General features: G+C 48.6%; 7 protein-coding genes across 12 annotated transcripts; 4 read left to right on the top strand and 3 right to left on the bottom strand.

Annotated features, from left to right (window-relative positions):
- The first annotated feature begins 32731 nt into the window (after positions 1–32731).
- On the top strand, positions 32732–42639 carry LOC143824823 (prostasin-like). The gene is made up of 5 exons (XM_077312556.1): positions 32732–32855; positions 35025–35217; positions 38099–38343; positions 41375–41481; positions 42466–42639. The coding sequence occupies exons 1-5, from the start codon at positions 32732–32734 to the stop codon at positions 42637–42639; spliced, it is 843 nt and encodes a 280-aa protein (XP_077168671.1).
- RHBDD2 (rhomboid domain containing 2) lies at positions 40573–48292 on the bottom strand. Its single transcript, XM_077311702.1, has 4 exons — positions 48057–48292; positions 47424–47825; positions 46348–46498; positions 40573–45196 (listed from the first exon to the last, which is right to left on the bottom strand). Exons 1-4 carry the CDS (start codon positions 48199–48201, stop codon positions 44845–44847), a joined length of 1050 nt encoding a protein of 349 aa, XP_077167817.1. The 5' UTR covers positions 48202–48292; the 3' UTR covers positions 40573–44844.
- A 2043-nt stretch (positions 48293–50335) lies between these two features.
- TAF15 (TATA-box binding protein associated factor 15) lies at positions 50336–69662 on the top strand. Of its 2 annotated transcripts, XM_077311066.1 has the most exons (16): positions 50336–50489; positions 53675–53714; positions 54325–54376; positions 54976–55066; positions 55153–55264; positions 57882–58246; positions 58831–58939; positions 62438–62472; positions 63116–63148; positions 64114–64223; positions 64724–64853; positions 65620–65718; positions 66654–66741; positions 68009–68097; positions 68187–68277; positions 69261–69662. In XM_077311066.1, exons 1-16 carry the CDS (start codon positions 50480–50482, stop codon positions 69298–69300), a joined length of 1494 nt encoding a protein of 497 aa, XP_077167181.1. In that variant the 5' UTR covers positions 50336–50479; the 3' UTR covers positions 69301–69662. The 2 variants fall into 2 exon arrangements, 1 of the variants encoding a protein (XP_077167181.1); XR_013226711.1 differs by lacking the exon at positions 69261–69662 and having other exon boundaries at positions 66654–66796.
- A 5922-nt stretch (positions 69663–75584) lies between these two features.
- MMP28 (matrix metallopeptidase 28) lies at positions 75585–93083 on the top strand. Of its 3 annotated transcripts, none has more exons than XM_077311814.1 (8): positions 75586–75755; positions 80305–80381; positions 81460–81647; positions 87133–87354; positions 88429–88674; positions 89811–89960; positions 90943–91110; positions 92004–93083. In XM_077311814.1, the coding sequence occupies exons 1-8, from the start codon at positions 75651–75653 to the stop codon at positions 92399–92401; spliced, it is 1554 nt and encodes a 517-aa protein (XP_077167929.1). In that variant the 5' UTR covers positions 75586–75650; the 3' UTR covers positions 92402–93083. The 3 variants fall into 3 exon arrangements, with proteins under 3 accessions (XP_077167931.1, XP_077167929.1, XP_077167930.1); XM_077311815.1 differs by having other exon boundaries at positions 75589–75755; positions 81493–81647; XM_077311816.1 differs by lacking the exon at positions 89811–89960 and having other exon boundaries at positions 75585–75755.
- A 3019-nt stretch (positions 93084–96102) lies between these two features.
- Positions 96103–100167, bottom strand: C15H17orf50 (chromosome 15 C17orf50 homolog). 2 transcript variants are annotated; one of them, XM_077312107.1, is made up of 4 exons: positions 99793–100109; positions 98503–98731; positions 97753–97949; positions 96103–96341 (listed from the first exon to the last, which is right to left on the bottom strand). In XM_077312107.1, the coding sequence occupies exons 1-4, from the start codon at positions 99842–99844 to the stop codon at positions 96283–96285; spliced, it is 537 nt and encodes a 178-aa protein (XP_077168222.1). In that variant the 5' UTR covers positions 99845–100109; the 3' UTR covers positions 96103–96282. The 2 variants fall into 2 exon arrangements, with proteins under 2 accessions (XP_077168222.1, XP_077168223.1); XM_077312108.1 differs by lacking the exon at positions 99793–100109 and adding an exon at positions 100117–100167 and having other exon boundaries at positions 96108–96341.
- Positions 100168–100305: 138 nt separating this feature from the next.
- GAS2L2 (growth arrest specific 2 like 2) lies at positions 100306–113662 on the top strand. Of its 2 annotated transcripts, none has more exons than XM_077312106.1 (6): positions 100306–102037; positions 102905–103140; positions 104267–104374; positions 105650–105746; positions 108181–108475; positions 109904–113662. In XM_077312106.1, exons 1-6 carry the CDS (start codon positions 101680–101682, stop codon positions 111720–111722), a joined length of 2913 nt encoding a protein of 970 aa, XP_077168221.1. In that variant the 5' UTR covers positions 100306–101679; the 3' UTR covers positions 111723–113662. The 2 variants fall into 2 exon arrangements, with proteins under 2 accessions (XP_077168221.1, XP_077168220.1); XM_077312105.1 differs by having other exon boundaries at positions 102902–103140.
- Positions 113663–117632: 3970 nt separating this feature from the next.
- Positions 117633–139140, bottom strand: RASL10B (RAS like family 10 member B). The gene is made up of 4 exons (XM_077312027.1): positions 139006–139140; positions 130858–131229; positions 122401–122525; positions 117633–120925 (listed from the first exon to the last, which is right to left on the bottom strand). The coding sequence occupies exons 2-4, from the start codon at positions 131071–131073 to the stop codon at positions 120655–120657; spliced, it is 612 nt and encodes a 203-aa protein (XP_077168142.1). The 5' UTR covers positions 131074–131229; positions 139006–139140; the 3' UTR covers positions 117633–120654.
- Between the last annotated feature and the right edge of the window lie 460 nt (positions 139141–139600).

Below are 139600 nucleotides of genomic sequence, written 5' to 3'. Positions count from 1 at the left end.
GGCAGCTTCGATCTGTTGAATCCTTGAATTGCTATATAAAAGGATGCTAAAATGTTATCCAGAGAAGCTTGACTTGGATTTTTATACTGCCCATTCTTTGCGGCTCTGGGTGGTTTAGTATATGGAACACTGCATACATTTACATGGAACATTATAACAATCTATAATCTATTATCGGACAATGGCTTAAGAATCTGATTTGTTGGAAGACGCTATTTACTTTGGGGTTCAGTTTTCAGTCTTACAGAATCAGAAACCTCAGATATAAGAAACTGGAAGCCAGTGCCGGCATCAAACTGGAGTGAGCAAATAGTGCTAATTGATCTCAGTAGAATTAAAGCAACAACAACAATCTCAGAAAACAACAGCAATTCATGTTTTTAACAACCCACGAGTGATAAATTGCTGTTGTTTCCTGAGTTCTGTCGAGATTTACTAAGGGGAAATGGGAGAGGAATCCTTGTATGCACTTCCTTGGGAGTGAACTCCTCTGAACTTTCTGAGATTTATCTCTGAGTAAACTTCCATAGAATTGAACTATAAGGCTATTATCCCAACTGTATCTGAGTTAAAAGGTCAGTCCAGAGGACAGTCAGTGCAAGCCTGCAGAAATCTGCTTCTGCCACATACGTGGCTCAGGTTTGGCTGGATGCTGGTTATTAGTAACTTGCTTACTTGCCAAGAGATCTTAAAAGTTGTTGATGGCATTCATGAGTCAGGCTTCGTGGCACATTAAGGAGAAGTAAATGCAAATGCTGGCAGGGGCTCATGGGAATTGTAGTCCATGGACATCTGGAGGGTCGCAGTTTGACTACCCCTGATCTATAGTTTGTATATAAAAATGGACACAGAGGAAGACAATACCAACATTAGGATCTAAAAGCTCTCCCAGAGGACCATGATATATCTCTGTAGATTTCCAGTACCTCCAAGTCCATTAAACACAAGAGACCATTCACAGAATCATAGAGTTGGGAGGGACTTCCGGGGTCATCTAGTCCAGCCCCCTGCGCAATGCAGGAACACACAACAGCAGTGATGAATGAAAACACCCTTTTGCTGGTTTTACTAAGCTAAGTATATGAGAAAAGCTTTGCCTCCATTAAGTCTCCATTAAGAACAAAAGCACTCAACCGGGTGATAACCATCTTCATTTGAATCCAGAAAGAAGAACATCAATCAATCAGGTTTCTTGGTCCCTTTCTGTAATAGATTAAATTTGCTTCCCTGCCCCCCCCCCCCCCCGGCCGCCTTTCTCCTCTGCCACCATGCTCCAAGAACGAAAGGTAAAATTGCAGGGTCAACAAAAGGCCTCGGCACTAACCTTGTGATACAACAAATTCCACAACTTGTAGAAAATTCTTGCACAACCCAGCTGATATCACTCAATTGCCCAAGGTTATAAAGTCCACAGCAGTAGAAAGAAAAAGGGGAAAAAAGGCAGGGGGGGCGGGAAGGACAACACAAGACCAATTTGGTTCTTAACTTCTTGATGTTGTTTCCCTCCCTGCACACACCAAGGTGTATATGAAATGTTCCTCCCAGCTGCTCTCAGGTTTCCTATTTATCCCTGGGACTAAACCGATGGGGTTCAACCTCTGGAAAGGGGTGGAGAGAAGAGAAAGGAAGGCTTGGCTGGACAAGCATCCTGGGCTTTTCCCCAAAGGAAGGCCCTCTGAAACCAGAAATGTGATCATGCTCCCTGATTTCTCATAAATCAGGGACAAGGTTTGCTCTGTTGTGTATGCTCCCGGGAGACTTTCGATTGACGTCCTGCCTTGAAGAGAAAAGTCTTGACTTTCCTCTAGTTAGGAAGAAAGGATCACACAGTTCCATTTAAAAGAATGCTTTGGCAGCATAACAGGCATGGTTTCAAAGGCCTGGGGACAAAAGACAGCCACTTTCATGGCACAATGATCTGAAAAGTATAATGCGGACTAACAGCTCTGTAGAAAGCATTAGGTCATTTTTTTTTTATAGAACTTTTGAGTGTTCAGGGTGCTTTGACATGTATTACTGGGTTATAGCTTTTGCAACAGTCCTGGCAATCGTAAGATTGCCAATCCCCAGGTACAGACTGGAGATCTCTTAGAATTATAACTGGTTTAGAAGGAAAAGAGTTGGTTCTTATATGCCGCTTTTCTCTACCTGAAGGAGTCTCAAAGTGGCCTCCAATCGCCTTCCCTTTCCTCTCCCCATAACAGACATCTTGTGAGGGAGGTGAGGCTGAGAGAGCCCTGAGATTACTGAAGAATAGTTGGTTCTTATATGCTGCTTTTCTCTACCCGAAGGACTCTCAAAGTGGCTTACAGTCGCCTTCCCTTTCCTCTCCCCACAACAGACACCCTGTGAGGTGGGTGAGGCTGAGAGAGCCCTGATATCACTGCTCAGTCAAAAAAGCTTTATCAGCACTGTGGTGAGCCCAAGGTCACCCAGCTGGTTGCATGTGGGGGAGCGGGGAATCCAACCCGGCTTGCCAGATTAGAAGTCCACGCTTCTAACCACTACACCAAGCTGGCTCTCTACACCAAGCAACAGAGATAATTTCCTCTGAGGAAAAGGGCTGTCCTGGAGGGTGGACTCAGTGGCATCTGACCTGGATGAGGTCCTTCCTCGTTCCAAACCGCCTACCTGCCAAATCTCCAGGAATTTTCCCCATCCCAGAATTCACCACCCTGCCTTTAAAGTGTACCAGTGTTGTTATTCCCATTCGGGAAGTCCATGTGGACTTCTGACAGACACTCTATGTTTAATAGGACGTTGAAATCGACTCTAGAATCAGGTCTTGGAACAGTGATTTGGACAAACAGAATTTAAATGATTACTTCTGGGCATCCGTAACTATCTGATAGAAACTGGATAGCTGTGAATTGCGTCAGTAAATTAGAAGAGATCTAAGGGATCTTGATGATGAAAGTCTGCTGATCAGAACTCACAGAGCATGCCCATCCTTTTCCGTTTGCTATTCCTGCCCAGTCATGTGCGGCCAGATGTCCACAGTGTACAATGGCAGCAGGCCGATTGGACATCTGGAGAGCCACGGTTTGGCCACCCCTGCGTTCCCCTGATAAAAACACCAGACTGCAAATGTGAATGATCTTCTCCAAAGTTTAGAAGGGCATATATACGTGTGTGTCTGAACGCATGGCCATTGGATTAGTAGTATTCCATGCTGTCATACACTACGTGGATGTGGCACTCACAGAATTATCTCTTTTGGGCTGCCCTGAATTTTCAAAATTGAAAGCTGAATTCATTTTTCCTTCACTTAAAAAGGACTCTCTCTCTCTCTCTCTCTCTCTCTCTCTCTCTCTCTCTCTCTCTCTCTCTCTCTCTCTCTCTCTCTCTCTCTCTCTCCCCCCCCCTCCCTCTCTCTAGATAAGATGACCAGATTTTAACATTGGTAAAGCGGGACACCATTGACCGGAGGGTTCCTGATTAAAAATTTGGTCTATATGGAGCAACAAAAAGTTTCACAGAACTCATAGACCGCAAAAATAGTATTGTAATATATATATTTTTAAATTTCAACATAAATACAATTTGCCAGGTACCCCCAGATGTCCCTCCAAAAGTGGGACAATCTGGTCACCTTATCTTAAGAGGCTAAAACTTCCAGGTTACTAAGAGATTAAGATAAACAAGTAACTTTGCCTTTGGCTAAATTTTGGAGGGTTGTAGCAAAATCCCATCATAACAAGTTCAAAGTTTTGTTTACGTTCTCTGTGAACTGCCCTGAGCATCAAGGGAGGGCAGTATACAAATATAATAATTGAATAAACAAACAAACAAATAAATAACTCGGATACCAGACCTTAGTATGTGATGGTTCACTGTTTATTACTTTTGCTATGAAAATAATAATTAAGAAGAAGGCAGATCTATTCCGGCTGTTTGCCCAGGCTCAATTCACACTGTGTTCTTTTCCGACCTGGACCAGCCCTAAGAGAAGATTATATTGCGTGGAGTAGTGGTTAAAAGCAGTGGCCTCTAATCTGGAGAATCATAAGTTTTCCTCCCCATGCAGCCACCTGGGTGACCTTAGGCCAACTTTCTCCCAGCCCCACCTACCTCACAGGAAGATAAATTCAGGTGTGTAGCCATGTTGGTCTGACGCAGCAGAACAAGAGTCCAGCAGCACCTTTAAGATTGACAAAGTTTTATTCAAGGGACCGGCAAAGTTTTATTCAAGCGTTCATGGGCATGCACGCTTCTACAGACACACAAAAGCTTATCCCTTGAATAAAACTTTGTCGGTCTTCAAGGTGCCCCTGGATTCGAACCTTGTTCTGTTGTGGGGAGAGGAAGGGATGGGTATTGTAAGCTTCTTGAAGGCTCAGGTAGTGAAAAGTGGGGTTTAAAAAACAGCTACTACATCTTTTTCCTCCTCCCCTCACTATTTGCCCAGTTGTTTACCTAGTTTACATGTACGGAGGACTACCTGTATGTTTCCCAAATGGGGTCCAACAGCTGGCCCCTGGTCTATTTCAGATCATGGAGAAAGTCCTGGCACAGAAGGCTGAACCCCCTTCTTCCAGCATACCATAGTGCTGGTCAGAATCCAGCCCACTCCTGCTTAAGCGCTTCCTGGTGAACTCCTGGAAATAGTTGGTTGAAAGTCAGGATGGATTCGCGCCCTGAGAGGTTCTAAGGAGGTTGAGTCCTCAAAAGTCTCAAAAGTCTTTCCTGTGCATCTTTGCTCAGAAGGAAGCCCCAGGGCGTTCAGTGGGTCCGAGTCTCAAGTATATACAGGATTGTAGCCTTAGCTACTACTCTGTATCTAAGGCACAGTGAGTCTGTAATTTAGGCATCAGCTGGTGGGCCAGGGGTGGAATCTGAGCTTAAGGAGAGCAATGTGAGTCAGTTAAAGGGTTGCCAAATCTAGGCTGGGAAATTTCTGGATAATTTGGGGAGAGGGGCGCAGTTTGGGGAAGAGGGTTAGGTTTTAATGTCATAGAGTCTACCCTTCAAAGTGGCTATTTTCTCCAGGGGAACTGACCTCCGTAGTCTGATCAGTTGTAATTCTAAGTGATCTTCAGCCCCAGATGGAAGTTGGCAACCTTAGTCATAGAATCATAGAATCATAGAGTTGGAAGGAGCCATACAGGCCATCTAGTCCAACCCCCTGCCCAACGCAGGCTCAGCCCAAAGCATCCTAAAGCATCCAAGAAAAGTGTGTATCCAACCTTTGCTTGAAGACTGCCAGTGAGGGGGAGCTCACCACCTCCTTAGGCAGCCTATTCCACTGCTGAACTAAAAATTTTTCCCTTATATCTAGCCTATATCGTTGTACTTGTAGTTTAAACCCATTACTGCGTGTCCTTTCCTCTGCAGCCAATGGGAACAGCCTCCTGCCCTCCTCCAAATGACAGCCTTTCAAATACTTAATTTGAATACTTAATTCAAATACTTAAAGAGATTAGTCAGATTAATAACTAGGCTATAACTTAATGGGTTATAGGCAGAGCTTAGGCGGGATAGGGAAAGGGACTAACTACAGCAAATCTGCTGCTGAATGCCTTTGCCCTTCATATTATGTACTGGTTGGTCCTGCAGAATACTGGTTGCTTCGTTTCCCATGGGGCGGGATTAAATATTGCCCTGAGAGTCTTTAATGCACATACCACCATTCTATGCTCTCTCTTTTTGGGCAGACATTTTCCAACTGTGCCAGTGGAGTGGGTCAAAATCCCTGTTCAGCCACAAATCCCCTTCCCTCAATAACCTTAGCTCAGCCATGCTCTCTTTCCCACCAGCCTACCTCGCAGGGGTGTGGTGAAGAGAAAACTGAGGAAGGAAGAAGTGTGCATGCAGGAACAGCCGGATAAAAATACTGTAGAAAATTATGGTGGGTAGTGGAGGGCAATACATTGGGGGGGGGGGGGGTGCCTAGCAACTATGGGACAAGCATAGTAGTTCAGAGTGCAGCCTCTAATCAGGAGAACTGGGTTTGATTCCCCACTCTTCCACATGCAGACCTTGAGCCAGTCCCAGTTCTCTAAGAGCATTCTCAGCCTTACCTACCTCACAGGGTATCTGTTGTAAAGAGAAGAAGGGAAGGTGAATGTAAGCTGAGACTCATTTGCATAGTAAATCTGGGTTCTAATTGGGTTTAATTCCCCACTCCTCTACATGCAGACCTTGGGCCAGTTCCAGCTCTTTCAGAGCTCTCTCAGCCCTACCTACCTCACAGGGTGCCTGTTGTGGGGAGATGAAGGGGAAGCGATTGTAAGCCGCATTGAGACTCCTTTGGGTAGTGAAAAGTGGGGTACAAAAAAAAACAGCTCTTCTTCAGCTGTTTATTGATTTTGTCGGCACAGCACAGGGGATACTGTACAGTTGGTCCACAGCCTGTAAGAGGTCTGCACTCTGCAGCTGGCAAAGAATCCCTTCTGTCCTCCAGCTGAAGCCTTGTTTGAACATCAGAACATTCTGTATTTACAAGATAAACTTGAATGATCTTTTTGGGGACACAGATCCTTTGACATTGGGGAAAACAGGCAGCGAATAAACCAGGATGGCCCTGTGATGAGATAGGACAGAACAAAGGTCAAGTGACAGTTTTATAAGGTGACCAGATTTTAACATTGGTAAAGTGGGACACCATTGACCCGGGGGGTTCTTGATTAAACATTTGGTCTATATGGAGCAACAAAAATTTTCATAGAATGCAAAAATAGTATTGTAATATATATATATATATATATATATATATATATATATATATATATATATATATATATATATATATATATATATATATATATATATATATATATTACTTGCAACATAAGTACAATTTGCCAGGTGCCCCCAGATGTCCCTCCAAAAGTGGGACAATCTGGTCACCTTAGTTTAGGAGGCAAACCGTGTGACATCAGGCAGCTATATCTACACATTTCCCTTGAATGATTGCTCCTGGGTGGGGCTGGATTGGGCAAAACGGCACCACCCGCTCAGGCTGCCCCATGCATGTAATTATCAGATTCTCCTACCAGCCCCAAATGAGTTCAAGAGAGTGCATATTGTGACCTCCCCCCTTGCCCTCATTTTTTGTTGACACTTCTTCATCGGAGCAATCTAGAAATCTTTGGAGATGCCTAGGATTTTAGGATGCTCCTTCTCTTCTCTTGTGACAGCCTAAAGAAGAGAGTTGCTTTAAGCTGCTCAATCCATCTCGATGGGGAGATAGAAGGTGGCAGAGACCCACCCTTACAGCACCCCAGAATGCCACGCCATTACTTCTTTATTATTTATTAAATTAATTCGTTGTGTCCTGCCTTTCTCCCCAATGAGGACCCAAAGTAGCTTACATCCTTCTCCTCACAACAACCCTGTGAGGTAGGTTGGTCAGAGATAGTGTGCTGGGCCCAAGGTCACCTGGTGAGCTTTCATGGCCAAAAGTGACACCACCACACCACAGGATGCTCTAGGACTCACTCAAAGCTATTGTGTTTACCATAGAGTTCTGAGCAAATCCTAGAGCAACCTGCAAGTTGGTGACCTTGCTTCCAGTCACATGATTCGAAAGGATGTCATGCTTCTTCCAAGAATGCTGATATTTGGGCTGTGACAGCCCTTTCAACCATTTCTCCCAGGAACGCTAAATGCCAAACGGGTCGGTAGTTGTCGGGCTCTCAAAAAATCCCGAAATTTTCTTCAGCAGTGGACAAACCACTGCCTCTTATAGCCCTTCTGGGAATTCTCTGATTTCTAGGAAGAGAGCAAACCTAAAGGGCAGTAATACACTAAAGATTAAGAACCCTTGCTTTAATTACTATTCCACGTATGAGGAGTAGTCCAAACTGCTGCCTATTAATACATATCAGGGTCGTATCTTTGTATCCAGGTGTGTCACTGCCTGACCTATTTGGCAGGTAATGATAATAAAAGATAATCAAAGAAGTAATTTAGAGGGAGAAGCTTGTGTTCTTTCACGTGAGACTAGCGTTCTGGGTGACCCTGCATCCTCACAAAACGTTTTTTTGTAATCTGTGTTTCCCAATTTTACCATTCACCCTCTCAATGTAGATTTTTTTCAAGTAGGTGATGATGATGTCATCTGTTCAGTCGTGTCTGACCCTTGGCGATTCAATAGGAAAGTCTTCGCCACACGTCCCTGTCAATGACCGCCTCTTTCGGTTGGTCTATGGTCATCCCTGTGTCGGCTTTGATCGTGTCGAGCCAGCAGATCCTTTGGCGACCACGTTTCCTTTTGCCGTTGACCATGCCGAGCATTAATGATTTTTCTGATGAGACTGATCACATGATGTGTCCAAAGTAAGTGAGCTTCAGCCGTAATATCTTGCCTTCTAGTGACATAGTTGCTTTGCTCCTCTCTAAAACTATCTGGTTGGTAACTTTGGCTGTCCATGGTATTCGCAGCATTTGTCTCCAACACCCTAATTCGAAAGCATCTCTTCTCCTCCTGTCTTCCTTCTTCAGGGTCCAACTTTCGCATCCATAGCTTGTTATGGGGAAGACAATGGCGTTGACTAGCCGGTGCTTTGAATTAAGGCTGATATCTGCTTTTCCATATTCGGTTCATGCTTAACATTGCGTTCCGGCCCAGTGTTATTCGCCGTTTGATTTCACGGCTGCATCCACCACTTTGAGTGATCATAGAGCCAAGTAGAACACTAGGGTATAAACCTTCTGAAAAAAATAAAACATTTCTCTCTGTGGCAAGTTAGTTACCCATCACCAGCTGTCAGAGATCAAATGCTGTCGAATCCCAAGTAATGAAAGAATCTCTGATGTGTCAAATAAAGTCGTTGAAATCTATTTCCATTCTTCCTTAATTCCAGTTTATCTAGGAACATTTCTAAAATTAACTTTGGGCTTAGATGATGAATAATTGCCCGTATTTGTGTGTGTGTGCCTCACCTCCCCCCAATTCCACATAACACATTGCTCAAATGGACGGGTGGACAGATGGATGGATGGATGGATGGATGGATGGATGGATGGATAGATGGATAGATGGATAGATGGATAGATGGATAGATGGATGGATAGATGGATGGATGGATGGATGGATGGATGGATGGAAGGAAGGAAAGAAGGAAAGAAGGAAGGAAGGAAGGAAGGAAGGAAGGAAGGAAGGAAGGAAGGAAGGAAGGAAGGAAGGAAGGAAGGAAGGAAGGAAGGAAGGAAGGAAGGAAGGAAAATTGTTAGCTAGCTTTTACATTATTGGCCAAAGGACTTTGCAATGGGATAATAAAAATATAAATAAGACAGAACAGGTAACAACAGGTAAAATTCCATAAACAATTTAAGATACGATAACCAGAATTAAAATGTGTAGGGGCAGCATTTTTACATAACCATTTTATCTGTGATCTTCCATAATGGAAATGCATAAAGAGACATATGGATCAGAATCAGACAATGCTCCAACTGGCATGCTCTGACATTACACGATCATGCTCTGACATTACAGGTACATCTGGTATTAATCTTAAAGAAAATATATTCCTCGGTTCATCGTAGAGTGGACATGTTAGAACATTATGAGTCAGGCCCTCAACTTCCAGGTTCCCATAGATACAGAGATGTTGGGACCTTGGAATACACGAGAATGGACCCAAATTCAGAGTGGTAGGCACAGCTTATATGCATGTGTGCATTGGTAAAACACTGCAGCACACACACAAAAGATCTTGATGTGATTGTAGCAATGCTGACATCACACATGCCCACATATTGACAAAATACCAACCAACCTGGCAAAACCACATCCAGATGGCTCTTTTGTGGTGTACTATCAATGGTAATAGAAGAGGAAGATGCAAAAACAAATGAACTGGAAGGTGTGGTACACCATACAGGTGCAGAAATCTGTACAAAACTCAGAGATGAAAGCCAAAGCAATGGAGGATTCCTGATATATCGGGTCCGCTCGGATATTGGTTGCTATGGAGAGTGCCATGACGTCACAGCTGACTCATGGTGACCCTGGTTGTCAAGGCAAGAGACAAAGGTGATTCAGCATTCATTGCCTGCCTCTGCAACCCTGGACTTCCTTGATGGTCACCCAGCCAACCCTGGTTGAATTCCAAGACCGGACAAGATTAACCTAGCTCGGCCCATCCTGGTGAAGGTTGGCTAATGGCACAGATCCGTATTTACATTTTTGTTGTTGTGGAATGTCTGCAGTGCTCAACAGAAGGGAAAATTCCTCTGTTGGAAACATGAACAGGTCATTTGGAACTCCAAAAGACTGAAAGGAATTTGGAGGATGAACCTTTCAGGAGTATCCTTAAGAAAAATGAGCAGAAACACAGTATTTAATTACAATTATACATTGGATTTTGTTGTTATTATATTGGATGGATAGCAGGAAACAAAATATTTTCTGCAAGCAGGCAGGCAGGCGAGTGAGCAGGGGGGTGGGCATTCATGGGGTGGAGCCGAGATGAGCAGAGATGAGACAACAGCAGCCTCTCAGAGAATGAGGCAAATCTCTGCTGCAAGAAGTGTGGATTCTGGAGCACAGTCACCTTAAACCTTTAAAAAAATTAATCTTGCAACCAGGAACTAGGAATTCTTTGAACGGGCACCCAGCCAATCAGGGACAGACTGCCTTGTTACAGCATTGGAACCACAAGGCAGCAACAAATTATTTTGGGGAAAGCTGCACACTTACTCATGACGGTTTTTCAAGCATTGAGGGTTATGTCCACTTCAGGATATCGCGGGGGGAAAGTAGGGTCACTCCAGATCAATCATGCTTGTTGCAGATGAGAAATTTAAATCGCCCAAAATCAAAATGGAAATAGCATTCAGTGTAGACGCCAGGGATTGAATCAACCTGGGACTGGAATCAAAGCTCCTTGCAGATTCAGCCCAGGTTCCAGTTTGCATAACCAGAAGATGTTCCAGACAACAAAATGCCAAATCAGCCCTTCGGTTTGTACATCTGGCAAATGTCGCCATTAGGGGTGTGCATTCGGCAACCCCAAAACCTTTCCGATCTTTTTTGGCTAATATTTAAGCCGATTACAGATTCTCTAATCTGATTGGCTATTGGTATATAGTTGAGCCTGAATGAAGGGCAATTTTTTTTCCATTCAGGGAAAAAAATTTTCCATTCCATTCCTCCCACCCCAAAAAACTAGGTTTTTGTCTTTCGAAAGAGCCTGACCTCCCCTTGTTTCAGCTTTTGTTTTCTTTCTTTCTTTCTTTCTTTCTTTCTTTCTTTCTTTCTTTCTTTCTTTCTTTCTTTCTTTCTTTCTTTCTTTCTTTCTTTCTTTCTCTCTCTCTGGGTTTTTTTTTTTATTGAGCTATATATGACTTCCTTTCCTGAAACCTGACTATGGTTCAATAAACTATCCTTGTGATGGAACAGCAATCATTTTTTAAAAAAAAGTTTAAGTGTCTTTATTAAACTTCTCCTGCCTAGAGTCTATGGGACCAAGGCTGATTTCCTTTATAGAAATGCAGGGGCTCCCTCCTGGGAACTGAAAAACTACAGGACAACCTCAAGGGAAATTGATCCTAAAGTGCCTGCCTTCACTGAAGCTCAGCATAGTGCAAGATGCTTTTTTAAAAGTTAAATTCTAGGTTTTTATACCACCCTGCCTCTTTTACTATCCCTCTAGCACTGGCCAAGTTAGGGAGGAACTAAAGCCCTATGCCGAAATGTAATTTAAACTTTTTAAAAGTTAAACAATTCCTTTAAAAGACCCTTCTTACTAAAAGTCTATTTAGCAGCACCGAAGTATTGTCCTCAATAGCCCTTCAAACCCAAAGCACACACTGCAAACACAAAACAGTGAACCTCAACACTGCCCTCCCCCCTAAACCTAACCTTCTCAAAATTAAGGGGAAGAAATGCAAAGGAAGACAACTAGGGTGAAAGGCTGGAAGTCCATCTTCCAAAGTGGCCATCTTCTCCAGATGATGCTTGGAGATCTGTTATCATCCAAGAAGATCACCTGCCACCACCTAGAGGTTGGCAACCTTTGGTGTTAGTGACATTACAGGCACTGGGCAATAGGTCCTCTTCAAAGTTACTTTCTTCATGTTGTGAAATGGCACTGGAGTTTATCCCAGGTGAGAAAAGGGTGTGTTTGTGTTGAACATTGCATAACCCCATCATTTCAGATTTTCCCCAGCACCTATTGCACATCGGCTCTTCTGTCAAGGAGTCTGTAGGTGATCACCCAGAAACTCTTGCGTGTTATAGAAGGTTCTGGAGCGTGTTCTAGGCTGGTAATTCACAAGACAGCTGTAATGGCAGCCTCAAGGAAAGACGGATTAAAGGTTTATGTGACCTTCCCCCAACTACCCACTCACCAAGGGAGTTGGCAACCATCTTTTTGCTGATAGGAGTTTGTTTACCATCGCTTCACTTTCTGAGCGATTCAGGCTGTCCTAGAACTCATTTTGCAGGTCACCCGTTGCACCCATCTCTCATGTTTCAGCATTTGCATCTCATGAGAAAACAAAAGCAGTGTTGACATCATCAAAAGCATGGAAAATGAAAGCTTGCAGCTCCTCAGGAGAAAGCTTCAGCCAAGTGGGGCAAACAGGAAACTGTCTCAGGGCCCAAGCTCAAATCCCTTGGCAAGCCATAAATAAAACAGCCCCACTGGGCCAGAGAAGACCTAGGGGTGGCATGTAGAGAGCCAGCTTGGTGTAGTGGTTAGGACGGAGTGCAGACTTCTAAACTGGTTTGATTTCCTACTCCTCCTCCACATGCAGCCAGCTGGGTGACTTTGGGCTCGCCACAGCACTGATAAAGCTGTTCTGACCAAGCGGTGATATCAGGGCTCTCTCAGCCTCACCCACCTCACAGGGTGTCTGTTGTGGGGAGAGGAAAGGAAAGGTAACTGTAAGCCGCTTTGAGCCTCCTTCGGGTAGAGAAAAGCGGAATATAAGAACCAAATCTTCTTCTTCTAGTTAATGACCACCTCCACCCCGATAATAGCTTGGGCAACCAGTGCAGGTTATTTCATGCCTATGTAATGCACTTCTCCAGAAGGTTAATTAAGCCTTGTCGGAGAAGATCAATCCAAGGTAGGAATATCCCTTGGGAGGAATGGAAAGGGGGTTACATCCATCTCTTGGTCCTGTCAACTGAGCCAGAAACCACCCACTGCTTTAGCACATGGGATAAACAACTGGTCACTCTGAGGTAGGGTTGCCAACCTCCGGGTGGTAAACAAACCTATGACCGCTGTAGGGTTAGACTGGAAGTCACTTTATCGACAATGTTCTACTAGTAGACCAGGGCTGATTCTGCACTTACGGTATATACTCGCATATAAGCCAACCCGCATATAAGCCGAGGCTCCTAATTTTACCACAAAATCTGGGCAACCTTATTGACTAGCATATAAGTCGAGGGTGGGAAATGCTCCATCAGGCTCTCCCATCCAGCCATTGAAGGCAAAGGGAAAAAAAGATCCGAGTCCCTCAGTCAAACCGTTGATGTCCTACAAGCTGCCAGAGCAAGCTCAGCTTGTAGTACACATTTGCAAAAGGCAATGCAACGATTGGCCGGCTGGAGCAGGCTTTTATTTCAATTACCGTATAAGCTGAGGAGGGCTTTTTCAGTGTGAAAAAAGGTGCTCAAAAACTAGGCTTATACGCGTGAATATAGGGCACTTTGTTTTTTCTGTTGTGAATCCTACTGAATTCATATCGATTTGAACTCGGGTCTTCCTCTACTCCAACTGGCCTCCACTCCAATTGTGTCTCTAAGTCCACTTTCTTGACCACTTTCCCCTACAAATAACTGGCTGCCATTTGGTCCCAAACAGGAAAGTTACTGCTGCTCTTGTGGATTCCCCGTGGCAGGGGATTCCCTGTTTTGTTTTCTGTAACTGTTGTGCCCTGGAATTTCTCTCTCATTCCATATCTCCTTCATTCTGTCTTGAAATGAAAGAATATCTCAAATGAATTGTAGCATTGGCATGTGTGTTGCTTATTGCAGCCTTCAGGGTCATCCCCCCACCCCATCCCCTGAGTGTCTTTGTTTCCTTGACCCCCTCTGTGTTATCAGTGTACGGTCATATCAAGAAAACACTGCTTGAAAAAAAAGGAAGCAAGAAAATCTTCACGTGATTGCTTCTGTGTGGTGTTTTACTGCATTATTGTTTCTGTGTGGTATTTTACGGTAGCGATCCCCAACCTGTGGGCTGCGGACCACATGTGGTCCTTCGACTAATTGGAGGTGGGCCCTGAAGGAAGCCTTCTCCCCCCCGGCCCTTTACAACACACTTTGGGTGTCATTGTCTCCCATCAGTCCCAGATGGGACTATCTCATTGCAGAGAAACAAGCTCAGGGTTCCCATTGATTTGTCATTGTCATGAGTTAAAATTTCCATGAAAATAAAATATGCCTTATGTTCATTGTTGTGGCGTGTCTGTATCTTATTTTGAAGGGATGTTTAAACATGACTATAGTGATCAGAGAGCGTTAGGGTAGTGGTTGAGAGTAGAGGAGTAAACTACCCCCCCCACCGGGCCTCAGTAAAATTGTCAAGCGTTGAGTGGTCCCCGGTGAGTGGTCCCTGGCGTTAAGTGGTCCCCGGTGATAAAAAGGTTGGGGACCACTGTTTTACGGCACCTTTGGTTTTGTGAAACGTTGTGCAAAGCTAAACTGAATTACCCTGTCTGCACAATCCCATGGAGATTTTTTCTCATGGTTTTAGTAACGTGCACTGGCACATACCCAAGACTCTGTACAAAAGCCCATTGATGAATTAACAATTTGCTTTCTATACCACCCCTCCACACGAGCAGGCTCAGGGCAGTTTACAACGTGGCATATAAAATCACAATTAAAACGCCATTAAAACAATTCAACGCCCCATCGTATTGGTGGATGATTCTGTTGGTTCGCTTTTTGGACCAGGACCAATGAGATGAGATTAATTCAAAAGAAATTCCGCCTAAATCTCCGGAAGAAGTTCCTGACAGTCAGGGCTGTTCCTCAGTGGAACAGGCTTCCTCGGGAGGTGGAACACCGCTGACGAAAACGGAGGAAACAAAAAGTCTGATGACAAAAGCAGATGAGAATGAAAAGACACAAAAAAGGACCTATTGGTACATCCCTGGATCAGAGTCTGTTTGGGTGCCTTGCTCATACACACAATGGAGTCTTATTGACCCAGGCTGCACCTGCTCCCGGTCCAGCTTGCTCACCAAGCCACTCACTCCGGTGACATTACCTGCTGGGGTTTGCGAAAAGAACCTTTTTGGACAATGGGATGCAGCTGATGGGCAGGGCCGCCTCCAAGGCAACCAACTTACAGCCATTGTTCAGCACGGTTTATCCTGCCAGGGGAATGTCCTTACCAGCCACCTGTATAAAGCCGGAAAGGTTCTGGCTTAGGAGCTCCTCTCTACCCCAACCCCCTTTGAGGACTGCTTTTGGTGACTGCAGTGCTGCGTTCTAAGGTAAGGGAGCAGAAAATGTTGGTTTTTTTCTGTCACTGTTCACCAATGCTGCAGAAGGTCCAGGAAGATGTAGTAGGATACAAACGTGCCATCCTAAATTAGATTTCTGCTGCTGCTGCTGCTGCTGCTGTGTGTGTGTGTGGATCTTCTGCGATCTGAAGAAAAAACAGAGTATGGGAAAGGATCTTAGAATCAATGTGTTCGTTTCCCAAAGTGCATTTTTCTCTCATCTTTCCTCCAAGGGGCTTAAGGTGGCTGACATTGTTCTTGCCTCTTCCATTTTGGTGGTGGGATGTGCCGTCAAGTCCCAGCCTGCTTAAAGGTGAATCTGGGAGGTGTTCAAGGCAAGGGACAATCAGAGGGAGTTTGCCATGGCCTGCCTCTGGTAGCCGCCCTGGACTTCTTGGCTAGTCTCCCATCTAGGTAATAACCAGGGGTCACCCTGCTTAGCTTCCAAGTTTCAATCAGTTTGGACAAGTCTGGGCCATCCAGAGCATTCTTGTCGTGTAGATTAAAGTGATAATCTTAAAAAGTGTGACAGGTCCAAGGTCACCCACTGAACTTCAAGGTCAGGGGGGAATTAGAATCAAAGAATCATAGAATCACAGAATCATAGAATCATAGAGGTGTAAGGGGACATACAGGCCATCTGGTCCAACCCCCTGCTCAATGCAGAATCAGCCTAAAGCCGGGGTAGTCAAACTGGGGCCCTCCAGATGTCCATGGAATACAATTCCCATGAGCCCCTGCCAGAGTTCGCTGGCAGGGGCTCCTGGGAATTGTAGTCCATGGACATCTGGAGGGCCGCAGTTTGACTACCCCTGGCCTAAAGCATCCAGGGATAAGTATCTGTCCAGCTGCTGCTTAAAGTCTGCCACTATTCAGAATCAAAGAGGGAAAAGGAGAAGGGACGTGGCCGGTTTATCCATGCAACCCATGCTACAGGCCCAACACTTCCAAGGGCTCAGCGCACTGCCTTCCCCCCCTGGATCAGGTCCAGAATCTGTCTCTCCCACCCCTTCTGCTCTTTGAAGAAACTCAGATTGACACTCCTTTCCACTGTGGGGGGGCCTCTCTGCTCCAGCCACAATTGTTCTCTGATAGGGCCATTTTGTGGCAGCCACGTGGCTTCTCTGATGTTCTCACATCTGGGACAGCAATGCTCTGTCCTTGGTGCTGGGTCCTGATGGCACAGAGTAATGGACTGGATGTCCCACTGGCCTGACCCAGCACGGCTTTTCTTATGTTCTCCTCTAGTTCACTGTTCTGTTTCCCACAGTGGCCTGCCAGCTGGTCTCCTAGTCAGTCTGACAAGCAGATCATGAAGATCCTGTCTCCCCCTGTTGTACCCCACAGCAACTGGTGATCAGGGGGTATACTGCCTCTGGAAGTGGAGGTTTCATTTAGCTGCGGCAGATCATGGCCATCAAGGGACCCGTTCGTCATGAGAACTGCTTCACAAGGGCCTGTCTAATAAAGCAAATTGCAACCAGGTGTCGCAAGTCATGTGGGCCCATGGGGAAGGGCAGCATAAAAAATTCATAAATAAATCCATTGAATAAGTAGAGGAAGTGCACAAGCCAGGTATGAAGGTGAGGGCCCTTTGTTCTTGCTTATCTCCTGCAGCTGATATTTAGAGGCAAGCTGCCCGGGCTGGGTGGGTCAATCCATTTCTCACGTTTGCATGTGATAACTTTAAGAAAACGCTGGCAGGGGCTCATGGGAATTGTAGTCCATGGACATCTGGAGGACCACAGATTGACTACCCCTGGTCTAAGCCAGCGGACATCACAACTTCCTATGAATTTTGACTAGCAAACAAACAAACAAACAATAAAACCCTCCTGCCTGTTTACTTTGCTGGGTGATCCTGTTACTGCTCTGTGAGAACAGCTCTCCCAGGACTGCGACTAGCCCAAGGTCACTCCGATGGCTGCACATGGAGGAGTGGGGAATCCAATCTGGCTTGCCACACTGGAAGCCGCTGCTCTTAACCACGACACCACGTAGGGAGGGGATTGGAGAAACACGTGGAGCAGAAGTCCATTGGTGGCTTTTAGCCTCAAGGTATAGCTGGGACACTCTGTCTGGGGAAGTGGCAATGAATTCTTGGTGTCTTTGGAGGGGGAAGGGAATCAGTGAGGCTTGAAAAGATCAGCCCCCTCAGTGCCAGAGGATATCCTTGGAAACTGGGCCTCTCTAGTGATGCCGTTCCCCAGGCAGAACCGGAGGATCCCCTGGAATCGTAACGCAACTCCAGACTAAAGAATTCAGTTCCCCTGGAGAAAATGGTTGCATTAGAGGGTGGAATCCATAGCATTCTACTCCACTGAGTGCCTCCCCGCCCCAAATCTCACCCACTTCTAGCTCTACATCCCCCCTCCAAATCTCCAGACATTCCCCAACCCAGATCTGGCAACCCTAGATACATTCCCCAACCCAGATCTGGCAACCCTAGATAGTAAGCATTACCGTACTGCAATTTGTTCGGTCAAGAGAACCCTGACCTGGAGACTTAGGCCTGCATTGTAATACAATTAGGGCTGATCTGGTTTAATATCTTATTATTTGTGTCATCGGCAGTTTCATAACATGCGCAGGGGGTAATTACAGACCAGTGCTGTATAATTAGCTCATAAAATGTCAGCTGCTTGTTTGGCCGTGTTGCTTTGTCATTTCCTGCTTTTAAGATCCTGGCTCCTGAGGACGTCTAGTTGGTGATCCAGCCGCAACATTCTTTCGACGTGTCTGGCTCCCTACTTGGTGTCGTGGTTAAGAGCAGTGGCTTCCAGTGTGGTGAGCCGGGTTGGATTCCCCGCTCCTCCACGTACAGCCATCGGGGTGACCTTGGGCTAGTCGCAGTCCTGAGGGAGCTGTTCTCACAGAGTAGTAATATCAGGGCTCTGTCAGCCCCCCTTACCTTACAGGGTGCCTGTTGTGGGGAGAGAAATCCCAGAAGTGGCACAATGGTGCCTGCTTCATTGCCTGCTCCGGTCCTGCTTTGGACCTCAAGCTCAGTCCTCGGCAGATGTGAAATGAATGAGATGTTTGTTTTTCTCTTTCCCCCCATGCCTTCCTCAGGCTTCGCCCTCAAATGTCCAGGGCTGTACCCACCAGGAGCTGGCAGCCCTCGACGGGAGCCAACAGCCACGCTGAAATATATAGAACGCATCTCCTCTGAAATAATTGATTGCTTGTCGAGTTCCTTCCCTGAAGACTAAAGTTATTTTATCAGCACCTTCTCCGTTTCTGTCCATCACTTGACTTTTCGACTGGAGGCCCCGACAATGCATAAGGTATCAGATTCAAGCTTTATTTCAGTCGTTCAGGCCAAGTTATATGAAGTTAGTACATAAAAGACCAAAAGAAGACGGTCATTTAATGTAACACAATTTAAAACAGAGCATAAAATAGAACTTGAAACCGTGCTACTTTAGAGCATCGGATTTTTATGGCGGCAGCACAAAACTTGGCCAACTGAATTGTCACCTGGGGGGAATCATCACTTAGCAGCCTCTTTGCATAAGGTATCACCATTGTGAACCGAAAGAATCCCAGTTTGTAAAATCCTCCGCTCTCCATTTTTGTAGCCTGTGCTTCTGCCAGAGAGGAGCCTCTTGTTTTGCTCTATTAATCGTTTCTGTTCCTGTGGCCGCTCAAGGAGAGCCACTCGCTGTATGCCCTGTGGCAAAGGATGCTGAAGGGCGATCTTTGCAAATGGATCATTACTTCTGCTATTATTATTGTTGTTAGGATCATTTATGTAATGTCTATACCGCCCTTCCAGCGAGCTGGCTCCAAGAAGTCAAACATACAGCATTCTGGGAGGTGTACAGCATTCATTTAAAACATACAGCATTCTGGAAGGTGGACACCATGTAAAACATGCAGCGTCCCCATCAGGTGCATGGCATTGTATTTCTTTCATTCATTCATTCATTCATTCATTCATTCATTCATTCATTCATTCATTCATTCATTCATTCATCCATCCCTTTGCCCTCTTTGCACTGGAGGCTTTTCCTTTGCATCCATCCATCCATCCATCCATCCATCCATCCATCCATCCATCCATCCATCCATTCATTCATTCATTCATTCATTCATTCATTCATTCATTCATTTGGATTTCTCAAAGCGGAACTCTCTGGGTTCCTCATGGCCTGCAAAATGCAGCTCTTCCACCAAGTGTTTGGTTGAGGCTGGGCTGGGAATCCCGGGATTTGACATCCGGTCCCCCCCCCCCGCCCCCCGCTTGGGCTTCCAAGCCCAGTATTAGACTGGACCTGGGATGCTGGTAATGTACCCCCGTTATACCATACCTAATCTTTTCGGGAACCAGTACTGGATGAAGGACTGGAAATGTTGAGGAATAAGTTATTGTTGTTACTGCCATGGAGTTTGTGGTTTTTGAGGATGGGAGGGTTTTTTTGCATTTTATGATGTTTTATGATTATATTGCTGGGAGCAACAGTATATAAATTTAATTATAAATAAATACATAAATTTTAAAATGTCAACAATCGAGCATTATGTTGTTTCATCTTTCCCAGAACTAGACTGCAGTCTTGGGGCGGCTTTGAAAGGGGAGAGCCAGAAGAGGGCCAGCTGGGTGACCTTGAGCCAGTCATAGTCCTTTTTCACCAGTAGGAAAGCTGGTTGGATCCTGTTGGAATATGCCAGCTCTGTAACGTGCATGATTGTACAGCACATGAAGAATATCCTGCAGGGGGCATCAGAGGACAAGTATATTTAGCATAGTTAGACTAGGAACTCCCTGACATTTTAAAAATAATCTCCAGCGTCCTGAATGGCTCATTTGGTGACTGCCTGCTCCTTTGACCACACTCCCTCCCTGCTTGCCTCCAGAACGGGCTGAATGAATGCAGAACAGAACTGTCAGATAGGACTCTCTTTCTCCTCTCTTCCCATACAAAGCATTTTTTCTCTTTTCATTGGAACTATTTTATCCTTTTAAGGAGCCCTCTTTGCACCTTTAAACTCTGCCTACGGATCCAAGCCCCGGGAGGCAAGCCATAACCATCTGACACTGCATGCGAGATTTTTAGAGCCCTCTGGCTGACCATTGTTGGAAACGGCAAGCTGGTTTCAATGCCCTGAGCCAGCAGTGCAGGACGTGCTAAGCCAGCACCCTATTCTTCTTACTGGCGGCTTTTCCTACAGGCCAAGAAGCGGTCCCTGAGCTGCTGCTACTGCTGCATCGAGGCTCTCAGCGGATTCCTTCTCTTGATGCTAGTGGCAAGTACCATCACCCTCCTGCGGTATTTTCTAGGTAGGAGCTATTCCATCATGGGTGCCTGCCCTGGGTGAAAGGGATGCCAGAGCCCACCAATCCTGCATCAGGAGTCTGTTGGCCAACCTAGGGTACCACTAGCTGCATCTTGGCATCCCAGCCTCACAGCAGAGGGTGCAGCTTGTGGCTGCATCCCCATCAGGCGCATGGCATTGTATCTCTCCAAGCGGTTTTAAATCTGGCTCATTAACAGTGCAGTCCGAAGGAGGCTTATGCCCTTAGAGAGGCAGCTTGGTGTAGTGGTTAAGAGCGGCGGCCTCGAATCTAGAGAGCCTGGTTTGAGTCCCCATTCCTCCTGCACATGCAGCTAGCTGGTTGACCTTGGGCTAGTTGCAGTCCTAATAGAGCTGTTCTTACGGATCAGATCTCTTAGAGCTCTCTCAGCCCCACCTACCCCACAGGGTGGTCTGTTGCGGGGAGAAGACAGGAAAGGTGTTTGCAAGTTGGGACCCCATCCATTTCTCCCCATCACCAAGTTTGGCATGAGTCAAGGCCGTAGGGAAGTATTCTGACCTTGGAGCAGCTCCCAGCGTCCACCTCTGCTGAGCCCAGAGTGGCTCCCAGAATAGACCACCAGCATCCCCAGTGTGACTCCCAGGGTGACTCCCAGGGCTCACCTGCTGCACCTGGGACAGAGCACCTCTGTAGCACCTTTGAATGGCTGTCGCCATGTTCAGGCCCAGAGTCGATCCCAATGGCCACTGTTTCACGATAAGCACATTTATTGTGCTTTAACTCCCTCCCAATATATTTTGTAAAGATCATATTTTTTTCTGAAAACCTGGGAAGGGGAGTTCCCCCAAGTTTTCAGGAAAATTTGGTTACTATTTCTGTGGCCCCAATCTGCGGATTTAGATATCTGCAGATGGAGCCCAACCATTACTATTAGACATAGAGCTATAAAAAGAAGTAAAAATGTTTGTTTCCCTCCCCCGTTTCTTTCCCCCCTCAGAATTCTATGAGCCAATGCCGGCATATTCTGGGAATAAAACACATCTTTTGATCAATATGACCACAATCCCAAAGCCCGTCAGCCAGTCCTTTGCAGCTGCCGAGATGTTACCTCATTCCTCAGCCTCGGCCGTCAAAGTTTCCCAGCGCCTCGCAGCACCCTTAACCTCCTCGTCCCCTCCAAGTTTAATCTCTTCTGCAAACTCTACCCTTCTGCAACAGACGTCACCCACAAATCACCTCCAACAACAGACTTCAGATAGGAGGAAGATAGAGTCTCCTCAGGTGCCCACAGAGAAGACCATCTCATCAGCTTTCCCACCACCACTTATTTCAGCGACAGAACCCACCTTGCTACACAGGCTCACCTCATCCACAAAACAGAGGTCTCCTAAGCAGCTACTGACCCTTTCTGTGAAAAGGGAGTCCCCGCAGCAGATAAAGGTGGCCACAGGAATGACTTCTCCTCAGCAGCTGATGTCAACCGTGAGCCTGACATCATCCCAGAAGCTTACCTCAGCATGGGAGCCAACCTTGGTGCAACAGCAAACCATAGCTGTGGAACTGAGATCTTCTCGGGATGTCAAGACGGATTCTCCATGGCAAAGAACGTTGCCCCTGAACGTGACTCACGCTCAGAAGCCATTTTCTGATCAGACTGGAGAAAATGAAACTATTCAGTACTTCAAGGGCTCGTTCAGTCTGGTCAATGAGAGCTACCAGTCCACGTACAGTGACTCCACTTCAGAGGATTTTAGGAATGAGGCCCTGAAGTTGGAAAATATGGTAAGCATAATTCTTGATATTGCTGTGACACGGACTCTAAGGTCTGCCTTTCCATCGACACCTACAATGGGGTTGCCAACCTCTAGGCAGCACCCAGAGATCACCTGCTCATTGACACCCAGGTAAAACCTGGGAAATCTGGGGGTGCAGCCTGAAGAGGGTGGGATTTGAGGTGGAGACAGATCTCCGTGTAGTATAATCCTATGGAATCCACCCTCCAGATTAGCCATTTTCTCCAGGGGAACAGATTTCTTTAGTCTGAAGATGAGCTATAATGTCAGGGAATCCCCAAGTCCCACCTGAGGACTGGCATCCCTGCCTCCAGGTGACTAAGATCAGATCCCCTGGAGAAAATGGCTGTTTCGGAGGGTCAACTCTATGGCATTGTACTTTGCTGAGGTCCCTCCCCAAACCCTGTCTTCCCTGGCCCCATCCCCAAAATCCCAGAATTGGCAACCCAACTCTATGGAAGTGGAACCCTACTCTGTCTGTTGGCCTGCTTTATTTGTTTATGGTTGGATATGCTCTTGATTTTATTGCAAAGTCACCTCACATGTTTTTGTTAAATGAAATGATAGGGGGAGGAATCCTCCCAAAGAAATTAATCATTCAGTCAATTAATGAATTGCCCTGCCCTGCCTCATCTTGCTTCTTGGTTGTTGTGGTGGTGGCAGTTGTTTTTGCGGCTTCTTTGGTTGTTTTCATTGCTACTCCTCATTGTTTTGAAAGGTCTTTTTCATTGTTGCTGTTTTTAGTTTGATTGTAATGCTGATGGTCGGTTTCACTGTATTCCTTGCGGACTCAATGTATCTTACTCACAGGAAAGTGGCTCAAAAGCAGTGGAGAGAGAGATTTCGTACAAAAATCCATACTGCTGCACGTAAGCTATCAAAACCCGCAGACGATCAAACGCTGAAATATTTTCAACACTTTAAAATATTAGTTTTCAGTGTTTGAAGACTATTCAACAACTATCCAGAAATGAATATTTGACACCTGAATTTCCAGAAGAAAATTCTGAGGAGAAATTCGGAAGGAGCAAATTCATTCCCATTTCCATCCTTCCTCGGTGGTCAAAAAATACCCTAAATATGCCCTTTATATTTACTGTATTTTTGGCCACTCAGGAAGGACGGAGAGGCGGAAATATGTCTGGTTTCGTATAAAGCTATTTAGTGTGTTTTTGACCACGGATGAAAGCCAGAGAAGCCGAAATGCATCTGGTTTCATATTGGTCTCAGGGCTTACTCATCAACTGCATATAGAAAGGCTTATAATCTATGTAAATTATACAGTCTGATAGTCGGGCACCTCATGTTTTTTACATTTTTACATATTACACTCCCTAATAAATATTCAGTCTGTCATTTTATTTGCTATCACTTGACCCCCTTGATCAAATGTACTGAACTGGTGGTCACAACAAGTGCTGTGTTCCAGTTGAGTATAGAACCGTGGATTCCTCAGTGTAGACTCAGAAGAAAAAAAGGAAATCACGAGGCACAATGATCTAGTATTCTCTATATTTATAAGTGAAAAAGGTTATAACATCAAGTCTAGATAGTCAAACATAAAGAGTCAACCAAAACGGGATCCTAGGTTAAGTAACCTGCTTTCTGTTCTGTCTTCGTCAGTGGTTGCTCTGCAGAGTGAATAGACAAGTAGAAAATATATACATGTAAAATTTCCAAAAAACATAGTTCATAAATTTATAAAGCTGCAGCATAACATACCAGTTGAAGCAATCAAGGTGAGAGAGAAAAACTCTACCAACCAGTCCTGCAGCCAGGACCTGGCAGGATGTTCAGCTACCTACGCAGACAAAGGGTAGACTTTCAGTGTACAGAGAGGGAGATCTGTTACACTTCATTGCTTCACTGTCTATGAAAGAGCTCTCCTGGGAGCATGGACTCTATCTGTTCAACTGAGAAAACAAACAGGGTTATACATGGGGCCTGGTACTTCTGAGGTTGTCACCTGACTACCTGTGCTTTCAGCAAAAACTCCCAGCAAACATCGTTTTGGTTTGCGCAGGGATGTATGCCGTCTAAGATTTCACCCATGAAAACAAGGCCCACCCTGCTGACTCTGTGGCTTAGAAGGAACACCTCTGTTTTTGTCAGTGAAATGATGGAAGATGTGGCAAAGGCAGGTTGTTTTGAGATGTCTTGATTTCTCCTGCCTTTTTTTTTGCCTGGGATACTGAAAAGAGAGGCAGTTGCTAAAACTGTTGGGTCTTTTAGTGCCTTTTTCTCCATCTCAAGTAGATTTTTGAATTGACCCGGATCCGAAACTACCTGAAATGCTAATCTCCAGATTGCAGAGATTAGTTTCCGTGCAGAAAATGGCCACTTTGGAGGATGGAAGAAGAGAAGGAAGGCTGGTTTTTCATACTCTGCTTTTTTACTACCGGAAAGAGTCTCAAAGCGGCTTACGATCACCTGCCCTTCCTCTCTCCACAACAGACACCCATCCAGTTACTAGCCAGAGACAACCCTGTTTAGCTTTGAAGGTTAGATGAAATGGGGCTAACCCAGACCTGAAGAAAAATGGGTTTAAATTGCTGTACCTGTGCTCGTTGCCCACAAAAGGGGAGCTGAAGGTTTTCATGGCATGCAGGTAAAGAATATCACCTGGTCAACAACATGCCCCCAAGCTTCTGTTAAAGAGATGGGTTGTTGTTGTTTCTTTTCTCCAGGCAGTTGGCAGCCTGGAATAGACTGAGGGACTTGGCCTGGCAAGGCCATATTCAAATTCTCCCCGTTCAGCCCAACCCATTTCAGAGTTGCTGGGAGGAAACGAAAGGGGGGGGGGGGAAAGCTGGATTTTTATATCCTGCTTTGCACTACCCAAAGGAGACTCCAAGCGGCTCACCATCGCCTTCCCCTTCCTCTCCCCACAACAGACACCCTGCGAGGGAGGTAAGGCCGAGAGAGCTCTGAGAGAACTGTGACTCACCCAGCTGGCTGCATGCGGGGGAGTGGAGACTCAAACCCTAGTCTCCGGATTAGAGGCCTCCGCTCTAAACCACTACACCGAGCTGAACTCTGTAATATTGTACTTGTCGGAGGTCCCTTAACTCTCCCTAAGAAATCTCCAGAAATTTCCCAGCTTGGAATGGGCAACCTACAATTAGAGAATGTTTTTGGGTGGGTGCTCCAGAAAGGATTGCTGTGGTATGGAGTCTGGGGGCGAAGGGGGGGCAAAAGCCACCGTGTGAAATCAGCCAGATTCTCCAGCTTCTGTGTGAGCCTTCCCTTCTGAAGACAGACAGAAAAGCAGGAACGCCTGTGAGTGGAGGATTAACCTCTCCCCTCCAGTCCTCTCTGCTTTCCACAGCCGTCGGGAAAGGCATCCCCTCGATAAACGGCGACAGGGAGAGGTGAAGGGCATCGCTGCTGCGGGGGCTGATAAATCTGGCGCTGGGGGAGAACCTTGGCCAGCGGAGGCCTCCAAAGGCAGATACAGATCTTGCCGCGTGATCTGAAGGCACATCTTTTGACACATTCATCCCTAGACGCACAAGCCCCGGCCAGGGCTAAGAGTTGCTTCCCAAGGTCTTCGCAGCATGTGTCCTATTCTCGGCACTGTTTTCCTGAGGGCAGCCTCCAGAGCTTTTTCAGGGCTGACTTGGACATCACGTTGCATTTCTTTTCTCGGCTTTGCCCTTGGGCTTCCTCCTGCTCAGGGCGTGTGTGTGAAGGGGAGACTCCTTCCTCGTAGTCCATCTTGGCCCACTTCCCTCCCCACAACCATTCAGCAGGGTCATGGCTCATCTGCCAGTTACCCAATCTTCCCGTGAGTTGCTCAGGTGACTGGAGACTAGTGGAAATTTTGGGGGATCTTCAGGCCCTACCTGGAGGTACCCTAGAGATGCTTGACTGCCCTCCCCCCACCTCCTCAACTTTTACAAACCTAAGCAAGAAGGCCAGCCAGAACATATGTTGAGCCCCTGTTTATCCACTCTGTATAACTGGACAGCTAAGAGACTTCCAGGGAGATTTCCAGGCCACACCTGGAGGTTGGCAGCCATGCATTTGCCCCTTGCTGTCATGTTACTGCTGACTTATGGCTACCCTGTGTGGGGTTTTCAAGGCTGACCTCTGCTTTTACAGAACATGGACTTCATGAATGAATGGATTTTATTTACTGTCATCCTTGTTTTACTTGCAAAGCGCGCAAAAAAATTAAAATAAAATAACAACAAAGAGTCACGTTCATCGGAGACGGCTGGAAGAGCAGGCCAAGGTGTCCCTTTGACATGACTTCACCTGTAATGAAGCTTACCTCTCTTGTGACGGACGTTCATCACGCCTCTGGGGCAGACAGCCAAGTGGCAGATTAAAATCTCTCCCTCCGAGGAATGGGATTGCCAGCTGCAGTCGCCAAGGAACTTTATCATCTGTTACGATCTGCTTCTTACATCCCAGAAATTGAGGTTCAGGAAAGAGACGGACTTTTGAGGATGATCAGAACCAGAAATCTGAGAAACTTGGACAGAATGACAGCTCGAGAGACAAAGACCAGCTACTGTCGTGAGGTTCCTTTCGAAAGAACTCCTTGAATCAGAATAAGAATACCTTTATTGGCTTGCTTCTATCGAATATAGCCAAGATCCAGCTTGGCGTAGTGGTTAGACTAGGATCCTGGGTTCAAATTCGCACTCAATTTTGAAAGACTGCTGGGAGGCCTTGGCTCAACCTCGACTGCTTTGCTGTAAAAACCAAATGGGGGAGGAAGGGCACGATAAAAAGTATTATTATTATTAATAATAATGATAATTTTATTAATATTTATTCATTTATTAATATGTCATTAATTTTATTGTTAATATCAATGTAGTAGTAGTAGTAGTAGTAGTAGTAGTAGTAGTAGTAATAATAATAATAATAATAATAATAATAATAATAATAATAATAATAAGCATCCAGAACAGGTAACAGGAATACATGGACATCTGGAGGACCACAGGTTGAATACCCCTGTAATAAAGCACTCCGGAAATACCCAAGAAATTTCCAGAGTCATAAACCCTCTTCCACTGAATGACCTCCAGGATCTAGAATTAAGAGGTATCCTGCTTCTAGAAATGAAGGATCCACCTTGCCTTCGTGGCTCTTTTTTAGACTCCTCTTCCTGGAAATGGGTCTCTTTTTAGAGCCATTGACATTAGAAGCCATGGCCAGATCGCATGACAAGGAACCCCATAAATGAGGTGTTCTCATGGTTCTGTCACTCATCTCCCTGGGTGGCAAGATGAGAAGGAAATCCAACAGCTTATTAGGAATAAGTGGAGCTACATAGAGCTGATGCCCTAGAATTAATTATTAAATACGGAGGAGGAGGAGGAGGAAGAAAAAGAGTTGGTTCTTATATGCCACTTTTCTCTACCCAAAGGAGTCTCAAAGTGGCTGACATTCACCTTCCCTTTCCTCTCCCCACCACAGACACCCTGTGAGGGAGGTGAGGCGGAGAGAGCCCTGATATCACTGCTCGGTCAGAATAGCTTTCTCAGTGCTGTGGTGAGCCCAAGGTCATCCAGCTGGTTGCATGTGGGACAGCCGGGAATCAAACCTGGCTCACCAGATTGGAATTCCACACTCCTAACCACCACACCAAACTGGATGTTAAATACAGTGTTGTGCCAAGGATCACTGTTGATTTAATGGCTATTATTGTCTCAGATAATCCGATCTGGCATTTTTGGGTGCTAGAGCAGAGAGGAAACTCAGCGGGCAAACTTACAAAACAGCATCCAACCGCCCTGCTGTATAGATGTTTTGATCTACGCTCTGGAGCACCAGGCTCAGAAGAAGCTCTACACCAGGGGTAGTCAAACTGCGGCCCTCCAGATGTCCATGGACTACAATTCCCAGAAGCCCCTGCCAGCAAATGCTGGCAGGGACTTCTGGGAATTGTAGTCCATGGACATCTGGAGGGCCGCAGTTTGACTACCCCTGCTCTACACAGATAATGTGTAGAATTTTGTAGAATCATACCAAGATGTTATTTTTTTTTTTTAAGAAAGAGCTATCTTTTCTTTGGAAACTCTTAACAGTGGCTTGCCAGGCAGAAATCAAACCGATGAAGTTCTTGAAATTGCTTCTCCTCCCAAACTTCTGCCTGCATTATCCCTGCCTGTTAAAGGCATCAAGAGAAAGGCCAATTTTAAAAAAATGCACACCCTGTTAAAGGGAGGAGGGAACCATGGTTGCAAGGAAACCGGAATAAGATTTCTGGACTGAAGGCAAGGAAATGGATACCTTGAAAGTCAAGGATAAGACACATGACAACACGAAGAAAACAGAATTTGATATTTGACTCAAAAGACAGATTCAAGAGGAATTTTCCTCTCTCCTGCCTGGGTTTCTTAATCCTTTGCACCTGGAATTTAGTGCTCTGGGCATATGAGACGTCTATGATTAATTAGGATTATGCATTCTCTGGCTGTGAAATTCTATAAGCATATAATATGTTGCATTACGTAAAATCTTGGAGTTCCGATTCCACACTCCTGATTTTTTTAAAAGAACCACAAGTTGCCAGATCCTTGTTATTTTCCAGCACAAGCTGCAGTTATAACTGTTCCATTTGTCTATTTGTCTTTCTTTTCCTTCAAGATGCTACGAGTTTCACAGATGATTGAGACTCAGGTAAGGGCAGCAGCTTCTAATCTGGAGAACTGGTTTGATTCCCTGCTCCTCCACACGCAGCCAGCTGGGTGACCTTGGGACAGCCCCACTTCTCTCAGAGTTCTTTCAGCCTTGCTTACTTCATAAGGTGTCTGTTTTGGGGAAAGGAAGGGAAGGCGATTGGTCAGCCCCTTTCAGAGCCAGTTTGGTGTCGGGGTCAGGAGTGCGGACTTCTAATCTGGCATGCCAGGTTCGATTCTGCACTCCCCCACATGCAGCCAGCTGGGCGACCTTGGGCTCGCCACGGTGCTGATAAAGCTGCTCTGACCAAGCAGGAATAGCTTTATCAGTGCTGTGGCGAGCCCAGCTGGCTGCATGTAGAGGAGTGGGGAATCAGACTCAGCTCGCCAGATTAGAAGAAGAAGAAGAGTTGGTTCTTATATGCCCCTTTTCCCTACCCGAAGGAGGCTCAAAGCGGCTTATAGTCGCCTTCCCATTCCTCTACCCACAACAGACACCCTGTGGGGTGGGTGAGGCTGAGAGAGCCCTGATATCACTGCCCGGTCAGAACAGTTTTATCAGTGCCGTGGCGAGCCCAAGGTCACCCAGCTGGCTGCATGTGGGGGAGTGCAGAATCGAACCCGGCTTGCCAGCTTAGAAGTCCACACTCCTAACCACTACACCAAACTGGCTCTCCAGACTTTACTTCCTAGGCATGACTGTTACCCCTTTTCAACTTTCGTTGTCCCTGAAATGTTGGTGTTGTTATAAGTACCATCTGTTGGCTCATTCCTCCTGTTCCAAATGCCCCAATGTACTTTCCCCATTCCCCACTGGTTCCATGCACACCGCCCCGAGATGTCACAGTGAGGGGCAGTATATCAATGGCATGAATGAATGAATGAACGAACGAACGAACGAACGAACGAACGAACAATAATTTCAAAAAGGGAAAGAAGCCAACGATAACCAGAAGTCGAGGAGCACCAAACATGGAGATGCCACTTAGCCACCAGAGCCGTGGAGGGGCCCTTCTGTTACCAGACCGGTTCGTAACTCTCAGCCGCTCCCGGCATTTAAACCAGTGCCAAGAAAGCCGCTGCCAAATCTGTGAATGAGCCCAGAAGCCAAAGTCCAGCCTGTGAGCGAGATGCAGCAATGCGAACAGGGCCCTCGGGTAGTGATCCGTGGCATCAAAAACTAGGCCTCCTCTGAAACGCTGGAGAGTGTTGAGTCGCTGCCATGGAGACGGGGCTTCAGCTCGGCCCGTGCAGCTCCCGGTTTGTGTCCGGATGCCCTCTGGCACCGACGAAAGGGAACATTCGGGTGACACTCGTTGTTCTCTTCCCAACGCAGTCAGGCGGTGCTCCTAACTAAACCCCATGCAGCCTTGGAGGGAGGACAAAGTTCATAGGGATCGAGGCTTCCGTGACAGCTGACAGCTGGCAGCAGGGTATCGGAGTTTATGGCAATTAAAATGTCACGTCTCAGGAAATTTGCCCCGGGGGATATGGACAGACAAGCCTGACCCCTTGAGAAAAACGAGTAATAGAGCCTTGATGTAAAATGTAGTTATCCACCCCAGGATGTAAGTGAGGGGTGGGATATAAATCAATTAATACATTTTAAAAAATGTATAGGGCTGCTCTTGTCTCAGAAAGGCTGAAGAAGGAAGAAACGGCTCCTTGGTACGAGAACCTTGAGCACTTTCGGAGCTCAGAGCATTTTGTAGAATCATAGAATCATAGAGCTGGAAGGGAACTCCTGGGTCATCTAGTCCAACCCCCTGCACTATGCAGGACACTCACAACCCTATCACTCATCCACTGCAACCTGCCTCCCCCTTGAGCCTTTACAGAATCAACCTCTCCATCAGATGGCTATCCAGCCTCCGTTTAAAAATTTCCGAAGATGGAGAACTCCCCACCCCCCGAGGAAGCCTGTTCTACTGAAAAACCGCTCTGTCAGGAACTTCTTCTGGATGTTTAGACGGAATTTCTTTTGAATTAATTTCATCCCATTGGTCCTGGTCCGTTGCTCCAGGGCAAGAGAGAATAACACTACTCCATCTTCTATATGGCAGTATTCTGTGATCCTTACAATGCCCCTGCAAATTAGGCCAGTTTCATGATACACACATCCAGTGCAGCTAAAGGTACAGGAGCAGGCTTGGATAAGGGTTGTTTTTTTCCTGATCATGAACTCTACTGACACTTGACGTATCTTCATAATAAACAGTTTTAATGGGTTGGCCCTTCTCCCTTTTTTGCCTTGCAGATTAGTAATGCCTTTGCAAAGAGCAGCCTGAAGCAGCATTATCAAGACTCATCTATAATGGCACTGGAGTGGGTATATTTGTTTATTTACTTCCTTCATTTGTACCTTGCCTTTCTCCTCTGTGGGGACCTGAAACCTGAAGAGTCCTGCTGGGTCAGACCAGTGGCCCATCTAGTCCTGTATCTTGTCTCACACAGTGGCCAACCAGTTCCTCTTGAGGGTCAGCAACAGGCTACAGAGGTTAAGATCTTCCCTTGATAAGAACATCAGAAGAGCCCTGCTGGATCAGACCAGTAGTCCATCTTCTCCAGCCTCCTATTTCACACAGTGGCCAACCAGTTCCTCTGGAGGGTCAGCAACAGGCTACAGAGGTTAAGATCTTCCCTTGATAAGAACATCAGAAGAGCCCTGCTGGATCAGACCAGTGGTCCATCTTCTCCAGCCTCCTATTTCACACAGTGGCCAACCAGTTCCTCTGGAGGGTTAGCAACAGGCTACAGAGGTTAAGATCTTCCCTTGATAAGAACATCAGAAGAGCCCTGCTGGATCAGACCAGTGGTCCATCTTCTCCAGCCTCCTATTTCACACAGTGGCCAACCAGTTCCTCTGGAGGGTCAGCAGCAGGCTACAGAGGTTAAGATCTTCCCTTGATAAGAACATCAGAAGAGCCCTGCTGGATCAAACCAGTGGTCCATCTTCTCCAGCCTCCTATTTCACACAGTGGCCAACCAGTTTCTCTGGACAGCCCACAACAGGGCATAGATGCTGAGGCCTCCCTCTGATAAAAACATTAGAAGAGCCCTGCTGATCAGGCCAGTGGTCCATCCAATCCTGTATCCTGTTTCACACAGTGGCCAACCAGTTCCTCTGGAGGGCCAACAGCAGGATACAGAGGCTGAGATCTTCCCTTGATAAGAATATCAGACGAGCCCTGCTGGATCAGGCTGGTAGTCCCTCCAGTCCTGTATCCCGTCTCACACAGTGGCTAGCCATTTCCTCTAGAGGGCCCACAACAGGGCAAACAGACCAACAGGGCAAACAGGGCTTTCCCCTGGCATGAAAAGTGCCTCTTTTCTAGCTTTGGATCAGCTCACGTACAAATCAGGAACGCGGGGAGGGAAAACACAGGAACAGACCCAGAAGTTCCATCACATGGCTTCCGTACCACGCTCTGCACTGAACTTGGGAGTTAGAAACTGGAGGATTCCTAAGTCGTTGATTCTGGAAATGGGACCAGATGCCCAGGTGCTTCAAAATCTGGGCAGAAGTTCCGAATCAAAGAGTTCGGGAAGCCTCCCCTGTTTTGTCCTCTTGGTTTCTTTTCAGACCCAGCCCCTTCAGAGCCCATTTCATAGTGAGGATGAGCAATGGCGCCCAAGCTTCGCAGCTCAGTCCAGATACCATGGCCCAGGAAATGATTGAAGGGTACCAGAAATCCCCAGGCCATGAAGTTCTGCTGGATGAGGAGAGCTTGCAGGTGGAAGGTGAGTTAACAACAGAACCGTTGGCCATCTCCAGTCCCCTCCCCAAAAGGTGGATCATTTCATTTTCATGAAATGCTGCTCTGGAGGGGGAATTGGTGGAAATGGCCAGCTTTAACTTTAGGTAAAGGTATCCCCTGTGCAAGCACCGAGTCATGTCTGACCCTTGGGGTGACGCTCTCCAGCGTTTTCATGGCAGACTCAATACAGGGTGGTTTGCCAGTGCCTTCCCCAGTCATTACCGTTTTTAGCCCTCAGCAAGCTGGGCTTGCCTTTTAATGGGATTTTTCCCCACTGTTGATGTTTTTTTTCCCCTTAAAGATCCCAGTGCCTTTAAAGAGGTGCAAGACTAGTACAGTTTCAGCCAGTTAAGCTTTTTCTGGTGTGCAGGCCCAGCAATGGGAAAAGCTGAACCTGATATAGCCATGGGAGCCTGATCAGAAAGCAAAGTCAGCAACTCTGTGAGAGTGAGAGAGAGAGAGACTCCTGTTAATTCGTTCCATGTATCCCCCCATGATGTTGTATGTAAACCACCCTGAGCCATATGGAGGGGCGGTATAGAAATCAAATAAACAGATAAACAATATCATGGGACCATTTCAAAGCGATAGAATGCAATGTCATCCGTCCGAAAACACTCCTTTAACAATGCTAGATGAGTAAGTATAAAGCTTCAGATTCATATCCAGGAATGGCCTGGAAATCTATCCTCAATTTGCCACTCCAGTAGCCATCCTTGGAATAGCATACAGCGAAGACAACAGATGATCTAGATAAATATTCTCATGGTAAATCTACTTACATGAACAGAGATGCAGTCCTATAAAATCTCAAGGGCTTCTTCTGTCGTAATGCTCAAGCTAATTGATGCTTGGTGAAAATTAACCGCTTGTCTTTTCTGCCAATAAATGACTATTATTATTTATTACATTTCTATCCCACCCTCTCAAAACTGCCTCAGGGCAGTGTACAGCATATAATCAGCAATTAACAAGTGGCTAAAATAAAATAGCGTAATAAAACAGCACAACAGAACAGTTTAAAACATTAAACAAGAGTCTTAACCACAGAGTCACTGCTGATTCAGTTCCAAATTCATTCCATGTACGTCCACACACCCCTGTTGGGAAAACAAAAAGGTAGGCAATTTAGAAGCGTGGGTGAATGGAGGTCATGGTGATGTTAGCCATTCTGTGGAGTCTGACTCTTGGCAATCCTATGGCTCAACTGCCACCATGATTTCTGATCTTGCACCGCTTCTTTGAGTTGAGATGTTCTGGCCGGTGTCTGCTTCAATCGTGCCCAACCATTGCATTCTTTATCAGCCTGCTTTCCTTCACCCACTGACCAATCCCAGCATAATCTCTTTCTCCATTGAGCTGGATTGCATGATATGGCCAAGGCAAGTGAGCTGGAGAGTCACGATTTCACCTACCAGTGATATTTATTTTATTTATTTTTATTTATGATTTAATTTATATACTGCCATTCCCAGAATTCCTGGCTTATGGTGGTTCACAACATCTGTTCCACAAAATTTATTTCTGGTAAGAGCTTGGAGAAGGAGCATGTCTCATGGTTTAAATGCCATTCAGTGCTTAACACCCACTCAGGGTGGCTGTCCCACCCCTGAGTGCTTCCTCCTCCAACTGGCTTGCCTGTCTGTCCAGCGGCCAGCCAATCACCTTCCATCCCCTACCCCAGACCACCCCCTCCTCCTTCCACTTCCCTCCGAGGCTCAGAGGCTGCAGATCCCTGCTGCGTGAGAGCTGCCCCTGCCGGTGAGTTCCCTAACAGCTACCTGCAGCCTTTCCAGGTCCTGGCGGGAGGGGGAGGCCGTCTGCAGAGTCCTTCCACCCCAACCCCCAATCAGGCACCCTTGTATTCCTGAATGCAACAGGCTTGGCCCCTAGTCTACAATAAAACAATAAAACATCAGTCCATAAAACACAATAAAAATATACATCAGGCTTTTTGTGCTGCAGCGTTTCCTTGTTTGTGTCTTATGTGTCTCACCAACAATTTCAAATAAATATGCATTATCCGAAAAAGCCCGATTATGTATACATGCGCATGTTACCCATACACGTAGAATGTAAACAGCCCTGGTTATTGTGACAACCAAGAAACCGCGATGCTTTATTCAAGCTGGTTCCTTTGCCCCATCTTTAGTCTACAATGGACTTTGCCTTTTGAAGCCGTCGTCCCCGCAGCTTCCTAACTGGGCAAGCGACAGCAACAGGAAGGGTGACAAGAAGGGCTTCCCCTGGCACGTCACGGTGTTGAAGGATGGAGATCCCGCTTGCACAGGGAGTCTGGTCACCGAGAAGTGGGTGCTGAGCACCAGCAATTGTGTGGCATCCGGGTGAGTTTCTGCCATTCTCTCCAGGGGAGGCTTCCTGGCTGTACCGGGAAGTGGGGGAGACGGGGACCCTGTGCGGTGATGAACTGGAAAAAAATAAAACCACCCGCATCACCACCAATGCAATCATTCAAAGCACATCTGCAAGAGGATGGTGAGGAAACAGGCAGCTCTGCCCTCTCTTCCTGGCCGTCCTATTTGCCTGGGGAGGGAATAGGTTGTACAATAAAGTATTCTAAAGAATAATCTCAAAATGGATTGCAGTATATCTTCAAACGATCTTCTCATTCACTTCCAGTTTGCAAATGAACCATTTAATTTCTCGATGTACGCAGTGTACATATTGCCAAATATCTCAAGACGAGGTACTTGTTTCATTCCACTTCTTTGGATGCAAACATACATTCTCCTAGATAGGGCTTTCTCAACCTGGCTTTCATGAAACCCTGGAGTTTCTTCACAGCCCTAGAAGGGAGTTAATTTTCAATATATATTTTTAAAAATTGTTAAACATGTATTGGGTGATATGACCATATATGGTCATGTCGACCTGCCCCCCCCACTCTCCACCCAAACAGCCAATGATGGGCCTGAAGGGGGTGGGAAGGGGAGGGGCACCAGGTGGGCGTGTCCACAGCTCTGCTCTCCAACCATATTCTCCACCCTCGTGCCACTTTTGAAGTGTCTCGAAGTCTGAACGATGTTTCAGGGGTTTCACAGCAGTAAAAAGACATTGAGAAAGGCTGCTCTAGACCAAAGTCTTCGATAGCTTTAAATTTCAGTATTATCTAAGAGCCATCTAGGGGCCAGTGGCCACCCCCAGATCTTGAGATTTCTAGAATTTAAACCTGTATCAGCAACATTCATCAGAAGGACGCCTCTGCGGACACTTTGAGTAATTCGTGAACATTTGTTTTACGAGGGCCGAATGTGTTGCCTTAGCAAATTCAGCAGAGACAAGGAACTGGGTTGTAACCTCCCTGCAAGAGAGAGACACAGCATATCAGGGTGGATCCCAAAGTGGCCACATGTAACCATTGACCTTGAGAGGTGGAACAGTCCACCCACCACTTTCCTCCTGACAATGGGATCCATTACAGCCGAGAGCAGAGGCAGCGAGAAGGTTGCGATCCACCCTGTGTTTATCTGGTTCCACCGGTAAAGCTTTTTGAGTTTAGGTCACAAGTCCCTGGGTCGGAAAAGCCAATACTCCAGTTTCTACCAGGCTCTACCCATCATTCACCCAGCCCATGCTGCTGGTTCTCCAACCATCATAGAATCATAGAGTTGGAAGGGACCTCCTGGGTCATCTAGACACTCACAACCCTATCGCTCATCAACTCTAACCTGCCACCCCTTTGAACCTTCCCAGAATCAGCCTCTCCATCAGAAGGCTATCCAGCCTCTGTTTAAAAATTTCCAAAGATGGAGAACCCACCACCTCCCGAGGAAGCCTATTCCACTGAGAAACTGCCCTAAGTGTCAGGAACTTCTTCTGGATGTTGAGACGGAATTTCTTTTGAATTAATTTCATCCCATTGGTTCTGGTCCGTCCCTCTGGGGCAAGAGAGAACAACTCTATATGGCACTCTTTTAAATACTGGCCAGGTTCATTGCACCTCTCAACAACCGTGACTGGTAGATCAGTATTATCTCCTCTTTGGAGCTAGGTGCAGGGGCTGAGGCTGGAAAGAGAGGATGGTTTCCCTGTGGCTGCCCAGGGGGTGCATGGCGGAGTCAAGATTCAAATCAGGGTCTTCCTGACTCATATCTGAAGGACTCCAAGACACTCGCTCCTGAAGGTCTCCACTTGACTACACCCAGGGATTGAGATGGCTCTCAGAAGCTCTTCCAAAAGCTGCCCTTGGGTGCCTCCTGGAGAACACAGCCTTCTCTACGGTTGCATTGCCGTGAGAAATGTTCAGTTGGCAACCATCTTTGGCATTTGCTTAAACGCAGGGCAGGGCAGGTCAGGTCAGGTCAGTCCTGTTTGCTGAAATCATTGATGGTTGCGTTCCTGTTGCTTTTACAATGCAGGTTTTGTGGGTGGAGCCTGAGAAGGTGGGTTTTGGAGGAGGAGACAATGCTGTACAGTCCACCCTCCAAAGTGGCCATCTTCTCCAGGGACCTGATCTCTGTCAACTGGAGCTCAGTTGAAATCCCCAGAGATCTCCAGCTACCATCTGGGGGTTATGGAGAAAGTGACCTGTCAGGGATTGCACCTGGAAATGAGCGTTAAAAATGATAGGCTGGCTCCGAAGAAGTCTGAAGAAGAAAAGTATTTCATTCTGGCTGGTACCCAAACACGGACTGGTTAAAAGACACATTTCACAGCTTTCTCCAGTAGCTTTATTGAGTAATAATGGAATGCACATGCAACCTCAATGGCGGTTTGCCAAATATCTCAACACGAGGTACCTTTAACCATGAAATGTTATGGAGAAAATCACTTGCAAAGGATCAAATTTGCAGGGGAACCGAGTACTGGTGGCCAAATCTTGAAAGTGTATGGAGGGGTTTATTCAAAAACATCCCTACTACATTCTGGGCTTTTTCTTGGTCCCGTTCTGGGGATACTTTGATCCGCACTCTGGGTCCAAATTCAGAATTAGATCTAGGACCATGTCAGTTGAAATGGTGCTTTGGACAAGGTGGCTGAAAAATCTTAGGTACAAATTAAAAACCCACAAATGTTATGTTACCCTGTAATCCCTAATGCAACTTTTGGTTGGCTTTTCCTTTTGTTCATGCAAGGGACCGGTGGGGTGTCACTTGGTGGGTTGGCTGCTTGGGCAACAGATAACTGGTAAGGTCTCATTGCATGAAAATGTTGGATCAGCTGCTTCTTTCCTTCCTTCTCCCCATCCCGTCTTTTGGTTTGCAGCAACGACTCCTCGGTATATTCCGTTCAGTTGGGTGCCATGGACAAACACGCTGATGGGAGTGAACGGTATCCCATTGCAAAGATCATCCGTAGCTCCTCAACAGTGCAAGACAACCTTGTATTAATCCAGCTGGCAAGACCACCACCCATCACTCCTTTGGTCCATCCCATTTGCCTTCCTGACTGGACCCAAGTCGCACCTGTTGGGACCAAGTGCAATTCTCTGGGATCCAAGAAAAATGATAGTAAGCTAAAGATCTCTTTAGGGCTGAGGATTGGCCACAGTCCCAGGAAAGGTGTCAGTGGCCAGCCATACTCAATCCCCAACTGACCAAGAGCTGAAGATTTACTTAGGATCACTTACAAATTACTTTGGATTGCCAGCCTCCAGGGGATGGCTGAAGTTCTCCTGGGATTCCAAGTGATCACTAGTTGACAGAGATCAGTTCCCCTGGGGAAGCTCTTTCGGAAGGTAGATTATACAGCACAGTAGCCTGCTAAAGTCCCAAACTGATCCCTCCACCGCCAAAATCTCCAGGAATGTCCCAGCCCAGAGCTAGCAAACCTAAAGGTTCTGCTGGGATCATTGGATCCAGCCCACTGGCAGATCCTATTATATGAATAATGGGTACTGGGCCTGTGAATTACACCTGAATAGTTCCAGAGGGACCATTCTTCACAATCTGGTTAATGGCCTTTCAATGCACTTTAGATGTTCCTGGGTGTAGTCTACATGGGGCTTTTTACCCACTCCCAGATCGACTAAATCGCTGGAGTCTTCCCTGAATTCATTTCCATTTTGATTTTGGGTGCTTTTTCCCTCTGCAACATGCATGATTGATTCGTGGTGACCCTACTTCCCCACCCCCTGCAATATCCTGGAGTGGATATAAGTCTCAATATTTCAAAAACTGCCATGAGTAAAAGTGCAGTCTTCTCTGATTGGCCAGGGCGTCAGTTCAAAGACTTCCTGGTTCCTGGTTGCAAGGCTTCCCTTAAAGTGACTGTGCTCCAGAAGCCCTAATTTCTCTCAGCAGAGATTTGTCTCTTGTTAGTGCCCCCTCCTCTGCTGTCTCCAATCCTCTCCCCCCACTTTGTTCAAGAAAAGAGACTCCTGCTGCAAGTGCCACCCCTCCCCATTCTGAGCTTCCCCAATCAAGTGCAGAACAATTTCTGTTTCAGTTGGGGGATAGAGGAATGCCCGAGTTCAAATCTATCTGAATTCAGCAGGATAAGTGCAGAGTCAGCCCTGTTCTACACGGGAAAATCCAGCTGCAAAAGCACACTGAAGGTGCATTATCCTACAGGTGTGAAATTACATTTTAACAGACCTACAGACCTATTTCTAACTCCCTGGCTCCTGCTGCAGGATGATTTGGGTACTGCTCCCTTACCTTAGAAAATGACATGAGCCAAGGAAGCAAAACAAGGGGAAGATAAAGATATACTTCGCCCTGGTCATCGTAAGAACCGCTCCCCTCCATTTATACCAAAGAAAGGCTGTTTTGATCATTGTTTTAAAATAATATTAAGAAAACCATGTGCCTGTATTCACACCCACTGCTACTGGCTTAAGTGGGTTTTATGACTATTTCCTCATGTTCTCAAGGTACACCATTTCCAGGTTCCCCCCGACCACCGGTGGGGTGGGGGTAGAGTTGCTAGAGCCAGTTTGGTGTAGTGGCTGGGAGTGCGGACTTCTAACCTGGCATGCCAGGTTCGATTCTGCACTCCCCCACATGAAACCAGCTGGGTGACCTTGGGCTCACCAGGGCTCTGATAAAGCTGTTCTGACCGAGCAGCGATATCAGGGTTCTCTCAGCCTCACCCACCTCACAGGGTGTCTGTTGTGGGGAGAGGAAAGGGAAGGCAATTGTAAGCCGCTTTGAGCCTCCTTTGGGTAGGGAAAAGTGGCATATAAGAACCAACTCTTCTTCTTCTAGATCTGGGTTGGGAAATTCCTGAAGATTTGGGGGTGGAACCTGGGGATGACAGGGATTTATTATTATTATTACTATTATTTAATTGGTTACCCGCCACTCCCAAGCAGGCTCATGGCGGGTTACAGATGTCCAGTTAACACCCCACCCCAATTAAAATTCCATTAAAATGGACATAAAAATACCAATACAGTAGACCAGGGGTAGTCAAACTGTGGCCCTCCAGATGTCCATGGACTACAATTCCCATGAGCCCCTGCCAGCATTTGCTGGCAGGGGCTCATGGGAATTGTAGTCAATGGACATCTGGAGGTCCCCAATTTGACTACCCCTGCAGTAGACCGACAACCCAATGACATGGCAGAGAACCCTCCCCCCCCCCCGCAATCCCCAACCCCTACCTCTAAAGGGAGGAGATGAGGTAATCAAGGTTGCAGCTTGACACCGGGATTGGATCAATATCCTAGAGTCCACCCCTCCAAAGCACCAAATTTTCTCCTGGGGACCAGAACAAAGACACATTCGACACAATCACACTGTTCATCTTTAATCTGTTTTTTCATTTATATGCTGCCCTTCCACGAGGGCTCAGGGCGGCTCGTGCAAATTAAAAATGACACACATCATATAAACAGTTTAAAACTTTAAAAATCCATCCAATTTAAAATGCAACGGGTCGTGATTACTTAGAACAATTATACCCATCTGCTTGATCGACCTCCTATTGCAGAGTATGGGAAAAGGAGATCACATAGGCAGTTACCGGTGCAATTTCCTTGGGTGGATTTGGACAAGGAGGCCAGTGATATTTTGATGTTATCTTTAGGCCTCACCCAGGGAAAGCACTGCAGTTAGCTGGGGAGGGCAGAAACGTGACTGTGAACACCCACGGCTTGAAGGAAGAAGAGTTGGTTTTTGTACCCTGCTTTTCTTTACGCGGAGGAGTCTCAAAGTAGCTTCCAATCGCCTTCCCTTCCTCTCCCCACAACAGGCCCCTTGGGTAGGGAGGCTGAGAGCATTCTGAGAGAACTGTAACTGGCCCAAGGTCACCCAGCAGGTTTCACGTGGAGGAGGAGCAGGAAATCAAACCAGATTAGAGGCCACTGTGCTTTAACCACTAATTCACGCTGGCTAGAAGGAAACAGTAGCAATTTAGTACCATGTGAACATTGCAGGTAGGAAACTCTGGGCGTAAGGAGCAGTGAAACCAAAGGAGGTGAGAAGTTTGGAAGGCCAGTGGAGACTGGGAAGCGAAGGTCAGAGGAATGGATGTAAGGGAAAGCATGGGCAGAACAGCACCGGTCAGTACTAATTTTTGTGTGTTTTTCGCTGACAGAGCCAAATGTCATGGAGTGGACAGTTACTTCCTCGTTGGGCTGCAACCTGCCCTCTTCCCCCACATCCTTGTGTGCACAAACGGAGGACCTCAAAAAGGACACTCAGGTAACTAGCAGATGGCTATTAACCAGCACAGGACCCTACACTCCAGGAGTCTGTCAGGAAAAGTGTTTTAAAATCACACTTAAAAAAAAAAAATCTCAGCTCTTCTTCCGTTTCTGCCCCTCCCCGTTTTATCCTTCCGGTAGTCTTGTGAAATAGCAGAACAAAGTTTTAATCTAGTGGCGCCTTGAAGACCCCACGAAATTTTGGTCAAGGTGTTAATCTTTTGTGTGCATGCACACTTCCTCAGAAGAATCCGCATCAAGTATCTGAAGAAGTGCGCTTGTGCCTTGAATACAAACTTATTTGATCCTAAAGGTGCCCCTGGAGTCAAATTCTGATTTGCACAAATGAGGAAGGCAGCTGAAGCATCATCATCTGAAATGCAATACCTCTCACATTATTATATGAATTGCTGTAGTAATATACTGGCAGTTGGTATTCTGCAATTCAAGATCTAGCCAAGTTCTTGGGAATTGCAAATCTATCTTCATAAGGATCTTGTTGTTTCAAGGAAGGCTTTCCAGAGCTGAACTGGTATTTACTCAACGCCCAGGGGTTTCTTGAGGCTCCTAGAGCTCCAATAACTGGCACAATGGTCATCTTCTTCTCCCAGAGGCCCTTTAAAACTCTATTTGTAGGTCTTGGTATCTGGTGATCTTCTCCTGTTCTTTCTTTTCTGCTGTCTCCTGGGATTCCAGTGATCTCCTTTTTCTTCAGTTATGATATCCAGGGTGTTATGCTTCAGACGCTTATCTGTTTTTTTTAATTATTAGGGACTGTCTATACTACCTTTATATAGCATGTTGAGACTAAGAACCTAGTATGGAATTGATCATCATTCAATGTATCACAACACTTTTCAACGCTATGCTGCAACGGCTCTTGCCCAAAGGCCAAAAGCAGTGAAGCAATCAGGAAACTGAATGAAGAAATGATATGAATGATTCCTCCTCACAGCACAGCCTCCTCTTCCTCTTTTGCTAGATGACCGCTGGAGGGTCTTTTGTATGCCCCGGAGAGAACGAGCAGCTTTACCTGGAGGGGATCATTCCGTCCACCATAAAAAGTAAAGAAAAATCACAGCTGAAACAGCAACTGGTCGTCTTCACTCGAGTGGCCCCAAGGGTTCAGTGGATAGAATCTCAGGTTCGCCCCTGAGAGGGTGCTTGGGAGTTAAGAATGCAGGCAGAGTTCAGGGCCTGCTGGGAGGGGAAGCGTTAGGCTGTTTGACTGTCGGGAGATTAAGATTTTGACCAAGGCTGGGTACATTCCTGGCCTCTGCCAAACGCAAAATTAGCTCCAGGTGACTGGGCAGTGATTTTTAGGCCTTAGATTTGCCACAAATTCCTCTTTAAGTCCAATTCAGACAATCAGGTAGGTACATGTCTGTGTGACTGGGCCAATCCTTTGTAGCAGTCCTCCCCATGTCCCCAGCTGTACAGCAGCTTATCCATACATGGCACACATGCAGCTGATTCCTTAGACATGCCAAATTTCTTCCATTTTTACATGCCCTAGGTTGCCCAGGGGGAACCTGTGCGCATAGAAATGCATGCACCTAGGCGTCTCCCAGACAAACGCAGGATACGGCTGGGAGAGCATTTTGGGTTAGCATGCTTATATCTTTGGGAGGTACTAGCAAAAGTCTACCAGCTGGATTTCACATTTTTGTCTAAGTATCTTGAAATATTTTCTAGCAGCCCAAAGTAACTGAATTGGGGCAGGGTTGGGGGGGGGGGTGTGTGCATGTAATGTGTTTTTTGCATGTATCCCATTTCGTGCATCTTCTCTAAAGACTGGGGGGGGGGGAGAATAGGATTATTACAACTTTGAGACTTTCAGAAGGGTAGTTGTGTTAGTCCATTATAGCACAATAAAGCACCGTGTGTTAAGTGCCCTCAGTTTGTTTCTCACGCCGACACTATGACTCAATGAGAGGACATTTTGGGGTCATTCACAGCCTTGGATATCAAGGGCTGTGGCTTCTTTTGAGGAGGTTGATCCATCTGGCTTTGAGTTGTCTTCTTTTCCTGCTGCCTTCCACATTTCCTGGCCTTATTTTCTTTGCCAGAAACTCAACCTGTGACTTCTACTCTAGCACACACTTTAATGACTCAAAAGCTCAACTCTTTACAGGCTTCACAACTGCCCATTTGACTGGTGTTGTGTTCATCCCAATCGCTATTATTTGTATGTATTAACAGGAACTAACAGTAAAGTCAATTGTCCATGCCATAAAAACAAAAAGACCAGGCTGTAAACAGCTAAGGTGGTAGTAGTGAGTTCTGCATAGAAGGAGAGTTGGTCTTTATACCCCGTTTTTCACTACCAGAAGGAGTCTCAAAGCAGGTTCAATTGCTTTCTTTTCCTCTCCCCACAACAGACACCCTATGAGGGTGCTCTGTCAGAACTGCTATGTGAGAACAGCTCTAACAGGACTGAGACTAGCTCAAGTTCACCCAGCTGGCTGCATGTGAAGGAGCAGGGAATCAAACCCGGCTCTCCAGGTTAGAGGCCACCGCCCTTAACCACCGTACCAAATTGATTCACATACTAGGGGGGGGGTATTCAATATGCAGAAAAATATGACTTTGTAAGTTAATCAAAGCCCCCCCTCCCCGTGAAATTAACCTGATGTAGCTGCTGTATTAATAGTTTGATCAAGCTGAAGACAACACATAGTGGGCCAGCCCACCCTCGCTGGCAGACTACAGAAGGGTAAGAGGCTGATGGGCAGCTGTTAGAGACACTTTTTAGAAAACAGCATGGAAGTGAACAAAAGCAAATTAAAAAGGCCATCCTTCTTAAAGAGCCCATGGATGTGATGGCTGGAGTGGACTGCTGAGGTCTGGCTTCAAGTTCTTAAGCTCACGGGAGAGCCTTGGACCAGACCCTCTTCTTCAGCCCAACTTACTTTCACAGGGTTGTTGTGAGGATAACATGGGAGGGACACTTACACAACACTCCGTGTCATGACAATTACGTCTTTAACCCATCTCATTTCAAAGACTTAGGGCAGCTTCCAACAGAAGGGAAGATGCGGGGTAAAAAAATTAACACAATCCTACCCCATTCAGATCTTTTGAAAGATGGCCCTCTATAAGCCCTCAGCAATAGTCCAAAAGACACTCAAAGACCACCCCTTGTGGATCAGCTGCAGAGAACAGCATCTTGGCTCTCCATATAGGAAAACATCGAGGGAACATCTCCCTGTGAGGCAAGTTGGTATGTCGAACTCAATTCTTGATAGCCCTTCAAATCCGTTTGTTCCTCTGGAGGAGGCTCCAATCTCAGCAAGGCACCTAGTGCTGACAATCACGGGAAGCAGTAAAAAACCAGATATGCCTGATGCCTACTGCAGAGTCAGCCCACATGAACCTGAGATAGGTCTGCTGATCCCAGAGCAGCTCCTGTTGTGGGAGAGGCAGCCGCTTGGTGGATTCCGGCTACCGTATGATCTGTCCTCTTTGGCACTTCGGGGGCTCCCCTATGTTGAGAAAACGGGGAGGAGAAGGGAGCGTGGAAGTAGTTCTGGACGTACGATTCGCCAAAGGCACCGGCAGCCAGGTTTGGCACAGGAGCATGTGGGCGAATCAGTGGGCGCTGTGGCCAAGATCCTGAGGGGTGAGCACTGGGGTGCATCTGAACGACAGGCAAGGCTGAAGGAGAGCTGTGATATGTCTGGACAGGATAAGACCCTGGCACTGGATTTAGCCTGCGCAAAAGAAAACACACATGTTACTCCAAAAGCACAAAGGGCATTGGTGACGTTGCCACCCAGCTAGGTAAAACAAGAAATGGGACAGTCTTGAGGTGGGGTGGGGGTGGGAGGAACATAGATTTCCCCCCATTTACTCCCAATGTTTCATCGGGTGGAGGGGGATCTTCTCTTATAAAATATTTTCTTTCAGAATGAGTAAAATCTTTCTTAAAACAAGGTTTTGTCACATTCAAAAGGGAAAAGTCTGAGGGCTTTAAAAAAATTGTCCAATGGAAACATATATCGATTTGGGGGAGCACTGGGGAAGGGGAAGGGAGATACTCTGAAATATTTTCTCTGCTTGACTGAGAATGACCTTCTCTTCCAAAGCATTTCAGTCATTCCAATTGTGGACGTTCTCAATTTTCTCCTATAGAAAAATTAGGACATTTGGGGGAGCCCAAATGAAGAAACACTTGTGCTGCAGCCATATACAGTATTTCCTTCCCCCCCTTAAACATCAATAATAGGGCAGCAATTAATATGCTGCCATGAGTCTAATGATAACATGTTACAGAGGGCAATGTTTGCTATGTTAACAAAGTTTAGCTTAATATCCAAACATTCCGGCCTTCCTGTCTCCTGTGGCTATGAGAGTTGTTTCCCAAATAAGATAAGTTTCTTTTGTTTGCTAAAACAAACACCCTATGTTTCAATACCTCTCAGATGGCAAAAATTAAAGATACACAGGCTAGGAAGCATCGGATGCAGCGGTTTGCAATTCTTTTCAAGTGCTGGGCATCCTTGCAAATCTCTTATACAAAATTATTAATATTCTGACATTCCATAAACAGTACAATTTTGTACACTTAATTATGGGCTACATGTTGTTAAATCGGCAAAGTTTCCATTTGCTAGGCGGTATTGCACATTAAAACTAACTCATTTCAAAGCTGGTCTCCCATTTATCCTTAGTTCCAATGATGCCCGCCTATTTATTTCCTGGCAAATAGATGGGGAAGAAATGGAGATAGTGACAGATTTTATTTTCCTGGGCTCCAAGATCACTGCAGATGGGGACTGCAGCAAAGAAATTAAAAGACGCTTGCTCCTGGGGAGGAAAGCTATGGCAAATCTCTGTTAACCCCTGGAATGTGCACACTTACTTCCTAGTTTGAGCAGCTCTTCTTTCTGCCAGAGACCCTGGAACATACTTCAGTCCTTTTACTCTCTTCAGCAGTCGGAAAGGGAACTTCTGATCTAGCCGAGCAACTGCCCATTCAGGTATATCCAAGCCGAAACAGTATCCATAGCCGTCTAAACGTGACAGTGCATTAAGGAGAATTATGGAAAAAAGGCAGGCTAATCCCATAAGCATGTATTTCCCAAGAGACAGCCACAGTTGTCCTGTAAAAGGAAACTGGATGATACTGTCAGAGATTCAAGGCCTGACCGAGGGATCTGCCATCCTAAAGGGGCTACACTGCATGATTCCAGAGCCATACCCTGGGCACACTGCAAGGTCACAGAGAGTGGTGGGACTCAAATCGGGTCCCTTCAAGCAAGAGAGGTGCTCTGCAGGGATGAATTACAAATCCAGACTGTGCTTGTTATGGCTGTATGGCCAACACTTGCTGCTTCCAGCAACCTCCTAAGGCACTGATGACTTTTAAAATTCCATAAATATCTCGATTATTGCTAACATACCCTAAGCAAGTTATCAATGCATTTTATGTTGTCAATGCAGTAAGTTAGGTTTGATAGGACAGTAAGAATTGCATATATTCCCCCTTTCTGCAAATTCAACATCTTTTTTTGTGGGAGAAAGAAATCATAAGAAAATTTTCCCCAATCCAAATCTCCAATTCTGGGATCTTATGAGCAATTACCAGTTACAACAGTCCCATCCTCCCCTCTTTCTTTCCTGCTGTCTCTTCCCATCTTCTTGACTCCCACCTGCCCTTAGCATTCCATGCCCCCTAAAACATGCTCAGCCCCATCAATGTGCCAAGAGCACATCACTAAGTAATGTTTTCTAATACACCCAAAACAAGTAGAAACTTCAACCTTGCCAGTAGGTGGCCTCACTTTACTGCCCCATTGATTGGCATTCAGTTATTACGCTTTGTGTTAAGAGGAGTGATACTTCTCAACTTTATAGAGCTGTAGCAATGATTATTAAGGTACAGTCAGGATTCAGTTGATAGTAAGACTTGCTTTCAGCTTTCTACCCAAAGGATACACAATTCCCCAATTAGGAGGCCACAGATATTCCCCAAGACAGAAGAGTGTGGAATCAGGCATGCCACGCCAAGCAACAGCCACGGCACAAGCAACATAGGGAAGGAGACACCAAAGAACACCGTCCTTTTCATTTGGGAGCGGGTGATGGAGACGCCGAGCATAGCGAGAGCCACAGGCGTGAATCCTTTGGCATCCTCCATCTCCAACAGTCCAGACATGACGGCCCTAAGTGCAAGGTACAACAGGGCTGAGGACAAGGCGAAGGCCACGGTGTAGAAGCACTGCTTCACGGTGCCCGCGTTCTTCTCAAAGCTGCCGGCAAAGTACCAGGCGACGACAGCGCCGCACACGAAAGAGATCACATCCTCATACACGAAGATGTACATGACCAGCCTATGAACTGAACAGAAAAGGCTGTTTTAGAGAAGATGTCATGGGCTAGAATCAACCCACAAGACAAGATTATTTAGCTAGGGTGGTTTTGATGGGCTGGAGAAAAGAAAAAAAACAATGGCCCTTGGGTAGTGTTTGGAGGGGCGGCCTTGGGATGGGGGCACACTTCCAGGCAGCTGAGCTCTTTGCACATAAGCATTGCCATTCCAATGCTGCACTGCAAATGACCCGCGCTTACCTTGCCACTGCCGCACCGCCTCAGGCCGCAGGGAAAAGGCGGAGTCTTCGGGCACCATCCCCGCGCCCCACCGCAGCAGGCCCGGCCCGGAGACCAGCAAAGACAACAGGACGGTCAGGCAGGTGGCCACAGGGATCCGCTCCATTCTCCACCTGCCTCTGGATTTCACTTCCGGCTACGGACCAGTTCCGGCTCGGCTCAATTTTCCTTCCGGATTAGGCTACCGCCGTCGCCAAGGCAACGAGAAAGCGGGCGTCACATGCCCCTTCCCCATTGGAGGCCCGCGTTGCCCAAGAAACGCCGCCTGAGGAATCCGTGTGAGCCACGCCCACAGTCTGTCTCCGGGCGGGCGAGTTTCTTCTCTCAGCACGCGCGGGTTGATTGGTGGAAATGATAGCCCCGCCCACCTCAGCAGCCAGCTGCCTCCTTTTCTTCGCTGAAGTCTAGGATAAGGGGGCGGAGCCGAGGGGGAGCGTGGCTCAAAGGAAGGCGGGGCTAAGGGGAGATTCGTTCTGCGGGGCGATCCGGTAGCCCTCCCCTTTTCTTTACTTTATCTTCCTGCGCGGAAGATAAATTTAAACCCCGATTTAAAATGAATTTTAATCCCTAAGCGACTCCTCCACCGATTCAACTGCAAAAATCAACATTTTGCATAATTGCCCATGGAGGAACTGAACTCAGGATCCAGAGAGATTGCTCCGCTGGAACTGAACCGAGGACCCAGGGAAGGATGCCTGGCTGTTTCCTGCCCTTCTCACCATCTCCACCGTCCTCAGCTCCGTCATCCTTGCACACGAAATGGAGATTTTATTTCCTAGCCACCAGCCAAGCGACTGCCCTGCGGATTTGGGGAATCAGAGGGAAAGGGGTTTTAATTGGAATGTACTGTTTTTCTGATTCAAGTGGGTATCTGTCTTGGATTGGAGTAGCCTTGTCAGAGGAAGTGTGCACGCGCACAAAGGCTCACGCCTGGAATAAATCTTTGCTGGTTATTCATGTTGTGTTGTGAATTATTGCTTGACAGATTGTTGCGATATTCTATTGAAACTTGTATAATGTTATAGAATAGATTATTATAATGCTCTACGTAAAGTTATGCACTGTTCCATGTAAACCGTCCAGAGCTGTAAAGAATGGGTGGTATAAAACTCCAAATAAGTAAATAAAAAATAAATTAAAAGGCGCCACTAGACTCCAATTTTGTTGTGCAACTTCAGACCAAAACGGCGACCCACTTGAATCTATTGTATGGTCCTTGTCATATCCAGTGCTGAAAGCTAGAGTGGAGTAGCGGTCCAAGACAAGCTACAGCTTGGAGGCCCTGGGTTCAAATTCGTCCTCACCCAGGAATTCAATGACCAACGTTATTGAAGTTGTAACGATGCTTGGGTCCAGTGGCACCCTTGGACCAAGGAAAGTTTCATTCAAGATATAAGGTTCCGAAACGTGCTTACGCACAAAAGCTCACAGGTGGAACAAATGTTGTTGTTAGGTGCAAAGTCGTGCCCGACCCATCGCGACCCCATGGACAATGATCCTCCAGGCCTTCCTGTCCTCTACCATTCCCCGCCCAGCTTGCCTTGATTCATGGATCTGACGTTCGACGTTCCTATGGAATAAAAGTATTTACAGAATCGGACTGTCTTTTCGCCACCAGTTCCCTCCACAATTGAGCATCCTTTCGGCTTTGGCCCAGTTGCTTCATTCATTCTGGTGCTACCCGTACTAGCCGTCTGCTCATCCCCGGTAGCATATTGGACACCTTCCGACCTGAGGAGCTCATCTTTCGGCATCATATCGTTTTGCCTTTTGAACCTTTCCATAGAGTTTTCATGGCAAAGATACTGGAGTGGTTTGCCATTTCCTTCTCCAAGAAGAATAAACCTTGGTTGGTCTTAAATTTGCCACTAGACTTAAAACTTGGTTCTGCTGCATCAGACAACAGGGCTGTCCAGCCTGGCCTTCCTCACAAGGTTGTTGTGGGCAAACGAAGACAAGGAGGGAACAACCACCTTCACCACCTTAAGCGTTTCTCAGGGCAGGCGGCACACGAAAGCGCCAGACTTTCTTTCCTCGAATAATTAATAATATTTCACTCGTTTTGAGTAATATTCATCTCCTTCAGGCCCCAGTGGTACATTCCACTACCCCCCCCCCGTCCACAATCCTTTCGCGCGTGCTTCGCTTCTCTCCCTCCCTCCGCCGGCGAAGTGGTATATTCCACAGTCGTCCCACCTCCCCGCCCCCTCCGCGCGCTCTTCAGGTGGTAGGTGCCGCGCGCTCTGATTGGCCTCTCCGCTCCGCAGTCGACGCCGCTGCCGCCAGAGTCGGTCAGTCCGCGAAGGAAACGAGCGACGAGCTGGTCGCTCGGCGGCCGCTTTCTCCCGCCTTTGCCTTTTTGCCCACGGGCGCCTAGGCTGGGAATGGCCTCGGGTAGGTTTCGCGCCTTCCCCCTTCGTGGGGCCCGGGCGCCTGAGGGGAGGCGGAGGCCAAGAAAGGAGGGGGGCGTGGTGTGGCGCAGGCGGCGGAGTCGAGCGGGGCCTGGCTGCCGCCATCTTGGATGGGGCTACGCCTGCGCACTCGCGTCCCGCGCTTGGCCCCGCCCCTCAGCTCAGAGACCCTCTTAGTTCAGGAATGGGTTGGCCTTCAGTGTTGGCTGCGTTGCTTCCCCGCATGTGCGACCCACGCCAACGGTGGGTTATGTTTATGGATAAAAAACTGTGTGTGTATGTGTGGATATATCTATATATAAATCTTTGCAAAGCATTTTCTGTATTGTCCAGGTCTGTGTAAGCATTATATCTATATACCCACACACATATATAGTTATATATTTATATGTAAGCTCTATATACACACACATACAGTTATAGTTAATTATTATTTTTATTCATATTTATATACTGCCCTCCCCGAAGGTTCAGGGCGTTTACATATAATTGTAACTGAAACTATACATGGAACCATACATATAATAATTATATATCGCATATAACTATATGCAAACGCTCTCTATATACACACACACATATAGTTATGCGTATAACTATATGCTTGTTGCGTATAACTATATGCAAGCTCTATAGATACACATGTATATAGTTTGTAATATATTGCATATAGCTTTATGCAAGCTCTCTATACACATACACATATAATTATAGTTATATTGCATATAATTATATGCAAGCGCTCTCTCTATAAATATATATAGTGCTTGCATAAGTACATTGGAAGATACAGTCAATACTTTGCAAAGAAATAGTGCTATGAATAAGCAGTAGTATTTGTAGCAGATTTGGAGTCTTGTACTGCTGTGAATTATCTTGGACATACGGTAACAGCTCTGTGAGAGGGTGAATTTATTAGTAGTGGTGTAGTCCCTTTCCTCCCCCATCACAGAATTTTTGTGGACCTCTGCACTGTTTGTAGACAGCTAATGCCTTTGCATATTACTTTAAAGAAGAATAGATGTAGGGCTTTGTATGTTTTGTAGCAGTTATGACAGCCTGGAGGGTAGATTGGTACTATTGCTGCTACTGCCTGCTTTAAAGGGTTCCCATGAGGATATCACAGAGTTATTCGGAACTTTTTATGTGTGCTGTCTTGAAAGTATCCTTGCAGGCCTTTAAAGTAATCATTGGTTAACAATGTTTGTTTGCGCTTGCCTGTTTTGCAGGGATGTTGTAAGGGTTCTTGTGAAGAGTGTGTGAAAACTCTTTCGGACAATTTTAAAACACAACATGGATGCTCTGTGATAAGGATCTTATGTAAAATTCAAGATGGGGAAGGAGGTCGGGATAAACACAGATATCTAACTGTATTTATGGACAGTAGTAGGGGGGACAGGGTGATGAGGCTGAGAGAGAGAGTAGCTTTTCTGGGATGCTCAGAGATGAGGTGAGATTTCAAGTGGGAAATCTTAGGTCTTGTGAGATAGTGTAGTGGCTGTGACTAACCTCCACCGGAGGGGTTACCCACTTCAAACCTTGATTGTTTGCAATTTTGCACTTCATTCTTGGCAGTCCCTTTTGATCGGCTCAAAACCAGTTTCCTGATTGGGGAGGCTTACCTCTACTGTGAGCAGTTGTTATTTATTTATTTGTACCCTTCCTTTCTTGAGTCTTGTGGCGCAGAGTGGTAAGGCAGCGGACATGCAGTCTGAAAGCTCTGCCCATGAGGCTGGGAGTTCGATCCCAGCAGCCGGCTCAAGGTTGACTCAGCCTTCCATCCTTCCGAGGTCGGTAAAATGAGGACCCAGCTTGCTGGGGGGTAAACGGTAATGACTGTTGAGTCTGCCATGAAAACTAGAGGGCATCACCCCAAGGGTCAGACATGACTCGGTGCTTGCACAGGGGATACCTTTACCTTTTTACCCTTCCTTTCTCCCCAGTGGGGCTCAAAAGTGTCTTACAGGATAGAAACACAGAGCTGAAAGGGACCTCGGGTCATGTAGTCCAACTCACAATGCAGGAAATTCTTATCCTTCTCTCCTCCATTTTATCTTCACAACAACCCTGTAAGAGGTTAGGCTGAGAGAATGTAACCATTCTTCAATTATGAATGCGTTACATGAAATTCCCAGCTATCTTCCATCTTGGCCAGCATTAGAAAAGGAACTGTATCACCAACTTTCTGAACTTGCTTCCACAAGTAACATTTTGCACAGCCTTGTTTTGTTTTCTTTCCCCATTAAAACACTTCCTTATCCCTGCTTTCCTTCCTGATACAGTAGTGTCCAAGGTGGTTAATAATCCAAGTAGAAAAACACCCAGACAGGTCTGTAATCGCACATCAGATTGAAAACGGCAGCAAACCAATATCCTGCAAATTCAACCAGAAGCCCATGACCCTTAATGGATGCCCAAGTCCAAGATGCGTTGAAATAGAAGCAGCTTGACCTGAGGTGGAAAGTATGGCAAGCAGGCAACCCTCTGAAGCTCCCATCGCAAAGGGTTCAAAGACCAAGTTCCCCCACTTTTACCTACTAACTCAAGAGATAGTGGCATACCTATCAGGGTCTGTGTTGAGAGCCTAAGCATGCTATAAATCTGTGTTGCTAGAGCAGCTGCAAGATAACTGTTTCTTCATGGTCCAGTGGAGCAACAACATATTTTCCTAGCCCAATGACTTCTGTAATTTTATTTTTCCTTCAATATGGCTGAAATATATTTTTTTTCCCTGGGAGGCATCATTATGATTTTATTTATAATTTAACTTTTATCCCCCCACTCCTGTAAACCAGTTCATGGTGGCTAACAATCCAGAATAAAACTCTGTTCTAACCCAGTATAAAACCCCTTACAAATGACAACATAATCCAAAAACCAATTGGCGACAAATAACTCTCCCAATCCCACGCTCACACAGATGGATAACACCATGATGTGAAATGTAAGAATCTCTACTTCTATCCCTCATAGAGGTGCTGAAGCGACTACCATAATCTGAATAGAAATCAAAGTAAAAGACGTGCATAGAATTGCTTTGTATGTTCATCATCAAGAAAATAAGCTGATGCTTCAGGAGCATTTTTGGATGCAAAGTTAATGTGTGGGATATATTTCTAGTTGGACTCCTGTTTCCTGAAATCAAACATATTTCCTTTTATTTTTAAGATTCTGGAAGTTTCAGCCATTCTGGCAGTCAGCAGCAGAGGTATGTGTGCTCAGTAAAAATATTGCAAAAACCTTATGGAAGAAAGTCAGTTTGCGTCTATATGTTCAGGGGACCACTTGAATTTTCTTTCTTTTGTTTTGTTCACAATTCTTGTCTGTTGTTTCTAATCCCCTTGAGCCTAGCTCACATGACGCAAACGGCAGCATAAAATCCACACCATCTCTACTCCCTTCCTTTCCCTTCTGTAGCAAACTGCTATCTCCTGTTCAATCTTCTCTCAGTTGAAGGAGAATTCATGTGGGGGGCAAAACAATGCTTGCATTAGTGACAAAACCAGCCAGAGGAGCTGTCCAGGGAGTGCCCACAAGAGAACAATCTCTCATGCATTTAATCTCCCTTTCCAGATCCTATTGTGAGTAGCGGGGGTGGGGGCTGTCAGTGACCCAGCTTCACCATTTGGCAATTTTCAGGGCCGCAAGAGCTTGTCACCCTCTCCCATGCAACTCAGGTTGCAAGTAAAAGCCGGAGCTGCAGTTAATGTTCTGGTTAGTTAATGCTAGTGGGAGGTTACAGTTTCAGCAGCAGAGTTTCCAGAGAGGTTCCACGTGAAAACCGTGTTCATTTGAAACATCCTACATTTCTCTTGCAGCTATGCAGGGTATGGCAATCAAGGAAATCAGAGCTTTGGACAACCGTCACAGGTAGGCGGACTGACCAGCTTTGTGCTGTTCCTTTAAAGCTGCAAGTGGCCCTGTGTTCCTACGGGCAGAAAGAGTTCTGTTGCCTAGAGTTAGATGCCTTTTTCTACCTCCTCCTTGACTCCTCCTTGACAACAAGGGTTGGAGCAGTGGGCTAAGAGAGCTCCTGGCTCATGACCAAGATGTGGAGGACAAAGTGCAAATTGTCAACCTAGAAGCTGAAACTGCAAAACGAGCATGGGTTACACTTGTCCGGCTGTTGCGGTGGCCACACATCCCACAGTGGCTTGACCCTAAGAGAATTAGCCAGCATCAAACATAGACATATTGAAAGTCAGGCCTCGTGCCATGTGTATTCTCAAAGCAGGCAGCTGACAGCTGTCAGACCCAGTGACTGATCGGAACAGGTGTTGGGGACAGGCCAGACTCTTCACTGAGAGGTGTATAAGTGGCTCCACTTATCTCTAAACGCAGTTAGCACTTAGCTGTTCTGCAGTTCTTGCCCTTCTGGCCAACCGAGGCCACTTGTCTCGCCCACCCAGTCTGTGACGGTGCAGCCCCAGGGCCTTATCTTTCCTTTGCCATCTTGCTGTCGATTACAGGGCTACCCTGGCTACGAGCAGAGCGGGGAGAGTTCCTCCTACGGGCAAGGGTACGGAAGCTACCAGGCCAGCTACGGACAAACTCAGCCAGGTTTGACAAGCATGCTGACATTTCTGCACATGTGCACCATTCGGATGCGCCCCTTTTACTGAAAGCGTTCCCTGTTGGCTCTTCAGGTTATGGGCAAAGTGGCCAGCAAGGTTATGGCGGTTATGAAAATCAGAACCAGAGCTCCTACGGCCAGGAGTCCTACGGCAATCAGGGGCAACAGAAAGATGCATCAGGAGGGTAAGGGCCCAGTCTGAAACGGATGAGTATGCAGCTAAGGTAACAGCAAACATACTCCAGCCGCTGTAAAGCCGCCGCCTTTGCATGTTTGAGTCGTGTGGCCGAAAAGGGGGTAGATAGGGTGCTTTTCATGCCTTTCTGTACACTCCAGGCTCCTCCGAAGCTTAGGAAGTTGGAAGGGAGGTTGACAACTCTGTACTTCTTGTTTCTCAACTCACTCCTTCCTGTCTCTTATGGACAGCTCTCCTCTTATCATTCTCATTTCATGTTGAGAAGATAAGAGCCCTGCTGGATCCAATCAGAGAGCCAGCCATTCTAGCCTATTACCCACTGCGTGCAACCAAATGACTTCAGTAATTCTGCCAGCTGAGGAAAAGACTGCAGCCTTTCCTGTTGTTTCACAGCAGCTGGCTTTCAAAGGGACACTTCCTTTGGGGGCGTGGGGGTTTGGGTGGGACCAGATCACCATCATGGCTAAGAGTTCAGTCTGTGGCTGTCTTTGCCTAAGTTGGTGTCCCTTGCCACAGTTTGTGGGAGTGACTTAAGCATGGCCTAAATTGTCCTACGCATTTAGGGCATAACTCTCCAGAGCCAGCTTGGCATGGTGGTTAAGAGCGGCAGCCTCAAATCTGGAAAGCCGGGTTTGATTCCCCGCTCCTTCGTGTGCAACCAGCTAGATGACCTTGGGCTAGTCTCAGTCCTCTTAGAGCTGTTCTCACAGTGCAGCTCTGTCCGAGCTCTTTCAGCCTTATCTATTTCACAGGGGATCTCTTGTGGGCAGAGGAAGGGAAGGTGACCATAAGCTCCTTCGAGGCTCCTTCACGTAATGAAAAGCAGGGCATTAAAGACAACTCTTCTTCTCCAGTAATGTGTTAGGCCAGCTATATCAACAGTTCTGGTGGTGGAAAGTGCTGTCAAGCTGCAGCCATACTGTGACAACCCCATATGATTTTCAGGACCAGAGGTGAACGGAGGTGGTTTGCAACCTGGCCTTCCCAGCCAACTACTAACTAGGGCTGTTTCTACTTATTTTCTGAGATCTGGCTAAAATCAGGTTAGCCTGGACTGTCCAGGTCAAGGCAGAATCCTACTTGGGTCTATTCAATGGGTCTTACTCCCAGGAAAATATTCTTAGGCTTGCCTGGTACAGCGGATTGCTTCCAGTGGTGGTTTAGCTGATGGATGTCTTTTCACTTTGGACAGGGCCTCTTTTTCCTCTGCTTTCAGTGCCCCCAGTCTTCTTTTTTAACACTACCTTTCATTTCATTGACTTTTCAGATTTATTCTGTCCGTCTCTGGGCCAGTTGCTATGTTTTCAGTAGGTTCCCTCCCACCTTTTAGCTCTTTGCCAGCTGCTGGCCAGGTAAAGAGCTGGAGTAATGTATTGTCTGAATTAGTACTGTAGGATTTCCTCTGTGTTTGTGCAGGTTTGCTGGAGAGAACGGTAGGGCTGAGAAGGAAAGAAGATTCTAAAACAATTCCCATCCCCTGAACTAGGCTTTTGGATGTGTGCTAAGCTAATTTAAAAAACCAAAGTCCACTATACCAGAGGTTTATGAGTACACAAAATGTATGCCATTGAATTGCCTTTGAGGGGAGGGTCTATAACTTGTTGGCAAAGCAGCTCCTTGGCATACAGAAAGTCCCCGGTTCAATCCTTGGCATCTGCACTTAAGGATTGGTAGTAGATGATGTGAAAGATGACCACCTAGAGTCCGTGGAGAGCTGCTGCCAGTCTGAACTGGTAATACCAGGGGTAGTCAAACTGCAGCCCTCCAGACTACAATTTGCTGGGAGGGGCTCATGGGAATTGTAGTCCATGGGCATCTGGAGGGCCGCAGTCCACCTGGTAAGACTGACCCTGGTGGACCAATCTTATTTAGTATAAGGCAACTGTATTCATGTGAAGAACTCCAATGATAATTGAAGAGGGGCATCTGTCTCCTTGGGTATGTTTTCACTAACCAAAATATTTCCTTATTGAGGCCACCTGTCAACCATAAACTCCCAATGATTTTTTTTACATAAGAACAAATACAATCAATCCCGTGCATGATGGCATTTAGTCGTCCTTCTCCGAACCCGCTAGATGTTCCACCCACTGTCATTTTCTTCTGCTTTTCTTCTTCTTGGCAAGGCCAGGGGAAGGGAGAGGGGCTATAGGTCCGCACTGGAAGCATCCTTTGCCTTTACAAGACCCCAGCTGCAGTCCCTGGCATTTTCATGTAAAAGTTCTTGAGTAGCAGACATTGAGAAGGACTCTTCTATCTGAGGCTGTGGAGAGCAGCTCCCAGTGAGAGCAGCCAGCACTGAGTTGGATAGACCTATGGTTTGCCTCGAGCAGCTTCCTTATCATCATGTCACTCTTCTTCCTTTGCCCTCTGCTCACATGTATTGAAGAGCAGAGCCCTTCAGGCAAGAGAAGCTGATGTTCTGTAGTGGTCAGGGCCCATCTTCTCCTGGGGGCCCGAGACAACACATCCCTGGTTATCAGAGGGATCTTGGATGCCACCCGTTTCGATTTTGGTGCCTGCTCATGACCGAGAGACTAAAGAACGTGTTTTCTTGTACTTCCGTATAAAACGAAGAGCGCAGCGATGCTTCTCTCTTGTTTCAGCGGAAAGCCCTCGTACGAGCAGAAGCCCAGCTACGGGCAACAGCAAGCTTCATATGACCAACCTTCAGGCTACAGTCAACAGCAAGGGTCCTACGACCAGCCGTCAGGTTACAGCCAGCAGCAAAAGCAGTTCGAACAGCAGCCCGGCTACGGCCAACAGGGACAGCAACAAAGCTCCTACGACCAGCAGTCAGGCTACGGCCAAAACCGAGACTCCTTCGACCAGCAGCAGCAGCAGGGTTATGGTCAGCAGCCCGGCTCTTACGGCCAAAAGTCCAGCTACGGGCAGCAACAAGGATCGTATGGCCAGAACCAGCCGTCCTACCAGTTACAGCAGAAGGAGAGTTATGGACATAACATGCAGGGTAGGTTTTACATCCAGCAGTCAATATCAACGTTGCTAATAAATGCTTATGTTATGGAAACTTGGGGTGGGGGTGTCTGTAGAACCATCTCCCAACTTTTAGGGATGGGAGATTTCGTTTGGCACACGAAGCTCCACGTTTGCTTGCCACTGTTTCTAGTTGGGGTAGTGGTTCTCAATCTGGGGGTCGGGACCCCTGTGGGGGGGTTGAACAACCCTTTCTCAACTTTTTTACCATTGAGAAACTCCTGAAACATTCTTCAGGCTTGGAGAAACCCCAGAAGTGGCACAATTGTACAGAATGTAGTGCAGAAGCATAGCTGTGTGCATGCCTACCCGGAGTCCCTCCCATCATCCCCTCCAGGCCCATGATTGGCCATTTTGGGATGGGAGGGGATGAGCTGATATGACTGTATGTGTTCATATCATCTGATAAATGTTTTACAAATTTTAAAATATAATAATTAATTCTCACTCATTCAGGAAACCCAGGGTTGGCAAGAAACCCCAGGGTTTCACAAAACCCTGGCTGAGAAAGCCTAAGAACCGAGCGTGTCACAGAATAGTTCTTTTGTAATTCTTCAGATGATCCCCGTGAAAAGAGCAGGTTTGGAGAAGACAGCCGAGGTTACGGCGGGCCCCGAGGTGGAAGCAGGTTCGACTCTGACAGCCGCGGTCCGATGTCTGGGATGAGGTACGAGTTTCACTCCTAGCACTTACCGAAGATGGTGTGCAGCTGCCTTCCTGAGCCAGCATAATTATCCCCGTATTGCAGGTATAGGGCTGTGGCTGAGAGAGGGCCGTCCATTTCAGGTCACGTTTGGCTTGATCATCTAGCAGATTCTCTTAAGCTGCTGCACGCGACACAAGTATCTTTTTATTCCTCTTAATTTCAGGCAGCACCGGAAAGCAAACTTCATTTCTCACTGAGTGGTGAGATTCTCTCAATATGTTCTGGATTTTATTCTTCCTCATTAAAGCAGGGTGCTATGAGAGGGGTTAGAGGAGTTGATGTTCTAACTCTGCCCAGAAAGGAACGTGTTTGATCCGTGGTAGCTTAATCGGGGGCAAAGAGCGCAGTGTCAGGTGTATCCCGGTCCTGAGAGATGCTTGGAGCCAGACCGGATGCAAGAAGGTGTTCCATTCGGAGCGGAGCTTTCTGATTTTTCCAGCTTAGAGTCTGGCGGAAGCTTTGTTGCCTGGCAACGTGAAATGCCGCACTGCTTCTATTCACAGCCTTAGGAGAGCGGTCTTTGTAAAGTTTAAGCAAATGGATTGCAAGGTGGGAGGGCAAGCCTTTAGGGCTCATAGTGGGGGGTTGTCTTCGTCTTTCCAAAGTTGGAAGAAGTAAACGCTGTCTCGCTGGTTTAGGAGCGGAGGCTGCTCTTCTAAATAGGTTAGAATGCTGGGTCTACTTGGCCTGTGCCAGAACCACATGGCAGGCCTGCTGAGGTGGGACTGTCTTACACCCAGCTTGGATAACCCAGGCAAGCCTGGTCTTTCTAGATCTTGGATGCTAATTGGGGTCAGTCCTGGATAGCACTTGGAGGGGTGGTCTCCGAGGAATACCAGGGTCGTGACGTGATGGCAGGCAATGGCTAACCGCCTCAGAACGGTGTTAGGGTCTCCTTAGGCCTTCTCAGTTGAAATTGTTCTGCAAGGCCACTTGGGAGCCCTATTGTTCTCCTAGCACAAGACGTAGGAATGGCAAAATGCGGAGGAGCTGTTGCCCAGGACTATTTTGTAGTTTAGCCTGGGGTGTGGGAGGAGGCGGGGGGGAGGGGGCATAGGATAGGCTAGTAGGCCACGAGGATTAAAATAGCCCTTTTGCAGCATGGCACAGTTCATGGTGTGTGTCAGTAACTCTAAATTTAAATCTTCTCTCATGCCCCGCAAACGGCCAGGCTCTTTTGAGACCTCATCTCAGTCCCTGGCACTAAGAATGAGAAATGCTCACATTTACAAGCTGAGGTTTGTGGCATCCAGACTTGCTGTTACTATGTTTGAAAATTCTGAAGTCCGTTTTAAGAAGTTTCGAAGTGCTGTGTTGAAATGAGAGTCCTGTGTGTTTATCCCTATCCTGTTTTTTGTTGGGTTTAAGTTGGACCTACTGCTTTAGGGGTACATCTGAATGAAAGGCTTGAAATACATATCAGAGGAAGCTTTAGAGATTGCTGCTCAAAATAAAAACTCCTTGCTTGGGGCGAAACCTGATGTCAGAGATGACCACCGCTAGAGAGCCAGTTTGGTGTAGTGGTTAGGAGTGCGGACTTCTAATCTGGCATGCCGGGTTCGATTCTGCGCTCCCCCACATGCAACCAGCTGGGTGACCTTGGGCTTGCCACGGAACTGATAAAACTGTTCTCACCGAGCAGGAATCTCAGGGCTCTCTCAGCCTCACCCACCTCACAGGGTGTCTGTTGTGGGGAGAGGAATGGGAAGGCGACTGTAAGCCGCTTTGAGCCTCCTTCGGGTAGGGAAAAGCGGCATATAAGAACCAACTCTTCTTCTTCAGTAATATCAGGGCTCTCTCAGCCTCACCCACCTCACAGGGTGTCTGTTGTGGGGAGAGGAATGGGAAGGCGACTGTAAGCCGCTTTGAGCCTCCTTCGGGTAGGGAAAAGCGGCATATAAGAACCAACTCTTCTTCTTCTAGTCCTTTGCTCCTGTCTGTTCTGATATACCAGGGTACTGAAGAGAAAGGGCCGGTAATTAAAAGACAGAGGCAATTTTTCTAGTTTGTAACCTTAACTGAAGCATATATTTATGCACACAAATTCATAACCAGGATTCTTAAGGAGGCTGGATTGAGGTTGGTGTCCTTCTGAAAACCAGAGCCAGCAGCTTGAATTTCAGCCTTAACTTGCTCATTTCGCAAAGCATCCCAATGTAGAATTTTTTACTTTTGAACAATCAGCACTGACTCAGTTCCAGTCACTTAACTGGAAAGCATCTTGGCACATCTTCAAAAGCCAACCCCACCCCTGGCTGTGTATTTTAGGGGCTCTTGCATGTTGTTGGGTATTAGAGCATCATATTGCATTAAAATGCAGCTGCTCTTGTAGGTAGAATGCTCACGGGAACTCTTGAGGGACTTGATCAGCGGTAAGCTCTCTGAGCAATCCATTATTGTGCGAAGAATAAAGACAGCATTATTATTATTATTTTTAAATTAAATGGATATTAGCATGTGCTACATGCTACTTTGGATAACAGTTCCATGTTTGCTAGGATATATATCTATATATCCCCCCTTATGTAAATTAGTTACAATAAAGAAACTGCATATGGTGGTTTGCTCATTTTGGATGCACCCTTTTCCTGTACCACGTCTCCTGCTGTTCTGGGGACTTCCCAAGGTTTCGGACTGTAATGGAAGAGTGATTAAGCAAAAACAAAATCCTTTCTACCGTCTAGCTATATAGACAGAAGTGCTGTGTCTAATCCAGTGAACCCAAGCCTTCAAGTCACTCTTGTCTGCAGTCCCAGGTCTCCACTTGTCTGCAAGGAATGTGGGGTCCAGAGAAGAGGTGGGGGAATACCTGTGCCATGCTGCATAGCTTCATTTATTTGATTGATGATTCCAACAAGTCTCCTCTGGGAAGGAGCTGCTGGCCAAGTTATCACTGGACGAATCCATGCAGGCTCAATAAAGAGTTTAAGGAGGGGACCTTTAAACAGAAGCGTGCCAATTTCCAACAAAATAACAAACAAGTCACCCTTGCTTCAATATTCTTTGTCAACAGGAAATGTCAGAATCAGTGGACGAAATGAGATACAATGGCAAATGGTCTGTGTTCTCTCCCTCCCCAGGAAGGGCCACTGTATCTCGTTTCATCCGTTGATTATTACTTGTTGTATTATACACTGATGAAGTATATTGAAACAGGGGTAATTCACCAGGACTTGTTTGTTATTCCGTGGGAAATTGGCACACTCCAGTCAGGAGATACCCTCATTCAACTTCCTATTGAGCCTGCACGGATTCATTTGGTGTTTGCTTGCCGTATTCTGAGTACCCCGTCTATTGGCTGCCTCTGAGTTATCATTGGAAAGGCCCCTAGGAGCGTTTGATGATGATCCTTAGCAACTATGCAGTAGCTTTCGAAGTTTTAAGTGTCGCTTTCGAGCCCCTGGGCTCGGCTTGTAGAGACTCCAGGAAGAAATCACTTCTTCAATTTTTCCTCTGCAGTGGTGGTGACCGAGGGGGCTCCAAAAATTTTGGTGGTAAGTGCCAAGCATCTTGAAACAAAATGAAAAAACAAAACACACACACACACCAACATTTCCAGAACTCCTTCGGTGGAAATTCTCTATAGATTTTTTTAAAAAACCAACCAAAACTTTGCCCCCACATGCCATGCTACGATGTGTTCAAAATATTTGCTTGTTTTGGCCAAAGGTGGGAAGTTTTTGGAACCAAAATGGATTTGGTCTTTCTGCATTAAAAATAAGTAAATAGTACCTGTTTTCTTTTTTTTTGTTCAGCTGCATGAAAAACATTTGTTTGCCCTAACTCTTGCTTGCCACTGGATGGTTATACCAAACTGTCCTTCAAGCACTGCATACCAACGAGAGGGTTCTTGCTGTTTGTGGCTAGATGTTGCCCTTACAAGATGACCACCAGTATAAACCTGACTGCAGTCTGCAAATGTGAAAGACCGTGACGCCTTCTGTCAGATTATTTTTTAAAATTGCAGCGGTCTCCTGAATTCCGTTTTGGTTTTCTGAGTGTTGCATAGCTCTTTCCCCGCCCCTCCCCACCTGCCTTCCTTTTAGTATCAAGTAATGTTGACAACAAAGAGTTTTGCACGACTTCTGCATTTGTTTAGTTACCCTTTGCTTTTCTCTGTTTGACTCCTTTCTTCAGGTCAAAGGGAGTATGGTCCAAAGTCAGATGCTGGTAAGCAAATAGAGCAGCCTGACCAGTTTTCCTTGCCCTGGCTACCGTAAATTCTACCTCTCTGGCCTCCTGTTGTCACTCCTTGGCACCTTTCACCTCTCCCCAATACTCCACTGCCAAAGTCATTTACTTCCTGAGTTGTTCATACCGCATGAGGTCTCTTCCTCCATTGGTTTCTTGTTAGCTCCTCCCCCAGCACAAAACCTCTCTTCCTCCATGGCTTCACCCCTTGTTCCCTCCCTGTTCTAGTATCCTGATTACATCCCTGCCTGTAGCCTTTATTCCACCACCCTCAGCTGTCCCATGGTCTCCCGATCCCTTTCTCCCTTGCTGCCTCGTATGCTCTGAGCCACTTCTCAGAATTACCTGCATGAGCCTGCCTCTCTCATTGTACCTTTTCAGAGAAGCCAAAGGTGGGGACCCGTCATCTTGTATTCTGTCAAACGCAAAGCATGACAGCAGAGATATATTTGTAGCCATTGGTTCTCTACTTTGGCTTAAAATTGGGAGTGAACCGTATAATGGTAGAATACCTGCTGCCACAAGGTATGGCCGTTTGGGTGGTTAAAAGTGGAATTAGACACGCTCATTGAGGACAAGTTAGTGATGGTTGTTAGCCCTGATTAAGAATGAAACCTCCACGTGCAGAGGCAGTGTACTTCTTGTGTACTAGATGCTCAAAAGGTAACACCAGTCAGTGTAGATCTTTTGGAGAACTACAGCATTCTCTCTAAGGATGTGCTTTGGGATTCTGCTGGGGTGCCAGGCTTGTATCAGTACCTCTTTGCTTTGCAGTACGTATTCAAAGCTGCCTGAAACAGAGAGTTACCGGAGCTTTTTGATTTTGCACATGAAACAGAGGTTGTGCTTTGATTCCGGGCATCTTGAAACAGAACGTTTTGCCTCCCCTCCCCCTCCAAATGCCGTTTTGATTTAAAAATGACTTCTTTTCCTCTCCCCTTTAGATTCGGAATCCGATAACTCTGACAACAACACCATCTTTGTACAGGGACTCGGAGACGATGTTTCAACAGATCAAGTGGCTGAGTATTTCAAGCAAATAGGCATTATTAAGGTGTGTAAAATATGGGGGGAAATTAAGAAGGGATGGGGAGCAGCAGATAAAGCAGCTGAAGTGAGGAGGGTGTGACTGGATATTGGAGCTGCTGAGTAGAAATCTAAATCCAAAGGTGTAGCGCTATCACTCTTATTTTATTTTTATTCATTCATTCATTAATTTATTAAATGTATAGTCCACCTTCCATCTGGGACTCAAGGGGGATTACAGTTACAATCTAGCCCCCATAAAACTCCAATCCTTAAATAAATAAATGAAACTAGAGTCTAGTGGTGCCTTAAAATGCAAATATTTATTACCGCATATGCTTTGAAGAAATTAACGCTGACTCATGAAATCTCGTGCCAGAATAAAGGCCCTTGTTCGGCTAATTCCTCACCGTTCACATGTCAGCGAGGGTTCTGCTGCCGTTCTTGTATTTTTTCTGCAGTGACAAGAGAGACTGAGCCGAAAGCCAAAACAATGACATTTACTATGTGCCTATACTCCCTTCACAGACTAATAAAAAGACAGGCAAGCTTATGATAAACCTCTACACAGACAAGGACACTGGCAAGCCAAAAGGGGAAGCAACGGTGTCTTTTGATGATCCTCCTTCTGCGAAGGCAGCAATTGACTGGTTTGATGGTAAGGCCCATCCCTCTTCTGTGCATTAGCCAAGCACGTGCATCTCCGGGCAGGCTTCCTCGCCTAACAGATACTAAAATGCTTAGTTAACACCCAGCAATGAATTAACTGCAGTCCTGAGGGTCTGTGGTGGGATATAGATCTGTGGAATGAGGATATTCTGCTCGCAGTAGGTAGAAAGGGCTTATTTCAATTCCGGTGCTCATTTAGCCCCACATCTTTAGCATCCAAATGGGGAGCCACCGGGTATGTTGTTGCTGTTGTTAGGTGCGAAGTCATGTCCGACCTATCGCGACCCCATGGACAATGATCCTCCAGGCCTTCCTGTCCTCTGTCATTCCCCAGAGTCCATTTAAGCTCGCACCGACTGCTTCAGTGACTCCATCCAGCCACCTCATTCTCTGTCGTCCCCTTCTTCTTTTGCCCTCAATCACCCCAGCATCAGGCTCTTCTCCAGGGAGTCCTTCCTTCTCATGAGGGGTATTTGAGTTTCATCTTCAGGATCTGGCCTTCTAAGGAACAGTCAGGGCTGATCTCCTCTAGGACTGACCGGTTTGTTCGCCTTGCAGTCCAAGGGACTTGCAAAAGCCTCAATTCTTTGACGCTCGGCCTTCCTTATGGTCCAACTTTCGCAGCCATACATTGCAACTGGGAATATCACAGCCTTGACTAAACTCACTTTTGTTGGCAGGGTGATGACTCTGCTTTTTAGGATGCTGTCTAGATTTACCACCGGGTATAGCTTCTGCCATTTTCTGTCCTCCAGGAAAGGAATTCAACGGCAGCGTCATCAGGGTTTCTTTTGCAACAAGACGACCCGAGTTCCTTCGAGGAGGCAGTGGAGGAGGAGGAGGAGGGCGCCGAGGTAGCAACAAATATGTTTACATATTAACCTTATTTTTACAGTCCCCCTTTTTCGTTGAGACGCTGGGCGGAATGCGCAGGGCAAGTTGGTGCGATCGATAGAGTAAGACCTCTTCTCATTGAAAGACTAGGAATAGGATTGCCGAAATCTGAAAGCAAGGCAACAAAGATCAACAGATCCACAAGTTGGAATTACATATGTAGAACCCAATGTGGCAAGGGCAAAATAACGCATACAGCAGACAAATAATCCGCTCTATATACATTGGTGTGTTTCACGATTTAATTCCCTTTGTTAGATCACGTCATTGAAACGTTGCCACGTAACGTCAGCCCTGTTGGCTTTATGAAACTGCCCTCTTGAACAATTCGGTTAATTTGCAGAGTGCCAGAAGTGTAGGGGCTTTCTTTCTCACAACCCCCAGTCAGAAACCCCCGGGAGGGTCACAGACTGGGTTTGATGCAACACTCCATCCCTTGTAGCCCCTTTGCCAGCCCATGGTTGAGAGATGTACTCTCCCGGTCGCGGAGGTCTTGTTCGGCTGCTTTGAACACTGTTCAGAGAAAGCAGTTCACGTCCCCATAAATAAAACTACGACCTAGCTGCCGTCGAGGGAGAGAATGGCCAGAGGCCTGTCAGTTCTGAGATGAACCGGGGGGGGGGGGGGGGTGTGGACTAGATCAGGGGTAGTCAACCTGTGGTCCTCCAGATGTCCATGGACTGCAATTCCCATGAGCCCCTGCCAGTGTTTGCTGGCAGGGGCTCATGGGAATTGCAGTCCATGGACATCTGGAGGACCACAGGTTGACTACCCCTGGATTAGATGATCCAGGAAGTCCCTTCCAGTTCTATGATTCTATGAGCCACATTGTACCTCCCAAGTCTTCACGGTGCTGCTGCCCTTCCTTGCCTTACCTTTTCCGTTGTTCCCGCAGGTTCGCGAGGAGGGGGCTTTGGAAGAGGCGGGGGCTTCCAAGGCCGAGGCGGGGAACCCAAGGGCGGAGACTGGGTTTGCCCGAATCCGTAAGTCCTTGTCCTTAATGGCGCCTTGAAAATCAATAGCATGGCGCGCGACATGGTGAGCATACAGAGCATACGTCCGGCTTCTGTGTACTGAGCTCCTCTAGCCAGGTACTACGTGCCATCACTGATAGCACCTCTCCAAAGTCCCCTCGTCCAGAGGTCTTCTCCACCTCCTGTTCCCTGAGTACCTTGAGCGGGAGGTGCCAGGGATCGAACCCCAGGCCCTCCTGCAGTCAGAGCTTGGGGTCTTCCCTTTGTGCCACGGCTCCTAATTTTATTAGCTGCTCTCCATTGACTCGGCATAATAATCTCTGGAAAAGGGAGAAGGAAAGTTGAGAGTATATGTTAACAAAGGACCTAGAAAGACGAGAGAGAGGTAGTCCCATGCTGTTGTGGTCTCCCACTCTCCCATTGCCTTCAGCTCTACTTCTCCTTCCTGTCCTGCTGGCTTGGGAATCTGCTTCCTTCGCTCCCCATCACTTGCTTGCTCTTCTCTCCCTCTCCGTTTCTAGGGTTGCCAGCTCTGGGTTGGGATTCATTCATTCATTCATTCATTCATTTGGATTTTTATACCACCCTTCCCAACGGCTCTGGGTGGTTTACATGGAATGTTGCACAAAATTACCTGGAGATTGGTGATGGTGCTGGGAGTGGGCAGGATTTGGGGCAGGGAGCCTCAAGTGGGAGTATAAAGCTATGGAGTCCACCCTCCAAAGCTTCCATTTTCTCCAGGGGGGACTGATTACTGTAAAACTGGGGGATCCCCAGGTTCCACATTGAGGCTGGCATCCCTATCATGTTCTCCCTCCTCCAGCAACCCTGTCGTGTCCGCTTCCTGATTTGTGCATCTTTCCACGCCCTGCCCCCCCAATCCCTTTTTTTTTGGTAGCAGCCCTGTAACATTGAACCCCATTTTGGAACACTGCAAACACCTGGACGGTCACCTGCCTTATCCTTTGGATAACAGTTGGTGCATGGACACTGCTCTTAACGTTGGCAGAGGGTTACTTCTTCCGGTGTTTTAAAACAAACCGGATTTCTCTGTTGACCTAGTGGCTTGCGGAGACCTGTGCAGCCCTAATTCATCCTGCTGAGCCAAAGTTTTGATCCGCACAAAAGCCACGGTTGGCTGCTAGATAGAAGTAATGAGCGTTACACTCCCCAGAAACCGTGGTTTGCAGCGCCCTCTAGCTAAGCCAGATTCTCCTCTCTCCCCCTCTCCACCACAAAAATAAGTTCCTGAAATGGGGATTCTCCTTTCTTCCAGGACCTGTGGCAACATGAATTTTGCCCGCCGGAATTCCTGCAATCAGTGTAACGAGCCCAGGCCGGAAGACTCCCGTTCCTCAGGAGGCGGTATGTGGATCCCCAACGGGTGCTTGAGGTGGACACTGTTGACTTGAGCATGCACGAGACGTTTCCCCTCTTGCGTCCCTCTCTTGCAGACTTCCGCGGCAGAGGTGGCTTCGGAGGCGATAGGGGGTTCCGAGGCCGCGGAGGCCGGGGCGGCGGCTTCGGCGGCAAAATGGGAGGAAGGTGCGTGGCCGAGTTTCCGAACCATAGAAGCAGAGGCAGGTCCGACTGTAATAAAGTGTGGGATAGCGTCCAGCTTGATGTAGTGCAGGGGTAGTCAAACTGCGGCCCTCCAGATGTCCATGGACTACAATTCCCAGGAGCCCCTGCCAGCATCCGCTGGCAGGGGCTCGTGGGAATTGTACTCCATGGACATCTGGAGGGCCGCAGTTTGACTACCCCTGGTATAGTGGTTAAGTGCAGTGGCTTCTAATCTGGAGAGCGGGGTTTGATTCCCCGCTGTTCCACATGCAGCCATAACCCTGAGCTAGTCACAGCCTTGTCAGAGCTGTTCTCACAGAGCAGTTTCTCTCAGAGCTCCCTCAGACCCACGTGCCTCGCAGGGTGTCTGTTGTGGGGAGAGGAAGGGAAGGCGAATGTAAGCCGCTTTGAGACTCCTTTAGGTAGTGAAAAGCGGGGTGCAAAAAACCCAGCTCTTCTTCTATTTTGGGTTAAGCGAACAACAACAACAAAAAATAAAGGATTATGTAGCTTTTAAAATAATTGAACAAGGATATTCTACTAGAAGTTGGAGAGAAAGGGCTTATTTCAGTTCTGGTGGTCACTTAGTCCACATCTTTAGCATCCAAATTGGGAACCACTGGCATGAACTTCTAAATTAGTCATGTCCAAAAGCTGGGTTTGGGTATAACTTCTGCTATTTCAGGAGAGGAACAAGAAACTGGGGGCAGGTATTAACGACTCTTCCAAAGTCCAGAGTGCTGGCAGTTTAAGAGTCACACCAAGCTCCGCCCTTTTTCCCATCTCTGGGGCTTTGCTGTTCCTGGTGGGTCCGCCATCATCCCCAGCCAGGCGGTGCTCGGCAAGTGGACTTGGGACTAACTTACTGCAAGCAGAGAGTGTGGGAGACTGTTGCAGGTACTGGGGCAGAATTCTTGCCGCATGTAAACCTGCGAGTAAACTAACGCCTTCTCTTTGTCTTCCAGGAACGACTTCAGAAGCGATCAGCGTAACAGGCCCTACTAGAACTGGCCATGAACGTTCTCTTCATCTCTCAAATGGCTTTTTTGTCGGTGAAATTTGCCAGGTTTCGCCTGCTGCTTTATACCCCGTGGCCTCTTCTGGATAGTGGAATGAAAATGTGAAAACGGCTTTTTATTTTGGTGGGAGGGACTGGGTCAGAGGCTTTTCATCTTTTTTTTGTTTGTTTGAAGCAAGTCCATCGAGATTTCATCTTTAATTTCCAACATTCTTCTCTCCCAATATCCCCACCCCCACCCCCACCCTAGTTCTTCCCCAGCCTCGGAAGGAAGGAAGGAATTAAATTGTAAAATATTTGCCAAAAATCGGATGTGTTTTATAATACAATAAAAGCTGTTTATTTGTGACATTTTGGCTTGGCTTTCCTCCCTCTCTTGTTTAGTGCCTTCTCCATTTTCTCCCTTAGTCCCTGTAACGCAAGAACGAGGCACGTTCAGTTAAGTTACAAGGAAATCTGAATTCTGCAAGTGGTGTAGATTGTAAAGGTAAAGGTAAAGGTATCCCCTGTGCAAGCACCGAGTCATGTCTGACCCTTGGGGTGACGCCCTCTAGCGTTTTCATGGCAGACTCAATACGGGGTGGTTTGCCAGTGCCTTCCCCAGTCATTACCGTTTACCCCCCAGCAAGCTGGGTCCTCATTTAACCGACCTCGGAAGGATGGAAGGCTGAGTCAACCTTGAGCTGGCTGCTGGGATTGAACTCCCAGCCTTATGGGCAAAGCTTTCAGACGGCTGCCTTACCACTCTGCGCCACAAGAGGCTCTGGTGTAGATTGTAGTCTTCTCATATTAGCATAATTTATTCTGGTAGGTATTCAGGAGGCGGTAGAATCATAAAGATGGAAGGGACCTCCAGGGTCATATAGTCCAGCCCCCTGCACAATGCAGGAAACTCACAATTACCTGCCCACCCACAATGATTCCAATTCTTGGCCTAGAATGATCCCCCCCATCAAAAAACAACAACTGGCATGACATTGACGCCCTAGCCCCTGGAAATCATGCCCCCAGCTCTGCTGCTGTCACCTCCAGTCCATAACTGTGTTTGCCTTCTCAATCCTTAAAAATCACTCCAGGATTTAGGTTTTTTTAAAAACCCCGTCTGGATTTACAGCTGGATTGCTGTACTGCGTCCTGCCTGTAGGTGGTGCTGTCTTTCAGCGAGACGATTGTGGGCACCGTGGATGTTTGAAACCAGATCCTTTTCATTTCGCTCCAAAGATCTTGATAGCAGCAGTCTGTTCGGTGCTCATCTGCCATCCCTCCTCTGCCATATGGAGGATGCAGCAAAGAAGGCAAAGGAGGCTGCAAGGAAACGGTTCCAATGCTCATTCCCCCAGAGCAGTGGGTCATGTGGCTATCGAGTGGGAAACGGCAAACGTTGCTGAATTAATAATGCTCCGCAAGGACAGTTCTCTGTATACTCTACATAATTCTATATCCCTGAGGTGGGGGAGAACTATATACATCTCAGGGTAGGGTTGCCAGCTCTGGGTTGGGAAATACCTGGAGCCTTTGGGGGTGGATCGGGGAGTGGGTGAGATTTTTATTTTCGCATTAATTTTTTTCATTTATTTTATTTAGATGGGGGAGGGACCCTGCTGGTTCAAGATCTGGCTTTTGACAGCCCAGCACATGGAGCCTGTGGCTGAAGGTTGTGTAGGTCATTTACCTAGGGCCACGTAGCCAGATGTGGGTACAACCACGGTTTGGGTGTAGTTCATCAGCACATGTTCCTGGCCCCAGGTTGAAGTGGCTGAGGTCCACACAGACAGTTGCCTCTGTAGAAAGTCGAAACAGTCCCTTTACAGGTCTAAGCTGGACTAAATGAGCTTTGCTTAAGGAAGGACGCACCAGTTGATCAGTTTTCCATGAAGCTGCCTTCTACTGAGTCAGACTCTTGGCCCAGATTAGAGAAATCGGCTACAGCAGAGGCCTGTTTCCCTGGTTGGAAATTGCCACACTGGAGACTCTGCAGCTTTATTGTCGGTAGATGCGTAGCACAAGTTTATGATCACCTGCTAGACGGGCAGGGGATCACCAATTTGGCTTCTGTCTAGACTGTGGCGGTCCAGAGTGCATAAACAGCATTTCTCATAACCCCAAACGAGAACCATCTAATTCAAATTGCCCTTGAAACGTTGCTTCTGTTTCAAAGCTAGGGCACAGCCCTGAAATGATTCACCAGCGGTTTAGAAACCGCTGAGCGGGTGGCCTTCACCTGGGTCCAGACAATGTGTCATTACTTTGCACGCTTCTGAGCTGCCGGCTCCTGCTTTCTCTAAAACAGGGGTAGTCAACCCGTGGTCCTCCAGATGTCCATGGACTACAATTCCCATGAGCCCCTGCCAGCAAATGCTCTAAAACACCTTCCATGCTACACAATCGCCTTCCTGGTTTTGTTGCCGAGAACAGTGAATTGGCCTCCGTTTAGATTCAAATGGGTAGCCGTGTTGGTCTGAAGTAGCACAATAAAATCAGTCCAGTGGCACCTTTAAGAACAACAGAGATTTATTCAGGGTGTGAGCTTTCGAGGGCAAGCACTCCTCACGCTTGCACTCGAAAGCTCACGCCCTGAATAAATCTTCGTTGGTCTTAAAGGTGCCACTGGACTCTGATTTCATTGAGCCTCTGTTTACTTTCTGTTCCTACGGCTGGCCGGGACGTCGAGAAAGGCCACACCGGCTGAGGAGTTTCACCCAAGCTGTAAACTTTGCCCTGGTTTCTTATCTCAGCGGCCCGCCTGAAGTCCAGATTCTCTTCATTCCACCCTCTTTGTTTAAGCCCGGCCTCATTTCCTGCTTTTGTGTCTCCGCCAGGGGATGCTTCCTTAGGTAGGGAGTCGCTTTCCCGTATTCCAGGCTGCTTTGACATTTCTCTCCTCTCCAATTGTCTCTCTGCCCAGGGCTGAGGCCTCCAGTTGTTGATGATTCTGTCCGTGTGAGTGTCCCCCACAGAAAAAGCTCTGAGATGTCTTCTTGTGTTTCTTATGCAAGCAGATCTTTCCTCGAAAACCCCCTTTCTTGGGCCCACCACTGGTAATGTGGGCCTGAAAGCTGTTATACTCAAGCAGGGTTTTGTGAAGCCCTGGGATTTATTGATGGCCCTAGAAGGGATTCCTGAATTGGATAGAGTTAATTAATTTTTAAAACATATTTGTAATATGTGTTAAACATTTAACAGGTGATATGACCATATGTCTACCTGCGCCCTCCCCAAAATGGCCAATGATGGGCCTGGAGGGGATGGGAAAGGGAGGGGCCTCAGATGGGCGTGTCCACAGCAAGGCTTCCCAACCATATTCTGCTCAATTGTGCCATATCTGGGGTTTCTTGAAGCCTGAAGAATGTTTCAGGGGTTTCTCAAGGGTCAAAAAGTTGAGAAAGGCTGCACTGGAACATCACGGCAAAGGTTCTTCTGCTGGACTGGTTGACTCCGACATCAGGTCACCAGATTGGTTTGATTGAATTTAATGAAAACGATTCTATTTCACCTCCAGGTTGCCAGTGTGCAAAACCTCACCTTTCAAGCAACAGAAAATGCCCAGACTAAACATACAGAATTTTAGAAAAATGAACCCCTTGCAGACTTGAAAGTGCACGGTGTTACAAGACAGCCTTAATTAAAAATGACGGCATTTAAAAGGATTTAAAAGAATGGAACTAGAGGCTGGAAAAGGTCACCCTTTACCATTCCAGGGTGGCCTAAAGAAGAGGAGTTCTTGTACACTGTACACTGAAAATTGTACACTGAAGCCTTGTGAACACAGAGCGAAGATAGCCTGATGCCGGCTATGAAAAGCAGAGAACTGGGTTGATAAAAATCAGAAACAAATGGAAAATAAATAAAACAAGGAACGTATGTTCATCCCGACGATGTAGGTGGTGGAGCAGCTCTCTCAGAGCTCTCTCAGACCCACCTATCTCCCAGGGTGTCTGTTGTGGGGAGAGGAAGAGAAGGCGATTGGAAGCCGCTTTGAGACTCCTTCGGGCAGTGACAAGCCGGGGTATAAAGAACAACTCTTCTATCTTCCGGCCGGCCTGGAGCATCTGGTGCTTGGAGACAGACTATGGAGGCTCCATTTATCCCGCAGGGGAAAAAAAATCAACAGATCCATGGAAAACTCTCCTCTTTTTTCTTTCTTGACCTCTAGCCGCTTGGGCCTCGACAATGTTATTTTTGAGCTGCTTCCCTCCAGTTTTATGACATATTCTTGTTTCGTTCATGGCAGCATCCATACTGCTAACAGCTTTTGGCTGGGATCCCTGCATTTCATAAGCCACTCTGGGGACTATTTTCCCAAAAAAAGCCGAGTTAAGAAACAGATAGTCCTGTCAATAAAACAAGAGGGATATTTTAAAGGTGTGTTTTCTTCTTTCCCCGAAATGTCGCAAGCCGAAAAGAAGGATGCTGTTGGGTCCCTGAAGGACCAATCGTCACCTTGCATGAGACCCTCTTGGTCCCACTCTCTGTTGATAAAGAGCTCTCTTAGGGAAATGCCTGCAGACCTGCTGATGACAGCCTGGGGAGGGCGAAGCTTGCTAGGGAGAGAGGGAGCTCAGCAGGGACATAGCTGGGCTATAATATCCACCCTCCAAGAGCCTCTTGTGGCGCAGAGCGGTAAAGCAGCAGACATGCAGTCTGAAGCTCTGCCCATGAGGCTGGGAGTTCGATCCCAGCAGCCGGCTCAAGGTTGACTCAGCCTTCCATCCTTCAGAAGTCGGTAAAATGAGTACCCAGCTTGCTGGGGGGTAAGCGGTAATGACTGGGGAAGGCACTGGCAAACCACCCCGTATTGAGTCTGCCAAGAAAACGCTAGAGGGCATCATCCCAAGGGTCAGACAGGACCCAGTGCTTGCACAGGGGATACCTTTACCTTACCTTATCCACCCTCCAAAGCTGCCCTTGTCTCCAGCAGAAAGTCTGGAGACCAGCTGTAATCGTGAGATATCTCTAGGCCCCTCTCTTAGGGTTGCCACCTTCGGGTTGGGGAAAACCTGGAGACTTTGAGGCTGGAGCCCGCAGAGGGCAGGGCTCGGGGAGTGGACTTCTGTGAGGCGTAACGCCATACAGTCAACCTTCTAAGCAGCCACTTTCTCCGGGGGAACTGATCTCTGTTGTCTGGAGAGGAACTGTAGTTCTAGGCGTTCCCCAGGTCCCTCCTGGAGGCTGGCATCCCTGGTCTGTTCCAGTCTTCCTCCATGTTGCTTCATTCCTGGAAACAGGCCCTGTCTGGGCTTGAAGCACAGCTGCGTTCGGTTTACGCAAAAGAAAGCAAGCAGTATAGTGACGAGGGAACCTAATGTTTTTGGCACATTTTGCATTGGGGATTTAACAGGAAGCTGTGTTGTTTCTCCAAAACACGATCTCTTTCGTTCCCTGCAGTTTGCGTTCCTCCCCTTCTGTGCCTTGCATTCAGTGGGGGAACCACCCCACCCCCACCACATTCTGGGGCAATTCAGGGGTCTCTGCTGTCAAGCAGCACAGCCCTGGAACGAGCAGGGCCTTGAGGCTGGAGCGTGGCTCAGTGGCAGAACTGCAGACCCTGCGTGTGGAAAGTCCCAAGTTCAATTCTCGGCATTGCCCGTTTGACAGGTCAGGCAGTGGAAGAGATGAAAAGGGATGCTGATCAGGTTTGCTTGATCAGGGCAGAAGGGGAGGGGGTTATATAGTTTGCCGCTAAATAAATAATAAATCCCCCCCCATCCCAAATGATCAAGTCAGCCTAAAAGAACTCAATCCAGCGGGAGGGTGGGGGTAATAAAAGAAATTAAATCAAGGGCTGCCTCGTTAGCTAATACAATTTCATCTTATCTTCCACCAAACTGGATGCTACTTGATGTTATGGTTAAAGATCCGGGTTTGATTCCTCACTCCTCCACATGCAGCCGGCCGGGTGACCTTGGGCTACTCACAGTCCTAATAGTCCTGTTCTTGCAGAGCAGCCCTGTCAGTGCTCTTTGCCTCCCAAGGTATCCGTTGTGGGGAGAGGAAGAGAAAGCGATGGTCAGCCGCTTTGAGGCTTCTTCTCCGGGTAAAAGCGGAGTTGTAAAAACCAATCCCTTTTCTTCTCCGCTATCAATGGGGCAGGAGGGAGGAAACTACACAGTTGCTGTGAGCACCCTTTGAATTTCTGCCTGCCCGGGGCTCTTAAAGGCACCCCCGCCCTGCAAGGGAAAGAGCTCCTTTGTCCAAGAAAGAAAAAGCAACTTTTTAAGAGGGAGATTTCAAGAGGGAGAGGCGGGGCAGGCTGGGCCGAGCCCAGCCCAGCCCAGCCGGGGAGGGACTCCGGGCTGCGCTCCTCGCCTGGCCTTGGCAGAGCGGCGCCGGGTGGGCGATGGCTCGCTGCCTCCTCCCGCGGCTCCTTTGGGTGCCCCTGGTCCAGCTCTGCGCCGGGGCCAGCGTAGGCAGGCTGCAGCTCGACGGGCGTCGAGGGGCAGAGGTAAGGAGGCAGGCAGGCAGGCAGGCAACGGGTTAAGCTCAAGGGCTACAATGAAAGGGGGGGTCATGGGGGGTGCTTTGTGGCTGCTCAGATGGGGAGGGGAAGGCCTTCTGTGCATGCTCAGAGGCGCACTGCAATCTCCAAGGCAGATTTCCTTCCCCGGGCGTTGCAAGCCCAAAACAGGCTCGGCTCAGTTCGGATGCTCAGCGCAGCTGGATCGCACCTAAGTTCGGATTCCAAAGTTCACAGGGTGCGTGTTGGCGCCCCTCCCGCGAGGGTTCGGAGGTACACTGCCTCTGCACATGGAGGTTCCATGCCTAAGGATCGTGGCTGATGACAGTAGGGCTCCCTTGGATCAGACCAGAGGGTCCTTCTAAACCTGCGTCTTGATTCCACTGCTGGCCAAGGGCTTCTGGGAAGACATTTTCCCTGCTTTCCGTGTTGCCCGTGAGCGCACTGACTCTGTGTGTGTGTGTGTTTTTGTATGTGTGTGTGCAAACTTCCAGTTGTGTGTTGCCAACTTTCTGACTAGCTCTTGTGCCTTGCATGACCAGAACACCTTGAAAAGTTACCTCTGCCCCTTAGTGTGAAAGGTATGGGCGGGGCAGCCCCAGGGCATCCAGTGTTAAGGTCGCACTGGGGGGGCCTGCAAAGTCAGACTGTGCGTTAAAAGCAATTTTGACCCGCTAAGTATAAATCATGGGGGTTTGCTTAGAAGTCCACATTGGATCTCTTTGGATGTAAATGAAACATCTCCAGGGCCATTCTTCAAGGCAGAATTCAGCCCCAGAACTTGTAGTCCCGGAATGCCTCAGGGCATGTGCAGAGTGCCTTTTGCTTATTGCAGCACACCTCTGGCCTATGGCAGAACAGCCAGAGCATAAGAGATGGCTTTGAGAGAGCCTTTCTAGGGAAAGTGCTGTCATGATTAAAAAAAAAAAAATCCTTCTAGAGTGGGAAGGAGGAATCCTGCAAAAGTACAGCCTCCCCTCTTAGGGTTGCCAACTCATCCAACGACTCCTGTAGAAGAAGAGCTGTTTCTTTATACCCTGCTTTTCACTACCGAAGCGGCTTACTAACACCTTTCTTTTTCTCCCCCTACACCAGACAGCCTGGGAGAACTGCTTTATGAGAGAGAACTGACTAGCCCAAGGTCTCCCAGCCGGCTGCAGGTGGAAGGAGTGGGGCATCAAACCCGGTGCACATACATTAAGCTTGATGCCAACCGAGAGCAGACATGGCAGCAGTGAATCATTCAGAGATTCGACAGGCATCCTCTGTCCATCATGGAGGCCGAAGATTTAGCATTGCCCAGGGTTCAGGGAGGCCAGGCTAAGCTGCCACTTGTCCTGGGGAAGCAGGAAAAGTCCTCTGTAGGATTTCCAGCAATCAGGAGACTTCAGGACTGTACATTTGGTGCAGGCTCTCGGTGCCTGTTGAGAAGCGCTTTGCACATTCTCAGAGGCATGCCTTCAGATTTTTTTTTTTCCACATCCCAGGGCTTCTCACTCCTCCCTGTTTCTTTGCTCCTTGGATCCGTGCCTGGCACACAGCTTTGCACACCAGAAGTCTCTCCTTCTGCGCATTGACCTGTGGTTTTCTAAGGGTAGCCCCTGCCCTTAGCCACTGACGTTTCTCCCTCCCCTCCTTTTGCTTTGTTTTTACTCCCATTCCAATCTGCCGAGGGGCCGGCAATCCGGAGGAGACCCAGGGACACATTTCCATACCATAATGCTTTTCTCGTTTCCTGCTGTTTGGGGAATATTCTAGAGAAAACGATATTTCCTCTTTTGCAGCTGTGGGGGGGGGGGACACACAAAACAGGAGATTAAGTTTGGGGTCTTGAGAAAGCAGCTGAAGACGATGCCAAGTCGACTGTACAAGTTTTCAGGCCGGTTGCTTTGTTCTCTTCGCTGAAAGCTGGAAAGATTGACTCGGTTGGCCTCGGGGGGTTCTGAGAAAAACCAGCCTATTGATATTATCTGAGTGTAGAGCTGGCGTTTGGTTCTGACTGCTTGCACCAGAGCTGAATTCTGGAGTGTGTGTGCATGGGGGGGTGGGGGATGTTTCCCAACCAAGATGGCTTGCAAAAAAAAGATTACAGTCTCCTTTATAGAATCATAGAGTTGGAAGGAGACGTGTACTCCGTCTAACCCAGCCTCTCTGCTCAAGGCAGGAGCATATTTTCTTTCTCTGGTTTTCATAGCTGATTCGTGCTCTCAGAATTACCCTATACTTCTGAGATCTGAAGGTGAATGGACTGAAGCCCAAGATGGAGAAGTTGTTGGGAGGAGAGCTGGACCTGACTTTGCCTCTTTGATCCACCATTGCTGGAACAACAGAAGAAGAGTTGGTTTTTAATATGCCTTTTCTATACCCAAAGGATTCTCAAAGTGGCTTACAATCATCTTCCTTTTCCTCTCCCCACAACAGACACCCTGTGAGGTGGGTGAGGCTGAGAGAGCCCTGATATTACTGAAGAAGAAAAAGAGTTGGTTCTTATATGCCGCTTTTCTCTGCCCGAAGGAGTCTCAAAGCGGCTTACAGTCGCCTTCCCTTTCCTCTCCCCACAACAGACACCCTGTGAGGTAAGTGAAGCTGAGAGAGCCCTGATATTACTGCTCCGTCGGAACAGCTTTATCAGTGCTGTGGTGAGCCCAAGGTCACCCAGCTGGCTGCATGTGGAGGAACGTGAAATCAAACCCGGCTCGCCAGGTTAGAAGTCCGCACTCCTAACCACTACCACCAAGCTGGCTCTCAAAAGAATGCTGCTGCTGCCATTCCTGCTTTGGTCAATTCTCAGTTAGGCTACTACAATGCATGTAATACTGGTCAGACCTGGTAGACTGTCTGGAAACAGCATGTAGTCCCAAATTCTGCTGCCTGGGGGTGGTGTTCTGATACACATAAAGAGAGTCCAATTAAGGTTAGCTGAGAAGAGTAATTCAAAAGGTTATAAGAGCCAGTTTGGTGTAGTGGTTAGGAGCGCGGACTTCTAATCTGGCATGCCAGGTTCGATTCTGCGCTCCCCCACATGCAGCCAGCTGGGTGACCTTGGGCTCGCCACGGCACTGATAAAACTGTTCTGACCAAGCAGTGATATCAGGGCTCTCTCAGCCTCACCCACCCCACAGGGTGTCTGTTGCGGGGAGAGGAAAGGCAAGGCAATTGTAAGCCGCTTTGAGCATCCTTCGGGTAGGGAAAAGCGGCATATAAGAACTTCTTCTTCATAATGTCTCCCCAACATGAACTTATTTGATGTGGAGGATGGGAAAAGCCTTTGTTTGGGTGAGTGTAATTTGTGTGTGTGTGTGTGTTTAAATTGTCTGTATTCGTCTGACCCCTTGGCAAGCTGTATTGGGTGCGTGTCCTGAAGCCCGGCTTCGATGTCCTCCTGATCCGTCCCTACTCATCCTCTGGTATTATCCACAGAGAAGAAATGCATGCCAACAGCATAAAGGAAAACAAAGATGATAGGTAGTTCCAGGTGTTGCATTTTGCTTCAAACAGGGGAGCTGCAGCCTTTCCGAGGGAAGCCCATGTTGGACTTGTTGTTTTTTCCTACTGTTGCATCCGGGGTCTGTTTGTTCCAGGAATCTGCCCTGAAACGCTGATAAGGGAGTGCCTTGGAGAACAGGGCTGGTTCAGACAGACACCAGAATGGGGTGTGGGTTGGCTCACTGCTGAATTAACTGTCAAGGCGAGCTCAGAGGCTGATTCCTGGCCTCCTCTTTACATGAGAGCAGGGCGTCTGAAGAGCATTGGAAACAGGGTTTTCTGGCTGGGAGGCTGGTGTGTAGGACGCAGGGGGTTGTGAGACTGAGGAGGTGGAGTTTAACCCTTCCCCTCCAACTGTCAATCCCGGCCTCAAGCTGCTATTTGCCCCCCTGGGGAAAACTGGTTAGATCTGTGGGTTCAAAGGAAGCCAGGGCTCTGGGACTACAATCAGCTCTTCAATCAGACCTTAGCATGGTGGGACAAGAACCGAACTGAACCAACAACCCCCCAGAAAACCCCAACTCGTATACACAGGAGAGACGCTGGTTCTTCCCCCCAGTGTGTGCTCTTGGTGGGTTTCAGGCTTAAACTGAAACTGCAGTGTGGAAACTGATGTGACGGGAAAGGGTTAATCTCCCATGGTCCTGACCCAAATATTTTCTCCCCACCCCCTAATTGCTATTTAGAGTTATTTATTATGATTGGGGGGTTCTGGGTGGTTTTTTGGGGGGATGGGCATCATCTGGCCATGGAATTGGGGTCACTGTGGGTGAGCAGGTAGTTGTGAGTTTCCTGCATTGTGCAGGGGGCTGGACTAGATGACCCTGGAGGTCCCTTCCATGATTCTATGATTCTGTATCCAAGCATCTCATCATGGATCTTTTAATGTTCCTCCTCATTTGACTCACCTTCAGCAGAGCGTCTGTTCCCATCTAACGTTGACCAAGAACATTCACCCACCTACAGTCCTGTCCATCCAGCAGGTTTTTACCCTCTGTCTGCAGAAAGTCCGGTCACCAGGTGATATTTAAAAAAATGATTTTGCTTTTAGAGATTCCTTGAGAAATATGGCTACTTGGAATCCAATCGTCAAGGAATTCGGCCGGCGGTGTTCTCGGAAGCTGTCCGGTAAGGCCTTGTGTTTTTGGGGTCCTGTTCTCACTGCAACCTTGAGTCTGGCTCTTTTCCCAACTTGGCCACCATGGACTAAGACCTGCAGGGGGGTTGAGGGCCCTAATCTGAACCATTGGCTATCATTTCAAAAAGAAGGTGCCACACCCTCCCACCTAAGATTCCCCGATGTGTATTTACATAATTGTGGGAAAGGGGAAATGGCAGGTGTATTTAACACCCTTCCATCACCCCTTTCTTTAAAAAAAAAAGAGAGACATTCGGTGGAGACTAATTTGGTCCACAAACGTGATTCATTAGAAGTGATTTGGCCCATAGAGATGGAACTGGCTGAGAAGCACAGGGAATGCCTGTTCCTGCTGGCAGGGCCACACACGCTGCCTCAGTTGTTTCCCTTGTATGGTTGGGACTCCTCTTTGAAAGCGGCGATTCGGGGCCAGCTGGAAGATTCCGTAGATGCCAGCGCTGCATTCTGGATTCTGGCCATCTTCAAATACTCCCTCAGTGTTATCCCTCCCCTCTTTCCCTGCCTTCACCAGTATGGAAATCCAGCCGTCCCTCGGTAGTAGATACATACTGGGCTGCTAGAAAACAGAAGCTGTTTATATTTGGGTCACCCACTGACCAGGGAGGGAGCAAGACTGAATTTTGCAGAATTTTGCAGGGTTGCAGTCCAGTTGTCCCTCTTGGCTTTTCTTCCTCTTCTTTTTTTAATTAGTGTTTGTCTTAGATTGCATCTACAGGCCCCCACCCAACAGCAGAATGTGTTATTTTGAGAGCTAGCACTTGACTTCCCTCTAGCTCCACGTACGGTTGATCCTTCTGTGCGGATCCTTCTGTACTCCCTTCGGGTCGGTCTGGATTTCAGTCGGACCGTCTGATTTAAATGGTATTGAAGGCCCCCATTAGCAGAGAGGCAGAGGTATGGGGCGGGGTTTTTTTCCCCCCCAAATTAACACACAGTCCTAATTTAACAACACAGCCACTCTATGTGGAAGCTGAAGTTAAAGAGCACTTTATTTTTAGCTCTGCGGAGTTCCAAGGTTTGTTCACTTCTGTCGCGGCTGTGTTCCAGGGAATTTCAGCGGGTCTCCCACTTGTCTCTCAGTGGCCGGCTGGATGCTTCCACCGTGCGCCAGATGAGCTTTCCCCGATGTGGCGTGAATGACGCAGGGAGTTTCACGGCATGGAAGGAGCGCATGGACGCCCTGTTCTTGGGCCGGAGGGCTGAGAAGAAGCGCAGGAAACGGTACCCCCACCAAAGTATGTCCTTCTGGGAGATGGCAAAGACAGTTTTCCTCGGGGGTCAGGAGTGGTTTATCCTAGGACAGTGGTTCTCAACCTGGGGGTCAGGACCCCTTTGGGGGTTGAATGGCCCTTTCACAGGGGTCGTGACAGGGCAAGCAGCTTGGCCAGGGGGGTGCCATCTATACAACAGCCTTGCGGGGTAGATCGAGATAGAGCGTTCTGCCTGGAGCAGCGGAAAAGAGTGAGATCGGCATGGTGGGATAAGAGAGAGAACTGAACTGAGTGGTTTAATTTCTGTGAAAGAACCCTTGCATAGTTTTATGGTTGGGGGTCACCACAACATGAGGAACTGTATTAAAGGGTTGTGGCATTAGGAAGGTTGAGAACCACTGTCCTAGTAGCACATGGAGTACATGCTAAGGGCTCCACACTTCCCGGGACCCTTCAGTGCTATACAACTAAGGAGCCTTCATACGGTCATTGTTATGGGGTCTTCGCACTTATGCCACTTGCAAGCTGGAAGAACGAAAAAGGGTGATTTGAATGCTCTTACTGTGTGGCTCATTAAATCTTCTGCAGTTAGGAGAAGAACTCTTGTGTTCCTACGGAAGCATGCTTATTGAGCATGTGTGCAGCCCACAAGCTGCATAAGTGTAAAGGTCAGATGTTGGGGCATCTGGCCAAGATTTGAGAAGCATGAGGATGAATGTGGGACTCTGGTTTACAGCTAGCTTGGTGTAGTGGCAGGGGCTCATGGGAATTGTAGTCCATGGACATCTGGAGGACCACAGGTTGACTACCCCTATGCTAGAGGACAGGAAGGGCTGGAGGATCATCGGCCATGGGGTCGCGATGGGTTGGACACAACTTCGCAACTAACAACAACAAAAATTACGTGTATCGACCATCTTATATAAAATGGTGTAACGTTGCCGCTGGTGAACAGGATTCTTTAAAATATACCCGCGCAGAGGGGAATGTTTTGAATGGCGCACCCATCTTTTTATTTATGATTTTCACGGTTTGACCAGTTCCACACGTAAGCGCCTTAAAAAGATGAATCGCATAGTTGCCGTAGCTTCCAGTTCTGTAGTTCCCCTTTCCTGGATGCATACCAAACTGCAGGAATTTTCTAGACTGTTGCTGAAAACCCAAATTCTGCTCGTCCAGATAGACTGCCTCCGTTTTGAAGCTCTTCTTACAAAATCAAACAAACATAACACCACCCAACCGCCACCATCTCAACCCCCCGCTGGCCTTTATGCTACCTCTTCTTCTGCCAACCTTGTGCTTGCTGGTGTTTCCGCTGCAGAGAGCGAGCCAAATCAGAAACTGCATTTGTGCCCGGTGGCCTGGCCTACTGCTCTTACTAAGCCTCTAAACGCGAGGCTCAATTATTCCGAGTGAAAAAGGAACGCTCGGTTTTGCACTGTTAATCTTTTTATTTTGCCAACACGAGAGACAACGTTTCTGTAGCCATTTCTGTAGCCACCGTTCTTCAGCCTTCCAAATGCCGTTGCAAACCAGAATGTAAAAACCAAAGCGAAAAACCGGCAAGAACTTCAAACTGCCTCCAAGGTAACATCTGGATTGAAACTTCGTTCCCTGCCAAACCGTTCTTGTTCAGAGGAGGAGTCCTGCAGGGCCACTGATTAGATTAGAGCCGGACCGATCGCTTTGCAGATATTGAGGGACCGGGACCAGTTCCTGAGGACCGGCTCTGTGGAGTTCATGTCTGTTCCTAGAGAGCTTCTGGAAGCTGAGAAACAGCTGTGCTGGAGCCTTGGGAAATGTGAAGGGCTGGAGGAGGCAGGTGCTCCTGGGAGATTTCCAGCTGGGCCTGACAAGATAGCATCTGTTCTTGCTGGCTGGGAACCAGTGGCGTCACGGGCCCGGTTTCTCTTTCCCCCTCTTACTGCCCATCAGTGCTTAAGCCTCTTTCCAAATAGGGATTTGCAGATGGAGAAATCAGAGACCGGTTGTGCAGTGAAAAGCAGGTTCTGGATGCCTTTAAAGAGGCCTTTCTCAATTTTTTTGGCACTGAGAACCACCGGAAATATTCTTTAGGCTTTGAGAGACCCTAGAAGCGGTGCGTTCATGCATAATATGGTTAGGAAGCAGAGCTGTGGACATGCCCACCTGGGGCTCCTCCCTTTCCCACCCCCTCCAGACCCATCATGGACCATGGAGGGAGGCTGGGGGGGGGGGGGAGGTTCGACCTGACCATAAAGGCTCGTATCAGCCGATAAATATTTTAACAAATTTAAAATCTTTATTTAAAAAATTGTTAACTCCCACCCATTTAGGAAACCCTTCCAGGGCCTCCGAGAAACTCCCGGGTTTCAGGAAACCCTGGATGAGAAAGGCAGCTTTAAAGTCTTGTCGCTGAAGTGTTGGAGCTCTCCAGAATATTTCAGCAGGCTGGAAGGCCAGTTATCAAGGAGGAGGGGAGGTGTGTGTTTGTTGGGGGGGAGCTGAGCATGATGCAGAGACCAGAGAAGGCCATGCTTGGGTGCAAACGGATTTTCACGATGCACCAGTATTTAAAAGCGGGAAAGGGCCATATGGAAAAGTTATCAGCTGGTGTTTTTTTTTTTTCCCTGGCACCTGGAGCGACTGGGGACTCCTTGCTGCCTCTCTACTGCAATCCGCTTCCCCCCACGCATTGTGAGAACCAGCCTGGCATCCAATGGTCTCTCTTAACTTGTTGGTTTCTGCCTTTCGCTCTGGAAAACTCAACGCATCTTGAACCCGGGCCAGAGATCCTGGAGGGCAGCCCTCCTGGCGTCTGAGTCATGCCACGTCCCTCCCCTCTTAATTGCCTTTAGTCATTTTCCTGTCATGTCACCGAGCGGGGGAACGAAACAGGTTTGTGTCCCACCCTGAACAAGGTGTGGTCCTTGGGGCCTGCTGCGGCTGGGCTGAGTGGGAGAGAGCATTGCCTAGTTGTGAAAAAACACACGTAGGGATGTCGGCCTCCAGGAGGGACCTGGGGATCCCCTCGAATTACAGCTACAGAGATCAGTTCCCCTGGAGCAGGGGTGGGAAAACTGTGGCCCTCCAGATGTCCATGGACTACAATTCCCACGAGCCCCTGCCAGCTGGCAGGGGCTCGTGGGAATTGTAGTCCATGGACATCTGGAGGGCCACAGTTTTCCCACCCCTGCCCTGGAGAAAAGGGCTGCTTTGGAGTGGGGGGGACTCTCTGGCAGCGTGCCCCACTGAAGGCTGTCATCCCTTGGGTGCTTCTCCAAATCTCCAGGACTTCCCCTACTTGGATCTGCCAACCCAATTGCCCCACCCCCTGCCTGTGACCTGGCAATCCTATACATACATGGATGTCACCACCCAATGCTATTTCTGACTAGCCTGTCAGCCTGTAAATTTGGGCCAAACAGCACGTAACAGGCCTGAGCTGGAAAGCCCAGATTCATTCTCTGTTTCTAAACAGCATTTTGTGGGGGAGGACCCTGGATTGGAGCCACCGTGCTGACAATTCCCAGCTCTGGGTTGGGAAATATCTGGAGAGGTTGGGTTTTGGAGAAGGGAAGGGACTCAGCGGAGTCTAATGGCATATGATGCCCCCCCAAAACAGCCTTTTTCTCCAGGGGACGACCACAAAGGTTGGGGATAGAACCCAATTGAGAAAAACTGAAATAATTTGTTACTAGGGCTCAAAAATGTTTAAAAATCTCAAAAGAGTATCTTATTGGGCTCACATCAAACATCTCAGTGTGTACTCCACAAATGCCAACAAGTTCAGACCTGACACGTTTCAGTCATACTGATCTTCATCAGAGGTACACACAGTTGTACAGATGCACACAGTTGTACATAGCATCCCCCCCCTCCAATTTACAATGGGTGGTGGGTGGATCTGATCTGGCTGGTTTTGGTCCTGCAAAGCATTTATATTGGCAGAATCCTCAGCCAGCAAATATTTCCTATTCCTCCCCCTGGGTATTGGGAAATCCTGTTCTTTGGAAAAAAGGCCCTTTGTGTTATTTATTTCTCCAGGGGAACTGATTTCTTTTGCCTAGAATTCAATTGTAATTCCATGAGATCTCCAGCTGCTACCTGGAGGGTGGTAACCTTAGGGACAATTGATACATGTTTGCCTCAGTTCGTTTTGGGGACAGTGGAATTGAATTTGCTTCTCCCTACTTCATGCCACCTTTTGCCATGGCTATTTTTTACTATTTGCGATCACTTCCCCCCCCCCCAATTTTCTGATGCTGTCATGGCAGGAATATGATCTCCCCTTTTTTGTTATTCTTTGATCCCAAGCAATCAGGGATCACATATTAGATGTGAGGGTACTGTAACCCTATACAGCCAAGCAGTGCTGGTTAATTGGCTGATGTCATGTAAAGAAAGCCATTTCAGAGTGAGGGCAGTGCCCTTTGGACAAGTCACCTGGGTGATCCTAACCAGTCGGGGATCATGGACAGAAACTATTGTGGTTTTCTCTCCCCCTTCTCAGAATATCACCAAAGCCGTGTATGTGTGTGTGTGTGTGGGGGGGGGGGGTGCTCCATCCGAATGACGATTTTCGCAAATCGACAGGGATCCCTTATCCAGAGGGTTACATCTTAATATTAAAAAGTAGCACTCCATCTTGAATTTATTATGGGTTTCTTAAGAGCTTATTTGTCTATAGATTGCATTCTGTATCTGTTCCACTCCATCTCCAGGGGCTCAGTGAAAGTTGGCGTGGGTGGTGTGTCAGAGGACATTGTGTGTTTGTTTGTTTTTTTTGGGGGGGGATCCTGACAGCACTGACCTCCTCCCCTCCTGGAGAGGAGCTCATGATGGAAGGGGGGGTTGGGGGGGCTTCAGTCTTTGTTATTCTAGGTGTCCTTGATATCTCCCTTGCTTATTGCGGTGAGCTCATTGTTTATCTTACAGTCCAACAGGAAGCATCTCAGTCTGAGCCAAGTCTGGCTCTTTTTCTTCAGGAAGGGGGGGAAAGTTCATAAGATCCTTGCCGAGTTCTTTGTCTTGCAGATGGAATCTGAACTAGAAAGCTACGTTGAGTCTACACCAGCCGTTCTCAACCTTATTTTGGCCCAAGCCCTTTCAGGAGTTCTTCTCAGGCTCCAGGCCCCCCTGTGGTTGGTTGGCCACTGGCACAAGGAGATAGGCTCAAAAAGGCCTAGGCTAAGAATGAAAAAACTGTGCTCGACATACCTTGCCTTAAATGGATTTCTAGAACATTCGACCCAGAGAATTATGCGTGTTCGTTTTTTCCTCCGAAAGCATCGATTCGAGCACACCCAAAGGAACAGATCCCAGATCTCTGTTTCTCTTGACAAAGGTCAAACTTTCTAGCAATCAATTATGTCGTACGTGATGACAGCGGTTCCTATTCTGACTAGGCTAAGTACCCTTTTCCTCTGATGCTCCCTGTAGGAAATTCTTCTTCTGCCTTTGAGTCGTGCACACCAGAGATCTTGCACGTTCCAGCAACTGCTTGACACCTATCTCTTTCCTCTCGCAGGTGGCCAGTGGTACAAACGGCATCTGACCTACCGGGTGGTGAACTGGCCCTGGTACTTAACCCAGCAGCAGGTCCGTCTGGCGGTTAAGGCAGCCTTTGAGCTCTGGAGCAACGTCTCCTCCTTGGTGTTTTGGGAGGCAACAAGCGACTCTGCAGACATTCGCCTGACCTTCTTCCACGGGGATCACAATGATGGGACCGACAATGCCTTTGATGGGCCAGGTGCTGATTTTGCCTTCTTCGTCTGCTCCTCCAAACCCTCTAGCTGTTTACCAGTTCCTGACCGCAACTCTGAATTTCTCAGATGCTCAGTTACTATGACCACTCGGCCATCTAGTACAGGGGTAGTCAACCTGTGGTCCTCCAGATATTCATGGACTACAATCCCCATGAGCCCCTGCCAGCGCTGGCAGGGTCTCATGGGAATTGTAGTCCATGGACATCTGGAGGACCACAGGTTGACTACCCCTGATCTAGTACATAGAATCATAGAGTTGGAAGAGACCATACAGGCTACCTAGTCCAACCTCCTGCTCAATGCAGGATCAGACTCAAGCATCTATGAGAAGTCTCTGTCCAGCTGCTGTTTGAAGACTGCCCATGGGGGGAGCTCGCCACCTCCTTAGGCAGCTGGTTTCACTGGTGAACAACTCTGTGAATTTTTGTCCTGATACTTGGCCAGTACCATTCTAAAGGTAAAGGTATCCCCTGTGCAAGCACCGAGTCATGTCTGACCCTTGGGGTGACGCCCTCTAGCGTTTTCATGGCAGACTCAATACGGGGTGGTTTGCCAGTGCCTTCCCCAGTCATTACCGTTTACCCCCCAGCAAGCTGGGTACTCATTTTACCGACCTTGGAAGGATGGAAGGCTGAGTCAACCTTGAGCCGGCTGCTGGGATTGAACTCCCAGCCTCATGGGCAAAACTTTCAGACGGCTGCCTTACCACTCTGCGCCACCATTCTACTCGTAGTTCAAACCTATTACTGTGGGTCCTGTCCTCTGCTGCCAACAGGGACTGCTCCCTGCCCTCCTCCAACCTTTCAGATCCTTCAAGAGAGCCATCCTGTCCCCTCTCCACCTCCTCTTCTCCAGGCTGAGCATTCCCAAATCCCTCAGCCTTTCCTCCTAGGGCTTGGTCCCCAGGCCCCGGATCATCCCCGTCGGTCTCCTCTGCCCCCTCACCATTTTGTCTACATCCTCTTTGAAGTGAAAAGTTTTATCCCGTCCGGTGCGGTTCGCCCTTCCTCGCTTAATCTACGCAACCACCCTGAACGGCATCTGATCTTTCCCTCCAGGGGGCGCTTTGGCGCACGCCTTCTTCCCGCTGCGTGGCGAGGCGCATTTTGACAATGACGAGAGGTGGTCGCTGGACAGCAACAAGGGACGCAACCTCTTTGTGGTGGTGGCGCACGAGATCGGGCATACGCTGGGCTTGGAGCATTCCCCCGTGCGCAGTGCGCTGATGTCCCCATACTACAAAAAACTGGGCAAGGATTTTGTCCTCAGCTGGGATGACATTCTCGCGATCCAGAACTTATACGGTAAGTGTGGTTTCCTTGGATGCCACGCCTCTCACTCGGGTTGGTTTCTGATAGGGAGAAAGGCATTTGAATACGCCCACATGATCCATCATTGGACGCTTGGTCTGTCATGTCGGCAGAGTTTAAACATGCAAGAGAGGAGCGGAGGACCAGATGCTTAAAGAATAAAACAGTTGTATTACTCAGATCTTTTCCACAACAGGAATCTGGCCCAGTTGGATAAATGTTAAACCTGTATCGGGGGATATGACCATATCAAGAAGTTCCTAAGAGAGCCAGTTTGGTGTAGTGGTTAGGAGTGCGGACTTCTAATCTGGCATGCCGGGTTCGATTCTGCGCTCCCCCACATGCAGACAGCTGGGTGACCTTGGGCTTGCTACAGCACTGATAAAACTGTTCTGACCAAGCAGTGATATCAGGGCTCTCTCTGTCTGTTGTGGGGAGAAGAAAGGGAAGGTGACTGTAAGCCGCTTTGAGCCTCCTTTGAGTAGGGAAAAGTGGCATATAAGAACCAACTCTTCTTCTTCTTCTTCTTCTTCTTCTTCTTCTTCTTCTTCTTCTTCTTCTTCTTCTTCTTCTTCTTATCTAACTATGCTAAATACACATCTCCTCCGATGCCCCCTACAGGATGCTCTTCATACGCTTTTGAATCATGCACACTGCAGATCTTGAAGATTCTGACACAACAAGATCAGTATTGTACACTCCAGCTGGTAACAGCTCTCCAGGGTCTCCGGGTGAGATCTGTCACCACCCTGCTACTTGATCTTACCTGGAGATGCCAGGGATTGAACATGGCACTTCCTGCATGCCGAGGCAATATTCTGCCCCTGATTCACAGCCTGTCTCCTGCGGTGCCAGTGGTGGCTGGATACCAGGTGTCCACAGTTTTAACATTAGGGATGAGATTTTTGATGGGTGGCAAACAAAGGACGACCCTCTTCTTATCTCAGAAAAAGCCATGTTGGAAACAGAAGAGGGGAAGGAACTGGGCACAGTCAAGTGGGGAAAGTCGGCAGGATTCAACCTGGTGTTAAGAAAGAGGCTTCTTTCCCCTGCTGTGTCCCTAAGAATCCTTCCATGAAATTACATTTCTGGTAGCCAGCCTCAGATTGTACGCGATGTCTCTTTGGCAGGCAAGCCTCCCTGGGGCTCCACAATCCGGCTCCCGGGAAAGGTTTTTGCTCGTTTCCAGGACTGGAGCCAGGATCTTGAAGGCAGGGAGCACCGGGAAGGAAATCACAGCGCCCCATACTGCGGGTCATTTTTTGATGCCATAACTATAGGTAAGAGGTAATGAGTCATCTCTCCATGTCGGGGGAATGTGCTGGAAACTGAGAAGCACCAGGTTTGAATGTCGCTTCTTCCAGATAGGGTTGCCAGCTCCAGGTTGGGAGAAACCTGGAGACTTTGGGGGCAGAGCCTGAAGACGGCAGGGTTTGGAGAAGGGTGGGACTTCAGTGTGGTATAATGCCTGCTAAGCAGCCATTTTCTCCGGGGGAACTGAGCTGTGTTGCCTGGAGAGGAGCAGTAATCCTGGGGGATCCCCAGGTCCCACCTGGGGATGGGCATCCTTATTTCTAGAAACTTGCCTGGCAGCCTTGGGGGAGCTATTTTATCTCTGCTTCAAGCCCCAGTCAACAACAACAAGCCTTTAATAGCATATAAAAGTACAATATAAGAAGGGAAAGTGCAAAAGGATCCACTGCTAGTGAGAACAAAGGCAAAGATCATGCTTTAGGCATAATACATTCACGATTTCTCATGGCAAGATGTAAAAACTCTGCTACTGGTTCAATTATATCAGGGTTCTGGGATGTCAAAAGAAACGGAGTCTTTCGTTCATCCGAATGCAGTTCTCTTTTACACAGCAGTGAGTTAAGAAATTTAGCTCGGATCGAAGAAGAAAATGGACAATGGAAGAAAATGTGTGTAATTGATTCTATACAGCATTGTCCACAGGGGCACAACCTAGCTGAATACGGGATCTGTTGAAATCTCCCATATAGAACAGCAGAAGGTAGAGCATTAGTTCTAGCTAACATGAATGCTCTACGCTGTTGTGGGATGATAAGCCCCAGTCTGAAATACTGGCTTGTTGGGCAGAGGATTGCGTGAGGATTGCAAGAAGTTGCAGGGGAACACTTTAAAGCAGGACTCCCTGACTTTCTTGAGCAGGCAAGCACTTCTAGAACGCTAACAAACAGGTCATAAAGAAGGGAAATGTGGTAGAGACCTTCTAACATACTTCCTATGAATCCCATGCAGATCTGGAAGGCAACGTTTACATCTTTAAAGGCAGCTATTTCTGGACCGTATCGAAAGCAGGGAACACCACAGGCCCACAGTTACTCCGGACCAAGTGGCCAGGGCTTCCCTCCACCATTGATGCTGCTGCCTTCTCAGAGCATGATGGGAAATTCTATTTCTTCAAAGGTTGGTTAGGTTGCCTGGAAATGCCGGGCAAATTGTGAGGGGGAAGGGGGCACAACGTCATGAGAGAATTAAAAAAAAAAAATCCAACTCCATTTACTGACTGGAAGTATACACAGGAAGTGATGCAGGCTAGCGCTTGAAATTTCTGGAAAACTATGGTTTTACCATAGAGTTTCAAGCGATTCCTAGAGCTACTCTTTTGTCACTTCCTATATGAACTTCTATTACAGGCTTTCTCAACTGGGGTTTCTTGACAGCTCTAGGAGGGTTTCCCGAATGGGTGGGAGTGAATTATTTTAATATATATTTAAAAAAATAGTTCAACATTTATCGGGTGATATCACCATATCTGGGCATGTCAACATGACCCTCCCAAAATGACCTATGTTGGGCCTGTAGGCAGTAGGAAGGGGAGGGACCCCCAGTGGATGTGTCCACAGCTATGCTTCTCAACCAAATTCTGCACAATTGCGCCACTTCTGGGGTTTCTCAAAGCCTGAAGAATGTTTCAGGGGTTTCCCAACGATAAAAAGGCTGAGGAAGGCTGATCTAGAACATCCTGTTTCTCACAGTGGCCAATCAGATGCCCCCATGAAGGCCAAAGGCTCTCTCTGCAGGTTTCCCCTCGGCCATTGGCATGCAGGGGGGATAAAATGATTCAGAGATCCAAACAGTTCCAAGCTTGTTCAAAACAGAAGGAAATCTATGCTGCTGATTTTACACACTTACTGATGAAACCTTTAAATTATTTTGGTTCAGAAGGTTACAATATTTTTTCCCCCAGCATCTTCCTGCTTTTCGTTCCTTCTGGTGCGATGATTTTGGCAGGTCTGCTTTGTCCCACGGCCTTAAAAGACACCTAACGTCAACGTTCCTTCTCTCCCTCCTTGCAGGGGGCAGATGCTGGCGGTACGCAGGCTCCTCGCTAGAAGCGGGCTTCCCCCAGAAGTGCAGCACCACCGGCGATCTCCCGCGCCACCCGGATGCCGCTCTCTATTTCCAGCCCCTCCGCCATCTGGTCCTTTTCAAAGGCCCCAAATACTACGTGGTCAACGGGGAGACCTTCCAGGTGGAGCCGTACTACCCCAGGAGCTTGAGAGACTGGGGAGGGGTCCCGGCCATGGCCAACGGGGCCTTGACTCATTGGGACGGCTTTGTCTATTTCTTCCGAAATGACCGGTTCTGGAAATTCGATCCGGATAAGCTGCAAGTGGTGACATCTGGGAAATGGGCCCTTCAGCTGCGGTGGCTTGGCTGCCAGGCCGAGGACCCCAGTCAGGATGGAGTGTGACCTTCCTTGGAAGCAACTGGCTTGTCAGGGCCCCAATCCAGACACTGTGAGTGGTTTCCTGGGCCATGTTTGCTCTTCGGTTGGTCTCAAAGGGATAAAACCAGAAACTAACAGGGGCTCTGGGCTGAGAGGAGTCACCCTGGTGAAGCACAGAGGGCTCGTGGAGACATTCCTGTTCACGTCGTGGGCTTTTTAAGGACCTAGCGATTTAGGCAAGAAACAGGAGTGGCGTCCAGTCTTCCCAGTGCTGGCTGGAAGGGACTGGGTGGTCATTTGGCTATCAGCCAGTCAAGAGGGACATGGTTGCCTCCATGCTGCACCTAATTCTGAATTCCAGCCTTGCTCCAAAAACCATCAACGCCAACGGACAGTAGTTTCCTGTCTTCAGTCGCGGTCCCAGAACCTCATTGCTAAAGGACTAGACAAAATGGCGGGCCTCTTTTTAGCGGCAGGCTGTTGCTACGAGGCAGGCCGCCACCGAACTACTTGAACTTCTGTCTCAGGATCTCAGTGTTCCTTGTTGCCGTCTGCGGTGTGGAACCGTCAGCGGCTTTTGTCTTGTGGCTGTACTGACGGGGGGTCTCTTATCCCCAGTCTCCTACAGATTTGTGTACCATTTTTAGAACCCGGCCTGTTATTTATTATTCTCACTGTTCTTTGAACAAAGGGTTTGTACCTCCTTGATGGATTCCCACCATAATTCTAAGGCAAGGTCGAGGGTTTGGAGAATGCTCAGAAAAGAGATCTGGTGGGCGTGATACTGGAAGGGGGGGACGTTGGACCCATGGCTTCTTGAAAGAAACTCAACACTCTCCCGCACTTGCTCAAACTCAGGAAAGCATCCAGTATGCTGACATCACCCGGAAGTGACATCGGCATGTCTGAGATGTTGGGGGTGACACTCTGGTTTTGGGGAAACCTCTATGATAAAATATCAGCCTCAAAACATAGCATTTTTACCCCAAACCTAGAGGGTCATTCCCTGATGAGCCCAATGTGCCAATGTAATTTGTGGGAGATGTCAGAATATTCTTCCTGGTCCGGGGATGAAGTGGGGGAGCAAGGTTTGCTGTAAAAGCAGCTGGGTTTTTTTTTTTGGGGGGGGGGTTCCATACTTTCTGAGAGAGCCAGCTTGGTGTAGTGGTTCGGAGTGCAGACTTCTAATCTGGCAAGCCGGGTTTGATTCCCCGCTCCCCCATAAGTAGCCAGCTGGGTGACTTTGGGCTCGCCATGGCGCTGATAAAACTGTTCTGACCAAGCAGGAATATCAGGGCTCTCTCAGCCTCACCCACCTCACAGGGTGTCTGTTGTGGGGAGAGGAAAGGGAAGGTGAATGTAAGCCACTTTGAGACACCTTTGGGGGGAGAAAAGCAGCATATAAGAACCAACTCTTCATCTTCTTCAAAGTGGGGAAAGCTGCCTGGCATCTGTAAATATAGCCATTTTATGGATTTGTGCAGCTGAAAGCTTCAGGGTTTTTCTCAACAGTCAAAAAGTTAAGAAAGGCTGAGCAATGGAAAACCACACCGTTCCTTTGACTGCATGGGCCAGGGCCTAACTCCACACAGAGGCTCTGATCCTCTCCGCCTTCTCCACATTAGCTTGTTATTCCTACTCCTCTGGCCAAGGCGTGAAAACAATGTTTGCTGTCCTTTGTCCGTCTTCATGTTGCAACATGCCGATGTTGACCCTTGTGGGCCCTGTATTGACAAATAGCTTACAGCCTCCTTCCTGGGACAGGCGATTTCGTAGGGAGAGGAAAGCGCACCCAGTGTGGTGTTTGGCAGGTGGCAGAGATCCAGACCGGCCCTGGAATGCCAGTTGTTTCTTCCGATTTTGCCGGAAAAAACCATATCCCTACACCAGAACAGTGCCTACCCCCGAATCCGCGATTTGCAATTTGGTTCAAGAAAGCTTACTGGATCTTGGAGAATCGGAGATTATTTATGCATGGGGAATAGATTGACCTCCATGAGGGGGAGTTCATTGTTGTGTTTGCCCAGCCTTTGGTTGCTCAAGTTCTTAGACTGACTTGGTTCCCGAGGTGACTCCTCGTCAAAAACAGAAACGCTTTTTTTACAAGGCGAAGCAAGATTAAAAGCAGGGAGACCTTAAAAAAAAAAAAAGCATCAAGGAAGACGGCAGCATCGACTGGTTAAATAATAACTAAAAATCTTAATGCCAAGTAAAACAGAGGCACTGAGTGTAAGCTGACATGCATGTATTAGAGCAGGGGTAGTCAAACTGCGGCCCTCCAGATGTCCATGGACTACAATTCCCGGGAGCCCCTGCCAGCGAATGCTGGCAGGGGCTCCTGGGAATTGTAGTCCATGGACATCTGGAGGGCCGCAGTTTGACTACCCCTGTATTAGAGCCTGTGAAAAACAGTCTTCAAATGGGAATCAGTGAGGGCATGTAGAGGGGCTGTTCTGAAATTTGAGGGGCCACAACAGAGAAGATCCTGTCGCTTGGAACCATCCACTTGGCTTCTGAGGACGGGGAGGGGCGCAAAGACACTGAAAAAACTGACAGCCAGGGCTGGGACTCAGCGGTAGAGCGTCTGTTTTGCATGCAGGAAGTTCAAGGTTCTATCCCTGACTTCTCCAGTGATAAAGGATGTAGTACTGGATGTGAAATCTTGCAACCTGGGGACCCTGGCAAGCCACAGCTAGGCAGGGTAGACAACACGGATAGGCCAGGGGGTCTGACGCGGTGTTAGGGCTGGCACCTCTGGCTTGGGAAACATCTGGAGACTTTGGGAGTGTCTCAGTGGAGTATAATGCTATGGAGTCCCCCCCTCCCAAGCAGCCATCTTCTCCAGGGGAACTGATCTCTGTCACCTGGAGATGAGCTGTAATTCCAGGGGATCTCCAGGTCCTGCCTGGAGACTGGCATCCCTGTTAGGTGCAACATAGCTGCTTGTGTTCATAGGCTGGGACAGAGAGGAGGAGGCGGGCCCTTCGGATCCTCACGTCCCCAACCACTGAGGGTGTCGGGCACTTTGGACTGAGCCCAGAAACAAAGTCTCTCCTCTCTAGTGGTGGAGAGAGCAGTCAAACCACAGTTGACTAACAGCAACCCTGTAGGGTTGTCGAGGCAAGAGATATTCAGTGACCCCGGGCTTCCTTGGCGGTCTCTCATCCAAATCGAAGCAGGACTGGTTCTACTTGTTATCCGAGATCTGACAAGATGGGGCCACCCCCGTCTCACTCGCCCACACAGTACAGTGACCTTGTGGCCCTATCACCTGAATGTTCTGAACTATCTTCAAGGGCCGCCCCATACAAAGCTCATAGTGGTCCTCCAGCCTGCTGCCCCCCCCCCCAGCAAGGGAAAAGGCTGCAAAGGGATCAAGATAGCCAGTTGCCAGTCACCTGGACTCATGGCATTGAAGGGCATCCCCAAAGTGGCCACCCTGCTCCATCATAGGCCTGCAGCTCTGTCCAAAGTGGGGAGATGCCAATTTTGGGTTGACCACACGATCCGTCAATTGTAGCTCCATTATGAATGAACTTTAGGCCATCTTCCCGCCCTCTCCTTGACCATGCTTTTTAAAAAAAGGAATAAAGTTTGAGTTCAGTGTAACTTTTAAGACCAAGTTTTATTCACAGGAAAGCTTCTATCTTGAATAAAACATGGCTGGTCTTAAAGGTATCCTGGATTCAAACTTGGTTCTGCCGCTTCAGACCAACATGGCAACTCACTGGAATTATTTTTTTTTTGAGAGAGAGGAACGGGTTTTTGCTGAAGGGCCGGCCATTCATGGCGGTGCCCGCGTTTCGGTTTATTGAGAGTCAGAGAGACAAGCCCGTCTTCCTTTCCTTCTTGTACGAACACAATTCCTGGTCCTGCGTCCTCAGGAAACCTCGTCTCCCTCCACCTCACGCCTTCTTGACCTCGTCGTCTTCGTGGTCCGCAACAGCGCCCACCTCCACAGAACCTGGAATTAACCCCCAAGGACACAGAACAGCTGAGTTTGGGCCACCATGGGTCCTCTAGGCCAGCACCCCCTGTTCTAAAAGTGTCCCCCACCCAGTTATTTTTAGAGAGAATCTCAGCAGCACTTCCTTGTTGTTTGATACACGCATGCCCTGCAACTGCTATTCATGGATACCTTCTGTAAGGGTAATTTGGAGTCTCCCTTCACCCCTAGTGGGTCCCACCAAAGGCAGAGAGCCAGGAAGACAGACCCCCCCCCCTTGCAGATCCTAACGTTCATCCTCGAGGACTCTGCCGGTACGTTTTGGGTAAGAGAAATCAAACCAGCCTGGACCTCTTAGGGTTAATCCTGCGTTGAGCAGGGGGCTGGACTAGATGGCCTGTATGGCCCCTTCCATCTAGGATTCTATGATTCTACCTCGCTCGTCTCCCAGCTATGAGGGGAGACGGGACCAGTTAGGGTCTGTCTTCCTTACTCTCTGTCATACTATGTATCTACATTGCTACTCTAGCTTGCTGTAGCTTTAGAACAGGGGTAGTCAAACTGCAGCCCTCCAGATGTCCATGGACTGCAATTCCCATGAGCCCCTGCCAGCAAATGCTGGCAGGGGCTCCTGGGAATTGTAGTCCATGGACATCTGGAGGGCCGCAGTTTGACTAGTCCTGCTTCAGAACATCTTTTAATATACCTTTTTCTAATCATCGGGTTTCGGTGTGTTTATTGGTTCTCTGCCCTTGGTGAGACCCACTGGAGGAGAAGGCGGACCCCGATTTCCCTTACACCTTCTCCACCCTAACCACGGTTAATAAGAACAGAGGAAGAGCCCTTCAGGAGCAGACCCCAGTCCCTCTCATCCAGGATGTTGACTCCCCCCAGTGGCCACCCCTGAGGAGCCCAGAAGCCAGGTGTGAAAGCGGCCAACTTCTTTAGCTGTGGATCCCCAGCAATTGCTATTTACAGATAGAAGGCCCCTGGATGTGCAGGTTCCATTGAGTTACCACAGCCAACAGCCATGGCTAGCCCACCTTCCTCCCTCTAAACGAATGGCCATTCCCCATACAATAAAAACAGAAGGGTTACATTATAAAAATCCCCAGAAGCTAGGGTTGACATGTGGGCTGGAATTCTCCTGCTCTTTCAACTCCAGGGACAGAGATCACGACACCAGAAGCAAGTGGCTGCTTCAGAAGGGGGAATCCATGGCATTATACCCCACTTGTCCCTCCTGTCCCAAAGCTCCACCCTCCTCTTGCTCCACCCGCAAAATCTCCAGGTCTTTGCTAACCCGGAGCCTAGCCTTTTGGAAATTGTGTCTCCTAGAACAAGCTGGTGGCAGGGCTAACCTAGAACTCTCCCCGGATTCACAGTCATCAGTTGACCTCCCAGCAGACTAGTCCTCAAGGGGTCTTGCCTGTGCTCAGGGCCGGGCTGACGATCCTCGGCAGCGTTTCTGGGCTGTGGTGACCCAGGAGTCCGTGCTCGATGAAGGCCCGGCTGTAGTGCAGCTTCTCGCATTTCTTACAGAACATGATCTCACAGTCCGGACACATCCTCCCGGACGGCCTTCTCTCCGAGCGACAGCACACCGCCTCCTGGGGCACCTGGTTTCTGGGGCAGAGGGGGAGGAAGAGTCAAAGGGTTGGGTGCACCTTCTGTCTGAAAGATGAATCAGAGGCATGAATGGAACTTGCAGGCCACTGGTTTTCAAGGAAAGAGAATCTGGGCAGAGCTTGGATTCAGCTGTGGGCCCAGGGTTGCCAGCTCCTGACCGGGAAATTCCTGGAGGTTTGGGGGTAAAAACTGGGGAGAGCAGGGTTCGGGGAGATGCCTCATTGGGGTACAGAACCATAGCATCCACCCCCTAAGTCAGCCGTTTTCTCTGTGGGAACCGAAGTACGTAGTCCGGAGATTAGCTGTGATTCCTTTCCTTTCCTTTGGTCCAATAAAAGCTCATCGGCTCATCAGTCTTCAGCGGGGAATAGTTGTTGTGAATTACCCCACAGACAAAAGGAGTAAAAAAGAAAATTGCAACGGCTAGAATTCTTTTTGGACCTCGGATAGAAAGTGAAAAGGTTACTAAGTCATAGCATCTATTAGGCCCCAAACATCTGTTAGGCTCCCACTCAACAATACCCAAAGGAGAACATCCAGGATGAGCTACCTGTCCCCCAGCCAGGTCAGCCCGGACAGGACGGATAAAGACAACCAGTTCCAAAACCAGCTGTCCTGCTTCTCTGCTTGCTCCACGCTCGACGTCGGGAAGATGCCGACTGAGTTCTCCGCCACGGCCTCCGTCTCTGGCACCTTCAGCTCTGCAGGGGGATGTGGCTCCTCTTTCCCTCTTTCTTCCTCTTCTGGTCTGCTTCCAGACATCGGGAATGGCAGAAAACCTGGGCAGAAAAGGAGGGGAGGATACCCGTAAGGGCCTAAGAGATGGCGCAGGGGCTGAGAGATGAATCCCCAGAATGAAGTTTGTGATAGTCAAAGACGACCCTTCAGCCAACCCCCTTTTCTCTCAGTCTCTGCCCCCTTACTTCAGTGTGTAGAGTAGGGCTTTTTCAACCAGGGCTTCTTGAAACCCCAGGGTTTCTTGACGGCCCTGGGTTTCCCAAATGGGCAGGAGTTAATTCATTTATATCTATATTTTAATTTGTTAAACATTTATCGGATGATATGACCAGGTATGGTCATGTTGACCCGGCCCCTTTCCCCAAATAGCCAATGATGGGCCAGGAGGGGGTGGGAGGGCCCCGGGTGGGCGTGTCCACAGCTCTGCTTCCCAACCATTTTCCACACGATGGTGCCACTTCTGGGGTTTCTCAAAGCCCGAATGATGTTTCAGGGGTTAGTCAACAGTAAAAAAGCTGAGAAAGGCTGGTGAAGAGATTAATACTAGCCTGCCTTACAGGACTGATGTGTAGATTACAAGATGATATATTGGGTTTGGAATTGCGGAAACATGTAAAATGCAAATTATTATTCTGGCGTAGAGCCTTCTCCTGGACAGTGGCTGGATTTTTTTTTAAGTGTCCTAGATCAGGGGGAAGTCAATTTGTGGTCCTCCAGATGTTCATGGACTACAATTCCCATGAGCCCCTGCCAGCAAATGCTAGCAGGGGGCTCATGGGAATTGTAGTCCATGCACATCTGGAGAACTACAGGTTGACTACCCCTGTCCTAGATAAACCTGCATACCTAGCCTAAGAAAAACAGAACCAAGACAGACCCTGACTTGTCAAATGCAGGAATCCCTAAAGAACGTGCTGTGAAAGAGCGGCCATCCTAGCTGAAAATAAAGAAAGGGGCCTGCCGTAGAAGCTTGCTGGGCAATCTGGGGTCAGTCCCTCTCTCCTTGCCAGCCTCTTAGCAAAGTGGTTGTGGGGACAAAATGGGGGAGGGGGGGAACAACGCCTGAGCTGATGTTAAGAGCACCCATCTTGCCGTGTCCTACCTCTGGAGACGCCGGCCACAGTTACTACCGAAAGGTCAGGGACTAAAATCATAAGAGCACGGCCATACAGCCTGGAAAACCCACAACAGCTGATGTTGTAAGCTGCTTTGGCTGCCCAATGGGAACAACAGTAGGGAGATATAAATCTAAAGAAGGAATGAGTCCTGTGTCGGGGGGAGAGGCGTTATACGGACTCCTTCCCACTGTGACCCAGAAAACTAGTGAAAGCCCAGCCAGACAAAGACCCAAGAGTGGGTCAGAACCCAGAGATCTCCCTGTTGTAAGGTACAACTGAAAGAGAGCAACTCCTCGCCTGGGACTTACCTGTCTATCTCCCAGAATGCCTTGCTTTGGCCAGGTAACTGATGTAAGCCATTGTGACATCAGATAGATTCTCCAGTACCAGAAAAGAAGTTTGAATCCAATGACACCTTAAAGGTCAATGAACTTTAACCTTAAAGGTGGTCTTCAAGGCACTGCTGGACTCAAACTTGGTCCTGTTGTTTCAGGCCATCATGGCTGCCCAACCGAATCATTCTGCAAGTATGCAGAGGCTGCGTGGGTCAAAAGTCAAGTCAGCAAACTGCTTCCAGGCTCCCTGAATTTGCCTATGTGAGAAACGACACCAGGACCAGGTCTTTGCTGTGATCCAGCAGGGCTCATCTTGCATCCATAGTGGACTTCGGAATGAGCAGAGACAAACTGGGATGTTAGTGCCCTAGGAGAAAGCTGCCCAGAGCGACCCCCAGGGGCAGGTGAAGCACCACTTAATTCAGGCTGACAGTGGCCCTGTGGCCCAGTGGTCCACCAGGAACTTTCCTGGCAAGATTCAAGGCCAGTCTGCTCCTGGGAATGGAACTTCCATGGACAGTTGCAGTATACCTCGATTGTCAGAGATAGGGAAGTTGCACCCTGATTCATGACTTCCAGGAGGCATTTGATGAACCACACAGTGCTAGAAGGCACATTATCCATCCTGACCAATTGTCCAAAGGACCTCGACCGAGTGATGTGTCCTCCTGCCAGTGTTTTCAGACTGCGGAAAGCCTCCAGTTCCGCACACGTTCAGGGGATGCAATCCATCAAGCTAATCGGCTGTGCGGAAAGGAGCAGAGGGCCGCCTGTTCCAGATGATGGAAAGTGACATCCGATCCATCCAGCCGGGTGAATGGGGAGTGTTTTGTCACCAAGGGGAACAGAACTTGGAAGAGGAAACACAACAGAGCCACAGCAGGTCCCTGAGTGGAGATTCCCCTGTTTCCTCCCTTGTATTTTGCACCAGGAGTTCCAGACATTCCCTTTGGGAGAGGACCTCTTCAGCTCACGACAGAAGGAATATAAGATCTGTTTGCTGGATTGTTCTGGGATGAAAGAGAAGCAGCCCGTGGCGAAGACTCCGATCGACGAAGATCTCCGAGCAACAGGTTGGGGGAAGTCGCTTAATTGGGAAGAATGAAAGGAGGAGAAGAAGGGAGATCATGAGATGAAGATGTTACAGAGGCAACGCTCTGGTCTCACGCCTTGCATAGATCTTGGTTGCTCTTAAAGGTGCGATTGGACCCCATTGTTGTTGTCCTGCTTCAGACCAACACGGCGACCCACTTGAATCTGGTCCCTCTCGTCTTTTGTTAAGAGGGATGACCCTACCAGCTCAGGGGTGGGCTGTTCCTCTGCTCGTGTGACGGCGGATGGGGAAAGGGGTCGCTTCCTTCCCAAGAGAACCCTGCGGTGATGGCCTCAGGAGTAACCAGGAGGTCCTCAAGAGATGGGTCCACAGATTCCAAGGACCAAGTGACAGTCCTTTTGACCACCAGGCATAGTTGTAACTCCATCTGAGCCAGGGGTCTCTTCATCCCCCACCGCTTCCGGGGGTCCCCTTCCGGGAAGATGTCAGGGATCCAGGAGGCCCCCATGAAGAGCATCCGCCCCTACGAGTCAAGCGAGCAGTACTTGTACGCCATGAAGGAAGACCTCGCGGAGTGGCTGAACGAACTGTATGGCCTGGAAATCAACGTGGCCTCCTTCTTGGAGATCCTGGAGACGGGCAGCGTGCTCTGCGGCCACGCCAACCACGTCACCCAGGTGGCCCGAGATTTCAGCCGGGAGTACCCGAGCTTGGTTCACAAAGTCCAGCTGCCCACCGGTGGGGTCACCTGTAATGAATCGGCTCAGCCGGGCACATTCCAAGCCCGGGATAACGTGTCCAACTTCATCCAGTGGTGCCGGAAGGAGATGGGTATTAAAGGTATGGCGCTCGGGATTGTAACCCAATTCTACTTTCGCGTCTCATCTGTTCCCGTCATTTACTTTCCTCTCTCTTGGTGTGTCGTTTCCCCCCTTTGTTCCAAGAGAACAGAGAATGAAGTCACCCATTCCGTCATCCCAGCTCGGTTGCCAACCTCCAGGTTTGGGCTGTAGAACCACAAGAATTAAAATTTGTTTCTGGAGGACAAAGAGCAGCTCTTCTAAAGAAAGTGGCTCTTTTGGAGGGTGGGCTTTCTGGCGTTCTACCCAGCTGAGCTCCCTTCTCTCCCAAAATCCTACCCCCAGACTCCCCCCCCACAAGATTGACAGTAATTTGCCAACCCTACATCTCAGCCACCAACAAGCTGATGTCGTTTGAATGTAGAACCTACTCAATGAAAGTACAACACCCCCCTCCCCCCCCCAAAAAAACCTTGAAAATAAAATTGGGCACCACAAAAAATGAAATCAGGGCAGATAATGTGTTAGACCCTCACAAAAGCCCTTGGGAAGATACTTTAAAAATATATTGCTGGAAATCTATTGATGGTATCCTGTGGGAGTGTATTCTAGATCAGGAGTAGTCAAACTGCGGCCCTCCAGATGTCCATGAACTACAATTCCCATGAGCCCCTGCCAGCGTTCGCTCACGGAGAAGGTCAACCCTGGAGAACCTTCTTTCTATCACCTTTCTTGGTGTCTCTTGGAGGGGACACGTGGGTGATCCCTGTATTTTAACACTTGCCTCTTGCTGGGTTTGCAATCCCGAAATGAGTAGGATTTGGTTTCCCCTTGACGATGACTTTCCCCACCGGTCCCGGGAGCCTATCTGCGAGTCCCTCCTAGACGGTCTTGTTTGTTTCAGAAGTCCTGATGTTTGAGACGGAGGACCTCGTATTGCGCAAGAACGAGAAAAATTTCATCCTGTGCCTCTTGGAAGTGGCCCGACGTGCCTCCCGCTTCGGCATGAGCGCCCCCGTCTTAATCCAGATGGAGGAGGAGATCGAGGAGGAAATTCGCGAGGACATGAACCTGCCACCCGAGGAAACCCCTCTCCCCAGGCCCCAAAGGCAGCCCCGGAACTTCAAGAACCTAGACCAGATGGTAAGGAAGGCCTGATACTGGGCTACATACGTCTGGGCAGAACTGTGAATTCCATCGCAAACACTGAGATGCCAGATAGCACATGATCTATTTATTTATTTAAATAATTTATTTATTTAAATTATTGACATCCTGCATTTGGGGGAGCAGGAGAACGTGCTTCTGCCTTCTTGCTGAAGTCCTTCGAACTATTTTTGTCCCCGTTTTCTTCTGAGTTTGGTGTCAAACTCCCACCGCTACCTCGAAAAATCAGGAGACGATTTTTGCAGGAGTTGACGGTAAAGCACACCTGAAACACAGAAAAGCACGCACAGAATTGTTAGCCAGCAGATATAAGTTTGCCCTGGTACGGTTTTAGGGTGGGCTGTTTCCATGGGTGGTACCTCAAGCAAGAAAAAGAAGAGTTGGTCTCTCTACCTGAAGGAGGCTCAAAGTGGCTTAAATTTGCCTTCCCTTTCCTCTCCCCACAACAGACACCCTGTGAGGAAGCTGTGGCGGAGAAAGCCCTAATATCACTGCTCGGTCAGAACAGCTTTATCAGTGCTGTGACTAGGCCAAGGTTACCCAGCTGGCTGCATGTGGAGGAGCAGGGAATCAAATTCAGCTCGCCAGATTAGAAGTCCGCACTCCTAACCACTACACCATCCATTCTACTCCATTGTGTAATATTGCCAATAAACTTTCCTAAAATGAGATTTGTGGGGGAGGGCATGTGGTTAAGAGCAGTATGTGGTTAATAGCAGTGGCCTCTAATCTGGAGAACTGGATTTGAACCCCCAATCCTCCACATGCAGTCAGTGGGGTGACCTTGGGTCTGTCACTTCTCTTAGGCCTATTCTTGCAGAGCAGTTCTCTCAGCCCCGCCTACCTCACAGGGTGTCTGTTGCAGGGAGAGGAAGGGAAGGCGATTGTGAGCCCCTTTAAGACTCCTTCAGGTAGTAAAAAGCAGGGTAATAAATCCCAGCTTTTCCTCTTCTTCCCGTTTCGGATGCTGAATTGACTGGAGGCTCATCTGGGTACGTTTGCCCAAAGCTCCGGCAGCGCTTCCCCTGCGCTTCCTGCCACAGCCGGTTGCCCTTCTTTCCCTGGTCCTCGGCTGACCCTAATTGCTCTGCTTCCCTCTCAGGTCCAGCACCTGGTCAGCCGCTGCACATGCCCGGTTCAGTTCTGCATGATCAAGGTGTCGGAGGGGAAGTACCGCGTGGGAAACTCACACACCCTCATTTTTGTCAGGGTGAGTCTGGACACAGGGCTTTGGGGGGGGGGGAGGGGATAATAATAATAATAATTATTATTTTTCAATTTATTTGAAATGTCTTAAAAACCCATTATTATTATTATTATTATTATTATTATTATTATTATTATTATTATTATTATTATTATTATTATTATTATTCAATTTATTTGAAATGTCTTAAAACCCACAATGTCTTAAAACCCCATTAAAACTCCCATTAATTGGAGGTGCGCAAACCGAAACGGCCCAGTGCAAAAGTTTCAACATCAGGACGGTGAACAACATTTTAAAACAATACGTAACAAGCAAGAAAACAATAAAACGGCCGATGCTTCCTTGAAACCACCTCCTATTCTCCGTCTCCCTGTAGGGATTGATCAGAGTTTTGGGGGGAGGGAGGGTGTCTGGTTGGTGAATTTCTCAGGTCCGGAGGCCAGAGTCTCATCCTTGCCCGGCCTCATAATTAGACGGGACCCACAAACCGAGGCAGAATGAAACATGTCTAGAGCCGCCGTGAGCCTGGCCAATCGGAAACGGCTTTTCTTAGTTGAACGGCTGTAATAGCTGCTTTCGTGCAGTTCTGTTTCAAAGTGCTGAGTCCGAGCCATTTTGTTGGCTGCCGGGGAAGTCAATTGGACCAGGGAGAGGAGCATCAATTGGAAGGGACACTCAAGAGGCAAGGCATGAAATGGGCAGCCTTCTCTTCCGACGACAGAGGTAAACCTCTTCGGCACAGTTGAGATACCATATCGAATAGCTGCTGGTGGATGTATTCTCCGGGAATCCTTTTAGGATTCTCCAATCCTTTTAGGAAGCCGGGTCTACACATGGAGGAGGAGGAGGAAGCTGGGTCTTTTGGAGATGACAGGGTTGCCAGCCATCCAGGTGGCATCTGGAGATCTCCTGGAATTAAAGCATCTCCAGAGTACAGAGGTCAGTTCCCTGGGAGAAAGTGGCTGTTTTGGAAGGTGGTATTATACCCTGCTGAGGTACTTTCCCTTTCCCTTTCCCTTCCCCAAACCCCACCCTCCCTAGGGACTACCCCTAAAATCTCCAGGTATTTCAAAACCAGAGCTGTCAACCTTACAGGATTTTATTTGTTTACTTCCAAGGAAGGTGTTTTTAATATAGTAACATTAGGTATAATCTGGGAGCTGTTCTGGATTGTTCTTCTTGATGGCGGAGGCGCGAATCTCTCTTGCGCACAGTCCTGGTGCCCACCTGCGTTCACTTCCCTTGGTTCACTCTGGTGCGCTTTGCTTGCTCTAGATCCTGCGGAATCACGTCATGGTGCGAGTGGGCGGCGGCTGGGACACGCTGGAGCATTACCTGGATAAGCACGACCCCTGCCGATGCACCTCACTGTGTACGTCTCCTTGTACCTCTTAGTGTAAAGTAAGACCCTGTGCGCATCTCTCGTTCCTGAAAACAGGCCCCCTGATTCACCCCGTGTTTCCCTCCTAGAAACCCAAAGCCCGAGGCCTGAGAAGTAATGACATTTGATCGCTAAAGAGGTTCACGAACCCAAAACCCCCATTTCCCATAGGGTCTCTCCATGAGTCAGTGTTCTGGCTTGGCAACCTCCAGTCCATCCTCTCTCAATTATGTTTACCATTGAGAAACCCTAAAATGTTCTTCAGGCTTCGAGAAACCCAGAAGTGGTGCAGAATATATGCAGAATAGCTGTGGACAGCCCAGCCCAGGGGCCCTCCCCTTCCCACCCCCTCCTGGGTTATCATTGGCCATTTGGCGAGGGGTCTAGACAGACCCATTCAGAAGCACAGGGAGTTTATTCTGGATGGGTCAACCAAGTCCTCTGCCCACAGGCCCTGGGGCTGGGCCATGGGGAAGTGAGCTCCTTTGAATTCAGCAAAAATGCTCTGAGAAATGTCACCTGCCCCATGACCAGGAAGTGACGGGTAACAGCCATCTGGCTGAAGCTGAGCAGCGCCTGCATAGGAGTCCTCTGGGGACCTTTTGCATGCCCCTCTGGGCCCCATGACGTAATAAACAAAGATGGAACCTGCCTCACAGGGTTATTGTGAAAAATGAAGCCAAGAAGCTGAATACCTATCACACCGAGCATCTGATAAGAAAGGCAGGGTTAAAATGTGAGAGGTATCGATTCATTTGACGTCACTCGTAGCTGGCCTTTCTTAGAATCATGGAGTTTTAAGGGACCTCCAGGGCCATCTAGTCCAACTCCCTGCAGATTTCAGGAAATTCACAACGACCTGCCCACCCACAGGGACCCCAATTCCATGCTTAGATGATGCCCCCTTGCTGAGATTCAAGATGAGATCCATAGCATGAATATGGGCCACAGGACAGGTCTCCAAGGGACAATACAGCGGAGTTCGTACTGCAGAAATCTCGGCAACAGGCAGGAAGAAGGGCGTGCCATAAGAACAGCTGTGAAATCAGTCATTGCATCTTTGGGCTAGGCTTTAAGGACAGATGTGCCTCTGCTATGCCTACATCTGGAACGAACCCGTAGCCCATAGATCTGGGCACCCAGCTGTAGACTTTAAGCACTAACTCGGTACCTGCATGTTTGCTCATGCAAACGACAATCTGGTCCTTGGGGATGGGGACTTGGGGATGGGGGACTGACTCAGTCAGTTTAGAAACTTTGCAGCCCATCCTTTCCCAGAGCCTCGGGGAGCTGGTTGATGTAGGGCGATCAGCAAAGAGTAAGATTTGCTTCCAAATCGGTGTCCCAACTACCTAGCAACCTTATTAGGCAAGCAACTGTCTGTAATGATCCACTGGTGGCCACTAGAGGGCAGACCAGTCCCACAGAAGGAGAGAAACAGGGCCTGGAGGAAGGACTAGTCTTTCTCTGATATTGGTAGGTTCCCAACTCCAGGCCAGGAAATACCAGGAGATTTGGGGAGTGGAACCTGGAGAGAGAGAGGTTTGGGGAGGGATTGACTTCAGTGGGGTATAAAGCCATTGGGTCCACCTTGCCAAGCAGTCCTCTTCTTCAGGGGAACTGACCTTTTCTCCTGGAGACCAATTCCAGCTCCGGGAGACCTCCAGGCCCCGCCTGGAAGTTAAGTAAACATGACATAGAAAACAACAGGCAAAACGCAAAAGCAATATACCTAAAGCAACTGTTGTTGTTGAAGCCAAGATAAACATCAACCCACGCAGTTTTTGTTATCTCAAAACGAGTTTTGTTATGTTTCACATCAAAGAAAAGTGCAAAGGTTCATCCTCAACAAAACTGTACCTTCCTTTCATTGATTTCATTTGGCTGTTGAAGAGACCTGAGCACCGATTTCCACTCCAAAGTATAACACCCCAGTTTAGAGAGTTGACTTCTAATCTGGTGAGCCGGGTTTGATTCCCTGCTCCTCCACAAGCAGCCAGCCGGATGGCCTTGGGCTAGTTGCAGATCTCTTAGAGCTCTTCTCTCAGATCTGTTCTCTCAGAGCTGTCTCAGCCCCACCTGCCTCCCAGGGGACCTCCTGCTGAGGCCATTCCCCTTCCTAATTCCCACCCTCCCCAGGCTTCACCCCCCAAATCTCCCAGGAGCAGGGGGTGAAAATGACAATGTAGATAAAATTAATGCTTCGTTAGCATTACTGCCTGCTATGGATCGAGGCTTTGTGCCTTTAACAGCTGCCTGGGAGGCAGAAACATCTCCAGGGAAAGATAGCCTAGGCATTATTTGTGAAAGCTTGACCAGTTGGTTTTTCTCCTGTTTGTGCGGAGGTTGGGATCACAGAACCTGGTTGACAGGAGCTCTCTCCCCCTAGCTGTGCAGAAACTGACCCCCGCATTAATTTCTGCAGCTCACAAGCAGTCCTTGAAGACAACCAGCCTTCAGAGAGCACAAGTGACGAGGGTCCAGCACGAGATCACAGCCCGGCCAGACGACCCCAGCACGCCTCAGCCCACGTTAATTGTGAGCAGATCCCAAAGCCCGCTGCCCCCGGTGGACTGGAGGACCTACACGGCCCACGCTCTTGGCGTCCGTCGGAATACTCTGTCACCTTTGCCCTCAGACCACAGCAACAGGAGCAAGAAACCTCCGGGAGCCCAGATGTCCCAGGACCACTCTGAGCCATGGAGGGCTCCTTCAGCCAGGTGAGAAGAAGATAATCTGCAACAGAAGGGATTGGATGAGTTCCCCACTCACAAATCCTTTTAACACATTCCTAGTTTCCAACCGGGGAGGGGAGGCAGCTGGGGTGGCCAAATGGTGCCTCTCCAGATGCCCATGGACTACATTTACCATGAGCCCCTGGCAGGGGCTCATGGTAATTGTAGTCCATGGACATCTGGAGAGCCACCGTTTGGCCACCACTGACCCAAGCCAATTTTGTCAGGTTTCAAAAGCCAAGTAAGTCAATACTTGGAAAGGAGACCACCAAGGACATGGCAACGTAAATGTACATCATTTCTGGCCAACTCAAGTGTAATCTCAGTGGAAAAGTGGAAAAGAAGAGGGTAGTTCTGTGCCCGAATTGTAAACCGTGTTGATTTTAAAGCCATTGGTGTTCCTACGAGGAATTTGGAACAAGTCCGGAGGAAAGATAGGCCAATGGTCTTTCAAGCAGAGCTTTTCCCATGAGCTGAGTGCTGGCCTGCCATGGTTGTTCTTTGAGCTTGGTATCTTTCTTCTTCATTTGCTTGCCCATCCATGTTTTCCTCCTCGATCCCCTGTGCTTTCTCAAACCATCCATTCGAGAAAGCACAGAGAACCGAAGAAGACATGATGCAAGGGAAACAAAGGGAAAACCAAGGCCTCAAAGACGAGAAATGTTGCAGGCTGGTCAACGGCCCATATGAAATCCAAACCTCCATATCAGAGAGGGTTATTTCTTGAAGCCCGTCTTGAAGCCAAAATGCAGTTTCCAAACACAAAAACAAAACAGAACCTCCATGGTCAAGAGCACTGTACCTCCAAGTTCTGGTTGGCAGACGACAGGGAAGGCCTGCGAATGTGCAAAACGCTTCCTAGCCCAAATTCCTGCACCCCAAGCCAGCTGCCCTCAACCCAACCACCAATCCAAAATCTTCAAAAAACTGCCTCGGTTTAGAGATCAAAGCATTCCAGTGGTCCATTCAGTCCCTTTTTATCAAGCCAGCTCTTCCAAAATTAACTGGGGTGCAAAAATTCTAGGCATGACTAGAACAGCACACCTAGGTGGGCAGAAAGCCATTGTGCAACTCCAGGGATAGAATAATAATAAAACCCTTTTAGAGGATTTAACCTGGAGGGAAATTTGCACAGCAGGTCCAGGTGGGAAACAAGAAAAAAAACGCCTAAAAGGCAAAGAGAGAACAAAATAGAAAATTGCATATTACTGTACTGCAGTTTGCCAAATATAATCCAGGCCTCTATGTATGGCAGGTCTTTTTCAAACTGGGAAAACCCCAGAATAGCTCACCGCCGGTCGGTCATGGGCGAAACGGGGCGATAATCTATTTCCATAGACGGCCACTTTGTGAGCTGCGTCTTTGTGTCACGATTCCCACCTTCGTAATCTGGAAAACGACTTTCTCTTGCAGAGCGAGACGATGCTCGGCCACTCCTCCCCCAAGGCTGCCGGCCCCTGAAGAGAAGCCAACTTCCAAACCGTCTGCCCCGAGCAGAAGAGAGACAGGGCACGATCCGCTCCCCTGCCGGCAGAACGGAAGCACCAACTCATCTCCTTCGAAAGCCCTTCCCAAGCCAGCGCAAGGAAGAGAGACCAAGACGGTCCAAACGGCGGCTCTCCAGAAAGCGGGAAAGCGGGTGCCATCTGCTCCGGCGACACAGAGGAATCCTTCGAATCAGTTGCCAGGGAGCAGCCATCAGGAACTAAAGTACGGTTCCACTCCAGTCCGTCCTTGCAGCCCGTCCAAGTACAATCAGGCCTCCAAATCCCAACTAGAAAGGCCAACGGGGCTGAGAGAAGCAGCAACGGGGTCCCAAGGGTGGTGGACAAAGCGCCCCCTTTCCCCAGTAAAACAACCGTCTCAGGTTCCCAAGCAGGACAGCGGCATTAAGCCCGGAGTGACTTTTTGCAGACCCCCAACTCCTCGTAAGGCCTATCAGAAGGAGCTCTGCTTTAAAGACAGGGATAATCCTGCAGCCAATGGCCTCTTGCCAAGGGAATCGGCATCTTTTACGGCCGGTCCTGACACGGGAAGGGGCAAAACGGGAAGTCTGGAGATCTCTCCTGGTAGATTTTTGGAGAGCTCAAGGGTCAGAATCTGCAGATCGGATGCTGGAACACAAATAAAGGAGACTCGCGCATTGTCGAGGGAGGGGGAAGCCCCCAAAGGCCCTTGGACAGACAGCAAAGGGGGTCACGGATCCCCCAAGGAGAAGGAACGAGTCTATACACCTTTGCCCATTGGCCGGGTGGAAGAACAGGCTCTCTACAGGAGTCTAGAGGAAGAGATTTTGTCGAATATCAAGGAGCTGGAGACAGAGTCTTATGGTAATCTCCATCCCAAGGAGAACCAGGTGAGAGATTTCAGGACAGATGACAGTCTAAGGAAGGATGCCCTGCCCTTCGGTTGCAATGGCCCGAGGTGGTCCACACACGCTCTGTCCTGTTTGCCATGTGCCAAGAAGGCCTTGAGTCCTGGTGAAGCTGTGCCTCGTAGTGGAGTCTATGTGCCGGCCTGTGGGCCAAGGTGGCCCCCGGTGGGACTTCCTTATGACAGTGTCATCCAAGAGCTCTCCAGGACACTGCGCAGGGATCCTGTGGAGACGGAGAGAAATTCTCCTCAGTTGAGTTCATTGCTAGTGAACGGAAACCAGACCGATCACGTAGTTCTGGAGAGGATAGCCATTCCTGAGGAGAAGAATGCGGCTACTGAACCAAAGCTTAATGAACCAGCTCACAACACCCAAGAAAAACACGCAGACATCGCCAGAAACGGCGATGCCCTTGAGCCTGAGGTAACCCTTGGCCAAGATGTTTGCTCTACCACAAGCTCTCCGGAGAGCTCCAAACCACCTCAGAACAGGCCGAGACGGTCTCTGAAGAAACCAGAGCGTGTACCGTCGATTTACAAGCTCAAGTTGCGTCCCAAGATCCGACCGCGCAGGGACCACAGGCCCGGGAAGAGGCCTTCAAAGATCCCCAAACCAGTGGCATACAGGCATGCCCAAAGGGCATCCGGTGCCAAAGCCCAGGTGAAGGCCCACAGCTCCGAAGGCCCAGCCCAGAACTGTCTCGCCCACATGAGGCAAAATGCCTCAGGGAATGGAGGGTGTATAGAAGATTTTCCTCAATGCAGCCCATCTTCTTCACTCAGCAGGGATTCTGGGAAGAAAACAGTAAAGCCGAAGGGGTCAACAGAGCTCACAGATGATGAGGAATCCTGGGTGTGATGTCGGATGCTAGATTTGACTCTTCAGAAGCTGAGGGGCAAGCGTCCTTTTGGGATCACATCAAGGGCCAGATTCTTCACAAGAGGACATCAACTGAGGACATTTCTGAGGAATATTAGGAATATGTTCTGGGAATTAAGTAGTGATTCCTGCTTCCAGGGATCCAACAATCACAGTCAGATTTCATAAATGTTACCAAATATTTTATATAAACCAATGGTTTAGTTAGTCCAAACTCTCTTGAGAGAAACAATCTCAATTTTAACTTATTGTCTTGAGGGCTGCTTCCATATGGAGAAGATTTCTTGTTGTACCCTCTGAATGCAGGGGATCCCATGAAGTGTCCGCAGGGGATTCTCTGTATATTTCCTGGTACTTCCTCATGCCCACCAGTTCCTCCATCACATCCCCTTGGAGGGTTTCTTCTGGTTTTCATTTATTTTCCCCCCCTCAAGTCACTGCTGATATTTTGGCAACCTCATTGGGCAGGGGTGACCAGACTGTGGCTCTGCAGATGTCCATGGACTACAATTCCCATGAGCCCCTAACCTTGTCGGTTTTCAAGGCAGGAGACAGAAGTGGTTTGCCATTGACTGCATTGGGACCCTGGTCATCTTTGGCGGTCTCCCTTTCGAATACTAGTTGAGGCTGCCCCTGCTTAGCTTCCAAGATCTGACAACATTAGACTAGCCTGAGTTATCCAGGTCTGGGTTTAAAAAAAAAAAATCGCTACTAGCTCATATAGCAAATATAACAACTACTGATGTAAAAAATCGTCCCAGAAATCTCCCTGGTGGGATGAGAGAATAGCAGAGCTGAATGAAAATGCTGAAGGACATTGGTGTGAATGTCGCAGGGAAGTCTGAAAATCCATACTTTCCTGTACACATGGTGGTGAAAATGATCTTTCCATGAAGAGCAGGTTTGGGGTATGAGCTAAAGGTAAAGGTATCCCCTGTGCAAGCACCGGGTCATGTCTGACCCTTGGGGTGATGCCCTCTAGCTTTTTCATGGCAGACTCAATACGGGGTGGTTTGCCAGTGCTTTCCCCAGTCATCACCGTTTACCTCCCAGCAGCAAGCTGGGTACTCATTTTACCGACCTCGGAAGGATGGAAGGCTGAGTCAACCTTGAGTCGGCTGCTGGGATCGAACTCCCAGCCTCGTGGGCAGAGCTTTCAGACTGCATGTCAGCTGCCTTACCATTCTGCGCCACAAGAGGGGTACGAGCTATGAGGCCTCAAAAAACCTGGGCACTGGACAATGGCATATCAAAATTGTGTGGAAGGTTTTTTTTGGGGGGGCGGGAGATTGCGGCTTGAGAGGCCAGGTGGAGATAAACATCTATGTGAGAGCAGCCTCAAGACATCCCAGTTGTTATGCTTCCGTATTTTCCAATTTTTATACTTGCATTTCATCAGTCACTGAGGGGCCGTGGAACAAATCAAACAAGTCCTTCCTTTCTGCTTCGAAACTGGCGTGAAACCTGAAAAAATACCGATGCCAAATAATTCTCAATCAAACCCAGTTCTCCGAATTTGAAGCCGCCACTCTTAGCCACTCCTGGAGATTTGGGAAATGGAATCTGGGAAAGACAGGGACATTGAGTCCACCCCTCCAAAGCATCTGCTTTCTCCAGATGTACTGATCTCTGTAGTCTGGAGATGAGGAGTAATATGAGGTATCCCCAGGCCCCACCTGGAGGCTGGCATCCCAATTTCCTTCCCTGCTTTCAACGTTACAAGCCTCCGCCTCAGGTTCTGTGGGTGGGGTGAACTATGACAATTTATATAAAAGTCTTTAAGTTGTGTTATTTGATGCTGTTTACATAATACATGGAGGGTTTGTGTGAGGGTGGGGGGAGTCTCCCCTGCTATTCCTTTGCTTTTGGGGATGTTTTGCTACTAACCATGAGGACTAGAAGGGTCCACAAATAAAATTTCGGGGCTGACAATTCCATTGTTCTGTGTTCACTCCCTGAGGACCTGGATTATTGGCCAATGGAAGAGCTCCTGAGTAAAAATTAGGGCCCATGAGGATTTGGGTGTATGTGGGGGGGGGGATTTCTCCCTGACCCCAAACTCTTCCTTTACAGTCGATTCTCTTATTCCCCTTTTGTATTCCTCCCCTCTGCTATGCTGCCTTCAACCTTCAGTGCCACCCAGAGGGCTCTGGGCCTGCTCAGTCTTCCCCAGAATAATTTGAACGCTTGTTAAAGTGTGGTTTAAAAATAATAATAATTAGAGAGTAATATGGTCTCTCCATTGCTGCAATGTCCTCTGATTATACAGAAGAAGAAGAGTTGGTTCTTACTCTGCTTTTTTCTACCCGAAGGAGTCTCAAAGCGGCTTACAATCCCTTTCCCTTTCCTCTCCCCACAACAGACACCCTGTGAGGTGGGTGAGGCTGAGAGAGCCCTGATATTCCTGCTCGGTCAGAACAGCTTTATCTGTGCTGTGGTGAGCCCAAGGCCACCCAGCTGGCTGCCTTTGATACTTGCACAGTAAAGGTTTTGTTGGGTCCACTGAGGAAGCATTCCGGAGTGAAAGGTAAGATTTACCTGTCCCTCATTTAGATCAGGAATTTCCAGCGGCACCTCTTCAGCATCTTAGTATCTTGGCAGCATTTCTATGATCTGTCTGTGCTTTCAAAGCGTCGGATAAAGCTTTTCTCCGTCTCGTACAAATTCTTACTGCGTTGTCTTTACACCGTGGGTTTTGTTCTGTCGAATAAACCGTCAGAGCACCTTGATAGATACTCCCTTTGGGAGGCCAAGGGCCTCAGCATAAAGGAGCTCCATGTGCTTTCATAAGGTTGCCAACTCCGGGCTAGGAAAAACCTGGATATTTGGGAATGGAATCGGGGGGAGTCGGGCTTGGGAGGAGGAGGGACTTCAGCAAGGTGAAATGCTGCAAAGTCAGCCCTTCTGGGGAACTGAACGGTGTTGGCTGAAGATTAGTAGTAATTCCGGAATATCTCCAGGCACCATCTTGAGGTTGGCACTGAGTGCACAAAGCCCTGTCCTGCAGAGACTGTACATGCTCAGAGTCTTTGGTGTGGGAGACAGCTGAAGGTGGGGGCAGGAGGGGAAAGTTTGCCAGGATGTAGCAACTGTGGCAAACCTTGGCTGTGAGTGATTGACGACTGTCATTCTGCCAGCAGCTCCAGGACGATGGTAGTTTTTGAGGAAGGGTGCGATGGAAGAAGAACGGACAGTAGCACCCCCGGAAGTACTGGAGAGATTTCCTGCAATAGGGGCCAGCAAGGAGGAAGAGGGTCCTTCTTCGGACATGGGCCTGGCCTCAGAATCCTGAGCAAAATTGCACCTTTCTAAATCCATTGACTTTGATCTCTTTTCGGTCCTGGGCCCTACCTGGTGGAATGAGCTCCCAGACAAGCTGCAGGCCCTGTTGAGACTCTCTGAGTTCCGCGGGACCTGCAAAATGGAGCTCTTCCACCAGGCGTTGGGTTGAGGCCAGGTAGGAGCCCGGGAATTGTGATGAGCCCCCCTCCCACTCCCAGCTCCTGGGTGCGGTGTTATACTGTGCTGGGAGCCTTATCCCTTTCTTATCTGCCAGCCTTAACTCCATTGGTCCCAAGACCAATGCTCCAGAATGCGTGGAGGGTTTTCTCTTAGGCCATATGAGACCCTGCCATTTGATGTGTTATCAAGGACTGTTTTAAGGGGTTATTAATTATATGTTTTTATTGGATGTTGCAATGTCTATCTTTTGTGAACCGACAGGAGCCAGCTTGCTGGGAACGGCGGTCTAAAAAATGTTAACATAAATAATAAATACATATAGGAGAGCATAATTCTCCTAAGGATGGCACTGCACATCTTTTTCTTCTCTGCTCAGGACAGCAAATTCCTCCATCAGCATCTCTTTTTCTGCCTGCTCTCATTTCCCTCCCCTTTTCTATAATTTCTGCTGAAACGCGTCTTTAGATCGCGAACTGGGAAAGCGGGTAATTCTTTTCTGTGAGTCATCGCCTGATTCTTCCCCCCCCCCCCGCTGCCCCCCCTGCACCTCCTCCTTCTCCTCCTCCTCCAGAAAAGTGTAACACAGCCCCTCTCAGCAGGGAGTAGATGTCAGCAATAATTTCAGGATTGTTGTAAGGGGAAAGCCGAGGAAGAGGCTCTAGGCTGGGACGCTGGAAACGAAGAGCTGACTGACTCAGAAGCAGATGTTGAAACGCCGTCGGAAACTCAGAGCGGCAGGATTTGGGGGCAGGGTTTGGGTCACACTCAGGTTGGGCCTCAAATGGCTTTTAGGAAGGGGGCAGTTGTGCTGTGTGTCACCAGAATGCCAGTGAACGGTGTTTGTGTGTGAGTAAAGAGTGGTGCCGTATTCACTTGTTAAAGTCTGGCCTTCCCCTCAGAAGATTCTTGTGTGTGTGCATGAGATATAGAACAGATGGAAGCAAAGTTTTGATGGACTGAGGCCTGGAAAAAAAATGCAACAATTGCCCCCTCAATTCTTAAAATTCTGGACGTTGGTCCTCTCTGAGACCGCAGATGATATGAACATGGATTTCCCCCACATTCTCATTTTCCCTGCTTGTGATTTCCTGTGGCTTCTGGATTGGTTCTGCCCCAACTCCCTCTAGTGGTCAATTCAGTATTACATCAGCTTATGTCTCTCATATCTCCCTCCAGATTTAAACTGTGGGTTTTCTAGCGGGACATTAGCTGATGTAAGATTGAATCCGCCCCTGGGGGGGAACCAAATATATGTGGAACAGAACCCCACCCCACCCCACCCCAAATCAACAAGCACTTACAAAGGAAGAAAATGAAAATAAAGAAAAGCCCAGGATCTCAGGTGACATTCTAAACCACAGAATGAACTTTCAGGAAGACAATGCTCACTTTGTCATGCTGCTAAACATTAAGAACTGGGCTTTGTACTTTCAACCAGGTGTTTGTGAAATTTGGCAAAGTTAGCACTCCCAGAGAAGCTGGCCAGGCAGGTGATGGACCCGCAAGCGTGAGATGTTGATGGTCTTTGGGCCAAAACATGGAATAAAGCCATTAGCTGCAAATACAGAAGTCTGTTGTAGGCTTAGCAGCTGTGGTTAGAGGATGATCTGGGGCCTGGGGACCAAGCCTAGGAGGAAAGACCTTCAAGACCTTAATTAATAGGCATGAGAAGTTGGCTCCACAGGAGAAGACCTGCTTTCCATGCAGAATGTCCCGAGTTAAGTCCCTGGCACGAACAAGTAGATCTTCTCAGGTAGCAGGTGATAAAAAAGACCTTGCTCTGCTGGAGACCTGCAGATAGGTGTGCTAATTCTGAAAGTCAGAAAAGTCCTTTCTGAACATAGGAAGAAGAAGAGTTGGTTCTTATATGCCACTTTTCTCTACCTGAAGGAGACTCAAAGCGGCTTATAATTGCTTATAATTGCCTTCCCTTTCCTCGCCCCACAACAGACACCCTGTGGGGTGGGTGAGACTGAGAGAGCGCTGATATTACTGCCTGGTCAGAACAGATTTATCAGTGCCTTGGCAAGCCCAAGGTCACCCAGCTGGCTGCAAGTGGGGGAGTGCAGATTCAAACCCGGCTCACCAGATTAGAAGTCCACACTCCTAACCACTACACCAAGCTGGCTCTTGCACGTTGAATCCTTGACATCTCTGGACCAAAAGGAAGGAAGGAGCAAGTGCAAATGAACTTCCTGTGCTACGGAGCCATTGCCAGCTGGAAAATACTGAGCTAGACAGAGCCATGTTCCGTATACCAGAATGGCTTTTTAATTTTTACGATACCCCCAAGCCTGTTCCACTGGCCGCTTCCTGTCCGTGGTCCTGAAACCATATATATATATTTTAAGTGATGGAGACTGAATTACAGAATAAGTGGGGCACATGCCTGAGTTTTTTTTTAAACAAATGATCTCATAACAAGAGTGTTGGTGTTTTACAAGTTTTATGGATGCAAGAAAGAAAGCAAGAAAGAAAGAAGGAAGGAAGGAAAGAAAGAAAGAAAGAAAAAAAAAGATCTCCCACTGAAAAACCCAAGGAAACCAGAACAGTATCAAATAAGCGTCATCCCAAACCAGCAGTTCCTTTGGAAATCAAATAAAACCATTCTGTTGAGATCTCCCTAACACCACCCCCATTAGAAATCACCCCCTGCTTTCTTCTATACCTGCTTTGAAAAGGATTGTTGCTACAGCACAGAGGTGAGAATGGATTCTGCTTCATCGGTGTGAGGAAAAGAACAGGGGTGGGTGGGTCGTAGAATGCAAAACCCCAGCTCCTCTGTCGCCTTTTCCCCTCTCCCATGGGCAGGCAGGACTAATCTCGGTGAAGGAACTGGTCCCCATCTTCCCCCCACAATCAAAAACCAGAAGGGGGCCCAGCTCAACAGGATCTGACTCTGTCGTTTCGGGATATTTCTTTCTCGGCATCAGCGCATAGAACCACAGTGGAAAGGGAGGGACGGTCCTAGTTTAACCTTGGCAAGTTCGATGCGACCTTCAAGTCACCGAGCTTCCAGAGTAAGCCCAGTTTGTCACCCCACTAAGGCTCCGCCCTCTGAAATTGCATCATTTCTGTAGCAGAGCTTATGAGAAGGCAGGACTAAACCCAATAGATGTTACTGCAAGTCCGTGAATGGTGTAAAACCATCGATCCCCATTGACACTTTTGGAAACGGTGTGAGATATTTTTACTTAGGGAGAGAACAAGATTCTGTCTTGCTTCGCCCCATGCACCTTTCGGTGCTTCCCCCTCCCCACAAGGGATGGTCTGTCTCTCTCTGAAGAACATATGCTATTAAAAGGAACAGAACTGACACCATCTGGCTCCTCACGTCTTACCAGGTGATACTCCAGGTCTAGACATTTCTGGGATGGGGGTGCAGAAACGAAGAAAAAAGACAACCCAGGTGGGGACATATGCCTCTACACATGCACCCGTGGTCCTTCATCATGCACAATTCTCAGCACACAAGAGGGACGCTGGCACAGGGACTTTCAAATATAGATGGTAATCTAAAATTAAAATTTCATGTTTGTCAAATGATGGCTGTGTTTGGAGATATCGGGCTTTCCCGCATTCTCATTGATCTCCCTTGTAAGTTCCTGTTTCCTCTGGGAGGGGGGTGGAATTCCTGTTCCACAAGTTCTTTTGCTCCCTCTAGTGGTAGATTTGATATTTCATTGGTTTATGTCAGGCATGCCTCCCTGCACCCCAATCCTGTTTTAAGTATTTTCAGAAGCTGCTCTAGGGATCCTGCAATGGATGGGAGATTAGGGACATAGTGTCTGCAAAAGTCCAGTTTAAAATTTTTAAAGGAAAGGTCATCTCCAATGTGTTTTCCTTCCATTCTCTTTGATCCTTCTACACACAGAGAAAACAGTCAACCTCTGTTTCCAACCAAACCCTGGTTTGCTAAGTGGTGCCAGCATAAGTTGTTAACTCCGGTTTGGCAAATCCCCAGGGATTTGCTCTTCTCTATCCGAAGGAGTCTCAAAGCAGTTTAAAATCTCATTTCCCTTCCTCTCCTTACTACAGGCACCTTGTCAGGCAGATGGGGCTGAGAGAAGTCTGGCCTGAGATCACCCATCTGGCCACACGTGGAGGAGGAGAAGTGGGGTATCAGCTCTTAACCACTATACCACACTGGCATAGTATAGCTCCCCCCCCCATCTTTTACTCCTTCCAGGGAAAACTCTCTGGTACAACAATAAATTAAAAAGTGTGTGGGGTGGGGGGAGTGGGATATTCTTCCGCCATGTTGGGTGTTTTTATGTCTTTTAATGGGGGTTTTAATGGGATTTTAAAGACTGTTGTTACCCACCACGAGCCTGACCAGGGAGTGGCGGGATATATAAATCGAATTATGAATGAATGAATGAATGAATGAATGAAGGAAGGAAGGAAGGAAGGAAGGAAGGAAGGAAGGAAGGAAGGAAGGAAGGAAGGAAGGAAGGAAGGAAGGAAGGAAGGAAGGAAGGAAGGAAGGAAGGATGCGAGTTAACATTTCCCTCCCTGTCTCCCCACGCCTTTCTTATTCTCGAGAAAGCAATCCAAGAATCTGTTTGGGGAAAGTTTAAAAAAAACAAAACAGTTGTTCAAATATAGATAAGCCCACATTTGCCAGCCCCTAATCTTGCCTCTCATGGGTAAAGTGGCCCTAGCTGGAGCCTCCATGCAAAAGTATTGGGAAGTGTAGCAAATGCACTTTTCTGTTCTCTCAAGAAATCCTGCACTTCTGTGACCTGAGATATCACGCATGCTTGGCCCTCGTTAGTTTCTTCCGGCCATCATGGTACCCACCCGACCTTCTCCAAGGTCATCTCTCTGGCTGTCTCCCTTGCAAGCCCCCTGCACCTCTCCCCATTCCTTCTCCCATCTCTTGCTCCCTCCTCAACAGTCGACCCCAGAGAAGCGACCGAGCCGGAAGCAGCAGGATTTGGGCTTCCCCAAACAGCAGAGATGTTTTGATCTGGCCAGATTTCCTTCCTGTATTCCTCTAGAGCATCTCCCCATCTGATGGGCAGCTCCTCCCGCCTCCCCCATTCTGAACTAATTCCACAGACGGCCAGCCAGTCATCCATGCCCCTCAAAGGCACCTTTTGGGGAGGACTCCCAGCAGCCTCCACTGCTCCAAAAGAAGAAAAACCCATTTTTCGGTTTGCAATCCGGAACGGGGATGGTGTTTTAGTAGATCCAGACCTCTTTCAACGTGAAGCTCCCGCAAAGGGGCCAAAATGAAAACAAACAAGCCAACAAAAATCCCACGGGGCTTCCAAGGGGTCAGGGCAGCCCAGGGGCACCCGGGAACGGAGGGACCGAGTCCCTGACGACCCCTTTCTCCTGCCCCGCCAAAATTCCAGGAGAGTTCCTGTCTGTGTCCCTGGAGGTCACCTCCTGTCCAAGTCCTGGCAGGGCAGCAGGGTGGGTTTCTATGCGTGTCCAAACGTCACATGATGGTGCATCGGTTCCTCCGCAGGGCCCCCTGGAAGCGGATGGTGGTGTGGACGTGCTTGCAACGGGCGCAGCCCATGCTCTTGAGGAGTTCGCTGAAGAGCAGGAGGATGTGCCAGTTGTACTTGGCCGAGCACTCGATGTAGCCGCACTTCCAGGTCTTCTTCACCAGGTTGGAGACGTTCCAGCGCGGGATGACCCGGCCCTTCTGGAGGTCCCGCTTGTTCCCCACGATGATGATGGGCGTGTCAGAGGTGCCGATGACCCTGCCGAGGAAGACAGAGGGGCGGTCAGGTGTGCGGACCACTCTGGGTTGGGAGGCTCCTGCAGGGTATCGCACCATGGCTGGTTTCTCCAGGGGGGTTGTCTGGAGATCAGCCAGGAGATCCTGGTTCTGACTTTGGGAGATCAGTTGGCATTCTGGGTGATCTCCACACCCCACCTGGAGGTTGGCAAGCTAGGGGGTAGAGGGAGGGGACTGAGGGAGGAACTGTGTCAATGAGCATTCCCAGGGTTGCCAACTCTCAGCTGGGAAGACCTGGAGACTTTGGGGGTGGAGTCAGGAGTGGGCGGGATTTGGGGCAGGGAGGGTGTAGAACCTCAGTGGTGTAGAATGCTATAGCGTCCCCCCTCCAAAGGAGCTATTTTATCCAGGGGAACGGATCTCTTTAGTCTGGAGAGGAACTATAATTTTGGTTGACCAGGTCCCATCTGGGGATTTGCATCCTTTAGAGCAGGGGTAGTCAACCTGTGGTCCTCCAGTTGTCCATGGACTACAATTCCCATGAGCTCCTGCCAGCGTTTGCTGGCAGGAGCTCATGGGAATTGTAGTCCATGGACATCTGGAGGACCACAGGTTGACTACCCCTGGTTTAGAGCGACCCCCATTTTGGGCAAGCAATCCTAAGAATAGCAACCATGCTAGCCAGATACAACTTCCATGCTGAGAAAAGTGGTCACATCTGGATGGGAAAGCTCTCAAATGCACAGGAAGCGGCCTTATAACAAGTCAGACCCTCGGTCTGTTGCCTGCTTAGTATCGCCTGCTCTGACTGGCAGCCATTCTCCCGTAGAGATCTGTCTTATCACCCGCTACCCGATCATTTTAAACTGGGGGTTGAACCTGGGATCTTCTGGGTGGAAGTCAGATGTTCTACCATTGAGCCAAAGCCCCTTCTCTAAACTAGGATTACATCAAACGACCTTTTACTGAGTCAGTCCACTAGGGGTTGCAAGTCCATCAGAAGTTATATCGGCATGTCGGAGACGAGTCTGGCTTTTGGGCAAAACTCTATGGCAGAATTGGCTTCAGACCATAGAGTTTTGCCCGTAAACTATAGCCAGCATCCAGGGGGGACCTGGGGATCTCCGGGAATTACAGCTCATCTCCAGACCACAGAGATCAGTCCCTCCATGAGAAATGGATGCTTTGGAGGGTGGCTTCTATGGCCCTATGCCCCACTGAGGCCCCTGTCATCCCACCTCCAAACCTCCAGGAATCTCCCAACCTGGAGCTGGCAACCCTGCCCCCCATCTCCTGCCGGTAGCCAGAGGGACCCAGCAAGGCTTTGTGCCTGTCGTCAACCTCTCCAGAACGACGTGCCTGTGAATGGCCCTCTGTGTACCTCCAGGAGCTGCGGCAATAACTCTCTGCTGCATCCCTCCCTCCCTCCCTCCCTCCTTCCCGTTCTCCATCGGGGGCCCAGGACAGGACGAGGCATGAGATAGATATCTTTGTTACCTCGTCTCTAGGATCTGCTGCCTAATGGTTTTGACATACTCGAAGCTGTCAAAACAACAGATGTCATAGACCAAGATGTAGGCATGAACGCTCCGGAGGCCTCGGCAGCACACGTCCGCCCACTCCTGCAAGACAGAGAGAAAGAGGGACGGATCAGGGAACGCGCCGATCACAGCTCCCCGATGGTGTCACCCGGCCCGCCCGCCCGCCCGCCCGCCAAGAGCTCAGTCCAAGGAGAGGCTGCCGGCCCATTCAGCAAAGGCACCCGGTGCCCACCAGAGCAACAGTGGGATTTCTTGCCTGTCAAATGTGATGTGTGCAGAGAAGGGTCTCTCTCCCCCCCCCTTCTGTTTTCGCCATCAAGTCACAGATGGCAAGAGATGTTTGGAGCTGCTTTGCCATTGCCTGCCTCCATGTCACAACCCTGGTATTCCTTGGTGGTCTCCTTCCGAAATAGTGGCCACGGCTGACCCTGCTTGACCTCCAAGATCTGCCTAGGCTGTCCAGCTCTGGGTGTTTATGTAGAAGACCTGATTTTTGTACCCTGTTTTTCACTCCAAGCAGCTTACAATCGCCTGCCCTTCCTCTCCACACAACAGACGCTCTGTGAGGTAGGTGAGATAGAGCTCTGAGAGAACTGTGACAGGCCCAAAGTCACCACGCAGGCCTCATGTGTGACCAAGCAGCTTATGATCTCCTGCCCTTCCCACAACAGGCACCCTGTGAGGTAGGTGAGTTTAAGAGAGCTCTGAGAGAACTGTGACAGGCTCAAGCTCACCAAGCGGGCTTCATGTTTCTCCAAGCAGCTTACAAGCTCCTGCCCTTCCCACAACAGGCACCCCGTGAGGTAGGTGAGATTGAGAGAGCCCTGAGAGAACTGTGAAAGGCCCAAGGTCACCAAGCAGGCCTCGCGTGTCTCCAAGCGGCTTACAATCCCCTACCCTTACTCTCCCCACAACAGTGAGGTAGGAGAGGCTGAAAGAACGGTATACTAGCCAGGGTAGACCCTGCTTAGCTTCTGAGATCTGATGAAAGATCAAGCTAGCCGGGGCTAATCAGGACAGTGCCCTCCCCTCTCAGATCAGTGGAAACAAGGTCAAAGAACTGCCCCATTCTGCCGGAGTCCCCCAAAGCTCCAAAATCCTGCCTTGCAGTTATTTAGCCTGCCCCATGTACAGTATCCTGGTACAACCATTACAACAACCCTGCGGGGCAGGTCAGGATTGTTATCCCACTGACGTGCAAAGGCAGGGCTCGGGAACAAGCAAGGTCCCCCAGTCCACTTAGTTCTTTCTCAAAATCATTTCCCACCCACATTCTCAACCACGAAAAACAAAAACAGAGATTAAAATCATTTAAAACTCCGAGATGAGTAATCAATCAGCGATCAAAACCACATCAGGGTACAAAAGCATCATAGACGGAAGAAGAAGAAGGAGGAGGAGGAGGAGGGGAGGGGGAGGGGGAGGGGGAGGGGGAGGAATTGGTTCTTATATGCTGCTTTTCTCTACCTGAAGGAGGCTCAAAGCGGCTTCCAATCACCTTCCCTTTCCTCTCCCCACAACAGACACCCTGTGAGGTGGGTGAGGCTGAGAGAGCCCTGATATTACTGAAGAAGAAGAAGAGGAAGCATCATAGACAAAAGCATCATAAACGGAAGAAGAGGAAGAGGAAGAAGAGGAAGAGGAGGTGGAGGAGGAGGAGGAGGAATTGGTTCTTATACGCCACTTTTCTCTAACCAAACGAGTCTCAAAGTGGCTGACAATCGCCTTCCCTTTCCTCTCCCCACAACAGACACCCTGTGAGGTGGGTGAGGCTGAGAGAGCCCTGATATTACTGCTAGGACAGAACAGTTTTTCCAGTGCTGTGGTGAGCCCAAGGTGGCTGGCTGCATGTGGGGGAGCAGGGAATCCAACCCGGCTCGCCAGATTAGAAGTCCGCACTCCTAACCGCTACACCAAGCAGGCTCTCTGGAGATAAGGCCGAGGACTCCGGGTGACACGAGGTCTCGGACTCCCGTTTACTTTGAGAAGGACCGCATCCTAGTCCAAGCTGCAGCTTAGCCGTGGCTTCCAAAGTGCACTGCAACCGCAAATATCTTCGATAGCAACGCAGTTCTAGAAGACGAGGCCACTTGAGCAGAAAGGCTTAGCAACGGCTGGATAAACTCCAGATTTGAAAAGAGTCTGGCAGGAGTCAGCGTCTCTGACAAGAGCGGGATGCCAGGCGATCACAAACACACACTGAGGACCCCCCAAAAGGCTCTCAAAGGAGGTGAATATGGATTCTTGGAAGGTGGGCCTGTCGTAGGTATGGTGGCCATCTTCCTCCTGGGAAAAGGAGGTTGAGAGGGGACATGATAGCCCTCTTTAAGTATTTGAAAGGTTGTCACTTGGAGGAGAGCAGGATGCTGTTCCCGTTGGCTGCAGAGGACAGGACACACGGTAATGGGTTTAAACTTCAAGTACAATGATATAGGCTAGATATCAGGGGAAAAAATTTCACAGTCAGAGTAGTTCAGCAGTGGAATCGGCTGCCTAAGGAGGTGGTGAGCTCCCCCTCACTGGCAGTCTTCAAGCAAAGGTTGGATCCACACTTTTCTTGGATGCTTTAGGATGCTTTGGGCTGATCCTGCGTTGAGCAGAGGGTTGGACTAGATGGCCTGTATGGCCCCTTCCAACTCTATGGTTCTATGATTCTATGGCCTGTATGGCCCCTTCCAACTCTATGATTCTATGATTCTATGAAATACCTGGGGATCTTTGGAGTCTGCAGAGGGGGAGGTTTAGAGAGGGGAGGGATACCTGCAGGGTAAAATGCAACAAAGACCCCTTCCAAAGAAGCTATTTGCTCCAGCTGAACTGATCTCTCTCGCCTGGAGAGTAATCCCAGGGGCTCTCCAGCTCTCACCTGGAGGCTGGCGACTCACATCACAGGAGATAAACAGAACCTCCCTGTTCAGGGGCAGCGTACCTCTGGTTTCAGGTGGATGGCTACAGGAGGCCCCTTCAGCCTTCGAGTTCTCTGCCTGGCAGCCTCTTTCTGGCATTTGTACGAAGCAGAAGGCTGGCCTGCCTGGGTGCTTTTCTTGTAGGGAGGCCAGCCTCCAGGTGGGGCCTGGGGATCCCCCTGGAATTACAGCTCATTTCCAGACTACAGAGGGCAGCTCCCCTGGAGAAAACGGATGCTTCGGAGGATGACATTACATCTCTGACTTTCCCTGGCCCTATCCCCGAATATCTAGAAATTTCCCATCCTGACTCTGGGGCCCCTGCATTCCTGAGATGGCCTGGGCAGCCCAAGCCTTCCACGTTCTGGGTCGCTCGCTCGGTGGGTTAAGCAGCATTCAGCGGTGAGAATTGCTTGTGCGCTTCCACGTTATGAGCTTCATTTCATTTTCCATTTTCGGAAGGAGCATTTGGTGAACAGCTGGGGTTTCCCGACACAGAACAATCTGGTTCCATGTGTCTTGCAGAGGTGGGAGCCCTCCTGCCTCTCCCCCCCCCCCCGACCATTCTGGTTTGATCATCTTGGCTGTACAGCTGCTTCCTCTCGTAACTTCAATCAGACGGTAAAGCGAATTTCCTCACAGCCCAGCCTGGCCTACTGTCCAGGGTTCCGTAGAGGCTCAGCATGGCCCGAGTCGCCTGTTGTCTTCTCCTGCCTCATTCGCGGCTCTTTCTCTGCCCCTTATGTGATGTCATAGAAGCTAAGCCAATGGCTGCAGGGCAGGCTTTTCTGCCTGTTACTGTGACATCAGAGCCAATCAGCCAATCGCTGTCAAGCGAGACGAACATCATGGTGATGTTCATCTCTTGTGCAGGCGCTTGTCCAAAAAGGAAGAATCTGGACACACCACGCAAACCTGTTTATAGAGCTCAATTTCGATTTAAGATGTGGGCTAGGTTGAACGCCTGGTCCCTAAACGCCTCCGTTTAATGCCACCTACATGGGCCGACTGCATGTTTTTCAATTTCTCATCCCTTCCCTGAAACCCCTTTCAACCCCCCCCCCCCCGTTCTGACTTTGGATCTTGCTTCCACAAATAAAATGTCCACATCTTAAATGTTCATGTCATTGCCTACTTGTGCATACCAAATTTTCTCCACGCTGCCTGTGCATTAAGTGAACCGCGAATGAACCGTGACTCCTATATAGAAAGGAGGTAGAGAACATGTAGCCACCCTAGCATAAGGTTGCCAGCTATGGAAATACCTGGAGATTTAGGAGGTAAAGCAGGATATAATACCAAAGAGTGTATTCTCCAAGGCTGCCGTTTCTCCCCGGGGATCTTGGCCATCTGGAAATCTCTATGAGGACCCTATGAGGTTATATACCCCACTGAGATTTCTTCCCTCCCCACCTCCTGTCCTCCCCACCCCTACCCCCAACCTCCAGGAATTTCCAAACACAGAGTAGGTAATGCTATAAGTATACCATTAGGCCCTTTCATTAATGCCCACAAGGTTTTCCTGGTCTCCCTCAGCCTGTTCACCCGAAAAGGGAATCGGGAAAGCTGGGTTCATAAGCGTTTATTTCTTTAATGCTTTTTTAAAGCAAGGGGCCTTTGATCGAACCAGAAAACCAGCTCTGAGATGAGACGGACTGTACAGCAAGAGTGAACATATGCCGGCTGTATTAATGAGGAGTTCATCGAGAAGCTCTTGGCCGAGGGGAAGAGGGAGAGCCGGAAAGGCTGCGGGGACAAAGTGGGAAGAGGCAGAATCTCACAAGTGAATTTCAATATTGTAAAATTTATACCCACTTAGTTGAGTGCAAACGGCCTTCGCTGACCCCGGGGGAAGCCCTTGCTACATATATAATTGCTTTCCGATAGCAGCCATCCCAGGTTGGGAAACCTGGATTGCAGAATGCAGAATTAAGTTGCAGAATTCACTGCCCGGTGAGGTGCCCATGAGCTGGGATGGTTTTAGAATCCTAGAGTTGGAAGGGGCCAGACAGGCCATCTAGTCCAACCCCCTGCTCCATGCAGGATCATAGAATCCTACAGTTGGAAGGGGCCAGACAGGCCATCCAGTCCAACCCCCTGCTCCATGCAGGATCATAGAATCCTACAGTTGGAAGGGGCCAGACAGGCCATCCAGTCCAACCCCCTGCTCCATGCAGGATCATAGAATCCTACAGTTGGAAGGGGCCAGACAGGCCATCTAGTTCAACCCCCTGCTCAATGCAGAATCAGCCTAAAGAATCCAGGATATTTGTACAGTTGCTGCTTGAAGACGGCCAGGGAGGGAGATTAGATTTGTGATAGAAGATGCTGTTGTGATACTGCTAAATCACGTCCCCCTCAGTTTCTCCTGCAGGAGGGTTTCTGGCTGTGGCCTAGCAATCCTACCAATCTCTAATATTCAGAGATATACTGCTTCTGGACATAGAGGTTCCACATCTATCATGGCTAATATCTGCCGATAGAACGTCCCCCTGTGAAGTCCTCTGGTCTTCTACACTCCCTGATTTGCTCTTGTTAAGTTTTGAAACAATTTTGGAATCCAGGTTGACCGCATGGGATGGACATCTTTCTAAACAAATCAATCCCTGGCGACTTATCATAACGGCTAAATGGAACTTCCATGTACAGCAAATTTGCCACCCCCAGAATGGAAAATACCTGGAGATTTGAAGGGGGGGGGGCAGAGCCTGAGGAGGGTAGAGTTTGGGGAGGGGAGGGATTTCAGTGGGTTATAATGCCACAGAGTCTGCCTTCAGTGTCCATTTTCTCCAAGTGAACTGATCTCGGTTTCCTGGAAATCAGTGGTAATAATGGGAGACCTCCAGCCGCTCCCTGGAGATTGGCAAGCCTTCTGTACAGCATTTGATGGAAGACGTCTGTGGTCTTCATGACTTTCCTTGAACTTCCTAGCCTCCCCCCGTCCCCCCATAAAACAACATATCAGCAAGATAGGTTAGAGCCAGGGAATCAAATTCTATTACATTATAACAACACAAAAAACCCTACAATCCCCAGAATTCTTTGAGGCAGCCATGGCTATTAAAATGGCATGAAATCGATGGGGATTAGTTGTAAAAAAAAAAAAGGTAAAGGTAAAGGTAAAGGTATCCCCTGTGCAAGCACTGGGTCATGTCTGACCCTTGGGGTGACGCCCTCCAGCGTTTTCATGGCAGACTCAATACGGGGTGGTTTGCCAGTGCCTTCCCCAGTCATTACCGTTTACCCCCCAGCAAGCTGGGTACTCATTTTACCGACCTCGGAAGGATTGGAAGGCTAAGTCAACCTTGAGCCGGCTGCTGGGATCGAACTCCCAACCTCATGGACAGACAGCTTCCGACAGCATGTCGCTGCCTTATCACTGTACAGATAGAATTTAAGCACAACGGTAGTTATTTAAAAAGAATATACAAACTGGGGTTGCTGGTTTGGGAAATTCCGGGAGGCTTGGAGACGGAGCCTGGAGAAAGCAAGGCTGGGGGTGGGCCGGGACCTCTGTGGGCATAAGATGCCAGAGTCCCTCCTCCCAAGAATCCATTTTCTCCAGAATTGATCCGTAATTCCAGGAGATCTCCAGGCTCCACCTGGAAGATGGCAACCCTGTTCAAGTCAGGGGACCCTAGGAAAAGGAGCTGTGTGCTTGCTGACTGTGACTTGGCAAGAACTGAGTTCAGATCACCACTGAGTCCCAAAACTTCCTTGCAGGGTGGTTGCCAGCGAAACACAGCTGTCAGCCCATATGCAGTTGCCTTGAGCTGCTTGGAAGAAAAGGCCGGTCAGAGATGTCAAATCAGGTTCTTTTTTGGATGCGGGTGGGGTGACGCTTTCTTAAGCTGGGTAGCTTCTGCCCCGCCAGGGAATTGCCTCCCCTTCTTTCAAAGCCTCCATCTGCTCCTGCCTCCCTCCCCCACCGCGTCTCGAGGTCTGGACCCAATTCGGCATGTTGCTGCTGTATGACTCCGCTATTTCCGTCTGCCTCATCCACCGACCTTTCTTCTTTCCCTGCAAAGCTTCGCTCTCATCCTCCTCCCTTCCGTAAAGAGAGGTAGCCTTCCACCCCTCCTAGCCACCTGGAAAGAACGGAAACAGAGAGATACCCCCTCCCTGCCCGCCCCTTGGAACATCTTCAGCTGGCGCACAGGTGTTCCCTTCATGGCCAGGTGACAATACGGAGAATCCACATCACTGGACTTGGACATTATTGCCTCATGCCCTCTGGCATCGCGCCAGCTCACTCGCATCACTTCCTGTTAAATCCAGAAGTGACATGGGGTCGCCCTAGCCAAAACTTGATGGTAAAACCATAGACATGTTAGAGCATCCCCTAAATCGCTTCTGGTTAAAATCAGACGTAAGCACGGCGATGCGATGCTGGTAAATCAGGTCACCTAAGTTTTTCCCAGGGAGTGGTGCTAGCGGTGACCAGGCACCCCTCCTGGTCTCTGCTATTCAAAGATATGCTGCTTCTGAACATGGAGGTTCCACTTATCGACCACTGCAAATACCTGCTGACAGAACTACCCTCCGGGAACTCATCTAATCTGCTACTCTCCCTGATTTGCCTTTGTTACATTTCAAAACAATTTTGGAAGTCAGGTTGAATACAGGGAATATACATATTTTGAAACAAATTCATTGGGCGGGGTGTGTGGAGTAGGGGATGAATGGTTGCCGCCATCAAATTGTATCAAATTTTATTAATCTGTATTATTGTGTGGGGTTAAATTTTTTATGTTTTATGTTTTTGGCATAAACCTCCATGAGTTGGCTGGGTTGAAAATGGCGGTATAGAAGTTGAAAATGGGTTGAAAATGGTGGTATCATGACCCCAGCTTGTTCTTCAAGGTCACCTTCACCACAAGCAGAGAGAGTGGTCTATAAATTGAATGAATGAATGAATGAAATCAGGCTGGGACATTATTTGGGTCCCCGCAGGGAAAATAGCAAAGGTGACCCAACCAGGATTTATTAAGACAAACCGGAATTTGATTGATCATCTCTGGGCCAAATCCTGCTTTTACAACCAGTTGAAATCAACCGTGCTTTTCTGTCCAGAGTGCCTTCCAGCAGTTACCATGAGATGTAGACCGCTTTTATCACAGAAAGGCAGAGACAGAGCGAGGCCACCAAGAACCATCACAGACCCTGGTGGCTTCCATTCCACCCCCCAAAACTCCCTCTGGCCTTTCATCTCTGTGGTTATCCTGAATGGTTCCTGGATGGTCCTGTCTAGCCGAATCACATCAGATCTCAGAAGTCTAAGCAGGGTGGGCCCTGATACCTGAATGGGAGACCACCAAGGAAATCCAGGATCACTACATCTCTCACCTTGAAAACCCTAAAGGGGTCGCCCTAAATCAGCTGCGACTCGCCGGCAGTCTCCACCACCACGGATGTCCTAGGAGCCACCTTGGAGAACCGTACGGGCCGTCCCTTAGCAAGCACACTGTGGACGGTCTCCTCCTTTCCGACTGTGGGCGGACACCTACCTGCAGTGTGTTTACTGGGAAAGAGGTGATGGGTGGGAAGTCCATGATCTGTAGGTCGTGGACGTGGCCGTTCATGACCACGGCAGGCAGGTAGATGCGGCGGGCCTTGGTGGGCACACAGACTTCGCTGAACTCGTTGTAGAGGAACTGGCGGACAATGGCACTCTTCCCGACCCCTTGAGCACCCAGCACGGCAATCTTGAAAGTTGTCACCATGCCTCCCGGCCGTGGCCCCCACGCGCGACGTGGTGATCGGCTCCTCGGCGCAGTCCGCTGCCTTTGCGCTGCCAGGAAGGCCCCCGGGCTGCATATTCCGGCAGCTGCGGTTTCAGCCACGGACAGGAACCATTTCCTCGTTGGCTTGGCCCGTCACTGGAAGACCGAGAGAAATCTCGTTGGAAAAAGGAGCAATGGCTTCGCACCCAGGCCGGCTGGAGGCCATGTCTTAGCGGTGGAGCATCTGCGAGGCATGCAGGAGGTCCCAGGTTCAATCCCTGGCATCTCCGGTTGAAAGGACCAGGGAGTGGGTGACGTGAAAGACCGGAGACCCTGGAGAACGGCTGCCGGCCAGAGTCGACAATACTGGCCTGGACGGGTTGACGGTTCTGACGCGGTACAATAAAGCGTGAATAAACAAACAGTCTTCGTGATTTCCTGTTTAAATCTTGAAAATAATGCAGTGCGGTGAAAATAACGCAGAGGAAAAAAATTCACAGAAATATATCCACCAAGCAATATAACCTTGTTGCATCAGAGATTTTTTTCCACAGCAGTGTCTCCTTTTTCAAACCATGGAGGGGACGCTGAAATAATTTTTCAGTCTTTGGGGAGAGCCGGAAGTGATGTCGTCTGGCCACGCCCCCAGAAGTGACATCACTACCCACACCTTTACCCTCCTTTTGCTCCCTCCCTCCCCACCTTTAATACTACTATGGTGGCTTTCCCTCACATAGGCTGGAAAGAACAGTAGGAGCTGAGAAGACTGCCCTACCCCCCCCATATCATGCCACTTCAGAGCTCCCCCCGGGCCCCTTCAGAACTCCTGCGGACCCCCAGAAGTCCACAGTCCCATAGCTGGGGATCCCTGCTCTAAACCAGGGGTAGTCAACCTGTGGTCCTCCAGATGTTCATGGACTACAATTCCCATGAACCCCTGCCGGCAAATGCTACCCCTGCTCTAAACAATATAATTTCAAGCTTTGAAAGAGAACCAAGCTCAAATTTGGCTGTGTTTTTTAATTTTTTTCTTATTAAAGTACCTGCCCTGTGATTCTTTAACCAACAATGCAGAGGACGGGTGATTGGTTCCATCTGGGAATTCTTTATATCGTCTACTGCTGTTGAAACAAATCTCTCATGAAACTAAGGTATACTACAACTTTGCCCAGGATGGCTTGGTGGATATATGTGCGAACATTTTCCTCTGGATTATTTTCATTACACATCAAGATTCAAGCAGGAAATAAAGACTCTCTTGTTTATTTGTGGTTTATTGTATACATAGATATTTATGCACAAATTGTTGATTCTTTTCTGCCACATATTATATTTGGGGGGTGGGGGTGGGAGTGGTGGGCACTAACCGGGACTAATTCTCAAGGTCTTTAGGCTAAACTCTGCCTACAAATCGGCCGCCATTCCAGATGCAATAAGAAAAGGAGGCAGAAGCCTTTTGCTTTGAGTCCTTCCTTTTTAGACATTTGCAGGGTTTTGGGGGGGTCAAGAAAGCCAGCCCCGCTGCAGGAAACTGAACTCCCTGTTCCAATCTCTTCCTACGGATCTTTCCGAGGCAATCAAGTCAGCGATGTGTGAATTTCGAAGGCCTGCCCGCTGGAAGCCTCATCCGCCTCCCCTTCACGTGGCGATAAATCTACTGCTCACTACAGTGCCAAAAATCATCCACTCCCCCCCCCCCCGCAACACAGCATCTAAGAGCGCCAATTCGGAATCCTTCAAGGCAGGTTAGTCCCCCCCCCTTTCCCGCCACCCCCTCCAAGGTGGGGCAATCCAATTAACACAAGGCTGGTTCCGTTACAGCCCTTAAAATTGACTCTGGCTGGCAAGGCCAGGATCTTTAAAATTTCAGTTTGTATTTCATTTTGACTCATGGGAGCCCTTCTAATGGGCTTGAAAAGTGGCCAGCAACAACAAAACAACCCTAGAAAACCATAGAGGCTGTCAACCTGTAGGTAGAGTTTGGTGGTCTCCTAGAATGATAACACCTCTCCAGACAATAAGAGGCCCGTTTCCCCTGGAGCAAGTGGCTACTTTGGAGGGTGGGCTCCATAGCCTTATCCCCCAAACCCTCCCCAGATTCCACCATTCCCCATCTTCAGGTATTTCCAAGTTCAGAGCCAACAACCCAGCAGAGGACTTGATGGGTAGAGTTATCAACTTCCTGGCGTAGCATGGAGGATTACAACTGACCTCCAGATGACAGAGGTCCTTTCCCTTGGAGTAAACGGCCACTTTGGAGAGTGGACAGTATGGTATCCTATCCCACTGTGAGGCCCCTCCCCTTGCTAAACTCCACCCTCTCCAGGCTCCACCCCCAAACCTTCAGGGAGTTCCCATCTCAGAACTTGGCAACCTATTACAGAACCGGGTAGTTGATTGCACTGTGAGTTGTGAGCCCCATCCCAGCTCAAACTTCACTGCAGTTGAGAACTTACAGTTCAGTGGTTCTCCGGGTTTTTTGCTCCTATTAGTGACTGGACCTCTTAACCAACATCCCTTTCTGGAGTTCTTTGGGACTTCGATCTTGTCTCCAGGCTACAACGAACCATTCCCCCCGGAGAAAATGGCAGCTTCCGCGGGTGGTCACTACGAACCATGTCCCTGCTGAGCACCACTCCCTCCTTAGATTTCACCCTCCCGAGGCATTGCTCCAAATCTCCAGAAATTTCCGACCCAGAGTTGGCACCCCACCCGCAACCCCAGAAGGCTCCTGGGACCTGCCACCTGCCGAGACATCGAATCCCAATTGGCAGATTTCACTGGGGGACGACTGTAAAACTACCTTAACATCTTGTGGTGTCCAGTTAGGTCCCGTAACTCTCTTCTCCCTCCTTCCTTGGCAACAGGAAGAGAACAGAACTATCCTACCACAAAGGGCTGTTTTGAAAGAACAGATGTACGTTCAGTCAATTGTGCTGACGTCGTGTTTTTTGGCCAGGAGAAGGAGTGTGGTTCCCGAAATACAGTGGATTATTACGATTATGATTATTTACAGTCTGCCTTTAGGGTTGCCACTTTCTCCCATCAGCCTCACCTAACTCTGAGGATGGTTGAGAGGACGAAAGGGAGTCGTAAGCCGCTTTGGGGAGAAAAGTGAGGTACAAATCTCAAAATAAGAAAATATATTTCTCTCTTTCTCCAAACAAGCCCCCAAAGATCATCCCCCCCCTGCCATGTTGCATCATCCATTTTAAGGTGTGCTCTCTAGAAACAAGCTATTTTAAGACTACCTAAAAACCAGGGTATTTTCTATCTTTCCAGAGTTCTAGTAGCTGTGGAGAAATGCTACCAATCTAGGCTCCCTGGGACATCCCGGCCTTCCGCCCCTAGGATACTGAAGGAAAAGGAGACAGACCCTCCCACCCAAGATCTAGCCTGCCAGAGAATGGTCCACGGAATCTCCAAAACCCTCCAAAACCCTAACACTAACCCTAACCCAACCTGGATACGTTAATACTCATTGCAGTTACTCAGAAGAAAAGGCACTCTGTTTGTTCTCAGAAGCTGCTCTTCTGCCTGTTTTACAAGCTATGCTTGGCTTTCAAGGTCAGCTTAGGTTCCAGATAAGCCTTGGATATTCTCCCCCACACACACATACACACACACACACGCACGCACGCTTCAACCATCCAAGGAAAGGGTCAGCAACAAAGACCCTGGGCCAGGTGAGATAATTCGAGGGGCAGTCATGATGCGGCCCCATCCATAACCTCCTAGGAAAGCTGGGAAACAGCAAAGTCAGAGCATCCAGAGAGCAGAAAGCAGCTCCCAAGACTTCAGGTGAAAAATAAAATTAGAACTCTGCTCCGTGTACTCCAGCATCCAGCATTTCTACCGTGGCCAACCAGATGCTTCCAGCAGGGCACCCAAAGCAAGCTTCCAAAGCAGCGTAGCCAGCAGATCCTATGACCGGGCTGACCCCCAAAAGGTCCAGCTCTTGGGGGTGCAGCATGAGGAGGCAAGTTAGAATTGGCAGCTAGAGGGATAGCCCAAAATTTGTCTGCATGACCAAAATTTGTCTGCTACAGGGTTTATATGATTATATGTTTTCTGCCTGTAAATCTGCCATCCGTAAAATAATAAATAATCCAAAGCAAGGAAAAGGAGGCCAACCATCATCTCGTGGAATGAATACGCAAAGGTATACTCCTTTTGAACATGGAGGTTCTATTCAGCCCTTGACAGACTTATCCTCCACAAATTTGTCTCATCTCCCTTTGCTTTCTGCACCCCGTGCACCTTGTTACAGATTTCTTTCCCCCCTTAATCTTTCTGCTAAACTTAGTTACCTTTGCCAGCTTGGTGTAGTGGTTAGGAGTGCGGACTTCTAGTCTGGCGGACTGGGTGGCCTTGGGCTCGCCTCGCACTGATAAAACTGTTCTGACTGAGCAGTAATATCAGGGCTCTCTCAGCCTCACCCACCTCACAGGGTGTCTGTTGTGGGGAGAGGAAAGGGAAGGCAAACATAAGCCGCTTTGAGACTCCAAGGAGAGAAAAGCAGCATATGAGAACCAACTCTTCTTCTTCTTCATCAATATCAGGGCTCTCTCAGCCTCACCTCCCTTGCAGGGTGTCTGTTGTGGGGTGAGGAAAGGGAAGGCGATTGTAAGCCGCTTTGAGACTCCTTCAGGTAGTGAAAAGCGGCATATAAGAACCAACTCTTCTTCTTCTTCAGTAATCTCAGGGCTCTCTCAGCTTCATCTCCCTCACAGGGTGTCTGTTGTGAGGAGAGGAAAGGGAAGTCAACTGTAAGCCGTTTTGATACTCCTTCGGGTAGAGAAAAGCAGCATCTAAGAACCAACTCTTCTCCTTCTAAATAACAATGAGCAGAATATCCATGCCCTTTTTAATGTCGGCACACTAGAATGGATTCTCCCTTCACCCAGAACTCAGGCAGGGAGTCTTAGAGCTGTTGGCATCTCAGCATCTAGCAAAGCCTTGCCTCTTTAAATTGTGAGGGTCTTTTCTCTGCCCCCCCCCCCCCCGCCACACACACACAACGCTAACAAAATCTGAGTTTTTTACACTTTTGTGCTGCCAGGACTGATGCCTGGCATTATTCCCCGGATGAATGCTACAGAGAAGATTCTTTCGAGCAAACAAGGCCAAAAATGGACTCCAGGGCAAAGCCTAATCTAAGTCTCCAATGCACAGGGCACTTCCTTTGGTGTGAAACATGCTCCACAGCCAAGCCAGGATCTCTCTGAACCACTTCTGTCCTTCAGTTTGTTTTTGCATGTGAAAAATGATACAGTTGAAGTGTAAGGGGTGGTGGTTTGCCAGTCCCTCTGGCCACCGGAAAGGGATGTAGGGGCCTGCAGGGTTGCTAGAGCCCAATTAGGAAATTTGGGGATAAATTCTGGGGAGGAAAGGGACTTCAGGGGGTACAACCCTCCATGTCCTGAAGATCTCTGGAATCTGGACAGGAGCTGAAATTCCGGGGGATCCCCAGGTTCCATCTGGAGGCTGGCATCCCAAGGGCACACCAGGGTGGCAAAAAGCCAGCACGATACTGGTCCGGCCAGTAAAAGGGTCTTTCGGGTCACTGGCACTGAGGTCTGGAAGGCTGGTCACATTTAAGCAGCTGCAATTCAGCTCTTGCCAAATTTGATCACATCCAGCCATCAGCTGATCAGGCCCCCCACGGTCTGTTGGGACAGATCTACAGTTCCCAGAAGCAGATGCTTCTAAAATAGAACATTCGCTGTCCTCAAAGGGGAGGACCCAAGGTCATGCGCCGGGCAATGTATTGGTGAGGGGAGGGTGAAGAAAGCCCATGGAGGAGAGGGTGAAGAAAGCCCAGGTCTCATGGCTGCAGTGGATGGTGGAGAGGGGCCCGTCTCCCTTGGCAGAGCCTCTGGTTGGCAGGCCAAAGGTCCCCGGTTCAACCCTCAGCATCTCCAGGTGAAGAGACCAGGTAGCAGGTGATGAACAAGACCTTGACCTGAGTCCCCGGTGGGCTCTTGCTGCTGCTGCTACTGGTTTGAGCAGACGAGAGTTCGAAGGACCGAGGATGTAATTCAGTACATGAAAAGAAAGGCCCTCGATTTAGAAAACAGAAGAGGAGGGGCAGCAATTTGTGGACAACTGCATTCTGGAGCAGGCTAACTTGGAATGCCTCTCCATCTGGCAACTGCAAAGCTAAAGTTTGGTTCGCGCATGCGCGGGTCATCACGGGATGATTGCAACATCAAGTGAAGACTTGCACGTGGGAACGGACCTTCACAGATGCATAACAGCCCGCTACAGAACATGGCTATTTCCCTCAAGGCATCTGCAGAGGTGGTTCTGGTGGTCTTTCTGGGGGGTTCTGCTACACCTGCTGGGTCAGCTAAGGGTAGGAAGTGCAAACCAGCAATAAACGCGGCAGTCTCACGATGCATGCGCAGCAGGGGCAGGTGTTGCCCAGGTCCCAAGGCAAGTGGGGGTTTGGCGAATCCATGCGTACAAGGACCGCGCCAACTGGAGGAAGTCACATTTGCCAGCTGATACGTGGCAAGTGGGCCTGGAGGCCTGGCGTCAGTTTCCTGCTCATTCGTCTCCCTTGGAATCCAGACCACCAAGAACCAATATGGCGGAGGGCAAATTCCGCTGTGGAAGAGCTCTGCGAAGCACGCTCTTTCAACCACTCAGGTCAGCCTAGCCCTTTACTGGCCCGTTTGCTTTGGTTCCTGTTTACTTGGGAGTAAGGCCCCTTAAACTCAATGGTACGCATTCCCAGGGAAATGCGCTTCAGGCTGGCGGAACAGGCCAATTGCCCCAGCGTTGTGCATAAGCCCACAGACCCCACTGACATTTTATCGGGGCGCCGACGTACGCTACCCAATGCCCAGTCCCCAGCGTGGCCGCATTTGCCCCCATGCGCTCGCGCAGAGCTCTGAGGATGTGCACAGAAGCATTGCAGACGAATGTGCATGTGAGAACATGCACCAAGCATGCATCTCCGGAGCCACATTGCTGGGCATGGAGGAAGTTCATACACGTTGGCGGAAGAGGGGGGGGGGAGTGCTGGCATGTCTGCAGTGGAAGGGAGCCAGGCGTCCCATCTGCCAGCCTGACGGTGCCAGAGTGTGCCACCGGGCCTCACGCAGATCCACTTTGCATCGTGAAGCGGAGACCCAGGGAGAGTGGCGGTTTTCTCCTCGCAAGAAGGAAAGGCCTCGATGGGGAAGGAGCCTTACGTCCCTCTTTCTAAATGCCTGTCCAAGCGGCACGGGGTGGCCTTGACCTGAACATCACCTGGATTTCAGGGTGATTCCCCCCATTCCGTGGCACTACAACAAAGGCAGCTGGGGGAGGGGGGGATGACCCCGAAAACCCACTTTAAAGTGCTGATTATGCAAAGGAGGAAGCAGCGACGGAAGGGAGATCATCTCCAGGGGCTGGCCTGAGCTTGCTTCCATCCCATGGGCAACGCAAGAGTGGCCCGCAAGAGCTTGGCCTGGGACCTTCAAATGCCCCCCTCCCCTCCCAGGTTCCCCTTCCACCTGCCGTTGCCAGATCTCTGCTTTCTGGTTGGTTCCCAGATTCAGTTTACCAGCCACCAGATCTTCCTCTGTGTATGTGTGATGGGGGACAGGGGTTAAATCTAGATCTAGCCTCAATCTCCCCCCACCCCCCAGTTCAGTCCACCGGCCCTGCAGTCCTCCTCTCCTTCCGAAGGCGACGATTTTTAACTTTGACCATCCTCTGCTATCCTAGTCCCCCCTCCCTTCCCTCGAACTTCATCTGGGCCGAAGGACAGGTACGGCTGACATCTCACCTGTGCGGCTCTCCTGCCTGCCCAGTACCCACCTGCTGCAAGGTGAAAGGTCTCCTCTTCCCCCTCCCCTGCCCTGCAAACCTCCCCCCTCCCCAGCCAGTCCACAACACCCCCCCTCCCTCCCTCCCACCCCCCAGTCCTTTTCTTACCTTGCAGGGATGAGAACACCAAGGACAACGTCTCCCCGGGGCACAGTGTCTTTTGTGGGGGACCCCAGATCCTCGGAGAAAAAGGGGGGCTGCCCCAATAGACTGCAGAGTTAGGAAGATATTCCATTCAGTAATCCCACCCTGTTCTTGGAGGACGGCTGGGTGGGGGGGGGGGTGTTGATGTGCCCGATTTCTTTGCAGAGGACCGGAGGATGCAGTCAAGGGATCTGGCGAAGAGGACGGTGGTGTCGGGGAGGGGGGGGGGAGAGACGGATGCCTTTCTGGGCTAAGATGCTTCCTTGGGGGACCTCATCTCTCTTCTTCTGCCTGTTCCTGTTCGGAAACCCCAGCCGCCTTCCCAATCCGTTTCTCTCTCTTCCTTCGGCATTTCAGCCTTGGCTGGAAAGATGCGGTGTGTGGATGTGTGTGTGTGTTGAGGAGGAAAGGGGGGGGGTGTAGGAAACCTGCCACTGATTGCAGGAGATCCACAGGGTCACAGAGCCTGACATGTTCATGAGCACATGAGCAGGACGGCCTGGGCTGGCTCATCTCTCCCGGGTTTATTTTTAGCTGGCAGGAGCAGAGAGCAGCGATA

This window comes from Paroedura picta, chromosome 15 (assembly GCF_049243985.1).
Source record: "Paroedura picta isolate Pp20150507F chromosome 15, Ppicta_v3.0, whole genome shotgun sequence".
Classification (NCBI taxonomy): domain Eukaryota; kingdom Metazoa; phylum Chordata; class Lepidosauria; order Squamata; family Gekkonidae; genus Paroedura; species Paroedura picta.
The sequence above is the reverse complement of the archived record's forward strand: the minus strand, read 5'-3'. Positions and strand labels throughout refer to the sequence as shown.

Excerpts from the sequence above, each read along its gene's own strand:
- RASL10B (XM_077312027.1), bottom strand. The coding sequence starts at position 131,073 with ATGGTGACAACTTTCAAGATTGCCGTGCTGGGTGCTCAAGGGGTCGGG. Across the intron at positions 122,526-130,857 it reads TCCCAGTAAACACACTGCAG|GAGTGGGCGGACGTGTGCTG; the intron begins GTAGGTGTCCGC and ends TCTGTCTTGCAG. Across the intron at positions 120,926-122,400 it reads CAGCAGATCCTAGAGACGAG|GGTCATCGGCACCTCTGACA; the intron begins GTAACAAAGATA and ends CTTCCTCGGCAG.
- GAS2L2 (XM_077312105.1), top strand. The coding sequence starts at position 101,680 with ATGTCAGGGATCCAGGAGGCCCCCATGAAGAGCATCCGCCCCTACGAG. Across the intron at positions 102,038-102,901 it reads GAAGGAGATGGGTATTAAAG|AAGTCCTGATGTTTGAGACG; the intron begins GTATGGCGCTCG and ends TGTTTGTTTCAG. Across the intron at positions 103,141-104,266 it reads TCAAGAACCTAGACCAGATG|GTCCAGCACCTGGTCAGCCG; the intron begins GTAAGGAAGGCC and ends CTTCCCTCTCAG.
- LOC143824823 (XM_077312556.1), top strand. The coding sequence starts at position 32,732 with ATGAGCAATGGCGCCCAAGCTTCGCAGCTCAGTCCAGATACCATGGCC. Across the intron at positions 35,218-38,098 it reads AGCAATTGTGTGGCATCCGG|CAACGACTCCTCGGTATATT; the intron begins GTGAGTTTCTGC and ends TTTGGTTTGCAG. Across the intron at positions 41,482-42,465 it reads ACCTCAAAAAGGACACTCAG|ATGACCGCTGGAGGGTCTTT; the intron begins GTAACTAGCAGA and ends CTCTTTTGCTAG.
- TAF15 (XM_077311066.1), top strand. Across the intron at positions 58,940-62,437 it reads GGTCCGATGTCTGGGATGAG|TGGTGGTGACCGAGGGGGCT; the intron begins GTACGAGTTTCA and ends TTTCCTCTGCAG. Across the intron at positions 62,473-63,115 it reads GGGCTCCAAAAATTTTGGTG|GTCAAAGGGAGTATGGTCCA; the intron begins GTAAGTGCCAAG and ends TCCTTTCTTCAG.
- RHBDD2 (XM_077311702.1), bottom strand. The coding sequence starts at position 48,201 with ATGGAGCGGATCCCTGTGGCCACCTGCCTGACCGTCCTGTTGTCTTTG. Across the intron at positions 47,826-48,056 it reads GGCGGTGCGGCAGTGGCAAG|TTCATAGGCTGGTCATGTAC; the intron begins GTAAGCGCGGGT and ends TTTTCTGTTCAG. Across the intron at positions 46,499-47,423 it reads CCTCCTAATTGGGGAATTGT|ACGGCTATGGATACTGTTTC; the intron begins GTATCCTTTGGG and ends TGTCACGTTTAG.
- MMP28 (XM_077311814.1), top strand. The coding sequence starts at position 75,651 with ATGGCTCGCTGCCTCCTCCCGCGGCTCCTTTGGGTGCCCCTGGTCCAG. Across the intron at positions 88,675-89,810 it reads CGCGATCCAGAACTTATACG|GCAAGCCTCCCTGGGGCTCC; the intron begins GTAAGTGTGGTT and ends TCTCTTTGGCAG. Across the intron at positions 89,961-90,942 it reads TTTTGATGCCATAACTATAG|ATCTGGAAGGCAACGTTTAC; the intron begins GTAAGAGGTAAT and ends AATCCCATGCAG.
- C15H17orf50 (XM_077312107.1), bottom strand. The coding sequence starts at position 99,844 with ATGATTTTAGTCCCTGACCTTTCGGTAGTAACTGTGGCCGGCGTCTCC. Across the intron at positions 97,950-98,502 it reads CTGACCTGGCTGGGGGACAG|AAACCAGGTGCCCCAGGAGG; the intron begins GTAGCTCATCCT and ends CCTCTGCCCCAG. Across the intron at positions 96,342-97,752 it reads CAGCCCGGCCCTGAGCACAG|GTTCTGTGGAGGTGGGCGCT; the intron begins GCAAGACCCCTT and ends GGTTAATTCCAG.